Raw genomic sequence first — 142296 nt, 5'->3', positions numbered from 1 at the left:
CAGGACCTAAGTTCTAATCTATTACAGACTTTCATTTAAATTTTCTGAAGTTTGAGTTTGTCTTCATTTCTGATATTTAAAAAAAATAAATAAATTCACTGTGAGAGAATATCAGTTCACGTCGGGTCAAAGATAATTATATTACTTTCCAAAATGTCAAGGATTCAGGCTTTTGTATTCTGTGAAATATCTGATCACAGCAACTTGTGTTTCTTTGTGATAGCAATTAAGTCAAGTAGCAAGAACCTCTCATTTTAGGCTTGAAATGGACATAAATGTGTGAAAAATGTTTACTAGTATTTTTCCTTGCTCTTTCTGTGGACTCACATAATGAATGGAATGCACAGCTTTCTTTCTTGATTATTGCTTTAAAAAGAAATTGTCGTGCCTCATTACTCATATTCAAAGAGAGATGACATACTTCATTATATGATTTTTATATATTGCTAATGTCTAGAAAACTCAGCAGGTTAATTCTCTCTATACAAGATGACACTGATCGAGTGAATTGGACATTATAAAAGCCCAGCCACTATGACCTGAGAACTTCATAGAAGAGAGCACCCAAGGACCCAAAAATCTAAGTCTAGCATCAGGCATATAAGATTTTACCAGGAGTGACTCCCACCGACAGAGTGCTGGGGAGCGGCAGCAGCCACCACAGCGGTAGAAGCAGCAATTTATTTGTGTACAGACCCAATATTGGAAGAAGATGCTAATTAAAGTGAAGATGCTGACTGGAAAGGAGATTGAGATTGACATTGAACCCACAGATAAGGTGGAACGAATCAAGGAACGTGTGGAAGAGAAAGAGGGAATCCCCCACCGCAGCAGCGGCTCATCTGCCGTGATAAACAGATGAGTGATGACAAGACAGCAGCTGATTATAAAATCCTAGGTGGTTCAGCCCTCCACCTGGTGTAGCTCTAAGAGGAGGAGGTGGCTTTAGGCAGTGATGGACCCTCTCTCCATTTTACCTCCTTGCCCTGTCTCTCGTAATGAGGCATCATATATCCTGTCACTCTCTGGGGCTCCAGAGTCACTGCCCCCTCTCCTGGATGCCCAGTCTTGTGTCTACAGGTAGGAGACTGTGAGGACCCCAGGATGCAGTGTTCCTGTCCCAAATGGCCCCTGCTGGCTATTGGGTTTTAGTTTGCAGTCCTGTGTACTTCCCTGTCTTATGGCTATGTCCCTGGTTGTCAATAAAATATTTCCTGGCCAAAAAAAAAAAAAAAGATTTTACCAGAAGTTTCTCTAAGATTGATCTAAGAACCATAGTATTCAACAGGTAATTTTTAAAATACTAAGTAGTATAAATTGCCTATAGGAAATGGAAGTTGTGAAAAATTGCTAAAAAATGTATCATAAGATTTATAAGAAATGCCCAAATTAAAGAAGCTAAATTATTTATAGCCATTTCAAAGCCAGGTTAAGCAAGTTTCAGGTGTCAGTTTGGAAGAGTCTCTGATAAAATATGACATCCGTGGTCACGGGACAAGTTCTAACCTCAGGAAACTGTAGTCGAAGAACATTGGACTTGAAGTCCGTAGACATGGGCTCCTTTGTCTCCTCAGTGTTGGGAGGAGAGGCTCCCACCCTCTCTGTTGCCCAGCATGCCTTTCTGACCCCTCCTCCTTGGGAGGAGCCCATTCCGAGGGTTCAAGTAAGGTGAACCCCCTCTTACCTACATAAGATTCTGGGAACCTCATATTGGCTCCCCAAACCCAACCTACCCTTCTCTACCCAACTCTGGGTCCTGAAAGACCAATCAGCTGGCCTGTGTCAGCAGCTCCCTGGCACCCTGGCTTCCATGAGTCACTAGAGAGAAGGGTAGGAGGAAAGTGAGGTCGGGAGCTTATTCCCCAGCTCCTTTCCCATCCGGCGTCACCGATTCTGTCCAAAGGTGCCCTTGGTTCCAGGAACTGCCCCCCTGCCCCTCCAGGCTTAGGAAGGGTGACCACAGCCTGGGCATGTATTCTCTCTCCTGGCTTCCCTAAGTCCTTCCTACAATTTTGCAAATAACCTATTTATTATGTTCTTCTCAAGTTGCCCATCGATTTCCTGCAGGGACCCTGGCTAATGTCCTAGATTCTCTACCTCCAGCTCCACCCAGGGGCTGGGCCCTGGCAGTTCTAGACTGAGATCACCAAACCGCTGGTGCTCCCGGTGAAAAGAGAGCCTCCCTCTTAGTGCTGCAGCCAAGTGAGGTGTAGACCTGCGTTTGCAAAGAAACCTCTGCAAGAGAGTAAAGGACGATTAGGAAGAAGGCAAACTGGAGGCAGAGAGACTTGTTTTTCTCATACCTTTCCCTGCTGAGTCTGGGACTCCCCCCCCCCCCCCCCCCCCCAGCACACTGGGCTGACTCTGCTAACACGTACTAGGTGCTGGGAATGCGAATGTGATCAGAAACAGCTGAGTCTGCAGTCTGAAGAACTCATTGAATATAAATGTTATCACCTTGAACTGAATTAGACTTTATTTGGGACATTAACATTGTTTGCAAAGTCCCCCAGGTTTAAATGTTCAATGCAGAAGTTTCTGAGTTATTGGGTTACACCTCACCTGGCCATTTCAGTCATTGTGGGATGGTGCACTGTCTCTCTTAATCGCCATGGCAGCAGCGGAGGAAGTTTTTGTTATTAACCGAACATTACAGAAGAGAAGCCACGGCTTAAAGTCGCATACCCAACATGGTAGGGTTGGATTCAGGCCCTAGTAATTCTGACTCCTCTACTCTTCATCTTCACCTCTACCCTATAGTATAACCTTTTTTGATAATTAGTCTAATCAGACCTAATCACTAAAAAATTTCCAACAAAATTTAACCTATGGACACAGACAATAGCATGGGTAAGCCGTGGAGTGGGATGGAGGTTGGGTGGGGAGGGGGCGGAAAGGGAGAAAATGTGAGATATCTGTAATACTGTCAACAACAAAAATTATGCCTAAGAATCGTGTGTAGGAACATGCTAAACCCCCATAGCACTTATACCTTCGAAAACTGTGAAGACTTATACTCTGGTGTAGCTGCCAAGGCCAGAGTTCTCTGTCAGCCCCAAACCAGACACCAGGCCTGAAGCCTTCATGCAGCACACACACAGATGGATCGTCAGCAGCTGGGTAAACTGAAAAATAATAAAAATGACTCATTTTATAGATGCAAGTATTAGGAAACAAATAAAAATATATACCTAGTGTGGGAGGAAGAACTTGAACTAAACAATGCGTTTAACTTCGTTATAGGAAGTAGGGAAAAGATGGCCAAGGTATAGCAAAATCAATAGATAATTCCAATGCACATTAACCTCCAGATTGAATTGAAATTATTTTTCAAATAAAATTTCCACTGCTAGAGTACCTACTAAGAAACACGTTAGAGGAATATAGTAAAAATACTATTTAATTGCAAGACGACAGTAATTTTCTGAGCGAATGTAAAGCCACCGATGTGTTAAATTTCAAGTTTAACACAGTAATGACATCTTAAACACCAGGAAGCAAAATGACTGCTTGTTTCTGGTGCTTTTTTAAAGAATGTATTTGTTTGTCTCCACACCCCCGTTTCTGCCCCAGCTTCTGACTCCTTGGCCATCTGCCCTCAGCTTCCTTGACGTGCACTAGGAAAAAAGGGCCAGAGCCAGCAAAACCCAAGACCATTGCTAGTTTCTAGTGCAGGAAGTCCTATCTCAAGACTGAGTTCCAAGCGTTCTTCCTGGAGGTGGAGAAAATAAGGATGAAAAGAGCTTTCTACAGTTCAGCTCTGAGATCCAAAACTTAAACCTCTCCAGGATGAGTGATAAGCCTCTTTTCCTGTAACTGCAAAAACTGTGCCATGTTCAGGCCTCTCAGGGACCTGGAGACCACACCCAACGAGAGCTCTTCAGAGGCCCAGAGCAGCAAGCACCTCCGCAAGCTTGCAGCTCTCGTTCTGAAAGCTCAGTTACTACAGATAATCCACAGAAGAGCTGCCTCGCATGTTCAGATGGCATCGGTTCAGGATTCGAGTGTCCTTGCCATTGTAATTCGAGGAGGTTCTCAGTGCAATCAGAAACAGAGAAATCACAGCTGGCAGCTCCGGCAGGCCAACAGGAAGAAGCGGCATGCACGGAGAGAGGTTGGTCCACACGCTCCTCATGGCACTCAGAGTCCAGGGACAAATGACCCTCCAGATTCTGGATGAAGTCGTGCAGTAAGTAGCTTGCAGGGGACTCCTGTGACACTTCAAGAAAGTGTCACTGGCCATCTTAACATATACAACTGCTGGCTTATGTGAGCACCCAAATTCTCCTTTCCATTTCATAACTATGTTTAAATGAAAGCTGACCATCCTCTATATTTTTAAAAAATACTCATTAGCTGTCTAAAGAGGAGAATCTATCGGGTTGGTTCTATGTGCTGAGAGAGATATTATATGCACAGATATTTTAGGCATAACAATGTTCTCTCAAATTTGGTTGATATAAATATTAAGTGTTTTTTTAAAAAAATTTATTTTATTGATTTTTTTTTACAGAGAGGAAGGGAGAGGGATACAGAGTTAGAAACATCGATGAGAGAGAAACATCGATCAGCTGCCTACTGCACACTCCCCACGGGGTATGTGTCCTCAACCAAGGTACATGCCCTTGACTGGAATCGAACCTGGGACCCTTGAGTCTGCAGGCCGACGCTCTATCCACTGAGCCAAACCAATCAGGGCTAAATATTATGCTTTTGACTGATGAAGTTTGAGTCTGTCGTTTGCCTGGCCTGACAGTCAAATTGTCAGCTCTTCCTCCAAGTGCAATTGATCAGAGTTTCTCACTTTTGGTTTCTGTAATCGGGTAGGATATACCTCGGTAATTTTAAGCACCAGCCTTACCTCCCTGTAAAGGAAAACTCAGAAACCGTTCAAGAGCTCTAAACAGTCCCGCATTCACTGTGTCCCTACTTCAGTGTGAGGATAAATAGCCTCTCTCCACTCCACTGGATTGGAATCAGCCACACATCTCAAGATTTCCCGCTCCGGGTCCTCTTATCTCGCACTTCGCCTGCAGAGCCTGCTTAATGGCAAGCTGAGCTATCCATTTAAAGGGGGTGAGTGACTTGTTTACCTTCACACTTTTGGGGAAACAAATCAATATTTTGCTTAAGAGCCAATTGCATCCTAAGAAACTGATCATTTTTTTAAGTGTGTGCTGCCAAAGTGAGCTCAGTTCTTCTTATTCTTCCCCCTGAATGTGGAGTATATGTTTCTCTTGAATTCTAATTAAATTCAGACGATTATCAGTGGAATACCAACAAAGTTTGGAGCAGAATGTGGAAGAGACATGTGGAAGGATCCAGAAGAAAGTAGTGAAAGTAAATAAAAGATGCAAACAGAAGACAAACTGGCTGAGAAGGAATTCCCCCCACTGCCCGCTCACTAATGCAGAACGTCAGGTGCTTGTAAGCACACATGGACGTAACCCCCAGTGTCTGCTCAGAAGCCTCCCTGCGCCAGTTCCATAGCACCACTGTCGTCAACTAAAGATGGTGCCCCTCCGTTCATAGGAATGCAGCCAACTGTGTTAGAGGTTTTAGGGCAGTGTGATTATTATTTCTAAAGAGCTCAACATTGAGGAGTTATCTCAAAATAAAACCAAGTTAAAATGACACCCAAGTACGAATGGTGAGTGAGGACCCCAAGGATAACAGAAGAAAGATGGCACCCTTTCCTGAATCTGTCACCAGCATCTTCACATTAATGTGTGCTGAGTGTCAACTCCATACAAAGTACTATAGACAGTCACCTTGAGTTGTTATTTCCATTTGTAAAAATTATCCAAACATTCCCTGTCTCGATGCTGCCCTTTTTAAGACATGTTTTAATTTATTTTAGAGGGGGGGAAGGAAGAGGGGAGAGAGAGAGGAATGTGGATGTGAGAGAAAAGCATTGATCAGCTGCCTCCTGCACACCCTGACTGGGGATGAGCCTGCAACCTGAGCTTGTGCCCTGACCAGGAATTAAACTAGCAATCTTTTGGGGTATAGGACGTCTCACCAACTGAGCCACACTAGCCCAAGCTAATTATCAAGTAATTTAACTGCTAATAAATGAAATATTGTAGGACATAGAGATATTTCATAATGATGAAATAATTATTTCACAAGGAAGACCTACAATTCTAAATATTTATGCACCCAGTAACAGAGTTTCAAAATATATGCGGCAGAAACTGACAGAACTAAAAAGAGAGAAGACAAATCTACAGTTATTATGGAAGATTTGCCATCCAGGTCTCAGTAATTAATAAAACAAGTAAACAAAAATTCATTAAGGAGGGATATTGGAAGAGTACTATAAACCAATGTGACTTAATATTTCCAGAACGCTAACCCAACAACATCAAAATATTCTTTACAAGTGCACAAAGAATGTACCCACCAAGACAGACTATATGCTAGGCCCGTGGTCAGCAAACCACGGCTCGCGAGCCACATGCGGCTCTTTGGCCCCTTCAGTGTGGCTCTTCCACAAAATACCACGTGCAGCGCACATGTACGGTGCGATTGAAACTTCGTGGCCCTTGCGCAGAAGTCGGTATTTTGTGGAAGAGCCACACTCAAGGGGCCAAAGAGCCGCATGTGGCTCGCGAGCCATGGTTTGCCGACCACTGTGCTAGGCCATAAAGTGAGCTTCAATAAATTGCAAAACCCTGGAAGAACCAAGATGGCGGCATAGGTTAACGCCGGAGTTTGCTGCTTTGAACAACTACTTCAAAAGTGAAACCAAAAAACGGAAGGGACATCACCCAGAACCACAGGAACGCTGGCTGAGTGGAAGTCCTACAACTAGGAGGAAAGAGAAACGCATACGGACACTCAGAGGAGGCGCAGTGCTGAAGTCAAATTCTGAGGTGCGGAGTGCGCGAGTGGGCTGGCGGCGGAGGGCGCGGTTGGCGTTTTCAATCGGGAGGGAGTCGCAGACTCTGAGCTCCAGATCCGGGCGAGTCTTTAGGGACCCAGACTCAAACGGGAGAAGCGGGACTGTCTGGCTTGGGTCAGAGCGAGTGCAGCTTTCTCTCTGAGCTTTGCAGCGGGTGCTGGGACTCAGAGAGGCAGAGCCCCTGGGGACAGGACTGAGAGCCGCCATAACTGCTCTCTCCGGCCCACCCTGTTGATCCTGTGCGACCCGCCCAGCCCAAGCCCTGCACAGAGGCTTTTGCCGGATAGCCTCAGGCAAAGGCTAGATTAGCACCTCCCTAGAGGACAGAAGTTCTCTCACTGCTGACACAGCTGATTCTCATAGCCACTTGGCCTGGAGGTCAAACCCTCCCTGGAATTAGCTACAACAATCAAGATTTAACTATAAGACTTCGAACAAAGACCACTAGGGGGTGCACCAAGAAAGCATAACAAAATGCGGAGACAAAGAAACAGGACAAAATTGTCAATGGAAGATATAGAGTTCAGAACCACACTTTTAAGGTCTCTCAAGAACTGTTTAGAAGCCGCCGATAAACTTAATGAGATCTACAAGAAAACTAATAAGACCCTCGATCTTATATTGGGGAACCAACTAGAAATTAAGCATACACGGACTGAAATAACGAATATTATACAGACTCCCGACAGCAGACCAGAGGAGCGCAAGAATCAAGTCAATGATTTGAAATGCGAGGAAGCAAAAAACACCCAACCGGAAAAGCAAAATGAAAAAAGAATCCAAAAATGCGAGCATAGTATAAGGAGCCTCTGGGACAGCTTCAAGTGTACCAACATCAGAATTATAGGGGTGCCAGAAGATGAGAGAGAGCAAGATATTGAAAACCTATTTGAAGAAATAATGACAGAAAACTTCCCCCACCTGGTGAAAGAAATGGACTTACAGGTCCAAGAAGCGCGGAGAACCCCAAACAAAAGGAATCCAAAGAGGACCACACCAAGACACATCATAATTAAAATGCCAAGAGCAAAAGATAAAGAGAGAATCTTAAAAACAGCAAGAGAAAGAAACTCAGTTACCTACAAGGGAATACCCATACGACTGTCAGCTGATTTCTCAACAGAAACTTTGCAGGCCAGAAGGGAGTGGCAAGAAATATTCAAAGTGATGAATACCAAGAACCTACAACCAAGATTACTTTATCCAGCAGAGCTATCATTCAGAATTGAAGGTCAGATAAAGAGCTTCACAGATAAGGAAAAGCTAAAGGAGTTCATCACCACCAAACCAGGATTATATGAAATGCTGAAAGGTATCCTTTAAGAAGAGGAAGAGGAAGTAAAATATAAAGATACAAATTATGAACAACAAATATGCATCTATCAACAAGTGAATCTAAGAATCAAGTGAATAAATAATCTGATGAACAGAATGAACTGTTGATTATAATAGAATCAGGGACATAGAAAGGGAATGGACTGACTATTCCTGGGGGGGAAAGGGGTGTGGGAGATGCGGGAAGAGACTGGACAAAAATTGTGCACCTATGGATGAGGACAGTGGGTGGAGAGTGAGGGCGGAGGGTGGGGCAGGAACTGGGAGGAGGGGAGTTATGGGGGGAAAAAAAAGAGGAACAAATGTAATAATCTGAACAATAAAGATTTAATTAAAAAAATAAAAAAAAAAAAATAAATTGCAAAACCCTGAAACCTTACAGAGTCAGTTTTCCACCCATAATGAAATGAAATTAAAAATTAACAAATATAAATTCATAGAATCGATAAGATTTCTAGAGAAACTCCAGTTATTTAAAAATTAAATAACATACTCCTATATAACCTATGGGTTAATGAAGGCACAAGGGAATTAGAAAATATTTCAACTGAATAATAATAAAAATACAAAATAAAAAATTTGTGGGGTGCATCTAAAGCTGGCTCAGAGGGGAAAGCTATTGCTTTAAGTGCTTATACCAGAAAACAGACTTAAAATCAGTGATCAAAGTTTCATCTTGAGAAGCTAGAAAAAGAACTTATTTAACAACCAAGACAAAAATAAGAGCAGAAATACAGAAATGTAACAATCTAAAGTTGTTTTTTGAGGAAAAAAAACCTTGAGTCCAGTGACTGCCATTTCCTATCTGTGACCATGTGTGGAATGTGGAATGGACTTGACTACCTGTCTGTACGATGGAGTAATGACGGCACCTCCATCAGATGAGGGGATGAGAGAATGCTTGTAAGGAACTGGGCACAGCAACAGCTTGGAAGCAATAGCACAATAAGTGGTAGCTATTGTGTTTATTATTCCAAACCCTACACTTTCTCCACATGCCCCAGGACCCTCTGCAGCTGACAGATGGTAACGACTAATGCTGAAAGACAGACATTCTATTCTCTGATGCCAGCACTTCTACCCATAGCACGTGGATCATATACAAAGTTAACCCTTCAGCCCATCACTTGTAAGGTACCCCGAACTGTACTTATCAAATTCTACACTTTTAACCTCCACCTGGCATATTTATACCAAAGTGTTCTTTCTACTTATGCCTTGTAGTAGCCGATTCAATCCATTTGAGTAAAATCAATGAATTTGTATATTATAGAAAGTATACCAACAGAAGACATTACAGAAACCTCAAATGTGGTGAGAAGGGTTAACCCTGGCAAAATTACAGAGCATGGAAGTTTGCTCTCAACTTTTCCCATTTTTCAGGGGTGACTCTCACCGGAGCCCCATCCAAGCTGGAGGCCCGGTGAGGTAGTAGTCGATAAATGTTTGAGACGCTGGGCTTCCTGGGAATATCTGCTCATAAATAGGGCATTCTTAAGAACCAAAAGAGCCTGTGGATTTAAAAAAGTAAATGTGGACCCTCCAGCTACTGCTTGGGAGAGATCTGGGTCAGGAACACCTTTCTGGTTTCCTTTATATCCAGCCAACACAATTGTATGTCCAAGGTCAATCTGTATAATGTTGCCAGAAATACCTTAAAAGAAGGAATAACATGCTAAGTTCACAGAAATATTACTCAAAAATCATAACATTAAAAATATTCCTAGGATGTCATCTAACTAGTCCGCAGCTTTTGGCCAAGATTTCTCCCAAGCTCTCTGGTGATGTGACTAGTGGGCTGTTTCCAAAAGGTCTTTGGATAGTGATGGAGCTACAGGTATTTCAGGTGTAACTGGGGACCCAGAAACAATTAGAATAGCAGTAGAATGTTCTTCACTTCATTATTGCTGCTGCTCAGCCAAAAAGGAGAGTCACATACAAACATTACCGAAGAGTAGTTCCAGATGGACATGCAAATACTGTTTGAGCTGTTAACGTTTGTCACCAACCCAGTGAAGCTGAGTGACATAGAAAGTCCCTCTCCGCCAGCCACATCGGAGCAGCTCAATTGCCAGGCTGACCAATTGGAAGGAGAGCCATGTTAGGTTGTCCCTGCCTAACTCATTACTAATAGAAGGAGGACAGTAATTCATAATAATTACAGAAGTGGAAGGCAGTAATTAGCAGGACAAATTAGCTATTAAATGATTCAGAATTTCAAAGTGAGAAGATGACCTTTTCACTTCTTATCTGGCAGTGACAAATTGTGCTCTGATTTGAGAAGAAATTAAAGCACTCTAACACATTATGGGTTTTCTTCACCTTCCAATGGGAACTGGGCCAAGGTAATTAAAACTATGATTGGAAGCATGAATTTCAGAATATTCCTTGGTGGCTTTCTCACCTGTCCACCTGGAAGTGTTACCTTTCTCTCCAGCCCACCCTTGGCACCTGCTCTCATAGTTATGAGAAGGACAAATGGGAATTCCTACTGCATTATACTTGATTTAAGTAACGTTAATAAGCTTGCTATGATGTTTCCCACTCTTATTAAAAATTATGACTGGAATATCCACATGCTGGGATATTTGTTAATCTAACAAATAATTTCACTTCACAATCAACATGGCATTGTGGTCCTACTCTTGGATATTACCCCTCTGAAAACATTGCCAGGTTATTCTTGCCATTTCACCTGCTGAGCAAAATTACAGAGTCCACTATGAGGAGTTAATGATGCCACTGACCTCCATTGGTATATTAACCTCACGTCCTGCTAAAAGGCCCTCAATTCCTCCTTCTCTTGGAAGAGGCTCCCTCTGCTCTGGAATTGCACATTCTCTCCACATCACAAAGCCTCGTTTGTCACTTGCTCTTCACACAGTTGCAATCTGGGATATTTCTTTACAAGTCGACATATGAAAAGCTTTATTATGAGGCCTAGGATCTTGACGTGAGAACCACAGGGCTGGCATGGAGAGAGAGGGATTATCTCTTTAACACAAAGCAGCAGGTCAATATAGTGATTCACACGAGACCCATTTGGCTTCTACCTGAGAGCAGAACTCGGAACCACCAAACTTTGGAAGCAAAAGGCATCTGAGGTGTAACTTAAGTCAAACCCCTTGCTTGCTAATGAGGAGACAAAGGCTCATAGTGGACATGGCTTTTGCCCATCGTCACATGGCGACTGGGAACAGAGCCAGTCTATTTCCCAGGCCATTGCCTGGCTCTGGGTCCAGTGATCTTTGTGCCCACTTACTGCTCTCTCAAAGCTCTCCCCGTCCCCGAGCTGGAAATACAATGAAACACTCCTTATTTGCAGATTCCATATTTGCACACTCACCTGCTTGCTAAAATTTACTTGCAGCCTCAAACTCAATACTTGTGGGCTTTCACAATCATTCACGGTCATGCACAGAGCCCCCCCAAAATTTCAGGCACCTGACATGCACCTTCCCAGCCAAGTAGCACGAGGCCACCTCTGCATTCTTGTTGCAGCTCATACTGTAAGCAAGTGCTCTTTGTGGGGCCTATTTAATGCCACCTTTTTACTTTTTTAGTGCTTTTTGTTGGTGACTTCACTGTTTAAAATGGCTTAGTGCTGAAGCACGGTCTAGCATTCCTAAAAGCAAGGAGGTTGTCACGTGACTTACAGAGGAAAGATTTGTGTTAGATAAGCTCCCGTCTGGCTGAGTTACAGTGCTGTTCCCTGTGAGTTTAATGTTATTTCATCAACAGTATACAGGGGGCAAAAGTAGGGTTACAGTTGTATGCAAAACACAGAGCTTATTCTTTTTTAAAAAACATATTTTATTGGTTTTTTACAGAGAGGAAGGGAGAGGGATAGAGACTTAGAAACATCGATGAGAGAGAAACATTGATCAGCTGCCTCCTGCACACCTCCCACTGGGGATGTGCCCGCAACCAAGGTACATGCCCTCGACTGGAATCGAACCCAGGACCCCTCGGTCCGCAGGCCGACGCTCTGTCCACTGAGCCACACCAGTTAGGGCCACAGAGCTTATCCTTATATTATTATTAACTATTATGGTATTTGTCATACGAACAACTGTAGCCCTACTTTTTCCCCACTCTGTATATGGAATAAGTGTCTTTAACAGAAACATACGTAGAACACGTGTTTGGATTAGTTGGTTGAGAAAATTTTTGTAACCAGCGACTCATAGAAACCTTACCTGGTACTTCTGGGAGCAATGGCTCAGGAATTGCTCATTCAGTTTCCATGGCCACACTGTGGACCATCACTGCTGTGAATAACAAGAATCGCCTGTGAGTCTGAATAGGGAATCACGTGGGCAGGCAGGCCACGGAACAAAACCATCATCTCCACCCAGGAAAGGTATTGCCTGGAGCATGGACAGGTGCCTCTGGGAGATGAGGCAGCGACCCTGCGGGAGCCCGCCGTGGTCAGGGAACCCAGTTTACAAGGGCAGAACCGGCTCCCTCTACTAGGCATGCGCATTAGATGTGTGTTTCTGAGTAAGTGAGAGGCCAGCGTTAGCAGATGCATCATCGGATCCACGATGGTTTCTGGAGGCAGCAGAGCAGCAAGCCTGGAATCTCTCAGGGAATCACAGCCCGTGTGCCTGAGCGGCTGCGCCTCACACTGTCCCCCACAGACATGGACTTCCTCGGGGCTCTCCTTTGGCTGAGTCTCCAGTGGGGTTATAGTATATTTGCTTTTTATTAATAAAATATTAAATTTCATTTAGCTTGAATGTAACTTAAAAAAGTGAAAGAAAATGGATGGAATTGCTGGATTTCAGAAGAATGTCCCCATGCTACTGTTGATGAGGTTCTGAGAGCTCTCTGTAGGTCCCTGTGATATCTTGTCTAAAGCTGTGGCCTTAAAAATATGTGTTGGATGAATAGATGAATATGTTCCTGTATTATTTGTTTTTGAGAATTGATTTTTCTCAAACTAAAATAATTCAGCCTTGCATGACTTTGAATTCAAGATCAATTTTGTGTTTATTCATGGATTATTCTTTCTCAAACATTTATTGAGACACTTCTCAGGCACCATGCTAAGGGCTGGATTACATGTTAACATGTTCCCCCTCCCTCCCTCCCGGACCCCTCTGACTGGCTGTAGTCCTAAACCTCCTGCCAGACCTGCCTTTGCCCCTCCAACCTCATCTGTGGTCGCCCGCCAGTTGCTCTGGGATTCCAGTCACACTGGCTCCCACTCTTCTCCTTAAATGCTTCTTCTTGCCTTGAGGCCTTTGAGTAGGTTCCTCCTTCCATTGAGTGCTATTCCCTATCTTCTTGCCTAGTATGATGGTTATATTTTGTGTCAAGTTGACTTGGCCGTAGGATTCCTAGTTATTTGGTTAAACATTATTCTGAGTGCATCTGTGAGGGTATTTCTGGGTGAGATTAGTGTTTAAATCAGTGGACTGACTAAAGCAGATTGCCCTCCCCAATGTGGGTGGGCCTCACCCAATCAGTCGAAGACCTGGATAGAAGAACAAAAGGCTGAATAAGGGAGAACAGGCTCTTCTGCCTGATTGTGGTTGAGGTAGGACATTGATCTGCTTTTGGACTTGGACCAAAATGTGCAGCTTTGTCTCATGTTTTCAGCTGATCAACAACAAATCTCGGGAATCCCAGCCCCATAACCATGTGAGCTGACGCCATATAATAATCTCTCTCGATTCTTTTGTGCATCCAGGTTTGGGAATGAGTAGAGCAGATGACCCTGTGGCCCCTTCTAGTTGGAATCCATATGTTCTTTGAAAAGTGCTTTGCTGGCACTTATGTAGACCCACATTTCTTGGTGTCCCTGGAGAAGCTAATAAGGATTGGGCCGCACAGAACTGCTGAGGACTTAAAGGGGCAGTTTATTCTTGGGCTGTCATGTTGAATTGGTGGCTTCTGGCCCAGCCATCTGGTCCAGTCATGGTGTACTGCGTCCTGTCCTGCGTGCTTGGCAGGGTCTCCTTGCCATCAGTGTTGTTCAGAGAGCTCTGGATTGGAATTTAAGCTTCTTCAAATGGGATGTGAGGGAGAAATTATTGAGTGGAAGGTCTAGATGACATGTGCTCACCCCTACCATTTTACATGGGGGAGGGGAAGGTGTGTAATAGTGTCATTAGATGATACTTCAGAGTTTTGCCTAATAGAGAGCTGTGGGCATTTCCCGCCCTCCCCCCCCCCCCCCCGCCCAAAGAATTATCTCCATTTCTTGCCAATGTGTTCTTTTCAGTTACTCTTAATATCCCCCCGGAACTAGAGATGGAGGAAATAGCTGGACGGCTGCCCTTTGCCAGTGCAGGTGTTTTTCAGCAACATGCTGTCTATCGTGATGCCCAGTTCTTAATAACAAGCCTGTGCAATGTGCAGTGATTTTGCTAGTACAGAGACGACGATAAACAGTGTCACTTCTGTGCGACGAGGGCCCTTTCATAATAGCTATAATAACTGCATCTTTGGGGAAACCAGTGGATTTCCCCATCTGCACTGAAGACCCTTGACAAAGTTGCCTGCAAATCAGAAGTGAAAGATCTGGGTATTTTGGGAGAGAAACAAAGCTTCGGGTTGCCTTGCTTTGGAGGTCTTAGTCTCACCAGAGATGGCATAGACAGGAAGCAGTACAGCCATAGTCTCAGATGTTTCAGGGCAGCCTCGATCAGACAGGTTCTGTCCTGTGGTTCTCCTAGTCCTCTTTACATAATTCCCTCTGAAACCAAATCACCCGCCATCAGTTGTAGGTTATGTGCCTCTTAGCTAAATAGTTCTTTTGAACCTTGCTTTTTTTTTTTTCGTTTACCAATACATCCTGGAAGTTATTTCATATCACTTTATGGAGAACCTCCTCATTCTTAAAAAAAAAAGGGGGAGGAGGGTAATATTACTCCACTTGGTAATATTAAGTACGGTAGGTTTATGCAGCTAGTCTTCTGTGAGTATGCATTTGGGCTATTTCCAGTATTTTGCTATTTCAAACAACACAGCCATGAATAATTTATGCATATGCTGTTTCTGACTTGTAGAGATGGTTTCTCAGGGTAAATTCTAGAAGTGAGATTTCTGGGGGAAAAGTTATCCACATGAATTCTGAGTCAGGCAGACGAAGAGGAAAATGTCAGCTTTATTACTCAAAGAAGCAGTTGGGAAATGTGGTTTAGAAGCTTCCTATTGTATGCCCCCAAATTAGGCAGATTAACCCCCCAGCCCAGGCCATCCTGGAAAACAGTGGGGCAGACACAAATACCATATGGTATCACTTATATGTGGGATCTAAAAACGTCAAACTGAAAAGACAGAGTGGAATCGTGGTTACCAGGGTCTGGGGGTGGAAGAATGGGAGCGAGATCTTTAAGGGTATGAACTAGTAGGTAAGTCCTGGACACCCACTGTAGAGAACAGTGATTATAGGGAACAACACAGTATTTTAAACATCAAACTTGCCAAGGAACTAGATCTTACTCACTTCACACAAAAGAAATGATAGTCATGTGAGGAGATAGATGCGTTAGCTGACACTACAGTGGCAGTCATGTTGTAATATATAAATGTGTCAAGTCAACATGTTGTACACCTTGAATTTACACCATGTTCTCTGTAGTTACATTTCAATTACAAACCTCTGCAGTATAGTAACTCCTCCGTAACTAGCCCTTTCACTATGATTAGCAGACATCAGGAACATTATGAAACCTGCTTTGGGCTCAGGGAGCTTGGTGTGGTGCTTACGCATGCGTGAAAGGCCCCAGGAAGTTGGTTTCTTTCTTTGTGATCACACTGAATTTTGAAATTAAGCCTTTACTCTTCTGCTCAGAAACAAGGCTGCAAATATGCCTTGAAGGTTTGTTTGCAGAAAATAGGACGAGTTACTCTGGTACATTCCCTTTGGAATCTCTGCACTGCTGGTGGTCCCTAAGAGCTCAGGAAAAGAAGTACAAACAAGCTTCTCTCTTGGTGGAGATCCTAGTTCACTTGGAAATGAGGCCGGCTTCTGGGGCCTGCTGCCCTCATCCTGCCTGGTCAGAGAGTTATCCTGTGTAAGTGGGCTTGGGGTTGGCTGGAGCAGCATTGAACGGACAACTGAAAGGAGGTGCCAGTTACTCTGAGCCTGACCCCCCGAGCCTCCTGAAGGCTGCCTGTGCTTTTGCCTTTTAAACACTGCAGCACTGAGACCGTGCCTCGCGTGGGGCACCAGGTGTGCTGGGTTTGCAGGGAGGGTGGTGATAAGTCATTCAGAATATGTAATCTGAGCACACTGGGATTCAATTTCCATCCTGGGGCCAAAGAAAAATGACTGCTATAGAGAAGTTAAATTTTTCTTTTTAAATGACTGACAGACATTGTAAAGTTGTCTATAAGTTATTCTGGAATGCCCCCAATTGCAGTGCCTTCAAGGCTAGCCTGCAGAATTGTGTAATGTCTCCATCATTTTGTTATTATTGTCATTTGTCCGCAGATAATTGAGCCCACGGCTCAATCCCCGTCAATACAGTAATGATTTGAGCATGTCAGTTCCATAGGGGCTCCGTGCTCTCTGACTACACTGAGGCTCTGTGGGAGCAAGGACCAAGCCTCACTGTTTATGCTCAGACCCACAGCAGCCAGCCCAGGGCTTGCCTCTTGCTAGGTGCTGAATTAATCCTTATTGTGATTGGCTGGTTAATCTCGGAAGCATGCTGCTCTCTCAACTATTTTTTAAAAATCTATCATCTATCTGTCCATCTATCTATTGCATCCCAGCCTCTGTTAAAAGTGCTTTTCATGTATTCATGCATTCAGTTCTCACAGCAACCCCATGAAGTGGGTAGTATAATTAATCCACATTTTTCAGATAATGAAACTGAGACACAGAGAGGTTAAGCAGTTTGCCTGAAGTCACACGGTCGTGAATCGTGGAGCTTGGATAACCTGGTAGTTATGCCTCAGCCTCACTCATTTATTCATTTTCTCAAAGGGCAGGTCGGTGGAATATGGGGAAAATTGGAGGAGCATAGATTTTTTCTATTGTAGACTTTTCCTAACCTCATAGTTCTAAATTAAGCTGAAAGCAGAAAAGATGAGGCCCAAAGAAATGCAACAGCGTGTGAATGCATGAGCATACGATGCACACCCACTTGGAGGGCATGATGGAGAGAGGTATGAAGACCCAGTGAGAGCAACCTCACAATCCCTCACAAGACAGCTTGGTAATGACTCCTTCTGGAAACATAAGAATAAGACTCTTCTGACATTTAAGAAAATTCTGTTCACATCTCTAGGGTGATGGTATTCCCCTTGAAGAAGATTAATAATATAACAAAGCTGAAAATTCTCTTGCAGCTCAGAAAAAGTATTTAACATTTAATCACAAATTTCACCCTTGAAACATTAAATATATATCAATGACTACACATAATCCAATTTTGTTTTTCTGTATCTTTAATTATAGTGATGTTTGGATTTTAAGAAAAAGAATAAGGTAAAAACTGGAGTGGCGATGCTAATCTATATTGCACTTTCTAAAACTTCTGTGAGTTGGTTTAGCTGATGGCATCATTCTGATAATGAATAATTCAAAGAAGCATACAGAGGATGTTCGCTGGAGGCAGAAAAATGCCTTTGAATTCCTGCCCCTCTCATGGGCCATGGAAGCAGGCGCGACCTATGGGAAGCCCTTTCCAAGGAAAGAATAGACCCTGTTCTAGGCTGATGGGAAGCAATGGCATGATCAGTGAGTCTCTTTTCTTAGAAACTTAAGATGGAGATAAGCCACCTGTCCTCCCACATCACAGCTCTGGTCTCTGCAGTATCATCAAATGAGGGATGTCCCACTGCAGGCTTTTACAGGAGGTCCTCAGTCCACCGAAGCCGGAGGAAAACCAAACAAAACTGCACGGAGTCACTGCTTCCAGCAGCCCCTGTGTGTGCTTCTCCAGCGTGCTCTGCTTCTCCGGTCTCTCCAGGTCTAGAATGAAACCCCTTCTGCCTCTGGGTTCTGCGCCTGTTAGCCAGCCCTCCCCCCGCGGAAGGTGGTTGGGGATTGAATGTCATCGGTCAAGAGGCCAGACACCTTCTCCATTAATCGCGGGCTCTTGATTTGCCTGCCCCCACCTTCAGTTGGTGCAAACCCCCCTGTGAGTGGTTTCCTTGTACTTTGTTGAACATACACATAGAAACACGTCTACAAAGGAAGTGAATGTGTCTGAGTCAAATGGATGATCTGTCCACATGCCCACCCATTGCTCCCAGCTTTGCTGCCAAGCCTCGTTCTCTCACCTCTGCAATATTTTAGGAGCCTTTTAATGTGATGACTTGGCATTGACAGAGAGGAAAGGGCAGGAGTGGTGAAAGCTTGAGGGGTTGAGGCAGGAAAGAAAGGTTTGCCCATCCTCTGGGCAGCTGTGCTCAGTGGGCTGGTGCTCCCTTCCTCCCAGTCAACGTTGAAAGTGAGTGGGTGCTTCTGATTGTCACATGACTGGGGGGCACTGCCAGCCCTCCTGGGCAGGACCCATGGCAGGACCCATGACGGTATGTCCTGTCATGTGGGGACAGGCTTTAAAAACAAGCTATGCTGTATTAGTTTCCTATGTGTGCTGTAGCAAACTGCCACCAACTTACTGGCTTAAAATAATATGAATTTATCTATATATATATATATATATATGTGGTTAATATGCTAAGTATCCAACCATCCGACCGGTCACTATGACAAGCACTGACTACCAGGGGGAAGACGCTCAACACAGGATCTGGTGTGACACGCACAGAGAAACGGCACCGTGGACCTGGTGCCCACAAAGCAATACTCGGCTTCCGTCAAGTGGGACACAGGCCCTGTCACCTCCCTGAAGCGACACCCCACCAAATTGTAGCCAACAATGCCAAGATCCCATGGCACAAAATGCAGCCCACAGCCCAGCCCCACCAGGAAACAGTCACTGTGGGTGCCAGGTAATGACGTCACATAGCAACGCCCAGCTTTTTCTCCCTAGCAACGACTAGCCTCCTTGCAGTTTCTTCAGCCCAGGAACATGAGGTGCAAACATTTCACAGTTCAACCAAATGTCTGTGAAGCGTTTTCCCTGCCTCATCTCATTTGATCCTCACAGATGTCCTGGAGTAGGTAGATAGGAGACTTGGTGGAATCCTGTTTTCTTTTTATTAGCCAGAAAATGGAGATTTAGAAAGCTTGGAAACTTGATTTGACTGAAAAGAAGTAAGAAATGGTGGACCTTAAAAATGACTTCAAGTTTTCTCACTGCACAGAATATAGTCAAACACTGCTGCAGTTCAATATTTTACCCTTTGTTCTCCCTGCATGATCTACAATAATAATCTGCTTCGTGTTGATATTTACTGCTGTGTTGCTGACAGTTACCTGAAAGAGAAGTTAGGGTGCTTCACAGTTGGGCTGGAAAAAGTTTAGCTAAATCAGAAAGCAGGACTGATTAAGCAAGCTTATCTCTCTATATAAAGCTCTCACTGGCGCCAATCGCACAGGTGTGTTTCCATCTGTCATTGTCGATCGTGAATTTGGTTGACACTTCTATTATAGAGAAAGGGTGAATAGTGATATTAAAATATTTCTTATTAATTTCCTTTCAATGTGCACGAATTCATGCACCGGGCCACTAGTTATCTTACAATGTTCAGTTCAGCATGGGTCTCACTGGGTTAAGGTCGGGATGTCTGCAGGGCTGGATTTCTCTGAGGCTCTGGTTTCTCTCTGTCCTCTGCCTTCTCAAACCTCTGGAGGCTGCTGCATTCCTTGGCTCACGGCCCCTTCAGCATCATTAAACCAGCAGCACAGCTAATCTCTCAGACTCTGAATTCTTCCTTCTGTTGTCACATACCCTCCTGACCCTCTCACCCCTCTCCTCCCCTCAGTGGTTCTCAACCTTCCTAACGCCACGACCCTTTAATACAGTTCCTCATGTTGTGGTGACCCCCAACCATAAAATTATTTTCGTTGCTACTTCATAACTGTAATTTTTCTACTGTTATGAATCGTCATGTAAATATCTGATGTGCAGGATGTATTTAGGCGACCCCTGTGAAAGGGTCGTTCGACCGCCAAAGGCGTCGCGACCCACAGGTTGAGAACCGCTGCCTTATAAGGACCCAGACATTGGTCTGCCCAGATAATCCAGGATAATCTCCCATCTCAGGATTTCCAATGGAATCACATCCACCAAGTCCCTCTTACTACATCGGGGACATGGCCACAGGTTCCAGGAATTAGAGATCTTGGGCAGGGGCATTATTCTGCCACCCACACACGCTCTCCACCAATGCCCAAGTAAGTTTGGACTTGATTGGCTAAGAGTCAGTGACATTCTTTTCTTTCTGGTGATGGCTGGAGTCTTGTGTCTTTCTGGGTAGAGAGGCCTGATGGTCTGTCAGGACTTTTGGCCACTGCATAGGAGATAGTGGGTGTCCAGGCCGCACAGAAACTCCCTGCCTCCTAGGCTAGAGTTGGGCTGTGCCAATCAATAACCCTGTGCCCCATCTTTCTCTCTGAAGAACCAGTATGAGGTCCTGCATATTTCAAGTCTCAACAACATATCTTTGTCTGAAGGCTTCCTGATGTAGCCTGTGAATTTCTCATTCTCCCTAAGAACAACACCCATCACCTCCATTCACTCACCAGCCCAGCTGGCCAACTTCTTGATTTCATTTCCATCCCTGCTCAGCCACTTCCTCCCTTTCTACTTCAATTTAATTTGTTTACCTAGAGTATTTCTGATAATGATCATTATGCTTTGTGTATTGTTCAAGTTTTTTTTAAATTACCTTTCCTTTGACTCTTAATCATTTTAATTCCACTCCAAGTTTTTTTCCAATAAGCACTTTAATAATTAGACCCTCCTCTACCAAATTCCCAAGATAATAACAACTGAGTGTGTCCTGCCCATCTCCTGCGACTCAGTTTCCCTTTCCCATATGAACGTGCCTTTTCTTGGTGCCCCACCAGATCTCACAGCCCATCCGCTTGTAGTGCCCATTCATTTGCAGCTATTATTTATGGAGCACTGGCCATGAGCTAGGCCCTGTGCTGTCACACTGCGTAACATATGGCATCTGCATTTCTGTCTCCCCTGGGGGCTGCCCCTCCACCTGAAGTATAAGTCATGCAGTGAATCTCTAACGGCCGTGCTGGTGCACAGACGCCGAGTTACTGCTGGGCAGCAGAAAACACCTTTTCCATTTGGAGCCGCTGGTGGAGCCGGCGTGCTGACTCTCATGTAATGAGGCGACTACAGAACTGCCTCGTGGTTGGTGTGAACTGTTGGGATATCTGTCTGAATTTTGGTTTCTCAGCCTAGATGTTTCCATAGCATTTTCTGAGGTCAAAATGGCCAGGGTGACATTGAGTCTCTGGTCAGAGGGCCAGCTAAGGAGACCTAGGTGTAGCTCTGGGGGGTGAAGGTCAAGCCTATAATTTCGGTAAAGGGGTCTCACCATCACCCAGTCCTATCTCCAGCCCCCCTTTCCTGGAAGGGCCCTTCTGCTGGACAGTGTGTGCTGGACAGGGGTCCAACCGCTGACCTAAGGAGCTGGCGCCCTCTTGGCCACCCTGGGCCACTTGGGACTTAGGAAGGCTGAGACCTATCGCTAGAGCCCAACCCACTGGCCTGGCCCAGGTCCCGGGACCCCCAGGCTGTGTGCTGTTTTCTCCCTGGCTTTGCCCTTTCTGGACATGCTTTACCCTCCGCGGAGCTACCGGCTATGCCCTGATCTCTCTGTGGCCTCTTGCCAGCATCCCCTTGTCTTCTGTTCCCTCCCTCCATCCCTCTCCCTCCTCACCTCACCGCTCTTCCTCGCCCCCACACACTTACTGAGAAGCTACTTCTAGATCAGGCAGCTATCTGATGGGTGTGCATTGTGGTCTCTGAGGCTGTGTTCTCGACTGGGGGCTGGGCAGGCTGCAGAGGGTGCGGGCAGGATGGTGAAGCAGGAAAAGGCAGCCAGTCTGACAGGAGCGCTGTCCAGATCCTGCATGAAAACAGCAGCAGAGCCCAGCCTTTCTTAAGGATGTGACAAGTTGGGTTCCTGTGGTGCTTTGCAAAAAAAGACCATTTGGCAAATCATGTGATACAGGAGCTATGTACACTCCGCATGCTTACTGCGAAATTATGGACCCAGGTAGAAGAACTGTCCCTACATTATGGATGGCCTCAGCCGAGGGTGGTGGGGTGGGAAGCAGTGGAGGCTGTAAGTTCACAGGAAGGCTTTCCAGACGTGTGAAAAGGTGAGACCTCAGACCCAAGAGCTGAAAGTTCGCTAAGACCAATGTCCTTGAGGATGGAGGGTCAAATGCTCAGCGACCAGCGATCATTCTCGGAAACATTCCAGGCAGAAAGGCTCACGATGCTGTTTGCTTTGAGGGAGAGTGTAAAGGAGATGAAGAACGATACTCTCTTTAAAAATACAAAAGAAGGATGGTCTCGGAAGAGAGGCATAATGTTGACAGTGAAAAGGAAGCGTATGTATGCCTTCAGTGCCTCGGAGACAAGCAGCTCTATTAAATGTCAGATTCAATGACGAGTAATCAATACTAATGAATGCCCGTGTCCACTAAAGGCAGCACTCCATGAGGCCTGGGTCCTTTCTGTCCTACGGATCAAATTTCCCTCCTTATACCTACTCAGAGCAAAGGGCTCCACCCTGGGAAAGGTGTGGTTAGACATGGAGGTGAACTTCCTGGCGTGAGAAGAGACTTTCAGACACGAGGAGCAGTGCTTGACACCAACCCTCATAGGAAACAGGCGCATGGAACCACGCTGCGGCCCTCCTCGCCCCACACCACCTCCTCCCAGAAGTTCTAGAAAAGTCACGGCACTTGATGGGGCATCACCTGACAGGTGTGGGGCATCTCTGAATTACCTTGTAAACCTGAACGTATATGAGTTGTGCTTCTAATTATCCTTTTGAAATCTAGGTTTCCACTTTGAAAGCAGCAGTTTTCCGACACATTAATATTCCAGAGCCTGGCCGGGCCGATAGCCCGTGACCTGGCTCCAGCTGGGGTCCCCCCAGAGGAGCAGGGAGCCTCGCTGCTCGGAGATCATTAGCTGAAAGAACACACACATTATGCTTCCCGGGCAGGGTTCTGTGCGTCACCCCGTCCCGCTGTGCTGAACTTTGTGCCTGCAAACGAGCCTGTGGAATTGGGATCATTAATATGCTTCAGGGGCTCTGGACACGGTTAGAAAGGAAATGTGACAGCAAGCAGTTCCCATCACACCCTCCTCCTGGTGCAGAGGCTCCTCCTGACAGCCTGGCAGCCTGAAGCCTCTGACCCTGCAGACCCCCCCTGCCCCCCAACCCCCAGGACGTGGCTAGGAGGTTAATAGAAGTGATTTTGTTCTTCTTCCCCTCTCCCCTCCCCATCTCTCTCCTCCTCTTCTCTCCACACCCCTTTCCCTGACTGTTTCCCTCCTTTTCAGATATCGCCGTTTGAGGGGTGGGTTGGTCGCCTTGGGAAGTTGGTTGTGGCCTTAGGACTCCCCTGAATTGGGCCTTAGCCCCCAGGTGCCGCCTCGGTGATTTCCAGAAGGCTCTGCAGCATGGTGACGGAGAATACACTGGGTGATGGTTGTCCCCTTGACTGGGCTGAGGGATGCCCATGGCTGTACAATACCTTTGGGTGTGTCTGTGAGGGTATTTCCAGAAGGGACTAGCACTTGGATTGGTAGCCTCTCCCATTGGGTGGGCATCGTCCGATCCCCGAGGCCTGACCAGAGCCCAGAGGGGGAGAAGGTAGGCATCTCCTGACCTCAGACTTGGGCTCCTGTTCTTGGGCCTTAGTTCGAGGTCACCCCCACTCTCCGGGTCTCCAGCTTGCAGACAGCAGAACCTGGGACTTTCTCAGCCTCTGTAACTGCGTCAGCCAATTCCAGTAATAAACCCCTCTTGTAGACATCTCTCTAGCCTGTGGTTCCATTTTTCTAGACAATCCAACCAACACTTCCCTGTTAACCAGCCTTTGGACCCAGGACCCAGTGCAAGTCTCCCTGGTTAGGTGGGATTGACCATATAGATGGCCTTTAAACCCAAGTGGTTTCAGAGGAAGCCACCTGCCCCTGCATCGTGCACTGGTACCCGGAGAGAAGGAACTGGCCAGAGAGAGCCCCGCTTGTCCCTGTGCCGAGGACTGCCCTGCCCTGGCCTGGTTGCTGTGTGGGCAGAGCACTGACCTTCAGCTGAGGAGAGTGAGAGACGAGAGACATGCAGCTGTGGGTGGCATTGACCTTGCCCTGCAGGTCAAACATCTGGCCTCACACAGTCTCCTCTCCTCGGGGGCAGCCAGGGATGGAGTGTGATGGAGAGCCCTGAGTCTCTTCCACCAAAGCCCCTGGAAATCACCGCCCAGATTATTTTTCCAGTTAGTACAACATCTGTTCCCTTTTAGGATCTCTGTTATTCCTATCATGGAGGGCAGTGCTGAGTATGAATTTACACAAATTAAAAAAATCTGTTTGAAAACTGTATATTTTAGATGCTGTTAATGGCATATAATCAGCTATTGAAGTCAAAATGTTTTTAACAAAATAAGGAGTTTGTAAGAAATTAATTGCTAGATTCCATTTTCCCTTTTATACAACAAAAACAATCTCGCGAGCCCTATAATGCTTTGAGACGTAATCTGAAGAAAAGATTGCTTTGTCAAGATTGTTCTTAACAATCTGCTTCATGCAATCAATACCGAGGGTGCCGACCTTATTTATTTGAATTTCCATCATTTCCAAGTTTGTGAAACTTCCAGGGATAAATTAATGGTTTTTTAAAAAGTGTCTTTTCCCCTCATTGCTTCGTCGCTGCTTCTCCATCCAGCCAGGCAGCAGCAGCCCCCTGCCCCCCCAAGGCCCCAGCCAGAGCAGGCCCTGCAGTGCCCACAGAGCTTCCTCTGCCAACAGGTTGGAGCCCCCAGCCCTCGCTGGTGCCTGAGCCTCCTGTGGCTGCGTCACAGACGACGACCTCAGTGGAGTGGCTGAGGGCACATGGTTAGCATCTCCGTTCTCTAGGCCAGAAGCCCCGTGTCTCCCTGGGCTACGCTCAGGGTCAGCAGGGCTGCCTTCCTTTTGGAGAATCTGCAGGAGAATCCAGTTCCTTGCCTTTGACTTCAAGAAGTGGTCTGCATGTCCCTTCTTCCAACGTCAGAGCAGCAGCAGAGGCCCACGTCCTGCCCATCCTGTCTCTCTGGCTCTCTTCTGCCTCTCCCACTTTTTAGGATTCGTGTACTTAGATTGATCCCACCAGCCCATCCAGGCTGACCTCCCCTCTCCCAGCCAGCGGTCCTGCCCTGTGAGGTCACCTATGCACAGGGTCTGAGACTAGGATGTGGACATCTTCAGGGGCATTATTGTGTCCTCCGCCCCGACCCAGGCCTGGACTGCCCGTGTGTGTGTCCTCCATGCTGGTCAGCCTCAGGCATTGGCCCTGGGTTCTTTGCTTCTCCGATGCAGGCCCCCTTCTCCACCTGGAGGAGAGCTCTCTCAGAGGTGGAGCAGGAGTCGCTCAGGCCTGGGGAAGCAGGGTGGGGGTGCTGGCCTTTGTGGGGAAGGTGGGAGGGAAGCACCTGCGGAAGGCGTGGGCCTGTCTTGTCTGGGAGGTGCCTCGAGGCCGTGGTGGAGGGAGAAGGGATGTGGGGTGCAGACCTGCCTCTGCCAGCCACATGGGTAACCTGCAGTGCCAGGGGCCCCGCTGAGTAAAGAGGCCTCCCTGACGCAGCGATGCCAGGGCCCATCTGTTCCCGTAGACCACACCGCGGCGTCTGCAAATCGTTGGAGACGCAGGGCAGGATGCAGCAGCTTAGCCCAGGGAATAATTGACTGAACTCAATGACTAACCCTAACCCTAACCCTTTCCCACTTACAGGAAAACCATTCCTGGCTGACACTGATGTTTGATTTTCCCGTCCACACTCTTCATTCCTGAAGGTGACAAACAGTCCTTCGGCAAATCCCGAATCTCTCGGAAATCCTGCTGACTGGGCCTGTTTTCTGTTTCTTGGCGTTGACGGGAGTCCCGCCACCAACACTGACCCAGCCTGTTTGCAGTGGGTTAAGCAGTTGGTTGTAATCAAAGCCTCTTTTTAGAAATCAGAATGTGTTCATTTTGCACCCCCCTTCTTGGGGCATTAATCAACTTGAGTAATTTCTTCTAATTTATGGGCCCCAATTAGCCTCTTTCCAGAGATCCAGAGAATGATGTGAGACACACTGTTTATTTCCATAACCTGCAGTCATTAATTTTGAGTCCTCACATCATGAGTTCATGAAGATTAGCCAAGAAGACTTTTCTCAGTGTTGTCATTGGGCATTTCAGGTCAGTGATTGGCTTGCAGTCAGTGGGTAAGAGCTTTGGATGAGATCCTCTGTTGATGGGGAGAGTTCCTCGCTCCCCTTCTTCCTCTGTTGCTGGAGCCGCGGGAACTCTCTGGCGGCTTCTCTACGTCGGTGACTCCCCACGAGCGTGCAGAGGGCCCCACGAGAGCTTGTTGACACAGGGTCGTGGGCCCCTGGTTCTCATTCAGTGGGTTGAGCCAAGGCTGGAGAATTCGTGTTTCTTTATTATATTTGAAAATTAAAGTGCATATGTTTAAGATGTGCAACATGATTTGACATGCATGTGCATGCACAGTGACATGGTCACTACAGCCAAGCTCCTGGACAGATCCATCTCCTCACAACTAACCTCTTTATTTTCCTGTGGTGGAGGCACCTGAATCTACCAGCAGATCTCCAGTATTCATTGTAGTATTAGTAACCAGTCCCTCCACTGAATGTTAACCAGCTCTCTAGACCCATTTATTCCACATAACTGCAGCTTCACACCACTGCTGCCTGCACACCTGGGCAGGAGGGGTTGAGGGGGGCTGTGATGGGCAGGAGGGGTTATGGGGGCCTGTGCTGGGCTGTGGGGACTGTGCCTGGCTGTGGGGGGCTGTGCTGGGCTGTGGGGGCCTGTGCTGGGCAGGAGGGATTGTGGGTTACTGTGCTTGGTAGTGGGGGGCTGTGGGGGCTGTGCTGGGCTGTGGGGGGCTGTGCTGGGCTGTGGGGGGCTGTGCTGGGCAGGAGGGATTGTGGGGCACTATGCTTGGTAGTGGGGGGCTGTGCTGGGCTGGGGGGGGCTGTGCTAGGCAGGAGGGGCTGTAGGGGGCTGTTCAGGTAACTTCTGGGCCCCAGATATGGAGTAGCTGTGATGTCATTCCTATTAGAATGTTAAATGCTCCCTGATCCCTTTATTCATGGCTCTCAAAGAGTAGATTCTGAGTGTCCGCATGTTCTGGGACTGAGTGGGGTTTTTATGTTTGTTTGTTTGTTTTTGTTTTGTTTTGTTTTGGTTTGTTTGGCTCCCAGCAGGATGATAGAAAAGCTGTTGTCCACCCTTGATTCATTTTGTGGCCCAGCAAGGGCAGGTGCTGCCTCGTCTCGTTGCTAATTTAGGTCACTCTGTGAAGCAGCAGCTTGGGTGTCAGTCTTGCTTGTTAACCAGAACCAGAGCCTCGTAACAGGAGCGGGCGGCGTTTTGGAAAAGATGATTTTCTGAATTCTACCTGCCTTTTGGTTGGTTCAGGTGAGAGGGTCAGTCTTCCTGTTACTCTGTCTTGGCCAGAGTGTCAGCTCCGTGCTGCCAAGTCGACTCTCATGCTGTAGACAACGCAGAAGCACCACACCTGGGGATGACAACCAGTCCTGGGGGGTTGGAGGAGCCACTGGAGGAGAAGGTCAGAGGCAGGGAGGCTCCTGCAAAGCTCTGGCAACAGGCACTGAGTCCCCAGGGAAGGTCGGCATTTGAGAAACTCTAAAATCTTAGTGTGGAAAGTACCTAAAATAAAATGCAAAGGTCCATGCTTGCCTAATAGAAACATCTTGCAAAGTAACACATTAACAATTTGCAGCATTTCGTGTGTCCCTGACAGCACAAATTGAAGGCTGGATTAAGGCAGAAACCACGTTTTCCACGATGCCTCCCAAACAGTAGGAGCCTCGCCCCTCAGAACTGGGGTCTGTGGCTCTCAGAAGCATCCCCGAGGCCCTGGGAGTCTGTGGACTCAGCTAACCCCAGAGCGCTTCCCAATGGCTGTTCTTGTTTGGCCATTTTGAGGATATTTCCCATGAGAAATCACGATGTTTTATTCACGTACATTTGGAAACTGTGTGAATATCAGAATATTTTAGGGTTTCAGAAAGCAAGTCTCCACATGTGCTTATCACAAGGCCTTTGAGTTTTCAAGTCACTTTGGAATGAGAACATTTTTACTACAAAGTCTAAATTCAGCTGGGAGCTTTACACTGGAGCACTGTGTTCCCCACGTTATTGGTGTGCTTATTGCTAAGATAATATATTTAGGATGGTCAAGTGTGGAAGGAAAAAGCACGAAGCACAGGCGAGTCATCTTAGTCTTGAGAAAACGTGCCATTTCCACTTTGAAAGACTTGGGCTTAAATGAATCCGTGGAAACGTGGTGCGGGGCATGCTTGTTGGAGGAACAGAGATGAGAGAATATCAACCAGTTAGTGTTGGAGAAAGGCTGTGAGACCGCTGGGCATCCATTGCCTTGGGGAGCAGTTCTAGTCCTAAAAGTCTCTATGGTTAGGAATGCGGGCAGTGGAGAGGCGGGCATCAGCAGCCCAGCGCCGAGCCAGCTTCCTCTCAGGCCAGGAGCCTGCACCAAAGCCCTGTTCCCCGTGAATTCCTGTAGGTTCCAGAATGACTTACAGACTGTCCCCCAAGATCCTTACTGATAACTGCATACGGGGACCTCCAGGGAGACAGAAACCCCCACACACAAGCCCTAGGCAAAATGAATGTTGACCAACAACCAAATGTCATCTTAAAGTTTACGGTCAGGAAAGAGGACCTGTTATTTCTCACACATTTGAATCTGGTATAGCTACTGCGTAACTGTTTTTATTATGAAGAGGGAATTGGTGAACAAAATGGCAGGAGAGGGAAAAAGGAATAGAGGACCCGAGATCACCAGTGAACATGGTAAAGAAGGCGCCCCAGAGGTCACGTGGTGTGGTTGCTGACGGAGCAGTGGCACTGTGTTGGCTGCCCCCAGCACAGCCGCAGAACTGTGACCACCTGGGCTCTTTCTCAGCTGGTGTGGCGAACTGGCCCCTTCGTAATTGGAATGATGTCAACTGCCTCGTCCTTGCCAGTGCCGTTGGACGCACCATGGGGGAGGCTGGCATGCTAGGTCGTGAGAGCTGCAGTGCTGGTGGCTTCAGGGGCCTTTCTCATTCCGTGAGGGCTCCCCCCACTCCTGTAGTCTTGGTGGGGAGTCAGTCAGGGTACCCTATTCTGCCACAGGAATGGGTATGGGACCCAGGCTGGCCGGTCCCATGGAGAGAGTGAAGTGAGGAGGGGCTCATGACCTGAGCAGGACCATTCAGAGTCTTCCCTGGACTAGGATGTGGATGTTGAGGAGGGTGGAGGAGGGGGAAGAGAGTTTTCCTTTCCACTGAGGCTCCTAAGCTGGCAGGATGTAAGTCAAGAGGCTGCCCAACTACAGGTGAGGGAAGGAGGAGGCCACCAGGGAAATGGAAATGGTGGAATCAGAACCTGTTTTGATAATTTTGTTAAATACCTAGTGAGGTTGGTATAATGATAGGTGGAGATTTTAGGGATTTATGATATTTTTTATCAGCTTCCTAATTGCAGACACTTATGTTTTATATGAGTGTGTGATCACATGGATTCAAGCTATCAGTCAATTCCTTCCCAGTTCTCCTGTCAAGATGACTAATGACCACATCAGAACAGCACCAGCTGGCAGACTGTCAGCTCCGCCAGGGAGAGGGTGGGCAGCTGTGCTTTCTCTTCCAGGTATTGGATTTCTCTGGAAAATTGCCTCCAAACATCCATTGTACATGGGTAGTTCGAATGAGAAGCACTCCTCTTAAATAATTGCCAAAATTTAATGGGAATTGGCTATCCTCCCAGTGGGCTGTTCTTCATGAATTGTGTGAGGTGGGAGGGAATAGACATCCATCATTCTGAGGGGCTGGGGTTTAAATCATCCTCTAAATGCAGGTTTGGCCAAATTGGTGACTGAGCAGGGCTGTGAGGGAGATGGTTCACAGTCTGGGCTCAGTTTTGAGTTTAGGGACACAGTGACATGGGCTGGGGTTTGATGCTCATGGGAAAGTTAGGTGTCATTGGAAAGGTGGTGTGTTACAGGAGGAAAGATTTGTTTCTCTCTTCAGGTCCCTCAGGAGTCATGAACTTTGCTCTGTCCCTCAGGCGGGAATCTCTCTTGGTTGGCTGAGTGCTCCCATGGGAACCCTTTGGGGTACAGTCCAACCTGTTGTCTAGAAATTGTTGTCATGAATGAGAAAGGTGAATCATGTACACACACACACACACACACACACACACACACACACACACACACCCTGGGAGCATTCTCATTGATGGCAACATGGGGACAATGTCAAAGTTGAGTAGCTGTAACACAGTATGTCCTACAAACCTAAAATCATTATTATCTGCTGCTTTATTGAAAAGGTTAGCCAGCCCTGTACTCAGCGCTTTTTATGACATCTTCCTAATGGAAGTAGCAATACTCAGGACATTATTTTGAGCCTCCCCCCCCCTTATCTAATGGACCTTACCACCTCCCCCAAAACCTCATCACTCATTGTTTACCCCTTTTAGATAGTCAGACTCACTTATCTCTACACCTTTACTCCTGCAGAAGCAGGAGTTTCACGGGGCCCAGAGTGACAAACACTGGTCCAGACCACAGTGGCTGAAGCTCAGAGTTGGAGACCTGAGTGCTAGATAGGCTGTATCCTGTGCAAAATATGAGGAGACGAGAGGCAGAGCCCCAGGAGGTGCCGAAGGTGACCTTGGCCCTGACGTGCCCTTGTCATTCGGGGCCCCATGAAACTCCTGGGTCTGCAGCATATCGGGGCGCCTCCAAACATGCAAGAATTTATCCAGACTAGTGCGATGTGGACCACCCGGAGCCCCTTCCCGCTGCCTTCGGCTCTTATGTCAGAGATAGAGAATGTCTGTATGTCAGGGTGCTCCATGAGAGAAACACTTAAGGGGGATCTGATGTCTATTTTTTGCTCCCATGGAATTAGTAGTGAGAAGAATTGACCAAAACAAACAGTAGGAACTAGAATGTGTGGGGCATTTTTGGGGGGATGACTGTACTTTATTTAGTGGCAAATGAACTAGTTGCCTTGTTTACCTTTTGAATGGATTTCCTTTTAGTTTCTCAGGACAAAACAACAGTTAGTTTTTGGCTCTCTAACTCTGGGGCAGAGCAGGAGTTGGGCAAACTAGGGCCCTCGGGCTAAATCCAATAGCTGCCTGGTTTGTGGTGCCTCCAAGGGGTTGCCCATCTCGGTGCCATGGTGCTCCCTCTCGACATTGCCGAACCACCCGTCCCTGAGGACTGCTCTGTGCTGCTCCCAGCCGTAGCGGAGAAGGAGGCCCGAACTCTGGCTCTAAGAGTCACAGCAGACGTCTCCATGGCCTTTCTCTGGCTGAGCATCCTTCTGAGCACTTCACATGCACAAACTCACCCATTTCACCGTTCCAAAGACTCTTTCCTCCCACTGCCCCCATTTTAACACCTTGACTTGGATGCACCTGGTAGTCCATGACCTGCTGGTATGACATCAGCCTCCACCTGCCTGCAGCCATGACCCCTCTGAGAACGAGGCACAGGGAACTTCCGCAGCGTCTGGTTTGGGATGGAGCCCAGAGCCCAGGCTCTTCCTGGTTGCACTTTATGCCACATCTTGTCACCTGTACACCGAGCCGCATCATGACCACCCCTGCCTCGTGTGCGTCGCCTTTGCAGCCCAGAGGCCTACAAGCACGTACCCATAATCATGCTTTCATCCTCAGTGCTGCCACGGTCCCCTTGAACGTCAGCTCATGCAGTTACACACTCAGAAGGGCCACCAAGCCACCTGCCCCACAAACGTCTGCCTCTGAACCTTAATTTGGACTTTTCTGGAGAACTTGCCTACAAGCTAAGAGCTTCTAGCTGCAAGGAAAGGGCCCCTTAACAGCAGTGACTTTACAAGTGTCCCGAAATCCAGGGCAGGGAGGGGATCCTATCTCGGCTAAATTCACAGGCTTAGTGATGGGTCCAAGGACCCAGCCTCGGCCACGCTCAGGGTGCTAGGGCTCCCCTCGCAGGGGATGTCACTCTCACAGCTATGTCCAGAAGAGAGCCAGTATCTCTTCTTGTCCCTTTCTATTTGGACCTCAAATCAAACCAGACCAAACAAAACCCTAGCAAAAACCAAAAACCAAATATTCCTCCCCCTTTCCCTAAGGTTCCCCCATTGGCCAAGTTTGGGTCACATGTTTGGGCCATAGCTGCAAGGCAGGCTGAGAAGGCTGCCCAGATGGTGGGAGCAGGGCAGCTGGGGGGGAAGGGCCACGCCAGTGTCTCTGGCCCGTTACAAACAAGCACAGCTTTGTGCCATGATGGATACTTGGTGATGCCCAGGCTGGTTTAATTAAGCTCATCATTCGTGGTCTGAGTGGCCAGGGAGGAGGCTGCATCTTTTAGGGAGCTCTATCCTTCATGCTTAAAAATAAAGGTTTTCATTTTTGTGTGCCATTTTTCTAAAACATTTATTATGTAGACCCTCTCATCTCCTGATAACTCCATATCAATTATTGTGAGTGAAGAAGCTGCTCTCTGATTGGCCAGTCACACCAAAGAAACCCTGCCCCTGGGGAGCAGGGACCGGTGTCTGAGCGCGGACAGCCTCATGCAGCCTGGCCCATCCTCAAACAGGCCTAACGGCTGCTTTTGAAGCCTCTCCATTTTCCCTTTTCTCTTTCCTTTTCTGACAGAGCAGAGAAAAAATGGGCAAAAGTGAAATGTGAGTAATTCCCAGACATGTTTGCTCTGGGCAGAGTGGAGACTCATGGTGTCAGAGCCTTTTTGGGCTTATCCTTGAGCATCTGTGTGAAATGCGTCCATGGTTCTGTGATGCACAGATCCCATCATCAAGTGACTAGAACCATTCGGTGGCAAGGCACGTCAGAAGTTTGGAAATAGTTTCATTTTTTAAAATGAGTTTCTTAATAATGCTTCATTACTTTATAATCTTTAACGTTTTTTTCCATTTTAATTTTAATCTGTTCCAATTGCAGTTGAGATTAAATATTATGTTAGTTTCAGGTGGACAACACAGCAGTTAGACATCATACGCTTCACAAAGCGACCCTCTTGATGAGTCTAGTCCCCCCTGGCACCCTAACAGCTATCGCAGTGTCACTGACTGTGTTCCCTGGGCTGCACGCTGCGTCCTCGGGACTGTCTTTAGCTGCCAGGGTGCACCTCCCACCCCTCCACCTTCCCATCAGCCCCAGCGCACGCTGCGCCCTTGGGACTGCCTTTGGCTTGCCAGGGTGCACCTCCCACCCCTCCACCTTCCCATCAGCCCCAGCGCACGCTGTGCCCTTGGGACTGCCTTTGGCTGCCAGGGTGCACCTCCCACCCCTCCACCTTCCCATCAGCCCCAGCGCACGCTGCGCCCTTGGGACTGCCTTTGGCTGCCAGGGTGCACCTCCCACCCCTCCACCTTCCCACCAGCCCCAGCGCACATTCGTCTGACGATGAGGAAGCTGAGGCCCAGAGACTTGTTTCCAGTCCCAGGTGGTTCCTGGCAGGAGATGATCAACTGGACCAAAGCCATGCCTGCCCTGCCTGCCCAGTGTTCAGCAAAGCATTGGCTTGTGTGGACTTCTTTGCCTCTCATTTCCTGTTGCATTTTATCAGGAAATTCATTGGAGAAGCAGAAACACGAGGTCCCAATCATGTTTGCTTATGAATAAGAGTCACGGCAGCCTCCTTCCCTGTGAAACTCCTGCGTCTGACCTTTCAGGCGCCTGGCCAGGACACAGGGAGCTCTGGATGGGCCGTGCACCCAGCTTGGTTACCTGTGAGACCTTATGCTGGGACACATTATAAAGGGGTGTGTTCCGACTGTTGTGTCGAGGGAATGTGTCGGATAAAGATTTCTGTCAAAAAGCGCTCGAATGGTCTTCAGACAACTGATGTTCAAATATGAACTTTCTGCTTAGGGTCATAAATATTTACAAGGCTGACATTTGGTTATTGTTATTATTTTTTATGAAAACAGAAAAAACCCCACGTTAGCTGCCATTTAAGTTTCTGGAGAGGAATTTGCATTTTTGGAGATAAATGTTTGTGGTGGCCCTTTGCATGGATGGTCTCACTGGTAACTTTTGGGAAACTTTCATTTTGAGGCAGACACAAACGCCATCCACATCTGGGGAAAATGTGCTGGGTGCACGTTCCTCAGAGTTCAGCTGAACATCATATTCCTGCTCGGAGCTCCTGCAACACTGGTGCTCTATCCAGTTACTATAGACATGTACCGAGCCCCGTCCGTGGGCCAGTCCCAAGCTCACATCATGGGTCTCGGCATCCGACATGGTGTTGACCGTGCCCCATTCTGTTCCTTGTCAGTCCCTAAAGGAGCGAAAGCCATTTCCCTCTGGTCACTACTTCACTAGCAGCATATAGTCCAGACGGGTGAGATGGAGCTTTCACTGCATCACGGGGCATTATTGAATGCTTACTGCATACCAAGCTCTTTCACCCATCCGCTTGGTAACTCTAGAAAGACAGCACTGCGGTTACATTCCCGTTTTTCAGGTCAGGATCAGAGATGTGGAGTGCTACACAGAAGTCACAGAGCTAGAAGTGGGGCGGGGGGGAGGGGGCGCGGGGCTGACTCGAAGTCCAGGTGTCTGACTTCTGAGCCCACGGTCACCAGCTGCTGTACTAACCGCTTCCATTTAACCGCTGTGGTGCCTGCGCTCATCAGAGCTGGTCTCATACGTGTTTGGTGAATGACTCTAAGATACTGGAGGTGGGAGCCCACGTCTGGTTGGGTTCTGTATTCCTACATGATTGGGGAAAGTTTGCTGAATGTATATTCACGTCCCCCATTTAAGCCATCTCAGGTCCATGTCAGGTCCTGCTCAGGCAGCCTGCTCGATTGTAAGTGGGCGTTGGGGAAATTCCTGGGCTCTGGATAGTTTTGGGTGTAACACGCTGAAAAGAGATTTCTCTCCTTACATATCAGCAAAAACAAGAGGTTAGTCCTCTCTGCCACCGCACCCTAAGGTAAAGTGGGCCTTGGTAGCCAGCACTTCTGACGTCCACCCACGGAAGCAGAGTTCACAGCATCCACTGAGCACCCCTCGGGGAGGAGGAGACCGACTCCCTCCTCTGACTTGTTTTCCCAAGTGACGTTAGAGAGCTGTTCACTCTCCTGTTCATCCATAAACTCGTGGCTCAGACACATTCATCCGACCACCAGGCTCAACACACACGTCTTGCCTGTGTGCCTTACCCTAGGCTGGACATTGGGGATCCCAGCCAAGTCCCCGTCCAATGAAGGAGACGATACATAAAGGGCTATGAGCTGCCATGGTGGAATTACCCCAGGCCTCTCCTTGGTCATATTTCATAGTCTGTCCAACAGGAAGTCCTGATGGAATATTCTGAATCTGACCACCTCTGCTCCAAGTCCTCTAAAGTCTCTCCATTTCTCTGGTTGCAAAAGCCAACATCCACAAGATGGCCAACCAGCCGCCACAGCCTGGGCCCTGGTCTCCCTGAACACTGCATCTTGCTGACTCTGCTCCGGCCAAAGGAGTCTCCTGCTCTCCTCCCACATGAGGAACTTCCTGTCTTCCCCACCTTTGTGCTCATCTGTCAGCTGCTCAATTGTGAAAATAACAATACTGTACATTTGGGATGTGGCATAGTAGAAAAGCACTACGTTTTGAGGTCAAAATCCAGGGTTAAATTACTGTTCCTTGTCTATGACCTTGACCAAATGACCTTCACTTTTCTGAGCCCAGGTTGTCATAGGTACAAGGAATGGGTTTGTTGTGTGAAAAGGCCCTCATGTAGGCACTCGAAACATTATGAGTGAGACTCTGGAGGTTATAATTCAGGCAGATATGCAAGAATGTTTTGTAAATATAAAAGGAAGCTAAATCTAGAACATATTAGTCAAAATGACAGAGTGCAAAGATTACAGAAAGAGATGACAGTGACGGGAGAGCACCCTTTCATTTTTCTAATGTAATTGATGACGTTGGTGTTCATTACTACAACAGCAGTTCGCTTGGGATTGAGAAGGGAGGCCATATGCCTTGCTGTGGGAACAGGGTCATAATTCATTCCTGTTAAATAAAGTCATTAGGATGACATATTGCCAACATAAGGAACAAAATCACATTATTCTAGAAAAATAAGTCGTTCATGAGCGAGCTTCTGTTGGTAGGAATTCTTGAGTAATTATGATATTGTGGCTCATTTTTTATTCCAAACCCATCACCAGACATTGAATGAAGGAAACAGGAAGGGGAGAGGTCATGTTTAGGGAGAAATGACAGGAGCATGTGTCCTAACTCACCTGCCACTGATGATCTCTTTGTTGGCCAGCATGTCCTTCCCTTTGGCTGACCAGTATCCAAACTCCTGTCCCTGTTTGAGGAACCCTGACCTTCCCTGGCTTGGGAGGAGGCAGGCCTGCGGGAGAGGATGACAGAGCCACATCCTCCCTCATGGAGACCCAGTGACAGAGGATAGCCTCTGGCTTCATCTGCTCTCCAGGGCGGGATCAAGGCCAGGTCATGACTGAACGGGGGCTTGAGCGGGTTTTTTGGAGTACTCGGTGGGCAGGACGTCTGTGTTTACATGGACATGTGAAGTAGCGCATTGAATTCAGACAAGTACATAGATTTTTTAATCTGACTTTGCAAGGGAATGAGCGAGAGGATTTCAGCATAAAATAAGGGAGATAATGCAAATGAAAGTGCTTTGCAAATTGTAAAGAACTAGAAAGATGTCGGCTCTTTTAAATTTGCTACCTTCCCGGATTGTTTACAGATAAATGAGACCATCTATACCTAAGTTGCTCTGTGCATGATGCTGAGTGCTGGCAAATGGGTGAGATAATGAACGGGAAGCTTCATTAACTTGTAGGCGGGGAGCCAATGGGTGCTGCTGTTTGGAAGAGCAATTTGTCAGCCTTTAGGGAAACAGAATATGCACACCCTCTAGACACAGCAATCTACTTCAGATGGAATCTTTCGCCGACAGGAAGAGGCTGTACAGGAGGTTATCACAGCGTTGTCTGTAATAACAAGGGCTGGAAATAAGCTAAGTAGACGCCATGAGGGGAATGGATAAAGTGGTACCCGTGTAAAATGGAGTATCACACAGTAATCATCTGCTTGTATCAAGCCCGACAGACAAAAACAAAACAACACACACACACACACACACACACACACACACACAGGACATTGGAACGACGGTCACTTCACCAAATGGAGGATGAACATATAAAAAGATTGTCAAGTTCACTGGTCATAAGGGAATTCAAATTAAAGGCATATTTTAAAGCTACAACGTGGCCCAGGTTTAGTTCTGGTGCTGTCAGGACTTTGGGGTCAGAGTCCCTGGAACATAAAATGTGCCGGTGGGAGTGCCACCCGCCACAGCCGCGTTGGACCACCGCTGGGCACGGTCCAGGGAGGCTGCACGTGTGTGTGCCCCTGACCTGGTGTTCCCCTTTGTGGCCGAGACGCTGCTGCCCACGCGTAGGATTGTTCACACCAGCTTTGTAGTAGGGAAAAACCGCCACAGCCCCGAGGACGGGTAGTGGGTCCATGATGGTGTGCAGTTATGCAAGTGTACACACAATAGTCACAGCATCTGCAGGAATGACTCATACATAAGGTTGCATTAGCATACATATGATTTCACTTATGTAACATTTAAAAGCAGATGAAAGCAGACAATATATTATTTAGGCGTATCTGACATATATGGTAAAACCAATAAAGCAAAGTAAGAAAATAAGCAACAATCTGGAAGACAGCTCCCTGTGGGAGCAGGAGGTGGTGGGTCAGATGGGGCACCTGGGGTTTCGATGATCCCGGTGACCTCACTGCAGGTGTAGTTTTATTGTCAACCTCAGTACTCAGTACAGTGTGTGTGCGTGTGTCCGTGTGGTGTGTGCGTGCCTGAGGACGCATGCACGCACATTGATGCATCTTAAATATGTAAGATTACATTTAAAAGTAAGAAGTTACAAGAGGTTCCCAGCACAGTCCTGCTTGTAGCCACCCCAGTAAGATATTGTTAAGATGCTTCTAGATGTAAATGAGGTCCTGTGTATGGCTGTATGTTAAACACATGAGCGTGTGCTCATAGTGGAATGGGAATGGGATTAGGGATTGGTGACGGGGACAAAATTAATACAATTTGTCGTGTCGCGTGCACAGAATGGAGCTGTTCGTGGGTCTCGATGCCAGTGGACCTACCACTCACCACCTGATGTGGTTGGATTAACCACATCCCTGTGTTTCTATGCATCTGAAGTCTCCAGAGGGAAATACTGCTCTGCAAATTGAAATAATCAAAATCAAACGTTAATTCTTAAAACATGTTCTGCTCCTTGGTGGGTTAAGGCCCGTACCATGAATATAAAGTGGGAAAGACACACCCGCGGTTACCATTGGGGAATTGCTGTCCCTGTCCCAGGCTGAAGGGGTGAGCTCCCACTGGTTGCTTCCATTGACCCACGACCAGGGCTCAACAGGACCCTTCCCGCCCAGGCCAGTCTTCAAACTGGAAGGAAAGTGCAGAAAGGAGCCGTGGGAGTCATTCACCAGCCTCCAGAGGGACCAGCTCGGCAGAGAAGGCAGAGCTAGCAGGCAAGCCTGGGAAGCAGCTAGCAGGTCCTGCGACGGGGGGTGGGGGGGGGAGCAGGGCTGGGGGAAGCCTGTGCAGGTCTCTCCCTGTGTCTGAGGCGATCTGGGCAGCAGGCTGGCATTGGGAAGAAGAGGGAGACACCATTTGGGTGGAGAATGAGGTGAGCGGGAACCCACTGGCCTTTCAGGGCCTGTTTTCACCTTGTGTAACTTGGCGACCCTCTGAACGTGACAGCTGCCCCTTTACTTCCACTGTGAAGGTCTTGGACAGCCTGCTCCTCTGGCCAGCTCTCTGCTGGACCCGGAGTGTGGTTCCTGCTCGGCTGCTGACTCGGTCAGTGAGCCCCGTCTGAGACAGATCCCTGTGTCGGCTGCGATAAAACACAGCACTCGTCGCCACGCTGCTAAGGACGCCCTTGGCTCTCTGCAGAGCATTCCAAACGGCTTCCCACAGCCAGCGATCGATACCCCAGTGGGTCTCTACTCCGTGAATGGAGGGCCCACTGGTGGGACGGATACGCGCTGACGCCACCTGTGGGTCTGTCGCCGGCTGTAATGATGCTGAGGCTTATTAGCTGTTGCAGCAGGCAAGGTCTTCTGGGAGTTCTCGTCTATAATTGGCTTTTACTGTTGTGGGTTCTGAGTGTCAGAAATAATGAGGTGACATTTGGATCTGACACAGCATCATTAGAGGACCGGTAATGCAGATTATCAACACGTTCATTTAAGGGAGAATAATAAATCAAGTGGAGAAACACTTGAGGAGTAGTGAGGGCCATGTCCAAATCCTAGTATATGCTCCTTCAGTCCACGAATGGCAGCAATCACTTCATGGAGCTCCCCCCCGGGGCCCGTGGGCCGCAGCTAAAATAACGCCTCAGGCCCCTGGAAAACACCTTGGTGGGTCTCTGTGGAGAAGCTGAAGACGACTGCCAGGTGCAGGGTTGGGTGGGGTGCCGATTGGTCCATCGGGACCAGGAGGTGGGGCGTGTGGTAGCCCAGCCTTCCCAACAGCTTTATGGGCTGCTACACGATTCCAGCAATACCACGGTGTTTGAAAAAATCATTTACTGTTGATAACGGTCCTTAAATTGTGGTGAGTTATGAGTGAGCAGCATTTCACCCTAGAAACACTGCAGGCTGTGTACTTACCACTCAGAGCAAACCAGTGCGGAGGCTGGTCCCCAGCTCCACATCCTTTCTCTCTTGGACTGGGCGTTAGGAGAGTTCGCACAGCGTTGCTCATTATGAGATTCATAATTTCTGATACCGTTGTCCATGGGAGCAATGTTTGTGGGCTGCCTGAGAGTTGGAGTGTGGCCCAGATCTAGCCGTTTCACCCGTGCATCGTTGACCCACACACCCACCCCAAGCTAGGGTATCTAGTACCCAAGCCGGCCAGGTGTCATGCTTTCATGGAGGGTGGGATGTCTGTGATGCCGTCCCTGCTGTCCCATCGGCCTCCATCTACCCCAGTTCATCTCTTTCTGTCTTCATCTCTGTCTTTGCCCACTTTGTCCTAAACTCTTCTTACCTTAATTTTTTAATTTCATTTTAAAGGATAATATACATATAGAAAAGAGCCAAATCGTAAGAGCTCAGTGGAGGGAATTCTCTTCGACTCTGACCAGCTCCCTACGTCCCCTGGAGTCCCTGCCTGTCCCGGGCCGCCCGCCGCTGCCTCCGACAGCGTAGGTGTGTCTGCAGCCCCTGCAGTTCATGCGAAGGGAACCGTGGGGCTCTGTTTGCTCAACCCGCTGTTGGTGAGGCTCCCCACCTGGTGAGTGGCTGTAAACGGCCGTTCTCACTGGCGGGCACTAGCTCCTAGTGCGCATGAGCACAGTTCACATGTGCACCCTCCTATCCATGGGCATTGTCCGTTGTGGAGGGTGTCCGTAGGAACATTCCAGAATCTGTCCCCTGTTCAGAGAATGCTCCCATACCTGTCCTGTGATTATAGAGGCTTAGAAATCGCACAGTCGCCATCTTCAAGCTGGAGACCTGGGAAAGCTGGTGGTGAGGTGCCTGGCCTGAGGCCAGGGCCAAGGGTATGGATTCCAGTCCCAGTGCCAAGGCCTGAGGCCAGGAGCGGGGAGCAGGAGAGCATCGTCATCCCAGCTCTGCGGTCAGGCAGTCAGGGAGCGGAAGCCCAACCTTCCTCCTCTTCTCTGTTCTGTCCGAGCCCTCAGTGGAGTCAGGAAACCCACCGTGTTAAGGGGAGTCGCCTGCTTCGCTCAGCCCACGTATCCAATCCCTAACCCCTTCTGGAAACATGCCCCCCACACATACACACAGAGAAATGATGTTCAACCAGGCATCTGGGCATCCATGGCCCAGTCAGGTTGACACATGAAATGAACCATCAGAGGCTCTTTATAAGGTGTGGGTGGGGGAGAGAAAACGAGAGGGTGATGCAGGGCTCGGGGGATGTTCCTACCCCTGGTCTTGGGGGGCAGCTGCTAAGGCCCAGGAGGATGAGCCAAGCTGGAGGTGAGAGCCTTCTACTAGGTGTACCGGTTAATGTGGATTTTGTAATCAAAGAAAACACGATAATTTCAAGAGAAACATCAAAAGTGCTTTATTCAAAGTAATGTCCATCACTAGCTACACATTTCCCCATCTTTCAGGTAATTTGTGGATACCATCCCAATAGAACTTTTCTTGTTTTGAGGCAAACCATTCACAGACCCAATTTTCCATTTCTTCATACGTTTTGAAGTGCTGTTCAGAAAGTGTGTGTGCTATTCATCGGAACAAGTGGTCATCTGAAGGAGCAAGGTCTGGTGAATATGGCGGGTGGGTTAATAATTCCCAGGCAAGATCTTTTAATATGTCTTGAACTGGTTTTGAAGTGTGTGATGGTGCGTCATCGTGAAGCAAAATTACTTTGCCATGTCTTCTGGCACATTCTGGTCATTTCACAATCAAAGCATGCTTCAAATTGATTATTTGTTGTCAGTAGCAATCAGTATTAACGGTTTCATCTGGCTTTAGAAGCTCATAATACACCACACCTTCCTGATCCCACCAAACACAGAGCATTGTCTTCTTTCCGAAGTGATTTGGCCTTGCAGTCGATGTTGATGGTTGACCTGGATCAACCCATGATTTTGTGCGTTTGGGATTCTCAAAATAAATCCACTTTTCATTGCCTGTCACAATTCGATGCAAAAAATACTTTCTTTCGTGCCGTTGAAGCAGCATTTTACTGATGACTTTTTGGTTTTCCATTTGTCTCATTCAGTGGATGTGGCACCCATTTTCCTTCCTTTGAAACCTTTCCCAGTGCTTGTATATGATCAGAAATTGTTTGCTGAGCAACGTTTACTCTTTCTGCAAGTTGTCTTTGAGTTTGATACACATCTTCATCCAGTAATGCTTGTAATTGTTGGTCTTCAAACTTTTTCGGTTGACCTGGACGTTCTTTGTCTTTCACATCGAAATCATCACTTTTAAAGCGTTTAAACCAGCCGTGGGCAAACTACGGCCCGCGGGCCAGATCCAGCCCGCTTGAAATGAATAAAACTAAAAAAAAAAAAAAAAGACCGTATCCTTTTATGTAATGATGTTTACTTTGAATTTTTATTAGTTTACACAAACACTCCATCCATGCTTTTGTTCCAGCCCTCCGGTCCAGTTTAGAACCCATTGTGGCCCTCGAGTCAAAACGTTTGCCCATCCCTGGTTTAAACCAGCGTTCACAGGTATCTTGAGATGGAGCATGTTCACCATAAGCTTCCCGAAATATTCAGCAGCACTTTTCTTCAAAATAAAGTAATGAATTAAAACTTCCTGCAAATGCTCTTTTTTTTTGGCACGAAATTTGACATTTTTAAGTGTAAAAATATCTATGATGTTAACACCTTCAGAAAATTTGACATATGAAGTTTTGAAGCTTATTGTCAATACAACAAAATAGCATACATATTAAATGTGTAAGTCCATCTATTGAAAAAAATCCGCATTATTAACCAGTACAGCTAGTAACAGGCACTGGGGGAGAAGAGGGGCCGTGGTAGAGGGACCCGGCCAAGCAGGCGAGACAGAGGCTGGGCCAATGGGACATCACACCCCAGCTTCACTTCCTGCCTCCATGCCCTGGCGGTGCCTCTCAGGATGGAACCAGCAGAGGAGCCTCTAGGATGCAGTGCAGGTTGGAGGAGGACGGAGGGCGAAACTGTAGGGTCAGCAGAAACCATCCAGACCCAAAGCCAAGGTTGGTCTATGGGGTGAGTCAGGTGAGTCAGGTGAGGAGGAGCCAGCGCAGAGAGTGGGCGGAGGCCCAGCCCCCAAAACCCGTGTGCAGCCAATGAGCTGCCGTTCAGGTCCCAGCAGGTTCTGCAGGGCGGTGCTCGTGCTGCGTCAGCAGGGTAGGTTTCCTTCTTCCCGGGGAAGAAGCAGCAAGTGAGGTCTTCTTGGATAGAGTTGAGAAAACACTAGAATGTTATAGCCACACCAGTTGGGCTGAGAGTCAGAACAGTCCTAGAACACAGAGGGTCCAAGACCCTCAAAGGACAACCTATGTGACTATATCATGCAGTTTACCTCCAGCTGGAAACAACAATCCAAATATTTCAAATGCATATTAATTTAAACTGTCTGGATAATTAACTCAAAGTTTCTCCTTAAAGGAGTCTTCTTTTTTGTATGGTACATCTCATTTATGAGAAAGAATTAAATTGATGGATTTTTCAGTTAAATGGCACATTTCCCCCTTTTCTCCTTTTGACAAACTCAAAAGTGACATACATAGATGTAGTTTTTTTGCTCATAGGCATTTAAAATGCATTTTTCTTGTGGGAGCCCAATGAAACATTATGTAATAATTTATACAAAGAGATGTATTGAGGTTTCTGGGGCTGTTAGGCGTTTTCAAATGTGAACTTAAACACTTCTGGGTCATTTCTGTGATTTATTGTGAGGTAATAATAAATACATATTTAGGTGCCTATTAACATTAGGTTTCCCATAATCTGAAGATTATGGAGTTCTTCAACTTTATGATGCACCCCATTAGTTGGCAGCATAGAGCCATTATGACATTAACATAGATTTGAGCAGTAATAGAAATACACGTACAGGAGGTTAAAGGAGTAAGGTCCACTTCTAATGGCTCCCTGAGCCACTCGGAGCACGGGAGTGCTTGCTTGGCACATTTATTTGAATAATGGGGTCATAAGATTTTTAAAATACTGATTTCTGAGTGCTATCATCTTACAGTACCATTTCCTGTAAAATATCTGAAAATGTAAGCATTCAAAGTAGCCACATGGAGCTATTCTTTTCCTCTTCCCTTTTGAAGATGCCAGGAGGTTAAGAAAGCCCCTGATAGAGTGTGTCAGGGACACTGCCTTCTGCCCTCTGGGGGGTGGGGGTCTTTAAGGAAAGGGCCAGCGCGTCTGCAGGAGCCATGTGGGAACGTGCTGGAGAGGAGTGAGGACTGCACGGCGGGAGAGCGAACTCGCCCTGCCAGTAGCGACAGCTCTCCACGTCTGCAGTTGGGTCTTTATGATGTTGGTCCTGTTGGCGCCCTTCCCCCAGCTGTTGAGAGGAATCTGATTTCCCAAGTTCTTTGTTGTGGGTGGAGCCGTGGGTGAAGCCACGCAGACCTGGAGGCAGGGTCCCCAGTCCCTGGGCCAAGTCTAAACCCTGTAAAGATGGGAGTTATGGGACCCAAACTTGGCTGAGTCTTGAGCCAACATTCAGTGGTTTAACACAATGGCTAGTGGGTTCAACAACAGTCCTTGGTGTTGATGACACTGTGTCGTTCTTCCAGAGCTGGAGGCGATAACCACACTGACTTCCTCTGCAGTGGGAGCTCGTGGGCACAGGGCTTGGCTTCATGCAGATCAGCGTCATCAGCGGCGTCCCGTGCACAAGTGCCGTGCTCACTCACTGGGCCAGTTGGAAAGGGCACGTGTCTCATACACATAACAGGACGCTGAGTATCCAAGTGCATTTTGTCTGGTTGTTTGTAAAAGAGAAACAGTGCTTCCTTGTCAATGAGCCGACGACCTTCCATTGCAGCTTCCGTGGGAATGTGAGCAACACGGTCGGAGAACCGTTGTCTTCAGGTATCAGCCCTTCACTGGCATCTCTCCATTCTCATGATAGGATTTGCCTCTGAACCAGGCAGGACAGTGACATTCATATTCCCAGCTCTCTTTTTTACAGAAATCACACAAAATGTGTTTAATAGTTCAAACAGACTCAACCTTTTCACTTGATCCTTTGCTCTTTTAGAATTTAGAATCTTCAGAGTGGTATAGTTTCCTTCATATGAATTTTCCTAAATTATTTTTAAAAAGTTGAGGACCTAATATAATTTCTGAACCTCACAAAATAAAAATATTATTGGTATTGCTCTAGCAAGATGGAAGGTTTCAATTACTTGACGAAAATGTCATTTTAATGAAATGCATCGTCTCATACAAAGTTTGATTCCATAGTTGCTAGAAAGACACAGAACTCAGGCTTTTCTGTCACATTTCTGATGGATTTTATGATGCTCATTTCAACTCTGACAGTATTCGAAGGGTACATTCAATACTTTCACTAGTGATATTAAATTACTGTTGTTTTTTTCCAAGGGAATAACTGGGATAGAACCAGCTCTCCTGGTTCCAGGCTGCTGGGTTCTCAACTGGATGCTATTATTCAGGACCTAATAGGCACCTGTGGGGAGGGGAGCCGCCTGCCCGCCTCTCTAGTATCTCCCAGGTAGCAGTCTACCCAGCAGCTTGATTGGTGGCCCTTGGGTGTCTGGCTTATTAAACTAAGGGTGGATTCTGGATCCAGGCTGGACCAATTAGATTTGTTCTCTTGAGAAATACATGGAGAACCAGAGCCAGGTGTGGAGACAGGTTGTGTAGCAGAGACAATGGCTGGCCTTCGTCCCTGGTTCTGGGAGGGAGCTTTAACCCCCGGAGCATCCCAAGTGGCAGGAGTGTGTTTGCTGTTCATGGTGGTCCACGGGACTACACCTGAGTTTGTGCTCCAATGGCTCCGGGGGGAGGGGTAGGGCGGGGGCTGGTCACACCAGAAACACTGACCACGTGTTAGAGGGTTGGGCTTTGAGTCGGGTGGCACATCCCATGGAGACCAAGTCCAGTCACGTGGCCAGTGATTCACTCATCAAAGGAAACTCCGGCGAGAACTCTGGGCACCCAGGCTTGGCTGAGCTTCCTGGTTGGTGAGCACAGATGTCGGGAGGGGGGTGTGCCCTGACCTCATGGGGGAGGACGCAGAAGCTCTGCCTTGGAGACCCTCCCGACCTCATCCTCTACGAGCATGTCTTTTCCTTTGCCTCGTCCTTTACAATAAAACACAGCTGTAAGTACACGCTTTCCTGAGTTGGGTGTCTTTCTAGCCAATTATGGAATCTCGGGTTCATGTGAACCTTCTGAATTTGTAGCCAATTGGTCAGAAGAGCAGGTGGCCTGGGGACCCCGACCTGGTGACTTGTGTCTGAAGTGCGAGTCTTGTTGGGGACTGAGCCCTTAGCCTGAGGAGTCTGTGCTAACTCCAGGCAGTTATGTCAGAGCTTCATGGCAGCGTTGCAGAGCCACGTCATCTTAACGGTAGAGATTTCAAGCAAAAGCCTCAGGCTCCTCAGCCATTACGACTGCTTCTGAGAGCGTCCTTCCAAGAGTTTCCTTTCGCCCCCCCCCCCCCCCCATCCAGCTAGAGCAGGGCTGTTCCTGGCAAAACAAAGAGACTTCGGTCATTTGGGTGGAGGAGGAGGCCCTCAGGAGCCCATGGTGCCCCTTCCCAGCTGGGGTCTTGCTCCTGGTTGTCCCGAATCTGCTCCCCTGGAGGTGGCCAGAGGGAGACCACGGTCCCTGCGGCCCCATCCCATCTCGCATCCCCACATCTGGTTTAGGCTGCAGCCGGCTCTGTTTCTTCCTCCAGGACAGCCCCCACCACAGCAGATGCTCCCAGGGGATTGGATGGGGAGTCGGGGGGTGAGGGTGGGGGGGCGGAGGGAACCTCCAACTGCAGCCTCCAGAAGCCACCTGGCTGCTTTCCTGCAAGGTCTTCCACTTGACCTGTTTGTTCACATCTTGATGTTTGTTTCAGGAAATGACAATAGAAGAACCTTATTGTCTTCCTTTTTCTTTAATTTCAAAATATTAAATTTAGAATTAAGGGTTTCTAAGGGGGAACCAATGATCTATATTTTCAATATACGCAAGAATGGACGATACAATGAATATTTAATTGAATATTTTCTGGAATACTTTCTAAAATATTCTGAGTTAACTTTAGGCGTAAAAAGGTACAGATGTTTTTTCTCTGTGGCCTCCACTTTCTGTTTTCCTTGGATTCCTTATGTTGTTATCAGGATGTGACTAGTTGGGCTGTCAGTATTGTTTTGCTTTCTTACTTACTTGGGTGATTAAAAAAAAGTCTCCCAGTGTTTTCACTAATTTACATGTGGAGAAATTTCAATGTACATGACAGTTTTATTTGGACATATATCAGCCCTAGGAATCTTTGGGTGTTTCTACAGTTTTTCTGATGAATATTAAAGTTAGAACCACCACTTCATAGTTTTGTAATTTCTCTAAGTGCATAATTTTGTAATCCTTTCTGTCCCTTATAACTGGCAACGCCTCTCTTCAAATAAACAAGAAGGGGACCTGGAGTGTCATGATGAAGAGTCAGACAGTAGCAAAGCGGTGTCTTATTCCGGAGCCAAGCGTGGAACGGGAGAGGAGCCCAGGAGATGGAGGTGGAGGGGTGGCTGAAGAGGAAGGAACAGAGCATGCCCACCTGGGGGCTGGGAGGAGGCCCTTAAGGGGTGCGGGGGAGACAGGAAACAGAAAAGGGGAAAGAATGGGTGTAGGTAGCCTTCCGGCCACCATTACTGCCTCTGAGGCCCTGGCCCTTCTGGGCATTAAGCACTTAACGCCCATTATGTCAGCCCCTACCCAGCAGATACCAGGTGTCCACTGTGGAGGACACACATTTCTGGTGGCCTTTTGAGCCTCGTCTCACAACTCCCATGGCAGGTGACCGCCATGCTTTTCCGTTGTGTCAGGTGGATCATTTGACTTCTGATGCTTCACGCAGAGCAGTTATACAGGGCTCAGCCTTGTGTTTTGTCAACTGCCACCTACAGTCTACAGCCACCCCCCCGAAGTGCCCGATCTCATCTCTAAACCGCCATCTCCATCCCTGCCCAGCCGTCACTCCTGTCCTGTGGCCACAGCCAAGCCTGGCTGACATTCACACCTGGAGTTCCCGAGAGACAGAGCAATGCCAGTGAAGGGCTCAGGTCACAGAATTGGAAACAAAATCTCGTACAGCTGAGTCTCAGTTTATACATCAACAGGCAACATAATATTTTATTACAAAATTAATACATGTGGTTTGCTAAACATTAAAACCCAACAGATGAATATAAATTAGCTAGTGAAAGACTCCCTCAACCCTCTCTTGTCCAACTTCCTAGCTAACAGCTCGGTGTACCCTTCCCCAGACCTGTAAACACACACACACACACACACACACACACACACACACACACACACATACACACACGCATACACGCACACACACACATACACACACGCATACACACACATACACACACATACACACACCCTGTAAATACACACACACCCACATACACACACACGCATACACACATGCACACACGCACACACACACCCCCTGTAAACACACACACACACACACACCCTGTAAACACACACATACACACACACCCTGTAAACACACGCACATACACACACGCACACACACGCATACACACATACACACACGCACACATGCATACACACATACATACATACATACACAGACACACATACACACACGCACACACATACATATACACACATGCATACACATACATACATACACACACATACACACACATACACACACCCTGTAAACACACACACACACACATACATGTGCATACACACACACCCTGTAAACACACACACACACACACACACATACACACATACACACATGCACACACACACCCTGTAAACACACACACACAAACACGGCTGTTGTTCTTTTCATTTGGGCAGAAAGTGTGATGATGCAAGGTATTCCCTTTGCCCTCAGCAGTAAGCCAGGGACACCTTATATGTCCACATGTGTTTTACAGTTGATCTCTGTTCCTTATTCCCTATCAATTGGTATTTTGGTTGTTTCCACTTATTTGATCATTCAAGAGACAGTTATTAAGCATTTATGAAATGTCAGCCTCTAGACCAGTGGTTCTCAACCTGTGGGTCGCAAACCCTTTGGCGGTCAAACGACCCTTTCACAGGGGTCGCCTAAGACCATCCTGCATATCAGATATTTACATGACGATTCATAACAGTAGCAACATGACAGTTATGAAGTGGCAACGAAAATAATTTTATGGTTGGGTCACAACATGAGGAGCTGTATTTAAAGGGCCAGAAGGTTGAGAACCACTGCTCTAGACCAAGATTCCTGCCCTTGTGGAATTCCTGGCTGTGGACACTCACCCCCTTCCTGACCACAGACAGAGGTGGGGTCTGGTCCTGCCCCCAAACCACACATCTGACTCTAAATAGTCTCACAATCTGTGATTTCATCTCTGTGGGAAGGGTCATCTCTTTCCCAGAATCCTGGCTCCTGTGAACCCATGTGAGAGTGATTACATTTTAATCAGAAATGCGGAAAGAATAATTGAAGTCATAGTGGAAGAGACCTTTTGTCTGGGAAACACTGATGGGATTTCTCCCTTGAATTTGGCTCCTTCCCTTTCTCTGCAGATGTAATTTAAACTGTTCAGAACCTCATCACTCTGAGGCTTCTTTGGCTCGGAAGTGTCTGGGGGCTGACGGGTCTCACGGGAGAGGTGACATCGTTCTGAACCTTCCAGGGGAGGGAGGGTGTGAGACATCAGAGATCAGTTCCAGCCCCCGGCCAAGATTTTGGCCGGCTCTCCCGCCTGGGCTGTGGGATAAGCTGCTCCGGGTGCAGGAGAAGCATCTTTGGGGGAAAATCCCAGGTCTGGTTGAAATTCATGCTCTAGGCAGATCAGAAACCCTGACCAGATGTGTGTGATCACTTTCTAATTTCCCTCCTGTGTACAGTTGCTTTGTCATGTCCTAGCCTTTAAAGTTCGGCTCCCAAAAGGGGGACAAGAGAAGAACTAAGAGGGAGAAAAAAACCCTGGAAGTTATTTCAGCAAGAGGGGGCGGGGCTTGTCCCAAACAGGGGGAGGGGCCATGATGAAGGTGCCTGCCTCTCTGTCTGCACCTCTGGGGCAGAAGCCACAATCAGAAGTCTAGGCACAAACCCCAGCATTTGGAGGAGGGGCTCCCTTTGCCACTCTGGCTCCTGCCAGCTGTCTGCAGGCTTCTTCAGGAGCTTGTGCATCGTGCCTGCCGTAGGACTGGGGAGTGGCAGGTGGGAGCTGCTGCCTCTGAAATGCATGGGAATGGCCTCAACTGGCTGCCTCAACCTGCTCCTGCTGACATGGTGCATCTTCAGCAGACTCCAGCGCTCTAAAGGCTTCCATCAGCCGGATTCCACCAGTACAGTTGCTGTCCAGGGAGAGACAGATTCTTGGTGCTTCGTACTCTGCATTTTTATGATCATCAGACATGGGAATGTGCCAGCTTTACTCTGTTGCAACCAGAGAGTCACATGCTCATCCATGTGTCTCGTCCAAAAACTTCCATAGCACCTTCTGTGTTCCAGGCACTCATTCGTGTAGGTCACAGTCTGGCTGGAAGAAATGTTCTTGCAGGGAAGACAGACATGTTGAGACCTGGCAGAATGACGTTGTCCCGGGAGCAGTTTCTGTTTTTTACAAAGGAAAAGGGGATGGGGCAGGCTTCCTGGAGGAGGCGGCACTTGCTTTGAGGCTTGAAGGATGAATGAGAGCTCAGGAGGTGAGTGGATGAGGGAAGGATATTTGGGCACAGAAATAAAAGTCAAAGTGCAGGGTATGTTGGGGAGGGCGGATGGCTGGGGGCTGCTGGAATACAGGGCACGGGGACAGGAAAAATGTTAAAGAAGAGGGAGAAATTAGCAAAGGCCCACGTGTGCTGAGGAGTTTGGGTTTAGTTTTGCAGATGGCCAGGGGTGTGATGGGTTCCTGAGAAAAGGGTGGGAGGACAGTCCCTAGAATGTAGAAAGTGGACCCAGGTGGCGAGGTGCGGAATGGGTTGGAATGGTGAGATTTCTGAGGAAAGTTTCCAGGTTTAGGCAGCTGTTACAGGCTGAATTGTGTTCCCCACAAAATATGTCGAAGCCCTAACACCTGGTCCCTCTTAATGTGACCTTACTTGGGACTCGGCCTTTGCAGATGTGATCAAGTTATGATGAGGCCTTAGGGTGGCCCTAATCCAACTTGGCTGGTGTCCTCCTAAGAAGAGGGAAATGTGGAAGCCACACGAGGAGGCCAGGTGACGAGGATGGAGTGGAGTTTGGAGTTACGCAGCCACAGGCCGAGGAACGACAAAGGTTGTTTCCCTGCTCCCTTAGTTTCTCAAGCTGACAGCGTTCTCCCCTAAAGCCTTTGAGAGAGATATTCCTGCCCACACCTGGATTTCAGACCCTGGCCTCAGACTGAGAGAGAATATTTTATGTTGTTTCAAACCGCCCAGGTTGTCGAACTTTGTTACAGCTGTCCCAGGGGAGTGACACAGCCACCCAGGGGAGTGACACAGCCACCCAGGAACTGACACACACAGCCACCCAGGAACTGACACACACAGCCATCCAGGAACTGACACACACAGCCACCCAGGAACTGACACAGCCACCCAGGAACTGACACACACAGCCACCCAGGAACTGACACAGCCACCCAGGAACTGACACACAGCCACCAGGAACTGACACAGCCACCCAGGAACTGACACACACAGCCACCCAGGAACTGACACACACAGCCACCCAGGAACTGACACACACAGCCACCCAGGAACTGACACACACAGCCACCCAGGAACTGACACACACAGCCACCCAGGAACTGACACACACAGCCACCCAGGAACTGACACAGCCACCCAGGAACTGACACACACAGCCACCCAGGAACTGACACAGCCACCCAGGAACTGACACACACAGCCACCCAGGAACTGACACAGCCACCCAGGAACTGACACACACAGCCACCCAGGAACTGACACACACAGCCATCCAGGAACTGACACACACAGCCACCCAGGAACTGACACACACAGCCACCCAGGAACTGACACACAGCCACCCAGGAACTGACACAGCCACCCAGGAACTGACACAGCCACCCAGGAACTGACACACACAGCCACCCAGGAACTGACACACACAGCCACCCAGGAACTGACACACACAGCCTACCAGGAACTGACACACACAGCCACCCAGGAACTGACACACACAGCCACCCAGGAACTGACACACACAGCCACCCAGGAACTGACACAGCCACCCAGGAACTGACACACACAGCCACCCAGGAACTGACACAGCCACCCAGGAACTGACACACACAGCCACCCAGGAACTGACACACACAGCCGCCAGGAACTGACACACACAGCCGCCCAGGAAACTGACACACACAGCCGCCCAGGAACTGACACACACAGCCACCCAGGAACTGACACACACAGCCACCCAGGAACTGACACACACAGCCACCCAGGAACTGACACACACAGCCACCCAGGAACTGACACACAGCCACCCAGGAACTGACACAGCCACCCAGGAACTGACACACACAGCCACCCAGGAACTGACACACACAGCCGCCCAGGAACTGACACACACCGCCGCCCAGGAACTGACACACACAGCCACCCAGGAACTGACACACACAGCCACCCAGGAACTGACACACACAGCCGCCCAGGAACTGACACACACAGCCGCCCAGGAACTGACACACACAGCCGCCCAGGAACTGACACACACAGCCTCCCAGGAACTGACACACACAGCCCCCCAGGAACTGACACACACAGCCGCCCAGGAACTGACACACACAGCCGCCCAGGAACTGACACACACAGCCACCCAGGAACTGACACAGTCACCCAGGAACTGACACACACAGCCGCCCAGGAACTGACACACACAGCCGCCCAGGAACTGACACACACAGCCACCCAGGAACTGACACACACAGCCACCCAGGAACTGACACACACAGCCACCCAGGAACTGACACACACAGCCACCCAGGAACTGACACACACAGCCGCCCAGGAACTGACACACACAGCCACCCAGGAACTGACACACACAGCCACCCAGGAACTGACACACACAGCCATCCAGGAACTGACACACACAGCCGCCCAGGAACTGACACACACAGCCGCCCAGGAACTGACACACACAGCCGCCCAGGAACTGACACACACAGCCGCCCAGGAACTGACACACACAGCCGCCCAGGAACTGACACACACAGCCGCCCAGGGGAGTGACACAGCCGCCTCAACACTTCCTGAAACCCACGAGGCTGGGCTCACACACAGTCCTCACGGAGATGTGTCCAACCACCGGGAGGGTTCGAATCTCAGACTGGATCAGAGGAGGCTGCGAGGAGCTTCTGCATGTGGGCAAGTCCTCATGGCCACTCTGCCGCTGGCGGTGGAGCCACAGGAGAGGCCAGGAGTGGGAGCAGCCAGGTGTGAGACAGCCCCCCTCCTGGTGCGCTGAGGAGAATGACATGGAAACGGCACCTAGGACTCCAGGTGCCGCTAAGACTTCACAGCCCAGCTCTCTGAAAGCTTTTTTGTTATCTCACCTGGTGAGGTTAGTGGTGGGATTAAGAGGAAGCTGCTCACATTACCTTCGGCTTTAAGCTGACTCCTTCTGTCACCAACTGCAGTGACAGGTTAAAAATGAAAGTGAGAACCTCACTCCATAATTAAAGAATGCAAAGCAAGCCACAAAGAGATGCCATTGTTCACCTATCACATTGTCCAAAGTCATGAAATGTGGTTGGGGAGAGGGGAGGGGGCATGTGGCCGTCAATGTCAGAAGGTCGGTGGGAGTAGAGATACTTTCAGCTGCTGAAGGACAATCCGAATGTCTATCAGGAGGCGTGATGCATGAGGCTCCCGCACAGGCAGCTCAGCCTGCATGGTAGGGACCTCCCTTCCTCTCAACAGTCCTTGCCTCTGTGCAGTTTTCTTCTCTTAGCTACTGAGCTGGATCTTATTTCTTCCCCTTCCCTGGGCAATGTAGCTACCGTTGGTAAAATTATAAACCCCAAGCGATTGTTTCTTATTAAGTTTTAGGAAGTGACACCGATGCTGGATGCCTGAATGTTAGAAGAAGGCTCGTTATGTTTAGAGGAGCTAATTAGTCACACACCAACCAGCAGGGCAAGTAGTGTGGGGGGAAGAGGCCTCTCTGGGGAGAAAATGGCTCACTGTGGTCTTGATGGGTTACAAATGAGATGAAGGATTTGCATAAAATCTATCCTTATAAAGAGAAATGGGGGAAATGAAAAAATTTGAAAGGCTTCTGTTGTCTAAATGAAACAGTAAGCTTCATGTCTTACACTTACCAGGTGCTTAAGGGTTTAAATGGATGGATAGGTGGACAGGCAAGTGGACAGGTGGACAGGGTGCACAACTGGATGCTTAGGTGGGCGGTGGGTGGATTTGTGGGTGAGTAGATGGATGGGTGGGCAGGTCCTAGTGCTGCAACATTTACAATGACAAATGCACTGTGTGTTCCTGATGGGCACCATGTGTAGTAGAATTTATCAGACACCCTGTTTGTGGCCCACAACCTGTGACAGTGTTACAAACAGTGACGTTTAGCGGGCAGAAGGTGCATGTTTTCTTTGTCCCAACTATCCATAAGAAAAAAGAACTATCAGTCAGCCTTGTTAGGGGAAAGACTGAACTATCTTTCCATTCTCTGTGTAGAAAATAACCCAAAGTTATTGTCAAGTGAATTGGCAAAACAAGTAGGAAAGAAAGGAACACGAAGTTGCGCTAAGCAGCTAATTCATAAAAAATGTTGTTTTTCTGGATTTTGGAATATCTGTTGAGTTTTAAATTTTTTATGATATATTTTCTCATTCTAAAAATATACTCACTTTTATGTTTAATTCTGTATTTGATTTTGATGCTTTTCCTTGAAAGGGGCCCCAAACTACTTACATTTCAGGCCCACAAAACTGGATTTCTCCTTATGCATCGCATAAACCACACTCCCTGGTCCCCCTCCCCCAGTTCTTCACACACACCTGACGATGTCCCAGCCCCGGGGAAGCCAGCCCCCTGTTGGCTGACCGCCTTGCGCCTGAATGTGGCGGATAAACATGGGGCTGAGGGAATGTTTCTGAGCTCAGAGTGGGCGCCCACTCTGCTCCAGCCCAGGCCGTTTTCCGGTCAGTTCTCCTCCCCACGCTTCCCGATGACCATTTCACACCATGTCTTCCTCAAATGTCTCACACCTTCCCTGTCTTCTGTCCTGCAGTCTCTCCTCCTGGGAACCAGGCCCATTGCTTCAGAAGATGCAAAGGTCTGAGAGGAGCAGTGCAGTGGGAGCCCACTCCCCCCCATTTCCCTTGGCACAGCCTGGAGGTCACGGAAGAGGGGTTGCTTCCTGGGATCCACCTCCCTGTAAACTACTTGCACCCAAATCTTTGCTCCTGGTCTTCTCAGTCTTCACACTGCACCCCCGACCCACTGGGCTCTCGCCAGCGCTTCCCCACCAGGTTCTCCTTACACCTGTGCTGTCGTGATAGCTTCTCTCTTTCTCTGTTCCCACCTTTGCACCACGTCACAGTCTGTTCTACACTGAGCAGCCAGAGTGATCATCGTCATTGAAATGAGTCGACCAAATCCTATAACTTCCCTGCTTAAAATCCTCCATAGTTTCCTATCAAACATAGCACAGCCCCTCCCATGCCTACACCTGGCTCACGCCCCTCCCCTCACTCAAGGTCACTCATGAGTCTGTGCTCTCAAATGTTCCAAACTCCTCTTGCCTCAGACCCTCTGCTCCGAACCCGTCACCTCCGCCTTCCTGGGCCGACTCCTTTGCTTCAGTTAAATCTCTGCCCAAGTGTCACCTCCTCACTGGGCCTCCCAAGGGACAGGATGCCAGGTGGGTTCTGCCACGTTGAGGTGACATCACTAACTCCCCCCCTCCCCAGGTGGCCATTCATTGCTCCCTTTCCTGGAGTCCAGCCCTCAGGATAACAATGCTTTGTGCATGTTTTTGCCACTGCCACGAATTTCGTTCTATAATTTCTCCTTCCTCATAGCCTCTGTGCACGAGGAATTTCCATCAACGCGTGATTTTTATCCCTGTGGTTCCTGCACTGCCTTTCAGGGAGGAGCAAATGCTGGTTGTACACACTGGTTCCTCGTCGCTGCCAACAGTGAAGGAAATGCAAGTTTGCAATGTAAACTGCTTTTGATCAAATGAACCCCTAAATTAGCGAGGCTGTGACCCTAGCATCAGCAGTTTCCCTTGGGAGGCAGAAATGTACCCGGCGTTTCCTCATTAAAGGAGAAAGCACCTGAACAGCCACCTCAGGCCAGAGTGAGATTAGCATTTTATAGCAATTGAGTGCGTTCTTTCATCTTTTCTGCTGTTACAGACTTTAATGGCGTAAACAGGAGGGAAAAACATTAGTAAAATATGAAAGGGTGAATTCCGCAGACTGCTAATTCTTTAGCAGAATTAGACTCAGATGCCTCTAAGGTATTTCTGGCTGCTTTACAGAAAATAGCTAAATAATTAATTCACTTTATGTATCCTCCTGTGGCCACAAATGCCAGATCTCTTTAAAATGTGGTAACATTTCTTTCTGAGTTCCTCGGAAAGTGACACAGGAAGGGTTTTTAGGCGGCAGTGCTCAGATTCTCAGTGTCTTACCTGCCGTTGGGAGGACGAGAGATTGTCAGGTGTCTGCAGTGGTCCCTGGCCTGCCTCGTGCGGGGGGATGGGGGTGGGGGGGGTGGGTTGCAGCTCCCATCACTCAGGAAAAACAGCTGATGACATGGGGGAAGGTGTGTGGGTCCATAAAGCAGGGAGCTTCCTGGCCGCCCTGAGGCTGGCCCAGACACCCAGCTTCGCCTCCTGGCCATTGTAAATCCTGTCAACATGCCGGGGGCTGGCCCTGAACAGCAATCGTCCATATGCTTATTATCTAGAACTTTCTAAAAGTGGACCTTTTATTTTATAAAGAAAGTCAGCATGGGTTGAAATAAATTTCCATCAATTCAAATGGGAGGTAAGTCATGTTTGTTTAATAGAAGGATGGAAAGTAACAGCAGTGCTTGGAGGGTCAGCACTGAAGTGCCAGTTGGCGTGTTCGCAGGCAGTGGAAGTGGTGGGAGTGGCCATTCCAGGCTCCCCATTGGCCAGGCCCACATGCCTCTCCTGGGTCACCACCTCCCCGGCCACGCGGTCATCACTGGTGGTCGAGCCATGCCAGTCTGCTCGGTTCAAATCTCCATGCATTTTCCTCATCTTTCTCTGCCTTGATGCTCTTACTCATTCTTCTCTTCCACGGAGCCTTCGCAGATCTCCTCTCCAAGCTAAGGATCTCAGACTTGTTTTTAAATGTTTTTATTGATTTTTAAAGACCGAGGAATGGGGAGGGATAGAAAGATAGAAATATTGATCGGCTGCCTCCTGTAGGCCCCTTATTGGGGGTCAGGGCTGCAACCCGGGCATGTGCCTTGACCGGGAATCAAACTGGTAACCTCTTGGTTCATGGGTTGATGCTCAACCACTGAGCCACCAGCCGGGCAGGACCTCAGATTTTCCCTCAGGTCCCTGTGCCTGACTGTTCAGCACTCAACAGAGGGATGGAGACGCTGTGTCCTGGGCCTCCACACTGAATGGGAGGCCCCAGGGTGTCAAGGTCTCTCTTGGTGGCCGTCACCCCCAGTCCTTCCTCCGGGGCTGCTTCTCTCCTTGCCCAGCACATGGGCTGTGCACAGTGCGCCAGGGGCAGGTCACAGGTGCTGCTGGGACAGGTGTGGAGGCAGGAATTGGACATTCAGGGAGGGGCCAATCCGAGAAATAATCATGGCTTTGCCGAACGCCCAAGTTAATTAAGACATTGGTTTCATTAATGCAACTAAAAAACTCAACTAACCAAAAATGCTTTCACCTTCCCATACATTGAGCCAACCTGTGTCAGACTCCTGGGAAGAGAGCACAGCCGCAGGGAGGATCCTGCGTGCACAGAGAGGGAGGGGAGGGTCCCACAGAGCATTCATCCTGCCTGTCCCGGCCTGGCTGTGAACGGCCTCATCTCCTCTGTGGGTGTGCCAGGTTCCTTTCTCTTCAGCTGTGAGGCTGAGGGGCTGGCGAGGACATCACCTGACTTCCTGGTGAGGTAGGAAAATTAAAAACTGCATCGATTGGTCCACAGCAGGCCCAGAGTTGACGGTGGGTGCACAGGTAGGGGTCCCGAACCTTGGATGAAGCTCAAATGCTGAGTCAGAAATAAGCCAGGAGTCGGAATCCGAGGGGCACTGACCCGAGTGAATGAGGTGGCAAAGCAGGTAAAGGAGAGACATAGGAAGACGACCCAGATCGAGCTGTGTGACCCCTGGGCGGGCCTCATGCCGAGCTCTGAGGGACGTTCCCAGGGGGCGCTATGGAAAGCGGCAGCACAGTGCTTTAACTTGTTATTTCAGTGTGAGGTTTTTGATATATGTTTTTAAAATCACAACACTATTTGACTACATTTTCATTATAGAAATGCAGACATTTCAGATTTAGTCAGAACCTCCTTTCTCCTCCTCTTTCTCCCGGAGAAAGAATTTGAATTTGCTGAATAAGAATTTCATGAATAAGAATTTGCTGAATGTGCTTTCAAAACACCCCCAACATTTCATAGCATGCATGTATACGTGTGTGTGTGCACGTGTGTGTACGTATATAGGACTTCGTGTCTTCCCTTTTTAAATGCATCAGCGGGATTACTGCGTGCACGTGTGTGTGTGCACGTGTGTGTGTGTGTGCACGTGTGTGTACGTATATAGGACTTCGTGTCTTCCCTTTTTGAATGCACCAGCGGGATTACTGCATGCACGTGTGTGTGTGCACGTGTGTGTGTGTGCACGTGTGTGTACGTATATAGGACTTCGTGTCTTCACTTTTTGAATGCACCAGCGGGATTACTGCATGCACGTGTGTGTGTGCACGTGTGTGTGTGCGTATATAGGACTTCGCGTCTTCCCTTTTTAAATGCATCAGCGGGATTACTGCGTGCACGTGTGTGTGTGCACGTGTGTGTGTGTGCACGTGTGTGTACGTATATAGGACTTCGTGTCTTCCCTTTTTGAATGCACCAGCGGGATTACTGCATGCACGTGTGTGTGTGCACGTGTGTGTGTGTGCACGTGTGTGTACGTATATAGGACTTGGTGTCTTCCCTTTTTAAATGCATCAGCGGGATTACTTCGTGCACGTGTGTGTGTGTGCACGTGTGTGTGCACGTGTGTGTGTGCACGTGTGTGTACATATATAGGACTTCGCGTCTTCCCTTTTTAAATTCATCAGCGGGATTCCTGCGTGCATGTGTGTGTGCGTGCGCGTGTGTGTGCGTATATAGGACTTCGTGTCTTCCCTTTTTAAATGCATCAGCGGGATTACTGCGTGCACGTGTGTGTGTGCACGTGTGTGTGCACGTGTGTGTGCGTACACGTGTGTGCGCGTGTATAGGACTTCGCGTCTTCCCTTTTTAAATGCATCAGCGGGATTACTGCGTGCACGTGTGTGCGTGTATACGTGTGTGTGCGCATATAGGACTTCGCGTCTTCCCTTTTTGAACGCACCAGCGGGGTTACTGCGTGCACGGTGAAGAGTTGGCGTAACTTTCTGACTTGACACCAGCCGTGTAGATCTTCACATGCCACTGCATCTTGATTAAAGTCGTTTAAAAAATTGTTCCAGAATATTCCACACACTATGGCGGTACCAAAATGCAGTTAATCCATGTCCCTATTGATAAATACTTGTTTTCTATTCACTTTTGGGCCATTTCATTAGATACCTTTCATATTCCTCTCTGTAGATGTGCAAGTATATTGGTAGGAAAGATAGTTAAAAGTGAAATTGCTGTGTTGAAAAGAGGATGTATTTCAAATTCTGTATGCTGCTTAGAGATAGAATGATTCTGCAGATCTTACCAAAAAATACCAATTTTTGCTTCTACCTTGGTATCCGCCCTGCCTAGTCCTCCCCATCATCACAAAGAGGCTGATCTTGTGTCCAGCCGCCTTCTGTGCTGCCGATGTCGCCCCCGAGGATCTGATGCAGGACTCGCTTCTGCACTCCTCTCTGTCAGTCACTGCGTGTCTCGGCCTTGGGCAGGTATCCCCTGATATCCGATGCTCTCAGGAAGCCCTATAGTTATTTGTACTTCTGCAGGTGTTAACTAATTATCTTGTCTTCCACCCTAGACTCATTCATTCGTTCTTATATTCATTTGCTCATTCACTCATTCATTCATAACACTGGCTGACAACTCTGGTGTAGAGTCAGGAGTCCAAATACCAGAATCAAACTTCCTGAGTTCAAAAACCAGCCTGTTTCTTACTAACTGTATGAGCAAGTTGCATAGCTTCTCTGCCTCTCTTGGTACCCACTTCATAGGCTTGTGGGGATGACTAATTAAAACACTCCATCAAAAGTAAAGCACTCTAAATCAATGCAATCTATTGTCCCTCGTTACATGCCAGGCAGTGTGCCGGCTGCTGAGGATCCAATAGGGAAGAAAACAAAGAACTGTCCAAAAAATCAAAAATTTCACAGCAACTAAAAAGGAAATGAATGCAGGGTGGGGAGGGGAGATTCCTCTCAGATGGTGCCATCAGGAGACGCCTCTTTATAGAGATGGCTGTGAACTTGGGGCAGAGGGATAGATAGGGAGGCATAAGCTCTGAGAGAGTTGGGGGAAGAGCATTTTAGGCAGAAGAGACAGCAAGTGCAAATGTCCTGGGGCAGGAACAGGGTGTGTAGGAACAGCCCATGTGATGGGAGAATGGAAAACAGAGTTGAGGGGTCAGGTCTGGGTCCTGTTCACCAGGTATTGTGATAGCCAGTGTAGGACATAGCACTGTGTGGTACCCACCAGATTCATAGAGTGAGTGAGTGAGTGATGAGTGGATGAACGAGTGAGGAAAGAGATGATATGAATGGGTGAGAGGCTTTCTTCTGCTCTCAGATACCATCTTCCCTGTTCATTCCTCCCATTCATTCTGGAGAGGAAGCAGGTGAGACCGCCTAACCAGTTGGAGAATGAGGCAGGCAAGTAGACCTTTAGAATGGAGGGATTTGACGGCCCCTCAAGTGACATGTGGCTCCTAGGTACTGGCATTCCTTCCAAGAAACTGATCTGTCTGGAAGATGAAAATTTTGTGGCTCAGGGGCACATAAAAGGTGCAAGGATGTTTCAACCAGACCTGTCAGCCCCATGCCCAGTAGTGAAGTCATTTGTCCTGAAGCAAACCCAATGCTGAGAGGCCAGTCACCAGGAATTTGCTTACAGGCCCGGGTGGCCGGGGTTTCCGCTCAGTGACTGGTGTCCTGAGGCTGTGTCCACCCTGCACAGACTTCTGCTCTGCGAACCTCACACTCGTCTGACGCTCTGTGTGATGTGCTTGCTGAAGGCAGCAGAATAGTAATATTTAATACCATGGGAAGGAGAAATAGGGTCCGAATGAGCAGAAACATAAGCCCCTGAATCCAGTGAGATGGGATTAAACAAAAACCGTTAGCAGTGGTTTAGCACTTTAGCTTTTGCAGTATTTTTAAGCATGTGCTGTCTTACTCATCATGACCACCCTCACTGAGACAATCACTCTAGTGGCACCTGATCCTCAGGGAGATGCAAGCTTTCCCACCGACAGTGGGATGTTCCATAAACCACCAGTCGCTGTATTCTCCCAGGCAGCTTTCTGGGGCAGACAGATCTGTATCTGCATTAAGGCTGTGTCAACTAATAGGAGAAGCCCACCTCACAAAACACACTCCTTCATTCAGGTATGCAAAATAGAATTTTGAACAACTGCATCCCAGGGCAACTGTTTTCGATGTCCACAAATCCTGAAATAGTGGGGCCCTGGAGGGTTCTAAGTGACAGAGACTGGCTGGCTCTGAGGTTTGGAAGCCCCTCTGGCTGCCGCCTGGATAGTGGCCTGGGCTGGAAGGACAGCTGGCTGGCTGCTGCCCTAATTTAAATGAGTCGCAAGGACAATCTGTGCAAGGAAGTGCGTCCGGAAGGGAAGCAGCAGGTGCACACGGGTGGGTGCATGGGAGGTAATTAGCAGCACCTGGGTTTCCGATTGATCCCTGGTGGGCATACAGGAGGCAGCCAATTGATGAATCACTTATGTTTCTCTCTTTCTCTAAAATCAATAAAACCATATTTATAAATAAACAAACCCAGGACGGTGGTATTTAACATCAGGCGGGAAGAGTGAGACCTTGGGCCAGTCGCACAGCCCCTTGGGGCTTCAGCTGCAGCACCTGCACTGGGGAATGATGGCGCTTTCTCCGCAGTCCAACGACCTGTCCATCAAAGCAGCCGCAGCTGTTGCCCAGGAACAAGGGAGGCGCGGGAAAGCCGGGCTCTGGTCTGATGTCCTCGATGGCGCCGGAAAGAGAGAAGAGCATCTGCTCCCTGCCCAGCAGCTGCCTCAGAATCAGAGGCCCCAGCAGGTGAGGGAGTCGGGCCTCGCAATTAGACTCTGGCCCCCAGTTCCACCTGCTCCAGGACTGGGGTCGGGGACGGGGTGGAGGTCTTGGCTGCACTGCGCTTTATGGCCACAAGAGGGCTCGCAGCTCACAAACGTTTCTTCCCGTAGATCTTCATGTTCTTTTTTGACTGTGTCTCATTGGAGCGTTTGAAAAATTGCTATTTAATTATGCACGATTTCTGGACAATTGTAAGCACTTCTGTGATAGCTACACATTAATTTTGGCACCTTAATCTTATGAATGCTTAAAGGCGTTTTCTCATGCAGAGCAATTCAGATGCTAATGATTAAATCAAAGGCTTGTTTTTAGAATTTCTTGGAGCTTTGTCCTTTGAAATGAAACTTCCCCAGTAAAAGTTTCCTTTCCTCGTGCTCTGGATCACCCATTGGGGTCACGTCCACAGTGGCAATTGTGCTCTCCCTGTCACGCCAAGCTCCTGTCAGGCACCTGCGTGAGCATCGAGTCCTGCTTATTGATTCGCTGTATAGCCCTCCAGGTCAAGCTGGAGAAAAGGAAAAAGAGGAATCTACAACAGCAGATTTGGGAGCGTCACTGTGCAACAGGGTTCACGCTGAGATGTCAGGTCGGTACAAGCACAGACAGGGAAATGACGCAGGCCCAGCCCTTGCTCAGATGGAGAAAACGCCCCGTGGTCATGGTGACTCCTGTTCATGCGAGGTCAGCAGGCAGCCTTGAGTCCCCTCCCCCATCAGGCTTGCTTTCCTGCCCTGGCTCCTCTGAGCAGTGGCCGTGCTAAGCAGGTGCTCAGGCGGTCACAGGCAGAGGTCCCCAGCCACGTACTCACCCAGCAGCATTCGGCCGTGGCGCTGGCCACCGACCTCCATCACGTATAATAAGGGTCTGCCGTCAGGATGGGATTGGGACTCGGTCTCCTGAGTAGAGGGGCCTTTGCAGAAGGCGGTGGTGCTGACCCCCAGAAGCAAGACCTTGCGAGCAGATGTCTTCAGTGCTCAGCCATCTCACGAGAGGCATGTTGGTTTCCCTCTGTCGTGAACGCCTTGCTGGCTGTCTCGTCCTTGGGCACCTGGCCCGCTGGTCCCCAGGGCCTCCGCGACCTGATGCAGGAGCCCCTTTGTTTGGCCCCAGCAGGTGGTTCTCTCCCTGCAGCCACAGTGTACTTTCTGCTGCTTAGATCTTACTTGTTCTTGCTTGTTTCTTGGTGGTGATTTGTTGTTGTTGTTTCCAGTCTGGCTCTTTGTCTTTTCTGTCCATGTTATAAAATCCATCTAAAGAATTGCTTGTTAAGTTAGTTAACTTTGGTTTCTGTTCTATATGAACAAGTCCCTCAATGTAGCTACTTTCCTCACTTCTCAATTCTTTTTTTCTCATCTGAGACTGTTTTTTAAAAATATATTTTTATTGATTTCAAAGAGGAAGGTGAGAGAGAGAAACATCAATGATGAGAGAGAATCATTGATCGGCTGCCTCCTGCACACCCCACACTGGGGATTGAGCCTGCAACTCGGGCCTGTGCCCTTGCCCAGAATTGACCTGGAACCCTTCAGTCTGCAGGCTGACACTCCATCCACTAAGCCAAACCAGCCAGGGCAGACTGAGTTACCTTTTTTGCTCTTCTTGCCCAGGGCTGACTCCACCCTCCTTTTGTCTCCTGCAGATCATTTCCTGAAGCTAAAACTTCAGCACTTTCGCTGAATTTAAGAAACCTTCCAGCCAGCACCTCCTCCCTGGCTCTTCCCCTGGCTGTTCATCTTCAGGTCCACATGACCCCTCTTCCTGGAAGCACAGAGCTTGGGACAGAGGGATTCAAGTCCCCAGGTTCAACTCCTGCCTCCACTGTTTACTCCTGTGTGACTTTGTGCCAGTTCTTAATTTCTTTGTATCTCAAATTCCTCATCTGAACGATGGGCATAATAATATACAGGTTATACTGTTGAGTAAGAATTAAGTTAATGAAGAATGTAAAGTTCCTAAGACAATGCTTGGCTATAGCGAATGCTGAGAAACAATAGCTATTATTGCCTTGGCTGGTGTTGCTCAGTGGGTTGGGCGTCATCCCGTGCACCGAAGGGGTTGCTGCTTTGATTCCCAGTCAGGGCACATGCCTGGGTTTCAGGCTCCATCCCTGGTGGGGGCCATGTAGGAGGCAGTCGATGGATGCTTTGCTCTCACATCGATGTTTCTCTCCCTCTCCCTCTCCCTTCCTCTCTCTCTCTCTCAAAATCAATAAAAAATCTTTTTAAAAAACCCCACAAAACTCCTCTCAAATACACTCTTTCATCGCCATTTTCAACAAGGAGAGAGAGTAAGCCCAAGACAGGCAACATGACGAGAATGTAGCAGTGCTTGTTTGGATCGTGTGGAAAAGAAAAAAGTCTGTCTTCCTACAGCTGCACAGCTACCAATACGAACACAAGCTTTTTAAGACCTCCCTTTCAAACCAGCGTGGATTCTTCAGTTAAAGTTCCAGAAGCATGAGAGAGGGGCAGTAATTGTTTCCAGAACCGAGTCATTAAGATCTAACAGCCACTCGCTGGGAGAGGTCATTGAGAGGACATGGCAGCTGGTTGGCCCGTGAGCTGAACAGTGAGTGAGTTCCCCATCCCTGGAGGTATTCAAGAAGACATATTTATTGAGACCATCATGGAAGACACTCGGGCACTGGGTTGAACTTGATGACCTCCTCTGGAATTCTTCTTGGATCCTTGGTGTTGTAGGCTTGTCAGCAAGTTCACACCAGGTAACTCTGGAAAGCCTGGGTGTATGGTCCTTAGAGGTGAGGGTCGCCATGGCAACTGTCTCATTGGGAAATGTGAGTATAAAAAATTGTTGCTAAGTGGTATTCTCCAAGGTGGCTTTTTCTTTGAAAATAGTCTGGTCAACATGGGGTCATCCTCCTGGACAATGCTGTTTGGGGATTTAAAAGACCCTGCAGCAGAGACACGGCTGGGGAGGTGATTTTCTTGACGTGCCCATAAGCTGGACAGGAAACGAGAGATTTTCACAGAGCGGCGTTTTGAAAGCATTGGGGACGCTGCACTTACATGACTGTCTGCATCCAGGAGTGATGTTTCAAAGATGAGCCTCACTCTTAGTTACGGAGCTGGTTTGTTCAGGGAAACCTGTTTACTCTCTGCTGAGAGCCTTTCCGAGCCTGCCGGGCCCTCCGCTCTTCACTAAGAACACGGCACAGACCAGGGGAGCTGCGGGCTGGGCACCTGGGTGCTGGGGCTGGATGGCTTTTCAACCTGCCTTTCCTGCTTGCTCTGCCCACGCATTTATCCGCTGGGAGCTCCTGGCACCCAAGGGCTGTATTTGGTGAGTGCTCACAGCTGGGCAGCTGCTGGAGCCACCACCTCCACACCCGAGGACTTGGCTGTCTGCCTTGTGGGATGTGTGACACCAGTCGGGCTGTCAGTCCCTTCATAGGGAGCAAAGCGTTTCTGTCCTTGCGAGGGACGGGTCCTTAATTATAAATTCTTGAGAGAGAGCGAGAGAGAGAGAGAGAGAGCGAGCCCCCCCCCCCCCCAGACTACCCTGTCCCATCGCAGGGCCACCTGGCTCCCGCCGAGTGGTGCTGGGGAAACTTCCTAGAAACGGAATTCCAGGTCGGGGAGGTGCAGGGGGGGCGGGGGGCGCGAGCAGAGAGAGGAGAGAGGCGCCGCCAGAAGCTCAGAGGATCCCCGGCGCGTCTTGTGCTGCAGGCCACGTGCGTGCCTGTGCCAGGGGGCGTGTGCCAGGGGCGGGGGGGCGCCCACCCGGAGAGGAGAGCGGGTACGGGGGCGGGGGGGCGCCCACCCGGAGAGGAGAGCGGGTACGGGGGCGGGGGGGCGCCCACCCGGAGAGGAGAGCGGGTACGGGGGCGGGGGGGGGGCGCCCGGAGAGGAGAGCGGGACGGCGCAGGGACCGCGCGCGGAGAACAGCGAGCTGCGCAGGGGCCGCCCACCCGCGGGGAGCGGCGCGCAGGCCGGGGGCGGCGGGGTTTCCCCTCCCGCGTGGAGGCGGCGGCGCTCGGGAACCGGGAGTCCCCAGGCGCGGGGACCCGGGACGGGAGCGTAGGACGAGCTGCCACGCGTCCCTGAGCCCTGGCCGGAGGCGGGAGGTTTGGGTTGAGCCCGCCCCGCCGCCCCCGCCCGGCGCCCGCCCCCACCGCCGCCCCCGCCCGCGGCCTGGAGCGCCTCCCCGGCCGCCCTGGATCTCGGGAGCCGCGCGGGCCGAGCTGCGGGAGCCGCCGCGACACAGTCGCCGCCTGCGGGGTCCGCTCCGGCTGCACCATGCGTGAGCTGGCCGTCGAGATCGGGGTCCGCGCCCTGCTCTTCGGGGTCTTCGTGTAAGTAGGGGCGCACAGGCGCGGGAACCCATGGACCGAGCGATGCTGCGCCCCAACTTTGTTTGCGCCACCGCGTTCCGGCGGGGCCTGGATTCCAGGTCCCGGCCCAGCTCCGAGCCCGGGAGGCGCCCTTTGGAACCGGGGGACCCTCCTGCGACCCTCCGCGCGGGTCTGAGACCTGCTCCCGCCGCCGCCGCCGCCGCCGCCGCCACCAGCGGGCGGGGGAGCGGGTCCAGCGCCCTCGGGTCTCCTCGCCGGCGCCTGTCGCCGCCTCACCTGCCCCGGGTTCGGGGATCCCCTGGAGTCGGACGCGCCCTCGGGAAGTTTCTACTCCGCTCGGAGCCCGTGTTGGCAGCCCTGGCTCCGGGCTCCTCTCCCGTTGCTCCCGCCGCCCCAGGCCGCGCTCGGGGTCCTGGTGAGCGTTTCCCAGGAGGCGTTTGTGGTACTTTCGGCTGGAAAATTGTTGCTGCGGAAGCTCGGGGAGTCGGGGCCCCCGCAGCCCCGGGTGTGGGCTCCGTACGCCCGCCGCCCTCTGTGCGGAGGCCAGGCCCAGGACCCCTGGGGCTGCGGCGGGTCCCTGGAATAGAGATGTCAGAGGAGGTCGCCCTGGCAGAGACGTGGTGCCCCTGGACCCGCCACCCACCAGCCTCCGGGCCCGCAGCAGGGAGCCCTCGCGCCCCTGCAGCTCACACCCACCCAGGCCTGCCTTCCCCATCACCAGGGCTCACACCGGCCTGGTCCCTCCATTGGCATCCGGGTCCCTCTCCCCGCTGCCCTCGCTGTTCCCGACACAGGCCACATGTTAAAGTTGCGTGAACTTTCTGGATCTGCGGGGCTGTTTTCTCGTTCGTGTTACTGAAAAGCGCGCTGAGCCGTTCCAGTCTGGAGGCCCCTCCTCTCGGGGTCTCTGCGGGAACCCAGTCGCCCAGGGCAGGTGGGAGGCTGGGAGCTGCTGGCAGCCGGGCACAGGGACAGGAGTGCCCTGTCTCGCCTGCTTTCCGTCCTGGGGCGAAAGCCACCGGTGTTGCTCCCCCATCAGGAGGCCCAGCCCCAGGTGCAGGCAGGCCCCTCCTGCGCAGGAAACACCCATGCGATTCAGGGGAACCGGCCGGAACTTCAGCGGATCTTGGGAAAAGGGAGAACACGTTTCCCTCTTCTTACTCTACTTTTCTAGCTTTGAAGTAAACATTCAGACTAGTGAGGGGACCGTTTTCAGTGGCAGAGCCTAAGCCCCGGATTATGTGTCAGAAATGAGAGGTTGGGTGCAGGTGGAACTGAACCTCCGCGGGGTGACAGCGATGCTGAAGGGAAGAGAGGAGGCTCCGAGTGGCCTGGTTTGCCTGCTGCTGAGAACCTCAAGGTGGGACAGGGTCCAACACGCCCGGGCTGGTTCTGCTCAGTGGATAGAGCGTCGGCCCTGGGACTGAAGGGTCCTGAGTTCGATTCAGTCTCAACCCCATCCCCGGCCCCAGGTTGGGGAGCGTGAGGAGCAACCAATTGGTGTCTCACAGGTCGATGTTTTTCTCTCTCCCCCTCCCTTCCACTCTCTAAAAACCAATGGGAAAATATCCTTGGGTGAGGATTAAAAAAATAAGAAAGGGTCCAATCCTATTTATATTGTTCTCAGGTTTTCCTTCATGTTTCCTCAAGCAGTTACATGATGTTTACAAATACGTAAAGGTCTGTGCAGTGGATTTGAAAATTCGATGATTACTGTCAATGTGCTTCTTGCGCCCCCTTAGGATGATATGTAAAGCCTGCCAGTTTATACTCTTCTCTCCAAACGCCCCCTTGGTATTAACGACCTCCCCCAAAGGGAAACACCTGGGCATGGATGGCACTTTTGGCCGATTCCCTGGTTTTCCTATCAAATCGCTGTGCCAACTTGTGGCTCCGTCACCTGCAAAGACCAGCTCTGGTGTTGGCGGGAGACTCCCTGTGGGAATCCTGACTGTGCAGAGCTGTAATGGGCAGGCAGATGGCAGCTTCCGGAAGGACAGGCTCTGGGCTCACAGACACAGATGACCCTCTGTCTTCTCAGATAGGCCCTGCGAGGTGACAGAGGCTGGCGGGGGAGTTGTATTCTTCCTTTGCCAGCGCTGGTCGGATGGCAAGGTTGGGTGGGCTGTACTCACCTCTGCTCATGAGGGCGGTGGTCTCAGCCGAAGGGCCTCACCTGGGCAGGTGTGGAAAGTCCCTTGGGGCAGGCAGAACCCAGTATCTCTGCTGCCGGGTCAACTTAGCTGATACAATTCACCTGGTTCCGCTGGCGTTTCTACCCTGTTGATTGCCCAGGATAAGAGAAAAATCTGGTTGGAGGGATACCTCGCGTTGCAAACTGGTGCCTCTGGGGAAACACCACCTGTGGACGCACCTGTTCTCTGACCACATTTGTTCTGTACGAGGGCAGGAAGCCCGTCCCCGATGCCAGGTGCTCCTGTGGCTCCGCGTTTGCAGGAATGTAGTGCACCTGGGACCACGATGGGGGAGACAGTGTCCCCAGCTCACCTGGGGCGCCGGTGCCAGTGTGCAGCGGGTGCTGGTGACTCGGGACCCTAAGGTGCCCCCAGAGCTGCCCTGAGAGACGCCCGAGAGGCGCTCAGTGCCTTTGGGACAGTCCAGCCCGAGAACTTGAAGTCACTGGAGGAAAATGAGGGGTGAGTAATGCAAACTGGAGCTGCCACAGGAAGGGCGACTGAACAGGAAAGGCACTGTAGAGGGACGCAGAGTTTAGGAAAAGCCGAGGTGTGACGGGGAGCGTGGAGGCTGCGTTGGGCACCGTGGAGCTCTGGATCCAGAGGCCCTTGGCCCTCACCTATGGGTGTGGGCAGAGCAGGAGCAGGGCACACGGGATTCCTGTGTCCGTAGCCCCCGTCATCCAGGGGAGATTCTGGGAGTGTCTCTGCAGATGCTGAAGCCCACGGTTGTGTGAGCAAGACAGCGAGGAAAGGTGGCGCCGGTCAGCAGCCCTGAGACCAGTGCCCACGCCTTCCGCTTTTACTCCAGTCGCGACTGCTTGCGGGGCTCACCGTGTGCCAGGCCCTGAGGAGGAGGGTCACGTTCTGTGAGGAGCCCGGAGACGGGAATGCTGCCATCGCTTTCGCGGAAGGAGACCCGAGCACAGGCGGGTGAAGGAGCTGCCGCGTCACAGAGCTGAGATCTGTCTCCGCGCTCCCACTGCCTCGTCCGGGCTCTGATCGCCTCGCTGAGCTGCTTTAGCAGAAGTCGCAGCCAGCAAGGGTCAGTCGAGGGCCTGCTCTGTGCCAAAGATACCCCCTCTCACTCGAAGTGGACACTCTAGATTCTGTCCACTTTACGAACAAAGAGACCAAGGTCTGGAAAGGTGAAGTGACTGCTTGAACACACTCCACTAGCTGAGCCATCGCCTGGATTTAGACAGGCAGTCGGCCGGCACCGTCAGCCACTGAGCTAGAGCGTCCAGCGCCAGCCGCAGACTGAGCGGAAGTGACCGCATCCTGGAAGGAGGCCCTGACGCGGCCTGATCTCCAGGAAAGCACGTGTGCAGCCCGGAGCCCGTGGGAAGAAGAGCATCACTCAGTTGTAAAGTCTGACTCAGGACGACACCTGGGCAGTGGGGAGGGGGCAGCTGTGGCCCACATCCTCGAGGAGATGGGAGTAGGACACGCTGCAGACCCTGAGGGTCTTCCTTAGGTCTTTGGAGCCCAGAGGGCGAGGTGTGTGAGTCCATTGCTGGTAAGAACATACACGGCCATGTTAGAGAATTATCGGCAGTCCCTTCTCTCTCAGCTGGAGCATCGGGGACAGGCATAGAGGGCCTGGCCCAAGACAGCTCTTCGGACGGATTGTCCTGGAGCAAAGACCTGGAGGCCTGGGCGCACATGGTGGGTGGGGATTAGGTCACCAGGTGTGGCCTCAGCACAGAGTGTGAGTGTGTGTGTGTGTGTGTGTGTGCACACGCGTGTGTTGGGGGAGGAGGGTGATAGTGGCAGGAAATGAGCCAGAGTGCGACGTCTTCATGTTCTGCAGGGAAGCCTGGGCGGTCTCTCAGAGGCACTGACTGGGGATCCCCAGGAGACTTGAGACAGAAAAGTGTGTGATCAGACCCCATGGGCACGGGCCCTGTTCACTGTTGTTGGTGACGGTCCATCCCATCATTGATGTTTCTGTCTCTCTCCCTCTCCCTTCCTCTCTGAAATCAATAAAAATACATTAAAAGAAATGGGCATCCTTCTGTTTGAAATGCTATTGGCCACTGTGAAGGAGCCACTGTACCCAGATTCCTGAGGCCTGGTGAGCTTTCTCCCCAGTGATCAGCGCATAGCACTACGAAAGGAGATGCCCCTTCATACTGTGGGCAGTGTCATCTCCATAGTTCTGGAGACAGTGCCTTTATGTCCCACACAAGGCGCATGAGAGCTCCGTGACTCCAACTCCCTATGATGGTGGCTGTCTGCATGTCAAAGTCATCTTAGTGACACTGCTTCTCTGAGAAATACATCTTGATGTCCTGTGAAGGAATCACACACACTGGTTCGCAGGGAGGAGGTGGGTTCAGGCAGGACCATGACTGGCCGTATGTCCCCATCATTCAACTAAAGGCACAGGGTGTGGGGGGAAGAGGGGAGACGCCCGGAACGGGAGCCGCGGAGAGGAGCTGGGACTGTGGGAGCCAGGAACGGCGTCGTCACCGTCTTTCAACATCTGAGAGAGAAACGGCCCCCAGAGGAGCCCTGGTTGTCATTCTGTCTCCACCAAGAGAAGGGGCAGGAAACAGCGGAAGCTGCTGGAGCATTTGGGGAGTTTCAGACAAGTACAGCCGCCAGTACACGCTGCTTTGTCCTTTACCAGAGGGTATGAAAAATGTTTTTATTGAAACACTAGAGGCCCGGTGTACAAAAATTTCTGCACTCGGCAGGGGGGGGGGGGTCCCTCAACCCGGCCTGTGCCCTCTCACAGCCTGGAACCCCTCAGGGGATGTCCACCTGCTGGCTTAGGCCCACTCCCTGGGGGATTTGGCATAAGCTGGCAATAAGACATACCTCTGGCAGTGTGGGAGCCCTCGGGGGATGTCCACTTGCCAGCGGGGAGCAGGCCTAAGCTGCAGTCGGACATCCATAGCACTGCTGAGGAGGCGAGAGAGGCGCCCACCACCACCGCTGTACTGGCAGCCATCAGCCTAGCTTGTGGCTGAGCAGAGCTTCCCCCTGTGGGAGCGCACTGATCACCAGGGGGCAGCTCCTGCATTGAGCATCTACCCCCTGGTGGTCAGTGTGTGTCATTGTGACCAGTCATTCCCAGTCGTTCTGCTGTTAGAGTCAGTTTGCATATTACCCTTTTATTATATAGGATAGAGGCCTGGTGCATGGGTGAGGGCCGGCTGGTTTTCCCTGAAGGGTGTCCCGGATCAGGGTGGGGGTCCTGCTGGGGTGCCTGGCCAGCCTGGGTGAGGGGCTGATGGCTGTTTGCAGCTGGTCACACCCCCTTCAGGTTGGGGGTCCCCACTGGGGTGCCTGGCCAGCCTGGGTGAGGGGCTGATGGCTGTTTGCAGGCAGGTCAAGCCCCCCCCCAGTGGGGATCCTCACCCCATGAAGGTTTGGTCAGCCTGGGTGAAGGTCTTATGGCTGTTTTCAGGCGGGCCACACCCCCTTTAGGGTGGGGGGTCCCCATTGGGGTGCCTGGCCAGCCTGGGTGAGGGGCTGAGGGCCATTTTCAGGCTGGCCAAGCCTGCCAGCGATGGAAGCTCCTAGCCTCTCCTTTTCTTCTTTTTTTATTCTGGGATTTATTTACCTTCTATAATTGAAACTTTGTAGCCTTGAGAGGAGCTCAGAGCTGGCCAGGGCGGGTGGGAGGGAAGCTTGGCTTCCTCCATCACCAGGGGCAACCCAGCCTCCTGCTCGCTCCAGCTCCGTAGCCACAGCCGGCTGAAAGCAGGTATCTGGGGTGGCAACCAAGCCTCTTGCTTGCTGCAGCTACGTGGCTGCCGGCCGCCATCTTGGTTGGGTTAATTTGCATATAGGCGCTCTGATTGGCTGGTAGGCGTGGCCTAAGGCATAGCGAAGGTACGGTCAATTTGCATGTTTGTCTTTTATTAGTGTAGCTAGTTTAAACTACATGAAATTGCTGGCATTTCACTGTTTTGACCTTAAAAAAAAAATAGGAATTTGATTTAGTTCAACCTAAAAATAGCCATGAGTCTCCCATGGTCAGCAAACTGTGGCTCTCGAGCCACATGCGGCTCTTTGGCCCCTTGAGTGTGGCTCTTCCTAAGCCTTAGGAGTACCCTAATTAAGTTAATAACAATGTACTTACCTATATAGTTTACGTTTAAAAAATTTGGCTCTCAAAAGCAATTTTAATCATTGTACTGTTGATATTTGGCTCTGTTGACTAATGAGTTTGCGACCACTGGCCAAGACAAAGTGTGTGATTCATATAGTTATACAGCTGCCAGGGACCCCGCCCCCAAGCCCCGCCCACCATCGAGGGTCCCGCCGCCTGACTTCTGGCACCATTTTTGAACTCCATGTAAATGGAGTCTTACAGCGTGGACTGTTTGGTGTGACATTTTGCCCGGCATGTTTGTTTTTTAATCCTCACCCGAGAGTTGTTTTTATTGATTTTAGAGAGAGAGGAAGTGAGAGAGGGGAAGAGAGAAACATTGATCAGTTGCCTCCCGTTTGCCCCTACTGGGGATCGAACTCGAAACCTGGGTATATGCCCTGACTGGGAATCGAACCTGCAACCTTTTGGTGTATGAACAACGCTTACCCGATGGAGCCACCAGCCAGGGCTGCGCAGATTTCGGAGCTTCATCCACGTGGTGTGTGGTGGTGGTTTGTTGACTCCGTTGCTGTGAGCATCTCGCACCCTGGACCTCTGCTCCTTCACTCCTTCGGGGACCTGGGCTGTCTGCTGGTTTGGGCTGTTAAGCTGATGCTCCTCTTGCTGGTGAATGGTTTGTAGCCTCTGTTGGTCTGTACTAAGGAGTGAAGTGCTGGGCGTTCACCTGAGGTTCAGAGGGTTGGCTCCTCTCTGCAGCCCTCGTTCTGAGAGAGAGCGGCCCTGGACGGACGCTGCTTTAGTCCCGGTCTGCAGAGCAGCTGCTCTGGGCGAAGTGACAAGGACACCCGGAGCCAGGCCCTGCTTTGCAGGAGGCCCCCCACTTTGCAGGAGGCCCCCCACTCAGCAGGAGGCCCCCCACTCAGCAGGAGGGCCGTTCCCTTGGGCTTTGGGGTGACACCCACCTGCTGGCTGAGTCGTGCTTTGTATCTTAGTTTATGTGAGCATCCTGCCCTGAGCTGTGTATTCGTCCAGGAGGCGGTGAAGATGAAATGATGTCGTGGGCGATGGTGCCCAGCGCACGCTGGCACGTGGTCCCCGCTAAAGCCCATCTCTGCTCCCCCCCACCTGCCCCTCCCAGGAGGAGGCGGAGGCAGAGGCCACTTAAATCCTCCTGTCACAGTGTGTTGAGGAGGGTGCCGCTCTCTGTGCTGCAGGGGAGCTGAGCCCTGAGTAGGACGTAGGAGGTTTGGGGAGGCATTCTGAAGAAAGACCCAGGACCCCACTGGGGAGGGAAGTGGCCAGTGTGTGTACATGTGTAGGTACCTGTTAGTTGGCCTGAATCTCTACCTTGGGGGGAAGGAAGGAGGGAGGCGGAAGGAGGGACGGACACAAGCTGAGCTCCCTGCATGCGACCCATGCCGGGGGGGGGGGGGGGGGGGGGCTTGGCACCTTCAGATGGTTTCATCTCTGCCACCCCAGGAGGTGACACTGTTGTCCTAACTTACAGGGTCAGGAGTTAGTGCTGCTCACACAGAGGGCGCCTGCCAATCAGAATAGAGAAGAGAGAAGAGCTCTTCAGTAGACAAAGGGGCAGCAGATATGAACAGGGAATTAACAAAATGCTAATAACTAAGACACCCCTTTAACACTGTGATTTCCATAGAAATGCCAGGTATGCCTCTAACACAAAATGATGCTGAGTGGAGATACACACAAGCTTTTATGTGCTACAATGAAAAGAATACGCAGCCATTAAAATTGATTATGTAGATGGGTTGTGACGATATCCGTAATCTGTTCAGCGATAAAAAGCCAGTTGCAGAAGTGTGCGCAATGCGGCTTTAATGTGGCAATGTACTACCTGAATTTGTGTCTGCTCCTGCGGGAAAAGTGTCTGTGAAGACACACAAACCCTAATGGTGGCCATGGCAAGCCGTGGGATTTGGTAACATTTGCTTTTTATACGACTAAACTACTTTACAGTAAAATGTATTCCTTTCATTCATAATCAGAAAAATCAATATCGATGTTTCCTGTTTGGGGGAAAAAAGAAATATCCTCAGAGCGGCACTGAGTGATTCTTTCATGATTGCTTTGGGAATGCCTGAGGTGAGTGCGTCAGAAATCAACCTTTCTATGTTTTATATCAACTGACTATTTAAAGAAAAATCAGGGACTGCAAGATTGTGGCAAGACAGATGTGGTCAGAGCATGTAGTTGATTGTAAATGGACACACCCACTCGAAGAGCAAAATATTGCACACAATTATCCTGTCCTTTGATTGAAAATGTTTAGAAGAAAAGTTTTAGAAGAGGCGCTAGTGTAACAGATACGGAAATCTTCCCGTGTAAAGATGCTCATTGCTGTGCTCTGTTCAAAGCAAAGTTAATATTTTTGTCAAATAAAAATAAATGAAATCTCCAATAGTCACCCTTTGAAGAATAATTTGGTGACTGTGGGCACAGAGGATGTTATTAGCTACTGAGATAATCATTCTGAAAACCACGGAAAAACAGTGAGATTTTATGATTTAATAGTAAAAGAAAAGAGCACTGTACAAAAATATATCTCAGAATTACAACTATCAAAAATATGTCTGATTTGGGCACACATTAGGAAGGCTTACACACAGTGAATGTAATGGGAATCAATCGTTAGCCCTCACTTAAAAAAAATTAAGATCATAAAATAGTTGTGAAAATTAAAATACAAAAAGTGTAATACTCCCTGAACTTCTGTACCTCTTTCTGCCAATTCTGTTCTGTTCATTTTTTAAAATTAAACTTTCAAACACACATCTTCTCTAATAATAAAAGCTTAATATGCTAATTAGATTGGATGTCCTTCCGGACAGCCTTCCAGACAGCCTTCCAGACGACAGCCGGGGCTGCGAGGGAAGCCCGGGTCCTGGGGGCCAGAGGGAAGCAGGTGCCAGCAGCTGGGGGAAGGAAGGCCTACTCTTGCACGAAGTTCATGCATTGGGCCTCTAGTTTCTATATAATAACAAAAACTGAGGATATTTTTATCCATAGTTTAACTTTTTTTTTCTTAATTTGTCTATCTCTGTAGATCTACTTGCTTATTTTATCCCATGGGAGGGAATAAGACGTTTGCATCTCTTCACTTCGTGTATTGGCAATTTGTATTTTTTAAATGAAATATCTGTTATTCCCCTTCATTCATGCTTTTATTTGATCTATAAATTTATTTTATTGTGTAAGAGGGTTTATGCATTAAATATACTAATCTTTTATATTTGGCAAGTATTTTCCCCATGTCTAGGGTTCACTTTTATATTTCTCTTTTTTAAATATATTTTCATTGATTTTTACAGAAAGAAAGGGAGAGGGATAGAGAGTTAGAAACATCGATGAGAGAGAAAAACATTGATCAGCCGCCTCCTGCACACCCCCTACTGGGGATGTGCCCGCAACCAAGGTACATGCACCCGACCGGAATCGAACCTGGGACCTTTCAGTTCGCAGGCTGATGCTCTATCCATTGAGCCAAACTGGTTAGGGCTCACTTTTATATTTCTTTGCAATTTCTATTATTGTGCACGTTTTAATTTTTATGTAGTTAAATATATATTTTCCTTTATGGGTTCAGAGTTTCTGTCCAATTTAGAAAGTCCCTTCTCATCCAAAATAGAAATATTGTTTTCTGTGTTGTTCAATATTTTATATCATTCTTTGATTTTAATTCTTTATTTATGAGAATTTTTAATTTACAGAGAGAAGTAGTGGATTTACTTTTTTTCTTGCATTTGTCAGTGATTGAAAGAGACATTATTTTCTCAGTGATATTATTATTATTTTTTTAATATATTTTTTATTGATTAAGATATTACATATGTGTCCTTGTCCCCACGTTACCCTCTACCCCCCCCATGCCCTCACCCCCCTGTTGTCCGTGTCCATTGGTTAGGCCTATATGCTTGCATGTGAGTCCTTTGGTTGATCTTTCCCCCTTACCCCCACCCTCCCCTACCTTCCCTCCAAGGCCCGACAGTCCAATCAATGCCTCTCCGTCTCTGGATCAGTCCTTGTTCATCAGTTTATGTTGTTCATTATATTCCACAAATGAGTGAGATCATGTGGTATTTATCCGCTCTCCAGTTCCATCCATGCTGTGGCAAATGGTAAGAGTTCCTTTTTCTTCTTCCTCTTCTTAAAGGATACCTTTCAGCATTTCATATAATGCTGGTTTGGTGGTGATGAACTCCTTTAGCTTTTTCTTATCCATGAAGCTCTTTATCTGACCTTCTATTCTGAATGATAGCTTTGCTGGATAAAGTAATCTTGGTTGCAGGTTCTTGCTATTCATCACTTTGAATATTTCTTGCCACTCTCTTCTGGCCTGCATGGTTTCTGTTGAGAAATCAGCTGACAGTCGTTTGGGTACTCCCTTGTAGGTAACTGACTGTCTTTCTCTTGCTGCTTTTAAGATTCTCTCTTTGTCTTTAGCTCTTGGCATTTTAATTATGATGTGTCTTGGTGTGGTCCTCTTTGGATTCCTTTTGTTTGGGGTTCTCTGCGCTTCCTGGACTTGTAAGTCCATTTCTTTCACCAGGTAGGGGAAGTTTTCTGTCATTATTTCTTCAAAAAGGTTTTCAATATCTTGCCCTCTCTCTTCTTCTGGTACCCCTATAATTCTGATGTTGGTACGCTTGAAGTTGTCCCAGAGGCTCCTTACACTATCTTCATATTTTTGGAATCTCTTTTCTTTTTTCTTTTTCGGTTGGGTATTTTTTGTTTCTTTGTATTTCAAATCTTTGACTTGATTCTTGGGATCCTCTTGTCTGCTCTTGGATCTCTGTAAATTATTCTTTATTTCAGTCAGTGTATGCTTAATTTCTAGTTGGTCCTTTTTCATGTCCTCCAGGGTCTCACTATACTTATTGAGGGACTCACTAAATTTATCGGCGGTTTCCATAAAATTCTTGAAAAACCTTATAAACGTGGCTTTGAACTCTATATCCAGTCGTTTGCTTTCCTCCATTTCTGCCATTTGTGACCTGTTTCTTTGTCTCCGCATTTTGGCTGCTTCCCTGTGTTGATAGAGTGGCTTTGTGTGCTAGGTGTCCTGTAGGGCCCAGTGTCTCAGCCTCCCCAGTTACCTGAGGTGGACACTCTTGGTGCACCCCCTTGTGGGCTTTGTGCACAGTCTTGTTGTAGTTATGCCTTGGTTGTTGTAGGATCACTGGGAGGAATTGACCTCCAGGCCAATTGGCAGTGAGAATCAGCTGTGTCTGCAGTGGGAGAACTTCTGTGCTGGAGACACCCTTCTGGGGCAAGACTTGCTTCAGTGGGGCTTTGGTGCTCACTGAGTCTGCCCCCTGAGTGTGTCCCTTATGGATCTGATGAGTTGTAATCTGGATGGTCCCCCTCTGACCACTGGGTACAGTGGCTCTTGGATCTAAGGAGGTGCTAATTTAGCCTCTGCCTGAGGTTACACAGCAGGAGCTACGAAGAGAACTGCAGATTCCCCTTCCTTTTTTGGAGTTTGGAGGTGCCCTGATGAGGCTCAGCTGTGAAGCAATGCAAGCTGCTGTGGGGCCTTGGGCCTTCTCTTGGAAGTTCTGGGTCTGTCTGGCCCGGCTGCAGTTAGGTAATTATCAGGTTGCAAAGGGCCGGGGCATTCATATGCAAAAGCCTCTGCCGCAGCCTGGGTGGGGCGGGGTCTCAAGGAATCAAAGGGCGGAGCAAGCAGCTATGGCTGGTCCTCAGTCCTGCCCTAAGGAGTCGCGTGTCTCAGTGTCCGGGTAATTGCTGCAAGCACCTCTGAGGGAAAGCCGCCCTCAAGTTCGCCCGCTGCCAGACAGTCCAGTTTCTCCCCGTATGAGTCCTGGGTCCCCAGAGACTTCCCGGAACCGGAGTTCAGAGCCGTCGGGAGCTTGTGACTCCCTCCGGATTCAAAAAGACAGCCGCGTCCTCAGGTGCCAGACCCTTTCCGCGCGCGCGAGCCCCCTACCTCTGCACTTCACCTCCGCAGCTCCTCTGGCTCTCAGTGTGCTTTTCTTTCCTTCTAGTTGTAGAATTTCCACTCAGCCAGCCCTCCTGTAGTTCTGGATGATGTCCGTTTTGTGTTCCTAGAAGATTTTTCAATTGTTGTGGGAGGCAGCAATTTCCCGGTGTTTATCTATGCCACCATCTTAGTTTTTTCCTCAGTGATATTATTATCACATACAAACTTTCACGTGTCCGTGGGATTGCAAGTGAATTCTGTTCTGATTATGTTTGCCTGGTGCTGGCTCAGGATAACACTCTAGTCACTGCAGTTGGAGAGCACGTTCAGATCGCTGAGGGGAATGGCCGCTCCGCCCTGGGAGGGAGCAGTGGTCACAGTGCCGGCTGCAGGGCCAGGACGCCTGGGTTCGTGACCCTGCGCTGCTGTTTCCAGCTCTGTGGGTGGGTGGGTGCTTTGTCTCTGTGCTGAGATCAGAGGCTGTGGCTCCTGAGATTTCTGTTTTGTTTTTATGATATTCCGTATGGCCATACACAGTCCATTTTTTGTAAATTTACGTAGCTTGAACATAATGAGTACTTTGTGTGGTGGGCACAAAGCTCTAAATATATTAAAGCAATCAGCTGTGCTATCAAATCTGCTGTGTTCTCACTCTGCTTTTTCTTTTTAATTTGTAACTTTTTTAAAAAAAAATATATTTTATTGATTTTTTACAGAGAGGAAGGGAGAGGGATAGAGAGTTAGAAACATCGATGAGAGAGAAACATCGATCAGCTGCCTCCTGCACACTCCCCACTGGGGATGTGCCCGCAACCAAGGTACATGCCCTTGACCGGAATCGAACCTGGGACCCTTGAGTCCACAGGCCGATGCTCAATCCACTGAGCCAAACCGGTCAGGGCAATTTGTAACTTTTAATATGCAGATAGGCTGCCTCTGTCAAACTAGGGTAACTAAAGCATCCTCTTTTTTGGGGGAAAGAACATATTTTGTCTTATTGCTGCCAACTTTTTCTGTTTTCTTTTTGTGGTGTTTCATTTTAATATTTTTTCCTCTTGGTTTAACTGAATAGTTTGAAAATTTTCCCTGCTATCCTCCTTTATTTCCTTTAGTGATGATTTCGAAGTAAAAAAAATTCTTATATCTACATTTCAAGTTGCTGTTCTTAAATGTTGCATTCTTCTGGTGAACCTTTCATTGTTAAGGTTTCATCTTTGTGTTAATATTGCTTATCTTGAAGTTACTTTATCTAATGCTAATACATAGCTACATTACCTTTCTTGAGTTAATGTCTGCACAGAATATATTTTTCCATCTTTTTACTTCCAACTTACCTGTATTTTTATGTTTAATGTGTGTCTCTTATAAACAGCATTAGTTTTACCTTTAATATTATCCAGTCTGGCTGGTCCCTGCCATTTACTTGGAGTTGTTATCATTTACAGTTAATACAATTATTGATACGGTTGGTCGAGTGTAAGGCCGAACACAATAAAGGAAAACCTCGTTCAGAAGGGAGTTCTCACTCAGGTGCTGCCCGGAAGCTCGCGTTGACAGTTTGGGCAGGAAGAAGCTGACGTCATCACCCCGGCCCGGGAAGGAAGGTTCTCTCCTTGCCCAGCAAGAGCCCAGCCAGTGAGGAACCACCACACTCGGCCAGGGAGAAGCCACGGCCACGCGGAACTCACTCTCCTCCGATGGAGGTTTGTTCATAACGGCTCCTCCCAGCTTCTTCCTTTTTCTCTAAAATGCAACACTTTCCTCCTTGTTCTCCACACTTGCATGTAGTTTGCAACAGTTTGCATGTCCTGAATTGCCGTTCCTCTGCTATTGGCGAATAAAGTCATTCTTGCTGGAAACATAACTGGCTGTTTTACTTGTAAGGTTGACAAGTCTGCCACCTTGTTTGTTTTCTGTTCGTCCCACCTGTCACTGATGGAACCTGTGAATCCTTTTTTTTAAAAAAAAATATGTTTTAATTGATTTAGAGAGAGGAAGGGAGGGGGAGAGATAGAAACATCCATGAGAAAGAATCATCAATTGGCTGCCTCCTGCACGCCCTCTAATGGGGACCAAGCCTGGAACCCGGGCCTGTGTCCTGATGGGGAATCGAATCATGACCTCCTGGTCCTTAGGTCAAACCACTGAGCCACACCGGCCGGGTCTGTGATTCCTTTCGGTGGACTGAGGCATAGACCCCTTTCCCACGCAGGAGTAGGAATTCTTTTTTTTTTTTAATCCTCACCTGAGGATATCTTTCCATTGATTTTTAGGGAGAGAGGAAGAGAGAGGGAAAGACAGAGAGAAACATCAATGTGAGAGAAACACATCAATTGGTTGCCTCCTGCAGGCACCCTGACCAGGGCCCCAGGCCTGGGAGGAGTCTGCAGCTGAGGTACGTGCCCTTGACTGGATCAAACCGGGACCCATTGATCCACAGGCCGACGCCCTATGCACTGAGCCAAACCAGCCAGGGCACACTAATGGGAATTTAATTATTGTGGTTTGTTTCTTAGAGTTGAAAGTTCATCTGTCTTCTTGAAAGGCTGCAGACCTTTTACTTACTTAAACCAAGTTATGTTCCTGCGTCCGACTTGCAGCTGCTAACCTGCCTTGAACAGAAGAAAAGGTGGTCACCGTGGAAACATGATTGTGGGTAAAAGCAGAGAGAGGCTCAGCCGGAGGGTCTGAGAGGCTCCTGTCTTAGGCTCGAGTTCTGCACGTCCAGAGGCTGTTTGGGTGCTGGCTGGTTCTGAGGGAGGGGTGTGTTCATGGCTGATTCTGGGTGAGGGAGGTGTTATAGTTGTTACCGAGTCTGCCCCTTGGGGACAAGGGGAGAAAGTCCTCCGGCTGCTGAAGTAGTTGGAGGTGAACAGCAGAGCATCCAGAGAGCAGGCATTGGCTGTGCTCTGGGGCGCAGCGGGGGGCGGGGTGCTGCCTGGGCCAGGCCTCAGGCCTCAGGACTCTGACCTCCCGTGCAAGGTTTTTATCAGCAACTTGGATGAAGACATAGAAAGCAGGCTTATCAAATTTGCGAATGACACAGAACCAGGATGGAAGGCTAATCTGTAGGATAATAGAATCAAGGTTCATAAAAATCTTGGCAGGAATGATGGGCCGAACCTCCAAGGGAGCCTAACAGGATTACCTGTGAGGCCCTGCTGGGCCGGCGGGAGGGCCGGCAGCTGGGGGGCTGGGGAGGCCCAGCCTGAAGCAGGTTGTGCCCAGCAAGGCCTGGGGTTCCCAGGTGGTGATTTTAAATGGAACGTGTGTGTGACTAACTGCAGTAGGAGCTGCAGATCTCCGGATGTGAGCTGCTCAGCGCCTCCTTCCCGGAGCCCCACTTCCGGAGCCCCCCCTCCCCCACCACCCCCACCCCCACACACCTTGACGGATCTCGCACGGGCTTTTGGGCCCAGCGGGCTCTGGCTTTTCCTGGGGAGCTCCTCTGAGTCTGCAGCGTGGAGTCAGTCATGCTCGGCTGAGCACCCAGACAGCCTCTCCCACCGGACGTTGCTCCCCAAATGTGGCCACTGATTGTCCATCTTCCGCTTCGGACTCGGGGCTCCTGCAAGTAGGGACTGTCTGCCTGTCAGACCTTTGCCCAGAGCAGTGACGCCGGGACTGGCACACAGCAGATGCCCGCGGTGCCTGGCTGGGGCTCTCCATCCTCAGAGTATGGGCTAGGGCTCTGGGCCCCACATCTTGGATCTTTACCTGCCTCGCCACCAGGTCGTGAAGGTGTGCAGACCTATCCTGTGGGGAGCAGGTGATGGGACTGTGGCTGCAGCACCAGGCAGTGCCCAGGTGTGGACCATCCCGAGAGTCTGAAGCAGCAGAGAGGTGATGGGGGGGAAGGGGAGGTTGACTCCGCCCCTTGAACAGAGAGATTTACAATCATAGGCGCCATCTAACCACGTGCAGACTGCTTGCTTGGCGGGGCCTCCCATTAACCTCCAGCTGAGAGTGGAGAGGATTTTCCAACTGGAACGGGAGGAGTAGAAAACGAATGACAGCCCGGGCGGTGGCTCAGTGGTTATCGTGTCGCCCCGCAACTCAGGGTCATGGGTTTGATTCCTGGTCACGGGCACGTACCTGGGTTGCAGGCTCGAGGATCAGGGCGCATTTGGGAGGCAACCAATCTCTCGCTCTCGCTCTCACTCGGCCTCCCTCTCTCCCAGTCTTTCTAAAACTCAATAGAAAAAATAGCCTTGGGTGATGGTTACAAACAAAAAACATGATAATAAGCACAACAGCAACACTGCTTCCTGGCCTCCCAGCACCGGCACTTGTGCGACAGCCCCCACCTCCTGCCTCCACCGAGCAGACGAGGACCCTGAGACCCTGTCATCAGGCCCAGCCGTCAGGAGCTGGCCACTGGTCTGGGCCCAGCTGAGGCCTGGGTGCTGTGAGTGCCCTGGGCTCTGCAGCTCCTTCGGGATCAGTGCTGTGGACCCCGCCCCCGCCCCCGCCCCCTCTGTGTGGGGGTTGGCTCCTCACCTTTTTTTTACTGAGAACGATATTTTATTTAATCATTTTTCTTTCCAACTGGAACTCTGGGAACTCAGAATGAACGTCCTTGCCCATGAGCTTCTTATAGACACGGGAGGAAGTTCCAGCCTTGTGCCCGGCGCTGCTGTGCTGCGCTTTGTCCCGATGCACCTTGTGAGCCGGCTGCGTCCAGCTTCTCGCGGGTCCTCTGCCCACGATCGCACTCGGAAGACGAGGCCTCCAGGACGGCGGTCGGCGTGCAGCTCCAGGCGCTTCTGCTTGTTCTTTGTCCGGCTTTTTGGGGTCGGCTTAGGCAGACCCTCCTCTGCCCGAGGAAGACCACGTGCTGCCCATGAACTTCTTCTCCAGCTCGAGGACCAGCGGACGTGGATTTTCTGTACAGACTTGAGGAACCAGAACGAAGATAACAGCCTTCCGACCACCACCAACTTCAGTTTCCTTGGCCGCTGTGACGTCCAGTCCCGCAGCTGGGCCTTGAGGTCCACGTTCATCTCCAGGCCCAGCAGAGTCTGGGAGATGCTGGACTCGAACTCTGGCTTCTCGCCATTGGGCTCCACGATCTTGGCGCTGGAACGGAGCGTGGCTCCTCCTGCGTGGGCGCCGCTGAGAAGAGCTTGTTTGTTAACCTTCACCCATCGCAGCTTTCCCCCCTCGGTGCACGGCCCTCGGGTGGTGGAGATCCCGTGGGCAGCACGCGGCCAAGCACGTGTGCGTCGGTGCCACGCAGGCCTTGTTCTCCCACGGGCTCACGGACCACAAGTCGGACAGCCCTGGGTTCGAGTCCCTGCCGCCACCTCCTGGCTGTGGGACCACGGCCCAATCACTTGCCGTCTCAGAGCTCAGCTGTGAAGCGTAGGCTGGTCTCCAGTTCTGTAAAGCACTCGCTCGGCCCCTGACGAAAGCTGTTCCCGCCTGGTTTCGGGGTCTCAGCTCCGGCTGAGCTTGTCTGGCTAAGCATCTCCACAGACCAAGTAGACGGAGAGTTTCCAAGTGAGTGCAGCTCATTCGTGGACCTTTTCCTAATGGTCAGGTGTCGGAGCAGAGGGAAGGGCGAGCATCAGATCGTCAGCCTCCTGGCCGCGTGCTGTGTCCTTTCCCATCTGCCGGCACTCGGCCTTCCAGGTGTCGGGGGGGTGACCCCTCAAGGTTTAATGCATTTCCATAACTCTCTTCTGCAGCCACAAGTGCGATGACGATCCTTTGTCAGAGGGGACCTCGGGGAGCGCGTGTTCTCTCTGGAATTAGCAGGAGCCACTCATTCTCCAGAAGCTCCTTTGAGCACCTGCTCGGCGTCAGGCAGAGCTGGACCCACTCACTTTCGAATCCCCGGGCGTAGGGTCTTTGCATGTAACACTCACAGCTGTTCTCATGCCCAGAATCCGTCCAGCTGGCAGGTGGCGAGGGAAGATGCCAACCCTGTCATTCTTTCCGTCTTTCCCTGGTTGGTCGGGGCTGAGAGCCACCAGCCAGGGCAGCGTCATCCTTCCTCTTCTCTGTGGGCTGGTCCTCCCCTGGGGTGGGAGAGGGCTGGTCCCCTGGGGTGGGAGGAGGGCTGGTCCCCTGGGGTGGGAGGAGGGCTGGTCTCCTGGGGGTAGGAGGAGGGCTGTCCTCCCCTGGGGGTGGGGTGAGGGCTGGTCCTCCCCTGGGGTGGGAGAGGGCTGGTCCCCTGGGGTGGGAGGAGGGCTGGTCCCCTGGGGTGGGAGGAGGGCTGGTCTCCTGGGGGTAGGAGGAGGGCTGTCCTCCCCTGGGGGTGGGGTGAGGGCTGGTCCTCCCCTGGGGTGGGAGAGGGCTGGTCCCCTGGGGTGGGAGGAGGGCTGGTCCCCTGGGGTGGGAGGAGGGCTGGTCTCCTGGGGGTAGGAGGAGGGCTGTCCTCCCCTGGGGGTGGGGTGAGGGCTGGTCCTCCCCTGGGGTGGGGTGAGGGCTGGTCCTCCCCTGGGGGTAGGAGGAGGGCTGGTCCCCTGGGGGTAGGAGGAGGGCTGGTCCCCTGGGGGTGGGAGGAGGGCTGGTCCCCTGGGGTGGGAGGAGGGCTGGTCCCCTGGGGTGGGAGGAGGGCTGGTCCCCTGGGGTGGGGTGAGGGCTGGTCTCCTGGGGTGGGAGGAGGGCTGGTCCCCTGGGGTGGGAGGAGGGCTGGTCCCCTGGGGTGGGAGGTGGGCTGGTCCCCTGGGGTGGGAGGAGGGCTGGTCCCCTGGGGTGTGAAGGGTGGACTGGTCTCCTGGGGTGGGAGGAGGGTTGGTCCCCTGGGGTGGGAGGGGTGGACTGGTCCTCCCCTGGGGGTGGGAGAGGGCTGGTCCCCTGGGGTGGGAGGTGGGCTGGTCCCCTGGGGTGGGAGGAGGGCTGGTCCCCTGGGGTGGGAGGAGGGCTGGTCTCCTGGGGTGGGAGAGGGCTGGTCCCCTGGGGTGGGAGGGGTGGGCTGGTCCTCCCCTGGGGTGGGGTGAGGGCTGGTGCTCTCTGAGGGGGTGGAGGCTGGGCTGGTCCCCTGGGGTGTGAAGGGTGGACTGGTCTCCTGGGGTGGGAGGAGGGTTGGTCCCCTGGGGTGGGAGGGGTGGACTGGTCCTCCCCTGGGGGTGGGAGAGGGCTGGTCCCCTGGGGTGTGAAGGGTGGGCTGGTCCTCCACTGAGGGTGGGGTGAGGGCTGGTGCTCTCTGAGGGGGTGGAGGCTGGGCTGGTCCTCCCAGGAGTGGGGGGAGACACGGCCTCCCCAGGAGTAAGACAGCAGCCGAGTGCTCGGCCCTCACGCATCTTTCTTTGCTGTTTCAGTTTTACGGAGTTTCTGGACCCGTTCCAGAGGGTCATCCAGCCGGAGGAGATCTGGCTGTACAAGAACCCCCTGGTGCAGTCGGACAACATCCCCACCCGCCTCATGTTTGTAAGTACCAGGTCTCCCGCCGGCTCGGCCTGTCTCCCAAGTGAGTTTCTCCTTCAGCTTCTCTAACCCCCTGGAGACGGTGAGCAGTCCATCAGGTTCAAGTTCAAAACCAAATCGTGGCGGGCGCTGCGGGCTCGCGTGAGGAGTGATGGCGGGCGCTGGGAGGAGGGGCCTGCGGCCGGAGCTGCGCTGAGCTGTCCCCTGGGAAATATTCACAGTGAAATCGGCCGGACACTGCAGCTCCACCTGCTTCGAAGAGAAGCTGAGGTCTTCGCCACTGGTTTCAGCTGGTCAGCTGTCCGCCACCGGCGAGGCGGCCAGTGTGACTCCACCCCTGGGCAGTGCCTGGGTCTCGGCTTCTGGAATAAGTGGGCCAGCGCCCACATCGCGGGGGATTCGCTGGGATGTGTGTACGTCGCCTGCCCCACGGCAGCCGCACCCTCTGAGACCCCCTCCCGCAGGCCCTTGGTAACTGCGGGAAGATGGTCTCAGCGCATCCCACCCACACCCCGTGGAAGGAGGGTCTTTATTTCCACGGTTGCAGATGCAGAACTGCATTCCAGCGAGTGAGCGGCAGGGCCAGGAGCCCCATCTGAGCGGCCAGCCCCGAGCCCCCTCAGCGAGGCTGCCCTCGGGCTGGGACTGGGTCAGGGCTCCTGGCTGGTGCCCAGGCCGTGCTGTAGGGAGATGAGCCCCCAGTCATGCAGCGATGACGGGACTGGGTGGCAGCCTCAGGAGGAAGGTACTCCTCTTTGCCAGCCCTGGTGCCTCTGGGGACGGAGTCCCTGGTTCCAAAGCTTTCCTAGAGCACGCGAGAAACGTTGCATTTTGAAACAAATCCCCTGATTTTATGGAGGAACTCCTGTTCATTAGCGATGACTAGTGAGCATTCAAGTCTTATTTTCATCGCTTTTTAATCATTGCTTTTCTGCTGGAAAATAAGCTGGATTTTCATCCATCTCAGAGGAAGTAAAAATTAGGGTGGCTGTGAGGAGATCACTACCTAACGCTTGAGCATTAAAATGAGACTTCTCCATTTTGGCTCTAAGTCAAATCTACGAATCCTAGAAATGAAGGAGCTGGGTGTCTGAGTAGTTTACTGTGTGCCTTTCATGGGGGAGCTTCTCTTTATCATGTACCCCCCCCCCCAGTCTTCAAGTTTCATGTGCTGTGAAACATAGAGATGCGTGTTCGTGTGGGGTAATGTGAGAGACGTGTGGCTGTGTCCTGGGCTTACGTGAGCAATGGATTGTTTCAAAGTCTAGATACAAATGCTACAGATTTCTGGGTGCAGAGCAGGAGAACTGAGGCAGGGGGCAGTGCTGAGACGCCCTGTGGCCATTGAGCCAGGAGCCTGAGCGATGGGTCTCCCGGGTGTGCCCCCACCTCCCGGGTGTGCCCTCGCCTCCCAATCGTTGGGCAAACTCCTGCTCAGATTCTGAGCCTCTTGGGGAGAGTCTTCCCAGCTGGCATTCTTTTCTGGGTCTTGTTTCTGTCTAACTGGGTACGTCATCCAGATTGTCCTGCAAGGCTTTCTTCAGTTGTGGGCTGTTCTCATGTTTAAGGTGTGACTGTGGGTCATGGCAGAGCTGTTTGCTGTCTCTGGTGGGGAGTGGAGGCCTGTTCTGCGGTGCTAATGTGAGAGGAACAAGGAGCCAAGGACATCTTGACCTTGGCTCTAACTTTGGACTTAGTGAGCGTGCCCTCAGTCACCGCTGTTTGCTTGTTTATTTACTTATTCTGTGTGGGATGGTTGGTCTTGAGCCTGCAGAGCAAGCTGGCTCCACACCCCCAAGTCCACATTTCTTTGCCTCTAATTCTTATGTCCGAAGACAGGGAACCACAGACAGGCCTTTGCAGGAGGGTAGTCACCGCTGTTTAAACGCCGAGTGGTCTGAGTGGCTGTCACCAGCATCAGAGTCGTGGAGATGAGTCCAGCCTGACCTGGGCGCGCGTGCTGGAGGGACCGGCAGAGACAGGCTTGAGAGCTCTGGGCCTGGTGGGACCGTCCCAGACGTCCAGATGCCCCAGGAGTGAGTGTCCTCCTGTCCCTCTCGAGTGGCCCCAGGGCAGGCTCTGCTGCTCAGCTTCCCTCTGAGTCTCTTCCAGCAGCTGCCGCAGACCTGGGCCCTTCTCCTGAATGCCCTCCAGGGGGCAAGACCTTATTTGAGGTGTAAACAGCCAAGTCATTCAAGGCCACAGCTGGTAAGAGGGCTCTTGCTCCCACTCGTGGTCAGAAAGGAACAGTGAGCATAGAGGGGTTCTCAGGTCTCATGGACGGTCTCCGCAGACAGTTCCCAATCCTCCCCCCCCCCCCCCCACCATGTTCTGAGCTCTGGTTGGAGGAGGTGGCAGAGCCTGTTCGTATGGATGAATTCTGTCCTGACAAACGTACCTTCTGGCCATGCTTTGTCCTGTTAGGAAGCCCCTCTTCCTCATTGTAGACCAGGGGGGGAGGCAGACCACCTGCCCTCAGAGCCTGGCCGCTCCCACCAGCTGTGTCCTCAGCCTCATCATGGAGTTCCAAGGGGCCAAGGGGCCCGACCGTGGTGGGGAGAAGGGACTCCACGCCTGGGCAGAGCTCCTCCTCACAGCGGGTTCTGCAGGGAGTTGTTTGCACCCGAATCCCACCTCCTGCTCATTAAAGTGCTCCCTGATGTCTGTGCTGTGGGTCCGGGCAGGACAGGGAAGGAAGAGAAAACGTTCCTGCTCACAGGCTGGTCTCTGCCGTGCGGAGACGAGTGTTCAGCAGAACAAGAGGGGAATGAATGATGGACGCTGAGCAAGCCCCACAGGCTCTCGTGTGGCCGGAGAGCTGGGGGGAGAGGGGACTCCCCCACCTGCTGCAGGGAGGACGTGAGGGGCTTCCTGGCAAAGACGAGTTGTCATAATTACAGACTCGTCCTTTCTGTTTGAAAAGCCGCCACTTTAAACATGGCTCCGGCAATTACACATCAATTACAACCTGCAATCAGCCCTCAGTTCAAGCTTCTGGAGTCTGCAGTGTAGATGCAAAGCCTCCTCCTTGGGTGGGGTCAGGAGTTCAGTCAGATCATCCACCAGGGAGCCCGATGCAGCCACTGGCCCTGATGGTCGATCAGCCACTGGCCCTTATGATCCACCAGCCATTGGCCCTAATGATCCACCAGCCAATCAGCCACTGGCCCTGATGGTTGATCAGCCACTGGCCCTGATGATCCACCAGCCATTGGCCCTAATGATCCACCAGCCAATCAGCCACTGGCCCTGATGATCCATTAGCCACTGGTCCTGATGGTCGATCAGTCACTGGTCCTGATGGTCGATCAGCCACTGGCCCTGATGATCCATTAGCCACTGGTCCTGATGGTCAATCAGTCACTGGTCCTGATGGCCGATCAGCCACTGGCCCTGATGATCCATTAGCCACTGGTCCTGATGGCCGATCAGCCACTGGCCCTAATGATCCACCAGCCATTGGCCCTGATGATCCACCAGCCATTGGCCCTGATGACCCATCAGCCATTGGCCCTGATGGTCGATCAGCCACTGGCCCTGATGATCCACCAGCCAATCAGTCACTGGCCCTGATGGTCGATCAGTCACTGGTCCTGATGACCCATCAGCCTCCGATGGCCCAGCACTGTCCTCACAGGGACTGTCTGTTCTCCCTTCCAGGCCATTTCTTTCCTCACGCCCCTGGCTGTGATCTGTGTGGTGAAAATTATCCGGCGAACAGACAAGACTGAAATTAAGGAAGCCTTCCTAGGTAGAGTATCCATGGTTCTGGTTTAGGGGGTGGGTCAGGACTGAATTAGATCACTGGGTTTAAGAAAACCTCAGTTGCTCCCAGTTAACTTTCTCTCGGTCAAGTCAAGCTTGGGAGGAGCAAGACTAAGTGTTGTGAGCCCCACACTATTGTCTGTGTCTGTGGGTTAGGCATAGATGCACATAAATTCTTTAGTTAATCTCTTTTCATGCCTCCCACCCACCCCTGTCTTCCCGTGAGATTCGTCAGTCCGTTCGCTGCTTCTTTGTCTCTGGATCTACTTTTGTTCATCAGTTTATGTTGTTCATTAGATTCCACATACGAGTGAGATCCTGGGACACTTGTCTTTCTCTCACTGGCTTATTTCACTCAGCGTCATGCTCCCCAGGTCCCTGCAGGCTGCCCCCAAGGGTAAGGGATCCTCCTCTTTGCAGCTGCACAGCATTCCATGGTGTGACTCTCCACAGCTCTTACCCACGCGTCTGCTGACGGGCACTCGGCTGTTTCCAGATCTCAGCTCTTGTACATGGTGCTGCGATGAGCATGGGGCGCACATGTTCGCTCTGATGGGGTTTCAGATTCCAGGATGTCGTCCCGGAAGGGGGGTCGCTGGGTCAGAGGGCAGTTCCATGTTTAATTTTTGAGCAAACTCCAGACTGTCTGCCACAGTGGCGGACCCGTCTGCATCCCCACCCCTTGCCCTCACTGTTTCTTCATCTCCCCTCTGGTCTGAGACCCCAAAACCTGTGACTGTGGGGAAGGACCTCATGGTAATTTGCCGGCGGCTCTTGAGGTCTGGCTGTGGCGACGGCAGCAAGGAGCCCGTGGCTTTCTCCGGGCTTTTTCACTCTCAGTGAGTCTTCCTGAGGCCGCATTTCGAACTCGCACCCCAGACCCGCCTCCTACACATCAACAGAGAAGGGGGAGGTGTCGGGGTCCTGGTGGCCTAACAAGTGAGAGCCTGCCCTGGAGAAGTGACGGCGAGCCTCACGTTTTAAAAGCCCTGCTTTTCGGAACGGGGGGGGTGGGGGGGTGGGGGGGGTGGGGGGGGAGCTTTACAAAGCGAGGACCGGCCTGGCCGGCGGGGCTCAGTGCTTGAGCGTCGACCTGCGAACCAGGAGGTCACAGTTCCATTCCCGTCAGGGCACAGGCCCAGGTTGTGAGCTTGATCCCCGTGGGGGGTGTGCGGGAGGCAGCTGGTCCATGATTCTCTCTCATCATGGATGTTCCTCTCTCTCCCTCTCCCTTCCTCTCTGAGATCAATAAAAATATATTTAAAAAGCGAGGACAGAGACTAGGTGCAGCCTCCCAGTGTCTGGAATTGAGGACTTTCCAGGGAGGGGCTTCGTGCCCAGGCCCCTTTCCTCGGGCACCTTCCACAGACGGGACGCCATGCGCTCCCCTTCCCTGCGTGTCCAGTGGCCACCTCTGCATCACTGCTGGACCAGAGGAGTGAGGCTGGGCCCAGGCAGCTTCAGGCTTCAAGGGACACAGGCAGAGAACACTGTCCGTGGGACGAGAACCCCGTCTGGAAGGAGTGCTAACTCCCCAGCAGCAACGAAAGTGACCAGGGGCCTCGGAGCCTCTGGGACACTCATTAGTCAGCAAGTGCCCTCTGTTCAGGCCTCTTGCCGGCCAGCTCACACCACGTGGCTTGGAATTTTGTCAGCAGACAGTCTGGTTGCTGGCTGACCTCTCGAGCCGGCAGTGCTGTGGGGTGCTGTCGACCAGCCCTCACACCAGACCCTCAAACCAGGGTTGTCATTAGTCAGGAAGCTCTCGGATCAGGTCACTCATTTCCTGCCTCTGAACTCGGCTGTCTTCTCTCTGGTGTCTGTCGGTGAGAGGCCCATGCTGATGCCCTCGGGGTGCTGTTCAGATGGAAATAATCACCGGTCCGGGTCACTTCCAGAGTGAGGAGTCAGGCTGTGGTTCTGGCAGATTGTAGCTCACCATCGCTTTAATGAGGAGATGCCGTCAGCCCTCGATATTGTCACCCCAGATCCCCCTCTTCTCTCCTTCGGGCTTTGGGGTCAGGAGTGAAGCTGCCGGCCGTCGGGACATGACATGCAGTTTCCAGCTCGGCTACTTGGGTCTTTCAAAGACCTGCTCTGTGCAGGGCGAGCCCAGGGGTGCGGAGGTCGGGTGTGTGGGGTTTCGATTGACACCTCCCCTTGAAGTTCCCCGAGGCACCGGCAGCTCAGCTGGTGATGCTTCTTCTGGAGACTTTGTCTGTGCGAGAGGCCAGGCCAGGACCAGGTGGGAAGTCAGACCGGCTGGAGAACAGCAGGGCGCCCGCGGACCAGGGTGTGGGGGAGGCCCAGTCATGTCCGGGTGTCCTCACAGCCTGTCCGTGGTCATGGCTCCGGGACAATCGGCATGAAGACAATCCAGGGATCCCTTCTCTGCCAAGGAGACCTTCCAGCAGGCCCCGAGCTTGCGAGAGGGCAGGGAGGCCAGCGTTTAGGGAGGAGGGTCTGTGCATGCGGGATGCAATCAGAGGGTTTCCCTGAGCTTCCCCCTCTCGGTTCCATTTCTGCGCCCCCCTCGCAGGTGTGGTGCCTAAGTGGTAGGACCACACAGCTGAGCCACCTGTGGTCCCTCCCCCCTCCCCCCTGCCCCCCCACACCCCCCCCCCCGCCTTTGAGATATGCAGTCCCCCCCTCACACTCGGGTGGTAAACCTTCCTCTGACAAAGGAGTCCATTGGAACCGGCTGCTCCATTCTCTCTGCTCCCACGACTTGTTACCAGCAGGTGGGTTTCCATGTGCACGTGCACCACAGCTGCTCATCCACTCGCCTGCTGATGGCACGTGGGCTGCTTCCAGGTCTTGGCTGTTGTAACTAAGGCTGCGGTGAGCATGGGGTGCACACATTCTTTCCAAGAGGTGTTTGCGTTTCTTTGGATATATTCCCAGAAGTGGGATCACTGGGTCATGCTGTTTCTTTTTCGTTTTTTCTTTAATTTTTGGGTTTTGTTAGTCTTCACCCGAGGATATTTTTCCATTGATTTTTTAGAGAAAATGGAAGGGAGAGGGAGAAACACAGAGACAGACATCGGTGTGAGAGGCACATCGATCGGTTGCCTCCTACATGCACCCTGGCCAGGGCCGGGGATCAAGCCTGCAGCCGAGAGGTAAGTGCCCTTGGCCGGAATCGAACACGAAACCCTTCAGTCCCCGGGCTGATGCTCTACCCACTGAGCCAAATCGGCCAGGGCTACTGTTTCATTTTTAATTTTTTGAGAGAAATCCATAGTTTTCCACACTGGCTGCACCAGTCGGCAGCCCCACCAATAGTACACGAGGGTTCCCTTTTCTCCACATCGTTGCCAACGCTTAATGTTGGCTGATTTATTGATGATGCCATCCTGGCAGGTGTGAGGTGATAGATTCCTCAGCTGTAAAAAAGGAAATCTTACCTTTACGACAGCATGGATGCACCTGGAGAGCATTATGCGACATGAAGGCAGTCACTCAGAGAAAGACAAGCACCATAGAGTCTCACTCATGTGGGATCTAATAAACAAAATAGACAAATGAACAGGCGCATAGATACCGAGAGCAGCCTGACAGCTGTCAGAGGGGAGGAGGTTGGGTGAAAAAGGTGACGGGGTTGAGCAAAGAATAAATAAAACTGGTAGACACAGCAGTGCAGTGAGTACCAGAGGGAAGGCGGGGGTAGAAGAGGCAAGCGGGGAGTAAATGGTGATGGGAAGACACTAGACTTTGGGTGGTGAACACTCAGTGCAGCACACAGATGTGCACCTGAAACCTTTATAATTTCATTGACCAATGTCAGCCCAGCCCAACACAAACATTTTTAAAAGGCCGGCGGCTTTCTCCAGCTCATCCCTGTGCCCGCGGTGCCCCCTGGCCACTCCAGGCTCTCTGCTCGTAGGACAACAGGCTCATTCCCTGATGACTGTGAGCAGCTCTTTCCCGAAAATGTCCCCACGCGAACCTTGGCTGCCGTTGAGCCCTTCGTATTTGCCAGAGGGAAGGGCAGCTCCGTGCGTCATCGTTCAGCAAAGCAAGGGATGGCGCCCGAGGGCTCTCCGTGTACACGGCATCCGAGCTTCCGCACACGGACTCGCCACGTGTGAGGTCGCAATGAACACGGGCAGCTCCCTGATCCGTCACACACATCCTCGGATGGCCTGTCCCTCACGCATCAAAGTCCTTCGGAGCTGGGAGAGCCCCCTGCTGTGTGTTTTAGACGAAGTATTCTGGAATTCCTGGTGCTTCAGGCCAACTTTCTCAGAACCCACCAGGTCGAGGGACTCCTCACCTCAGACACAGCGCCTGCTGGATAGCAGGTGGGCAGCTGTTGGCAGGTGACAGGTCGACAGGAGGTAGTTGCCGCTATCAAACTGAAACGCTTCTGCACAGCAAAAGGAACCAACAACAAAACAAGAGGCAACAGCCAAATGGGAGATGGTATTTGCAAACAGGAGCCCCGACAAAGGTTTAATACCCAAAGCATATAAAGAGCTCAGAGAACACCACCAGTCAGACAACCCAGAAAAGAACGGCCATCGGGTGGGCCAACAGAGAACTTGTGTGCATAGACACATAACCTGGGGGTGCAGACAATGGGGTGGTGAAGGCCTGGGAGGGGGCGGGGCGGGCACAGGCTGGAAGAGTCAATGGGGAATAAAGGGAACATATGTAATACTTCCAAAATAACGATTTTAAAAAACGGCCATAGGCCCTGAGCAGACACCTCTCCCAGGAAGACATACAAATAGCCTATTGATGTATGAAAAGATGTCCAACCTCACTAGCAATCGGGAATGTACATCAAAACTACAATGAGAAACCACCTCACACCTGTTAGAACAAGACAGGTAATAGCAAGGTTGTGGAGAACAGGGAACCCTGGTCCGTCCACTGCTGGCGGGAAGGGAGATGTGCAGCCCGTCTGCCAACCGTACGGAGTCCCTCAAAAACCTGAATAGAGCTGCCGCACGACCCAGCAGTCCGTACCCGAAACCTCTATGACCATATTAACCAACGTCACCCCAATCAGTTTAATAAAATAAGAAGGAGAATCGCCAAATGGGAGTGTCCTCATTTGCAGAAGGACATTCTCATGAGAACTGGAGCTTAGAAGGCTGCAGAAGGAAGTGAGAAGTTCATGTTTCTCGCTTCCAGCAAAAGAAGCTGCCGGAGCAGCCTTACATCTGCCCGTGACAGACGGCCCCTCTGCGATACTGAGCATCAGTCGAGGAGGAGATCGGTACCAGCTCAGGACTCGGGATTTTTTGAGTTGCTCTCCAAAGTCCTGTCCTAATCACATTTTACTCGCCACCCAAATGTCCTGTTTTTAAAGCTGTTGGCTCGTCTTCCTACAGCCATAGATGAAACAGTGTTTTGTGATATGGGTGATGACTTTGACTTGAGACCAGCCGGTGACTTTTCTGTCTGTTGGTTTTGTCCTGTAGCCGTGTCCTTGGCTCTCGCACTGAACGGCGTCTGCACAAACACCATTAAGCTCATCGTGGGCAGGTGAGTCCCCCAAAGAAACGGCTGGTGACGGGCGCCCAAGGCCACCTGTGCAGGCACTGTGGCCGCGGATAGGATGCAGCACGAGGCAGATGCCGGCTCTCCTGGTTCCCTCGGACGCTGTCCTGGGTTGTGTCCTCAGCACAGTCTTTCCTCCCCTTCGAATTCCGAGCCCCTGTCTCAGGAAGCGGGAGGTCGGTAGTAAAAGGGATCCACCGACTCCACTTTCGGTGTTTCCAGTCCATCCTGTGCTCCACCCACTCCCGGCCGCGCGTCGGTTTTGCCTCCAGAATCCGTGAGGTCACCTTCTGTTGTTCCCTCGGGATAAGAAGGGTGGATCGGCATCCGAGATGCTCTGACCCTCCTGGGAAGTGATTTCCGTTCTCCGTGTCGTGCCTTCTCCCCTCCTGCCTGGGAGGGCCGGTCTCTAGAGAACAGTCAAAAGGCTTGAATTTGAAACCTGCCTGGGCCCTGACCAGCTAGCTGTTGGCCTCAGGCAGGTTGTCTCCCCTCCCAGCACCTTGGCCTTTACTGACCACCCACCTGGGCAGGTGCGGGCCGGGCTCCGAGGGGGCAGGGAAGGGACCCCGTCGGGCAGGCGGTCCATGACCTGGGCTGCTGCGCCCACAAGCAGCCCCTGCTTAGAGTTGCCAGGGGCCCTGCTGAACTGCTGGTTCTCAGGCCTGGGCTGCTCGGAGGGTGTGATTCAGACCTCTGAGACATGACTGACATTGATTATTGGCTATTATTGATAATTACTGGGGCCTACCTCCTAGAGCTGGGGGTGTCCGTGAGCCACTGTGTATGAACGGTGCCCCGATGCGTGCGGAAAAGGGGCCCTGTGTTTGCAGCTGTGCCCGCGGTGGCGTTACTGGGTTGACTCGATGAGAGGTGGTTGGCCATCGGCCATCGCACACCTGGGAGAAAACCCTCACTGGAACGAGGCGGAAAGGCAGGGTGAGGTGGTGGGTGCAGGAGCCCATGTGGGGGGCGGGGGGCGGGGTTCGGAGCTGGGTGTGTGTGACCTGGAGGGGTGTTCCCTTTCGAGCCTGCGTTCCGCACCTGGAAAGCGAAGATGCCCCAGGGGCTGCCGCAGGGTTGTCACAGGATCCGGGGACCGCACAGGTGTGCGCTCAGCACCATCTGGTCCCCAGGCTGAGCTGAGCCGAGGCTGCGGCAGGGGGCCCGGGCCCTCCCACCACACTGCGTGGTGGGTACTCGCTCATGGACCGCGACCTTCGGGGGTCGCTGAGACCTGCTGTCTGCGGAGGGGCAGCTGGCCACTCAGATTCCCAGTGAAGGGACAGGAGCCGCCCTGAGACCTGGATCCTGACGCAGCCTCAATGCAGGGCCTGGGCGGTTGGGCGCTGACCTCACCAGCGCTGAGGGAGGTTCCTCCTGAACCCCGTGCCCCTCAGGCCTCACCTTGTAGGTAGTAGCCTCCCCTTGGCAGACATGGAAACAGGCTCAGGAGACACTTGGCCTTCCCAAGGTCAGGACACTCGTAGGCGGCAGAGCAGGAGTCCAGCTGGGGGTCTCTCTGACCCGAGGCCTAAGCTCTACCCTGTCTGTCCTGTGTGGGACCCAGGGCGGAGCTGGGGTGTGGCCAGAGGGGCTGGGGTGTGGCGGGGGGTGGTGGTGGTGGGGGGGCTGGGGTGTGGTGGGAGGAGCTGGGGTGTGGCCAGGGGAGCTGGGGGGTGGTGGGAGGAGCTGGGTGTGGCCAGAGGGGCTGGGTGTGGCCAGAGGACCTGGCGGGGTCAGCTCGGGCTCGTTGTGACGGCAGCGTTTATATGGAATGTGTCCGTGGTGTCTTTTGTAGACCGCGCCCCGATTTCTTTCACCGCTGCTTTCCAGATGGGGTGATGAACGCGGAGATGCACTGCACGGGGGACCCCGAGCTGGTGTCCGAGGGCCGCAAGAGCTTCCCCAGCATCCACTCCTCCTGTAAGTGCCGCGGGACACGGGTTCCCCCGCGGTCCCCGGTCGCCCTGCGGGGTCAGATGGCGGGGACAGTGAAGGCCGGGAGTGTTGGGCACGGTTCACTGTCCTCACTGCGGGGGGCGTCGGCTCACAAACAGGACCTTCCGCTGGAGGGACAAGGGGTGGACGAGGCTCCAGCGTTTAGAAACGTTGGTGCTGCTGCTGCGAGCCCGGCAGGTGTAGCACGTGACCTTCACCCGTGTCCGTGGGACTCAGGCGCTGGACCGTGCTCACTGGGCCGCCGCCTTGTAGCTCAGGGTTCTCTCGAGTTTATTCCCTCGGAGACGGTACTGTGTGTGTGTGTGTGTCTGTGTGTGTGTGTCTGTGTGTGTGTGTCTGTCTGTGTGTGTCTGTGTGTGTCTGTGTGTGTGTGTCTGTCTGTGTGTGTCTGTGTGTGTCTGTGTGTGTGTCTGTGTGTGTGTGTCTGTGTGTGTGTGTCTGTCTGTGTGTGTCTGTGTGTGTCTGTGTGTGTGTCTGTGTGTGTGTCTGTCTGTGTGTGTGTCTGTGTGTGTCTGTGTGTGTCTGTATGTGTGTGTGTCTGTGTCTGTGTCTGTGTGTCTGTCTGTGTGTGTCTGTGTGTGTCTGTGTGTGTGTGTCTGTCTGTGTGTGTGTGTCTGTGTGTGTGTCTGTGTGTGTGTCTGTGTGTGTGTGTCTGTGTGTGTGTCTGTGTGTGTCTGTGTGTGTCTGTCTGTGTGTGTCTGTGTGTGTGTGTCTGTGTGTGTGTGTCTGTGTGTGTGTGTGTGTGTGTGTCTGTGTGTGTCTGTCTGTGTGTGTCTGTGTGTGTGTGTCTGTGTGTCTGTGTGTGTCTGTGTGTGTGTCTCTGTGTGTGTCTGTCTGTGTGTGTGTGTGTCTGTGTGTGTGTCTGTGTGTGTCTGTGTGTGTGTGTCTGTGTGTGTGTGTCTGTGTGTGTCTGTGTGTGTGTGTCTGTCTGTGTGTGTGTCTGTGTGTATGTGTGTGTCTGTATGTGTGTCTGTCTGTGTGTGTCTGTGTGTGTGTGTGTCTGTGTGTGTGTCTGTGTGTGTGTCTGTGTGTATGTGTGTGTGTCTGTATGTGTGTCTGTGTGTATGTGTGTGTGTGTCTCTGTGTGTGTGTCTGTACCACACATATGTACACATGTGTACCTCCACACAATGTGTGATCTGTTATAGATGTTCCAGCTGGGACCAGCCTTAAGGCCAAGACTAAATAGTGTGAATGAGGTGCAGGGAGGTGTGGTGGAGAGAGGGGTGCAGGGACATGTGTTGGAGAGAGGGGTGCAGGGAGGTGTGTTGGAGAGAGGGGTGCAGGGAGGTGTGTTGGAGAGAGGGGTGCAGGGAGGTGTGTTGGAGAGAGGGGTGCAGGGAGGTGTGTTGGAGAGAGGGGTGCAGGGAGGTGTGGTGGAGAGAACGGGACTTGGAAGGGTGGCAGTGCCCGGCCCTGCCTGGCATCAGCTCTGTGACAACCTCCCTGTGGTAAGTGAGGAGATGACGCCTGTTCTTGTGGGTGAGGGTTGGGATAAGCCAGTCGTCAGCAAACTGTGGCTCACAAGCCACATGCGGCTCTTTGGCCCCTTGAATGCGGCTCTTCCACAAAATACCAACTTCTGCGCATGGGCCACGAAGTTTCAATCACACTTTACGTGCGTACCCGCACGTGGTATTTTGTGGAAGAGCCACATTCAAGAGGCCAAAGAGCCGCATGTGGCTCGCGAGCCGTGGTTTGCCAACCACGGGGATAAGCAATGCTGACCCCAACATTCCTGCAGCGCCCGCCATTCCTAAGCATTCAGGTGCACTGTCTTACTTGAACCCCTCATATGTCAGGTACTTGGTGTGGCCCTTTAAATGGATGTCATTGTCCGTGTTGCTGTTTATTGTCAGAGCCGAGGTTCCAGGCTGTCCTGCGCGTTCGTTTTGTCATATTCACTGAAGGGCTTCATGCTGGACGCGGTGCCAGGCACTGGGGACACAACGGTAAACAAGATGCATCAGGCCTGGCCGCGTGGCTCAGTGGTTGAGCATTGACCCATGAGCCCCTCCTCACCCCCATGGGCAACATTGTGTGGGTTCCCTCTGGCTGTTTCAGACCTTTGGCTTTTAGCTCAGACTTCCAATTTGGGCCCAAAGATCGTTCAGGATATTACGTGTATTCTAAAAGTGAAAGCTCACATCACCACATGTCCTCTGTAATAGACATCTTTTGGGATATGGGTAGATTCATGGATTGATAAATGGGTGAAAGGAAGGAGAGAAATCAATCCATCAATCAATTGATCGATCAATCATGAGCCAATAGTGTTTCAGAAAACCCTCCTCTGGAAAGTGTCCAAGCCCTGAGTGGGTGCCTGACCTCAGCTGGCGCAGCCGTGGGAACATACGGCCTTTCTTCATGCTTCTCTGACCCGTACCTGGTGTGCGCGTCCTCAGAAAGATGTGTTCTCCCTTTCCCTTTTGCATAAAACTCAGAAACATCCCTGAGTAATGGCCATCGGGGTCTCCAGCCGCCGTCTCCCTCCCGGCTCACTCCGAGGGCCTGGGGCTGCCTCTCCTGTCTGCTGGCTGCTTGGGAAATCAGAGTCACTTCAGTGGTAGCTGGACCCAGCTTCGTTAGGAGGCAAAGTCGCCGGAGGACATGACACCGCTCTCTCCCCAGCCAAGTCGGGGGTGTGGGTGGCAGGGTTGGGCCACCTTGGGGAGTCAGGACCAACAGGACCCACTGCCCCAGACCTGCCCCAGCTGAGTGAGGGGCGTCCCAGGTCCCAGCAGCCCGGTCCCAGGGACACTCAGCATCTGCAGCACCAGCACCTTGTGGCTCCCACTGCTCCCCGGCTCGTTCTTGCCTGTAGACGCCAAGGTCGAGGTGCGGGGGGCGCCAGGGCCCTGTGGTGGTGAGCTGGGCCTGCGGGTCCCTGGAACGTACCGTTTCCTCACTCTGCCCCGGGGAGGGGGTCGAGGCAGTGCAGTGCGAAGGCCCGCTGGACGGAGGCTTGGCTGTCCTTCAGCTTCGCGTGTAAATCCTTCCCGGGAATGACACTTGGACCTGGGCCACCTTCCGACGCCCAGGTGCACACGTGCCGTCTTCCTCTTCCGTCCTCTTGCGTGGAGGCCCCCGACGCCTGGCGGCTCCTCCGTGGCTCCGGCCTTGAGACTGGGCTGAGCGTCCCTCAGAGCAGCCGAGCAGCTTCTTGAATAATTCACCGGGAATCTAGTCTGGGGCTCCCCAGCCAGGCTGGAGCGAGTTGAGTTTTCTCTCCGTGTGAGTCCGGGTTCTCCTGAGAAGCAGAACCAGTGGTGTAGCTATAATGAGATTCACTGTGAGGAAGTTTAATAGATAATTCGTGTAATTATGGAGGCTGAGATGTCCCGGGATCTGCCGTCTGTAGACGGGGGCGGGGGGGGGGGGGTGGGGACAGGAGAGCTGGGGGTAAGTTCCAGTTTGGGTTCAAGGCCCAAGAACCAGGTGCTGATGGCGTGGGTGCCAGTCCAGGGGCACGAGGCGGCGTTCCAGCTCACACTCACCAGCAGGAGACGAAGTTTCTCCCTTCCTCCACCTCATTTCAGAGCGGAAGGGAGAGGGCGAGAGAGAAACGTCAGTGATGAGAGAGAACCATTGATCGGCTGCCTCCTGCACGCCCCCTCCTGGGGATCAAGCCCACAACCCTGGCATGTGCCCTGACCGGGAATCGAACCCTGACCTCAACCTCCTGGTTCATAGGTCAGCTCTCAACCACTGAGCCACGCCGGCCGGGCCATAGGCCCAGCACTTAACCAGGGTCAGGACGCTGGCTTCCAAGAGCTCTGGTTGCCCTGCTCTCCTCCAAGGCTGTTTCCTGCCGGGACGCTCTCGCTAATGCCCTGTGACTCCCGCTCCGTCCACCTCCCGACTTTATACACCGCGATGCCTCCCGGTCCCCTCCAGCTTCTCCTCCGAGGGTCTGTTCCTTTCCTGACATCCTCACGGTTTGTAATCACTTCTATTTCTACTTCTGCTAAAGCCAAGAACCAAGCCTGTCTCCTTGTTCAGCTGAGCGTCATACCTGGCCAGCTCTGTAGCAGGGAGTGAATACAAGTTTGTCGAAAGAACACCTTTACGGTAGAATCCTTAGCCTCCTAGCCCCGTGGAGATGTGGATGGTCGCTGTTTTTCGAGGATGTGTGTGTCTTGTGACGTTCGCCTATTTTTCTAGATCCTGGCAGGTCAGGTTCTTCGTTTTGGACAAAACCTTGCATTGAGTTAGGGAATAAAGTCATCTTCCTCTAGACCAGCGGTTCTCAACCTGTGGGTCGCGACCCCTTTGGCAGTCGAACGACCCTTTCACGGGGTCGCCTAAGACCATTGGAAAACACATATATAATTACATACTGTTTTTGTGATGACTCACTGTGCTTTCATTATGGTCAATTTGTAGCCATGATGTTGGGGTCCCCGCACCATGAGGAGCTGTGTTAGGGGCCGTGGCGTCAGGAAGGCGGAGAGCCGCGCTCTAGACTCAGGCCCTTGGCTGCCTTGACTCCACGGTCTTTCATGGAATCCCAGCTTCTTGCTCTAACGAGTGAAACACTGAAGCCGAGATCAGGGCGATGCACCCCCTCTCCCCGGGGAAGTCGGACTCTGACTGGGTCACAGGGTGTTCACACTTTCCATCGCGTTCCGTCGTCGTTGGCATTGAGGAGTCTCCCCCCCCCCCTTCTGGGGCTCCCCACGTGCCCACCGTGCTCATTCCCAGGAGAGCTCCTGGCTGGTGGGCCAGTGGGCGCGTGGACTGAACTGATGAGTAGCTGCGGCGGCGGCTGCCTTTTCTTTAAAACAAACACACAGAATTGACTGAAGCCGTGACCTGCTGTCCCCTGAGCCTCATTCCCCACGGGGAGGGTTTGCTCAGTGATTGGAAGGCCGTCAGCTCCGCCGGTTCCGAGTCTGCCCGAGGGGCAGTGCCAGGCGGGAGCCAAGGAGCTGGTGCAGGGACAGCCTGAGAAACGCAGCACAGGGAGCAGGGCCCTGGCTCTCTCCCCCTGCTCAGGGAGGCAGAGCAGGCAGAGCGCCCCTAAATGGAGGGGGGTGCAGGCGCCCCTGGATGGAGGGGGGTGCAGGCGCCCCTGGATGGAGGGGGGGTGCAGGCACCCCTGGATGGAGGGGGGTGCAGGCATCAGGCTGCAGGAGGAGAGAGCCGGTGGCCCCGCTCCCTGCACTGCGTTTCACAGGCTGTCCCTGCACTCCCCCCATCGGCTCCCGCCTGGCAGCCACCCGCTCCAGCAGACTCGGAAGCCGGAGGAGCTGAATGTGAGGGGGCCAGACATCGGGTTCTCGACACCCAGTTACTGTTACCTGCTCTCTGCAGTTAGGATGCATGGGGAAGTGGAAGTTCAGTATAGAGTGAAGAGTAGGTCGCCTCTGACATCAACCAGTGCCTCCTCCAGCCCTGGACGGAGCGTCTGGGATGTTCTGGGGAAGCACCTGATCGTCCACAAGCTCGTCTTAATCCTCAGGAAAACACTCTGAGGAGACATTCCCATTGATCCCATGTTGCCGGTGAGACCACAGGTCAGGGATCTGCCCAAGGCCACATGAGTGTGGGTGGGGAAGCCAGTCCTCCACTGCAGGACACTGTGGTTGCTTCCATGTCTTGGCCACCGTGAATAATGTTGCAATGAACACGGGGGCGCGGGGGGGGGGGGGGGCGGGGATTTCTATTGAGGCTTCATCACGGAGGCTGATTAAGTCTTCATTTTCTCCCAGCCCCTCCCCCGCTCTGGAGAATGGGGGATTGGGCTGAAACTCCAAGCTTCTCATCACCTGGCCTTCCGGTGACTGGCCTCCATTCAGGACACACCCAGGCGCCCAGCCACAGTCGCCTCGTTTGGATAAAAGCTGTTCCCAGTGCTCATATCACTCAGGTTTTAGGAGCTCTCTGCCGGGAACCGAGGGCAGAGACCAATAGATGGTTGTTATCTCACACCTTCCCTCCTGTGTGGGCTCAAGTCCCCAGTCAAGGCAGCCTGGGGTCTGATCAGAAGGGTTGTTTTTTCCTAACAAACCAAAGTGCAGGTGGTACAACAGCTCACAAAAGGCAGGTGCCTTTGAGGCCATCTCCTCAGCTGGTGGCTGGGCAGTGTCGGTCATTACTGTTTCAATGACTCCTGAGGTCCCTGCACCCCCAGGAGAGGGTACATAAAGGGCTGCTGTCTTCGTAGTTGTTTCTCAAACATGTGCATTGCCATTCGAATCTTGCCATCACTTTTATGTTCTACTAAGGCCTTTGGAAGTAAAATGCAATTATTTTTCATAAAAATGTTATCTTTATGTAATCCTGCTCAGGCTCTCAGTAGCTCCCCTAACGGTGATATGGAACAGGGTAATTCCTCCCTTCTGAAGCCTTGTTCTTATATTTATGTTTCTGATCATTGTGGCACATCATCAAGACGGGGAAACGCAAAGGTTGTCCTGGGGATTGAAACTGCTTCCCATCTTGGTGACCGTTCGTAACTCTCTCTAGGGTAAGGAGTAGCATCTAATAAGAATTTTTCATTGAGTAGTGCAGGGTGAAGGGAGGGGGCAGAGTGGCTCTGTCATTTCAAAGTCCTAATCCTCCCGGGCAAGGCCTTGCCCACTCCCAGGACCACAGGGTTGACCAAAGGGCACCACCTTCTCCCCCTAAAGCCCGTTCTCCCCTGTTCCTCAGGCTTCCTCAGCGCCTTTGTGCATTGTGCCCAGGTGGGATTATTTTTTTCCCAGAACAAAGTCCTCTTTGAAGATGCAAACTGGTGTCACAGAAGGAGTTTATTGTCTGCTTTTTTTTCTGTTTGCATTTCTTGCCTCTGATATTTGCTTTCAGGCTAATTACCAGCATTTAGTTCCTTTTCCCCTTTGCTCATTCTCAAACAAGAATGCGCCATCATTTCCATTCTGAGATGGAAATCTCACGTGGCTCAGGTAGCTTAAGCGTCGCCCTGCCTAGAGCAGGGGATGAAGGGCATGCCCTTCTGTGGCCATGTAGGTCTTTCTGCCTCTAGGACGGTGGCCTGTTGCAGGGATACCTAACGGCCAGTCATGTGTGTTCATTCAGCTCCACGGATTGAATGAAGCTGCTCTTCCCTCTGTATTAACTCAGTTCTGACGGCCACGCGCCTACAGGGGTATAAAAACAAATGGGCAGTTAGCAGTCCTGTGACTGCATTCTGCCAAGGAATCCTATGGTTTTTTTCTTTTCTGTTTAGAAATAATTCACAGTTGTTGGTGGTTTTTTAAAAATACGTTTTTATTGATTTTTAGTGAGAAGGGAAGGGAGAGAGATAGATAGAAGCAGCAATGAGAGAGAGAAACATCATCGATCAGCTGCCTTATGCATGCCCCCTGCTAGGGATGGACCCACAACCGGGCTTGTGCCCAGACTGTGAATCGAACCAGCAACCTCTTGGTTCATGGTAGATGCTCAACCACTGAGCCACACCAGCCGGGCAGTTCATTTTTTTAAGGGCAGCATTAACCTTCAGTAAATACTAGTAATTTGACTATCTGAGCCTCTATTTCTCATCCATAAAATGGACCTATTAAATTACATCAGGACCCAAATCATTTCCCCTAAATTTTCTAGTTGGATTAATTGATATTTTTTTAGGTTGTTGAATTATTGCCATCAATAATTGCAATGAACTCTTGTCTTTAAAAGACATTTTAAAGGAATTATTGGTGTGAGATTCAGAAGATTTCAAGGATTTTGAGAATTCTCTTCAACCCAGCAAAGACAGGCTTTGTTTCCTACATCAGAGCACACGTGTCTCATGGCTGAGCGTTTAGAGAAGCGAGATTTTGTTTGAAAAGTTACTGTGCGCACTGAGTCTACTCTGCAGTTTTCATCAAGATTTTTCCTTGAAACTTGAACTCTGACTGGGTCGCTACACCGGATGCTAATGAACTTGTGTTTGTTTCATGAGGAAGAAATCCCTGCCTTGCCAGGTTGTTCTGTTGAATGGTTTCACCTGTAGATGCACCGTAGACCCGCCTTCTCAGATTTGTAACCGTCTTCTTTCACCTTCTTGTTGAAAGTGAAATCCCTTAATATCCTAGAATACTAGTGAATAGAGCTTGTCATAAAAAAGGAAAACAGAACAAGCATGTTAGCTGGGCTAAACTATGGATTGAGAAACTGTGAAATTAAAACTATAATTGAGAAACTGACCACATTAAGGGATTTGGGGCCACGGGGCATGAAAACAGGTTCCGAAAGTGAAATTTGTTTCTGAAGAATCTTGGAGAAAAGCAGGCCTGGCCTCCTGGCTGTCTGTCCCTCTCATCTCATCGAGAGCTTCGGGCGTCCTGCAGAGTGGGGTGGGGAAGATATCTCTGATTCATCTCAGGAGCCTTCAAGTTTGTTTATTTTACCAGCTGGGATCGTTCTGCATCTGCTGAGAGCCCCCAGGGCCTCAGAATGATGAGATCTTGAGAACCTGGCTCTGGAATTCTCTCTAAGCAAGCATTGCAGTTACATAACTCAGGAGCACAGATTGCACGGGAGCCCTTGCAAAGGCTTCTCTGTCAGGATGGAACTTTGCAGACCTGAGGCTGTGCACAGTGGTGGTTACTGCTGTCAGCAATGTGAGGAACTTGGTCAATAGGTCCCAAGCACTATGCTGGCAATTTACAATTTCTCATAGACTAACCCCCAGGGCCACTCTGTGAATGGTGTGCTGAGCCTTGAGGGGGAGCTCACAGTTGTAAATGGCAGAGCTGAGTACCAAACCTGCTTGGTGTGTCTCAGGAACCCATGCTCCTCAACAGGATGGATGGATGGATGGATGAATGGATGGATGCATGGATGATGGATGGATGATGGATGGATGGATGGATGGATGGATGGATGGATGGATGAATGGATGCATGGATGGATGCATGGATGATGGATGGATGATGGATGGATGGATGATGGATGGATGGATGGATGGATGGATGATGGATGGATGGATGGATGGATGGGTGGGTGGATGGATGATGGATGGATGGATGGGTGGGTGGATGGATGGATGGTTGGATGGATGGATGCATGCATGCATGCATGCATGGATGAATGGATGATGGATAGGTGGATGAATGGATGATGAATTGGTGGATGAATGGATGATGGATGGATGGATGAATGGATGATGGATGGATGGATGAATGGATGATGGATGGATGGATGGGTGGGTGGATGGATGGTTGGATGGATTGATGAATGGATAGATAAAATAGAATAGATTTGGTCACATGCAAGCATGGGAGGGCATTCTCATGGTTGAGAGCTTCATACCAGCCTAGTTCTAGCAGAGCACAGGTTGCCTAGATGGCGCCAGTGCCAGCCTGGGGGAGAGCATGATGACAGACAGGTGCCTGGGTGCTCTGCATCCCTGCCACTCACCACCTGCCAGGTAACCCCTGCTGTTTCTCTTCGGCAGTTGCCTTTTCAGGCCTGGGCTTCACCACGTTCTACCTGGCCGGCAAGCTGCACTGCTTCACAGAAAGCGGGCGGGGGAAGAGCTGGCGGCTGTGCGCCGCGATCTTGCCCCTGTACTGCGCCATGATGATCGCGCTGTCCCGCATGTGCGACTACAAGCACCACTGGCAAGGTGAGCCCTCCCCTCCTCCTCCTCTGCCCAGGTGCTGCTCCTCCTGCAGCCCAGGCCTGTGGGACGCCCTTCTCACCTCTTCCAGGGTTTGTGCCAGTGGTGGTGAGGCAGCAGGAAGGGCCAGGGAAACCCCAGCCGCACAGCCCTCAGCTCTGTCTTTCCCTCATCACTCGTTAGGAAGCAGCAGTGCCAAGGCGTGGGGAGCTGTGTTTATCGCACTCTCATCTATTAGGGTAACCAGGGAGGCTCAGGTTTGCAGCTGGAGAAGGGACCAACCCGGAGCCTGGGGCTGCCGCAGAGGGTGGGGGGAGGGGGCAGCCAGCAGCCTGACGGAGATAGATGAGTTGTTGCTTTTCTGTGGTGACTGAGCTGCCCAGCGACCGTGGGCGGGGCCATCCATCATGATGAGAACTCGTGTGTAGCCCACGGGCATCAGCAAAGCCCGAGGCGGCTCCTTGTAGACATCCGTTAACATGAATATGATGAGAGTTTTATGACTCCATTTCTATTTCGATTTGAGTAGCTGTTCCCAGTGTGGGAGTTCTTCTTGCAAAGTTCCCCTGGCTTCTCGATGACAGTTCAGCCCCGTAAACAGCCATCGTCTCCCAGGCCTTCCTCGGGGTCTCATGCCACTCCCCAGTCCATGGGCAGCAGACTGCTCGTCCAGGGGATACTCCCCTCTGCTCCCCGTGGTTTTCCCTGGTTTCTCTTCCTGGTTCTGTGTCCTAAACATTTCCAGAATCAACATTCCCTTCCCCGTCCAGTGCAGACCTCTGTTGCTTGTTGCCTGGATCATTGCGATGCCTCCCTACCAGGCACTGAGTGGTGGGTGTGGGGTCTAAAGAGATGCACAGACAGTAGCCCGGGAGCCAGTGGGGCCCCGGCTCGAGCTGAGGGTTCACCTGAGCCCGGAAGGGAATGGGAGACCTGCTCGGGCCCACACGGGGAGCCTGGCCGACTTACATCCTGTGGGATCACAGACACCGCCCCTCGGGGGCCAGATGGGCCTGCCTTCCGTCTCTCAAGTGGCTAAGCCTCTCCTTCTTCTGGCTGGAAGCCTGCGGGGGCCTCCCTGCCTCCATTTCTCACGTCCCCTGGTGGCGCCTGCTCGCCCTGCAGGGCCGGCCTGCGGGTGGCGTCCTCGGCGGCACTCCCCTGGTCCAGCCTGGCCAGGCCACCCCAGGGTGACCTCGCAGACAGCACTTGTCCCTCGTGGCAGGTGTCACGTAAGACCTGCGTGGAGGCTCAGAGGAATGTGAGGCCCGGGGTCAGCCTGCTGTGTGGATGGCAGAAGGGCAAGCAAAGCATTAGGGACGCTCAGCCCTGGTTAGTAGCCACCGAGGTAGAAGGGGAGGGTGAGACTCTGAGAGAGAACAGTGACCCCTGCAGCCCATCCCTGCCCCCGGCGCCTGTGGGGGAGGAAGGAATTTTCCTCTGCCCTTCTAGGTTCCTTCCTCGGGTCTCGTGATTAAACCAGCGTGAGGCAGATTAACATGAGAAAATGACCACATGTAATTACATACGTATGGGAGACCCACATACATGAGAGTTAGAGGCCCCACATCCATGGAGATTCAGAGACAGAAAGGTAAGATGAGGTGTACATGACATTCTGAGCTAAGGATGAGGTAAGGCATTGACCCTCAGAGAGGAAGGGAGAAGGATAGAGAGAGGCATCGATCGCTGCCTCCTGCACACCCCACGCTGGGGATCAAGCCCATGACCTGGGCCTGTGCCCTGACCGGGAATCGAACCCTGACCTCCTGGTTCACGGGCCAATGCTCAACCACTGAGCAACGCCGGCCGGGCTCCAGGACACATTCTGAAGGGATGTTTAAGGTCTAGGACAGTTTGCAGAGCCTCCAGGTTATTCCTCTGGTGCAGTTTCTCTCCCTGGAGGCTGTCGGGGCCCAGCCAGCAAGCGGCTCCTGGAGCACGTGCCCCCGGGAGACACACGTGGCCCCATCTGAGGGGCTCACCATCGTCACCCTCACGCATGTGCTCTCTCCTGCCTAGACTCGTTCGTGGGCGGCGTCATCGGCCTCCTGTTCGCCTACATCTGCTACCGGCAGCACTACCCGCCTCTGGCCAACACAGCTTGTCACACACCCTACGTCAGCCTCCGGGTGCCGGCCTCGCTGAAGAAGGAGGAGGTGCCGGCAGCTGACAGCGCACCCAGCCTGCCCCCGGAGGGCGCCACCGAGGGCCCCGTGTGACCAGGGCTCAGGAGGTGGACGTGAGCTGGCACCTCTCCCACCGACGTCGTCACACGCGAGGTTCCTGCCGTGTTCCCACCCGTGTTCCTCAGTCCTCCTGCCTCCGTGTTGCCGTCAGCTCCCGCCACTTCAGCTGTCGACCTTCCACTTACTTGGATTCGCAGAGGAAGGACATGGGACCACCCAGGAGGGGGACGGGGACGGGGACAAGGCTGGGGTGGGGGGTGCAGCGCGGTCAGTTCTGCTGCCGGAAGGTTCGCTGTTGCAGCCACTCCCTGTGTTTTCGTGGTTGTGAAACATAATAAACCTCCCACGTGGAAGACAGGAGGCGGGGTCGTGGCAGGTGCGCGGGTTTCCCAGGCGAGGGGGTGGGGAGTGGTGCTGTGGCCTCACGCTCAGCCTTGCGTCGTGGCCCCAGGGCCGAGCCCGTCTCCTGAAGACCCACTGACCCCACAGCGTCCTCAGCAGGCGGCCTGAGCCCGTGGCATCGGAAGTGGCTCCGTGTGTGGGGACCAGCGCAGAGGCCTTCAGGCTCAGAGCTACAGGTGGAGGCAGAGCCGGCTCAGCCCAGGCTCACTGTGGGCTGTGTGGACAGGCCCTGCCCTCCCCTGGTCCCCGGGCCCCCGGCCCCCGGTCCCTGGTTCCCGGCCCCCGGCCCCTGGCCCCTGGTTCCCGGCCCCTGGTTCCCGGCCCCTGGTTCCCAGCCCCCGGCCCCTGGTTCCCGGCCCCCGGCCCCTGGTTCCCGGCCCCCGGCCCCTGGTTCCCGGCCCCCGGCCCCCGGCCGCTGGCCCCTGGTTCCCGGCCCCTGGCCCCTGGTTCCCGGCCCCCGGCCCCTGGTTCCCGGCCCCCGGCCCCTGGTTCCCGGCCCCCGGCCCCTGGCCCTTGCTCTCGGGTGCAGGTGGTTTTCTTGTTGGTCTGATGGCCGTCCTCCCTGCCTCCTGCGGCTCCTGAGTCAGATTCCGGGACAGCGAGTGGGAACCGTGAGCCCTCACTCCAGGGGACCCTCATCCCCTGTGGCCGGGAGCCCTGCCTCGGCCTCCGTGGTCCCCGAGGGACAGGATGTGGAGGAGGCTGGTCAGAGGGTGACCTCTCCTAGGGAGGGAGGCGTCTCCACGGCGAGTGCTCGCTCGCTCACTTGTGGTTGAGATTTCCGTCGGCTCGCTGTGTGCAGTGGGACCGCCACGGGCTCCTCCCCATCAGCGACCCCATCGTTGGAACATGAGTCACTCTCTAGGTCCTGCCTTCAGATACGCCTCACACGCCACCCCCACCTGGGGCCCCCTCGGCCGAGCGGCCCCCCTCACTGTGGCCCCCGTGTCACCCACTGTGTGACGCCTCCTGCCACATGTCCGCCTGCTCCCTCATCCGTCTCCCCTCAGGAATTGAACCCATGACCCTGCGGTCCACAGGCTGCTTCCTCATCCAGACGTTTCCTTCGCTCCTCTCCTTCCGTTGGTTGTTCAAGTTTCACCTTTTCCAAAATGTCCTGAAAACAATCACACACCACGTGGCCTCCTGTTTTCCACCTCTGTCTGTTTTGAGATCCGTCTCCCCGACATCCACCGTGTGGGTCTCCTGGAGCCTCTCCCCTTTGCTCACGGTGCCTCCTCTCTGATCCTCTAACGCTGCATGGTTGCTTCTGCGCCCATGCCCCCCCCCCCGTGGCCCTCCCCACCTGTGGCCCCCCTCCCATGGCCCTCCACACCCCAGGGCCCACCCCCTCTCCTCACCCATGGCCCTCCCCCCCCGTGGCCCTCCCCACCTGTGGTCCCCCTCCCATGGCCCTCCACACCCCAGGGCCCGCCCCCTCTCCTCACCCATGGCCCTCCCCCCCCCCGTGGCCCTCCCCACCTGTGGTCCCCCTCCCATGGCCCTCCACACCCCAGGGCCCTCCCCCTCTCCTCACCCATGTCCCTCCCTCCCCCCCCCCGTGGCCCTCCCCACCTGTGGTGGCCCTCCCCACCTGTGGCCCCCCTCCCATGGCCCTCCACACCCCAGGGCCCTCCCCTTCCCCCCTCTCCTCACCCATGTCCCTCCCTCCCCCCCCCGTGGCCCTCCCCACCTGTGGCCCCCCTCCCATGGCCCTCCACACCCCAGGGCCCGCCCCCTCTCCTCACCCATGGCCCTCCCCCCCCGTGGCCCTCCCCACCTGTGGTCCCCCTCCCATGGCCCTCCACACCCCAGGGCCCGCCCCCTCTCCTCACCCATGGCCCCCCCCCGTGGCCCTCCCCACCTGTGGTCCCCCTCCCATGGCCCTCCACACCCCAGGGCCCTCCCCCTCTCCTCACCCATGTCCCTCCCTCCCCCCCCCCGTGGCCCTCCCCACCTGTGGTCCCCCTCCCATGGCCCTCCACACCCCAGGGCCCTCCCCCTCCCCCCTCTCCTCACCCATGGCTCTCCCTGCCTGTGGCCCTCCCCCCACTCTCCCCTCTCTCCCCAGGACCCTCCGCACCAGCAGCTGCCTGCTCAGCTCCATGAACCTGGGGTCTCTCTCCAGGTCTCAGCTCAGACGCCCTCCCCACAATGTGAGGGTCCCACAAAGGTTTTGTTTTGTTTATAAATGTGGCACTTTAATATATAAATATCTTTGTTGATTTCAGAGAGGAAAGGAGAAGGAGAGAGAAACATCAATGATGAGAGGGAATCACTGATCGGCTGCCTCCTGCACGCCCCTTACTGGGGATTAAGCCTGCAACCCAGGCATGTGCCTTTGACCAGAATCGAACCCGGGACCCTTCAGTTCACAGGCCGACGCTCAATCCACTGAGCCAAACTGGCCAGGGCCAAAGGTTTGTCTCTCATCTTCTCCTACTAAGTTCCTTCATGTCACAGGTATGGAATTCACATATCCTCACGGGGCGAATTGTGCTCCTTAAAGCTTATATTTTAAGGTCCTGACCCTCGGTTCCTAGGATGGGACGTCACTGGGTGAGTCCTAACCCAGCGTACCTGGTGTCCCCGATGAGGGGGTCGTTGGAGAGAGACGCTCACAGAGGGGCGAGCCCGTGAGGACGGGCGTCCGCAAGCCCAGGAGCGAGGCTGGAGCAGACCCTCCCCGGAGGCCTCTGGAGGACCCAGCCCTGCGGAGCCCTGGGTCTCGGACTTCCAGCCCCAAATGGTGGGACAGCACTTGCGTGGTTGCCACACCCTGTCTGCAGCCCAGCAAATGCATGCGTTTCTCCCCTCTCTGCCTCCCAGAGCCACCCTCCGGCTCCTTCAGCCTGGCCCGGAGCCGGGGGCAGTGAGCCTGGTTCGCCGCTGAATTAATGACGGGTCATCATTTTTTCTCACCATTATCCCTGCAGGGTTGGCTCACCAGGTTCAGGCTCCTGCTCGAGCGACATGTAAAGCAAGAGAATTCCTGGTCCCGCGTCGTTCAGTGACTCCGTCGTGTCCTGGTCACAAAAAGGCTGTCCTTCCTTCTTAGAGGCCAGGACATCCTTGCTGTGAAAGTGCATCAAAGGCCCTAAGCTGTTTCATTCGGCTGCAGGGAGAGAAGCAAAAATAACAGCATGTGAGCCAAACCCAGGTACCTCGAGGCGTTACTTACCTTAAAGAAAGCAAACCAGCCAACTTAGCCACAGTCTTCTCTTCGTGACCTCGGTGCTGACCATCAAACTAATTCCTGAATCAGGTGCCCATCCACCCTCCTGGGATATGGTTCATATCCTGGGATTTCCGAGGCTTTTCAGGAGCTGCCGGCCTGGGAGCGAGAGGCAGGTGCCAGGAAGGGGGGGCGGGGGGCGGGGGGCAGGGAGGGAGCACAGTCACTGGGCAGCGAGAGCAAACGCACTGCGTCTAAGTGGCCGAGCCTCGAAGCAGGTTTCCATGATCTACCCGTTAGCGCGCTCCTTTCCGCCAGGTGCCTGGGGGGCAGCTGCCGCCTGAGACCCAGTCACGTGTGGGGCACGACAGGATGTTTGGTTGGCAGTTCGGCACCGGTGCGTCCTGGCTCTCGGGAGCTTCTCGGGGTCCTCGGTCCTCCCTCCAGGGCGTCTCCCGCGTGTCTGTGTCCCTGTCTGTGACTTCAGCGCTCATTTCCGTCCCCGGCCGCACGCCTCTGCTCCTCCGTGTGCGTCCACGAGTGTCTGTCTCTCTCGTCGCGTCACTGGCTGTGCTGTGCTGAGGGGCGTGGTGGGAGTGGAACTCGATCAGCCTCCCCTACGCTGTAGGGAGAACCATCTCTGTAAGTGGGGGTGCTGTTTCGCACCCTGGGACCAGAGAGGAACCTCTCAGACTTTGTCATTTCCCTCAGAAAGACCTTTCATTTTACAGTATCTTCACACTCTGTCATTTCTTCATTTTCCTAAGAAAGACCTTTGAAGTCTTTACAAACACCTGCAGACTCCTGCCTCCCCGCTCACACACACTAAAAGATGGGTGTAGAGTGCTGGACGCTCGTTGGCTGGTCCGTGAAGGTGGGGTAATTTATGTCTGGCTTTAAGCAAGTAGGGGGCGAGCACAGCTTTGGGGTGGAGGTATCTGCTGCTGCTTGATTGCCTCTGGGCCATATTTGGGGTGACACATGATTTTGGGGTAACACACACTGGCTTTCTTCAGGCTCGTGAGGCAGTGAGGGTGAGGCTTGGGGTCTGGCCAGAGTGTTTGCTCCCTCACACTCACCGCCCTTGTGTCTGAAATCAGGCCACTGAGGGGTGAGCAGCTGGAGTAGACGTGGGGTGGGAAGTCATGAAGCAGAGGGTGGGGTTAAAACGACGCCCGGGCAGCCGGGGCTGTGCCCTGCGCCAAGTCTGTCTCTTCCACGTGACGGCCACCTGCTGGCTGAGCCCCGGCCACTTTGCCTTGAAAACGCCATTCCAGACGCTTCCATCCGGTGATGTCCCACCCGGTGGGGGCGGGTCTCAGAGGGATCCTACCGACAGGGAGCGACTCGGAGCTGAGAGAAGGGGTTGCCGTCCGTGGCCTCTTACGTGGCTTTCAGGACAGTCTCTCCAGCTGTTTAACAGCCAGAGTCATAGGACACGTGGGAGAGGCCCCAACATAATTAACAAACTGAGAAATGGTGACCCCCGGCCTTTACGTAAAACAGAGTAACAGCCTTTCCACATTCCCGTTGGAAACTTGCCTCATGAGCCACAAGTGGTTTCACTGTGAAGAGTCAGTAGAGAAAACGTGGCCACTTCCAAGCATCCAGAATAATTGTTAATACGTCTTCACCGATTTTAGGGAGAAGAAAGGAGGGGGAGAGAAACCTCACTGATGAGAGAATCATGATCGGCCGCCTCCTGCACCCCCTACAGGGCATCAAGCCCACAACCTGGGCCTGTGCCCCCACCGGGAATCGAACCAGTGACCTTTTGGTGCACAGCACGATGCTCAACCACTGAGCCACACTGGCCAGGGCTCTTGCATTTTTTGAGTTTCAATTGCTCCTGGTCCCCTTGGGTCCCTGAGCCCATGGCCCTCCACTCCCCACTGACGCTCAGAGCCTGTGGAGAGGAGCGTGTGTGGTTGTCCTGTCTCCTCGTCGTCCCGGTGGTTCCTCCACTGGGTGGTGCAGGCTGGAGGCAGAGCACCCCGCCTGCTGGTGGAACCACGGCCCTGCAGCCCGAGTGCGCACAGTGGGGCTGCGGCTGCCATTCCATCTGGTGCTTCCAGCCAGTTCCACCTGTTGTTGGCCCCATAATGTCACTTTGGAAAATGTAGGGAGATGGCCGTCCACTCCCTCCAAACACATGGACTCGCACATGCTTAAATCCACTGTACGTACATGGACATGCACACGCTTACACCCACTGCATGTACATGGACGTGCACACGCTTAAACCTACTGTATGTACATGGACATGCACATGCTTAAACCCACTGCATGTACATGGACGCGCACACGCTTAAACCCACTGTATGTACATGGATGCGCACACGCTTAAACCCACTGAATGTACATGGACACACACGCTTAAACCCACTGTATGTACATGGATGCGCACACGCTTAAACCCACTGTATGTACATGGACGCACACACGCTTAAACCCACTGTATGTACATGGATGCGCACACGCTTAAACCCACTGAATGTACATGGACACACACGCTTAAACCCACTGTATGTACATGGATGCGCACACGCTTAAACCCACTGTATGTACATGGACACACACGCTTAAACCTGCTGTATGTACATGGATGCGCACACGCTTAAACCCGCTGTTACTCTGGGGTGCCCTGAGGGGAATGCAGTCTCGGTGGCTTGTTTCCCGCAGGAACAAGGAGAACCTGGGTGAATGCACGTCAGTATCACAAGCGACAATAGAACAGCCAGTGCCTCTTGCGAATCGTGTCACCACGACGACGGGCCAGTTTCCCACGAGAGTGGTGGCAGTTTCCTGAATGACCCCCCCACCCGCCCCCAGGAGGTGGGGAGCTCCCAGGCTTAGATTCGACTTGATCGCAGTTTTATGAAACTAACTAAGCAAACTCTAAGCCCCTAAGCCCCACGAGAAGCCCCGCTGGCAGTTTCCTTCTGCCCCTGCTCTGGCACCTGCATCCTGGGACAGGGCGACTGAGGCGGGGAGAGGGGCTCTGTGAAGTCATCGTTACCGAATGGGGCACCCACAGAAGAAGAGATAACGGCGTAATTTCCCACAGGAACAGAGAACAGCCAGTGCCATCCAGTAGCCTCCCTCTGCACTCCTGCCTGCACCTCCCGGGAGCCCCAGGGCTTGCGTGTGGGCGCGAGCTCCTCGGCGCGCACTCGCTGTGGGTGTGGGATGGGGACCAGGGGGAGACCCGGCCTCACATCACAGAGAAGCTGGACAGGAAACGGCACCTCACTCCCTGGAAGGTTTATCGTGTTTATTTTTCTCGTGGCCACGGGTGAGCAGCTCTTCTCGTCTCTCCCGGCGAGCCCAGCCTTCAGCCCTCCTTGCAGAGCCTGTCAGCTGGTCCCTGAGGATTTTGGGGGGGAAATGTTTAGTTAATTAGGTGTCAGCACATCAGATGGTAGGCAAACGGGAGCGACTTCGTGTACAACAAGTCTGACGGGCGAAATCAGTGGCTGATTATGAGAAGGAAAATTTGGGTGAAACATTAAGGACTTTTCCGTTGTCCTACCATTGTTCGCAGACATTGCCTGATCCCCTGCTTGGGGTCATAGATTTGGGGGCTGTGAGGGTCCTGGAGTTGATCCACGCCTTTATTGACGGAAGTTACCTGATTCCCGAGAGGTGAGTTTATTGCTCAGGTCACCGGGCCCAGAACCCAGGTCTCCTGACACCATCAGAGCCGTCGCCCTCCAGCCGTCCGCCCAGGAGCAAGGCCGGGAATCGAACCGTGACCTCCTGCTGCGTCGGGATCGACACAACCACGGCGCCACGCGGGCCGGCAGGAAGCGTGGGGGTGAGTGGACCCGTCTCAAGCACTTCTCGGGGCAGCAGACCCGGAATAGAGTCACACCGTGCTCTCTGAGCTGTGCTCTTTCTCTCTGAAACGTCAAATGCCGGCGTTCCCATTTCTGTCCTGATTTGCTCGGTGAGTGGCTTTATTGGACGGTTTGCCGTCGTCTTTACTGACAGAGCTTTAGAAGTTTAGTGTCACTTGGGACACAGTTCAGTATTAGATGTTATATGACTGGCTCTCTCCAGTGACTGCGGCCACCCAGACGTGTCTTCCCTTGTTTTATGACACGCAGACTATTCATGCGCAGGCTGTCAATATGCAAGCAGGACTTTGAACTTTGCTCCTGGGGGAAGCCGAGCAGGGTCAGGCAGACAACTAAGGTCTTTTCTGCTCTAGCCCAGCTGGTGTGGCTCAGTGGTTGAGGGTCAGCCCATGAACCACGAGGTCACAGTTCGATTCCCAATCAGGACACATGACCAGGTTGCAGGCTCAATTCCTCATGCGGGGTGTGCAGGAGGCAGCCGATCCATGACTCTCATCAGTCATGTTTCTCTCTCTCTCCTTGTCCCTCCCACTCTCTCTAAATCAATAAAATGTCCAGAAGATGCAGTAATGTTTCTCTCTCTCACTCCTTTTCCCTCCCACTCTCCCTCCCCCTCTCTCTAAATCAATAAAATGTCCAGAAGATGCTTGCTTGGATCTCTCAGAGACTGAAGGCACGACCAGCAGATGTCTGCTCTCCTCTCCCCCGAATCTGGGAGCAGCGAGTGAACATTTCTCTGCTGACACGTTTAGAATAGTAATTGCTTTCACACCAGGCAGTTTTATGAAATCAAATAATGAACAAGGTCTTAAATTCTCTGTTTCCCTTAAATTTCATGAGCTTAAAAAATTTCTATTGAGAATTTTATTTCTTATGCTGCAACTTTAATGACTCCATTACAGCTTCCCTGTCCCCTGACATCCTGCTGATATGTTTAGGTGCGGGATGTCGTTTTCTCTGGCCACAGCTGAGCGTCTTAAAATGTTTATTTTCTTCTAAAATGTGAAGCAGGAGTTTCTCCTGGGAGAGTGATGGGCGTAGGTTGACATTCAGGGGTCTGCGGACTTTTTCTGTGAAGGACTAGGTAGCAAATCCCCAAGACTTTGCAGGCCATGCATCCCCGCTGCTCCACACCACCCGCAGACAGGACCCCAGGGGCGGAGGGCTGTGTCAGCACAGTTTTGTGTGGACGTTGAGACTGGGGTTTCATTTACTTTTTCATAATATGTTACTGCTGTTTGCTCTTCCCCAACCATTCACAGATGCACGATCATCCTGTCAGCAGGGTGACATGGGACGCAGGCCTCGGGCAGACAGTTTGCTGACTCACACGCCTGATTCGAGTCGTTGAGTGGATGAGGGGAAGCATCTCTGATGAAAAGCAAAACAGGAGTGAGAACATCACCCTTTTATTAAAAAATATATTTTATTGATTTATTACAGAGTGGAAGGGAGAGAGATAGAAACATCGATGAGAGAGAAACATCGATCAGCTGACTCCTGCACATCTCCTACTGGGGATGTGCCCGCAACCCAGGTACATGCCCTTGACCGGAATCGAACCTGGGACCCTTCAATCCTCAGGCCGACGCTCTATCCACTGAGCCACACCGGTTTCGGCAGAACATCACCCTTTTGAGGTCCCCAGTGAAGTGGCAGATCCAGGCTTATGGGTTAGTTAGGAGCTGCTCACATCACAGGAGAGGCAACCAGACATGCCTCCCAAGGAAAGAACACGGAACACGGATGCTTGTCGTCCTGCCAGGGCCCTCAAGCTGGAGTCTGGCCAAGCCTGAGGCTCCGCTGCCATTGCAGGAAACGCAGGGAGGAGGACAGACGGAACAGAAGGACAGACTGACTGGCACGATGAGTGTCTGATCGACGAAGCCAGACCACGGGCAGCCCCACAGACCGAGGACACAGGTGTTTCCAGCGTAAATGAACAGAAAGTGAAAGGGGTGGAGAACACTCTGGAGATGACGAGATTGAAAAGATGCATCCAATAACTTAAATGGCAGGATGAAACCGGTGTCTAGGGATACACACTTGGGTGAAAAAACTAAAAAGAAAGCCAAGGAAGTGGTTGTTACAAATGTCGGGGGGGGGGGGGCGGGATGCCCGGGAAGGCCCAGGAGGAGCTGACCACGGCCCGTGGCTGGGCCTGGCTGGTGGTGACAGGATATGAACACTGTCCGAGGAGCCATTCGTTGTTCGTTGTGCTTCTCTGTGTCTTTATTTGTAAAGAGGGGTGCCGGTCCCTGTTCCGGGGGGCTGGTTTAAACCAGGTGTCTCCTTGAGCCCCAATTAGGTCAGGCACGGGGGCGGGGGGTGGGGGGTGGGGAGTTACTGTGTCTACAGGCCCAGTCAGGGTTGCGAAGCCGCGCCCACAGGTGGTTGTCAGGGAAGGGCAGCGGCTGCAGGATCACCTGGAAGCGGTAGGAGGTGCCTTGTCTCAGCTGAGAAGCGCTCCGGCCACTAAGTCAGACACGCTGTGGTGGCAGCGCAGCCTCCTGTTAGCCAGGCCCCCTGTGACGCTGAGGCCAGCGCTCGTCTGGAAGCCAGAGGGCAGCCCCGACCCAGAGCCGCCTCCTGCACCGCCGGCACCCGGGCCAGGCATCCGGGACACCCTGCCAAGGCCCGGCCGGGGCTGAGATGGAAGAGCTCGGAGGCCTTGCTGCGGCCCGAATGCCGCGGACCGAGAGGCCCCCTGACCTCCGACCCAGGACAGTGAGTACCAAGGAAATGCCAATGCGGATGCTGGCGACCTGGCTGGTCCTCCCTCCCTGATGAGGTGATGGGCGGGGCGGAGTGACTGCCTTAGAGCAGGGCCTGTGTTCAGCTCCGCGGCTTCCATGACTGAGCCGTGATGAATCTCACGATGCCATCGCTGGCGTCTGCAGGGAGGTTTACGATGCGGGATTATGCTCTCAGGACAGCAAAGCCAAGCAACAGACCGTGAATCGGGGCTCCTGTGGGTGCGGCCACCGCTGAGCCCGCCAGGAGGCAGGCACAGGGCGGCCGAGGCCCCACCGCTGAGGTCTGGGCCCGAAAAGTCATGTCTTTCTCTTCGGTGCCGGCTGGGGCGGGCTGACACGGCGTCACCTGACTGTGTAAGGGAAGGCTCTGAAATTGCTGTTTCCCCGCCCCCCAGAGGCCTTTCAGGGGACCTGGCTCTGACGGGGAGGCTTTCCCACTTGGTTCTCAGCAGAGGGGCGTGTTCAGAGTGATGTGGGAGGGACTGTGATTCCCAGGGGCCCTGGCTCTGCAGTGGTTCCCAGCCAGTGGGGTGTGCGGTGGGCCAGGCCGGGAAGGCACAGGCCTCGTGCCGTTTCTCCAGGACTCGGATCGGAGACAGCGAGTCTCAGCCCTCCGGCCCCCACCTGGGCCTGAGCCTGGCACACCTGTGCACGGGGCACCGCAGCGCCAGCCGCGCCTCCCGACAGGGTCCCACTCCAGAAAAGATGATTAAATAACTCAGGGAGGAGCGTGACTCTCCTGCCCCATCTGCCCCGGGACCAGGGGGTTTGTGACGTCCACACACGGATCAGCTGCCCCACATGCAAGTTCCACAAGAATCTGTGGGTACAAATGTGGCAGCGAGGGCCCTCGGCCTCGGGACCCTGCAGTCGGGCGGGAGACACGTGGCCTGAGACCAGGACATGAGGGCGTGGCCACTGCTCCTGGCGGCCTGGGTCTCAGGTCAGGGGACCAGGCGGCTTCACCCAGACACCAGACTTTGAGCTGAAGAAGGACGGGTGTTGGGGGGGCGACAGTGGGGGGAGGCTGTGATAAGGGGCGGCATTGGCTGCCATTGGAGCAGCGTCTCGTCCTCTGGTTCTGGTGTTTCAATCGAGGCTGCAAGGTGGGAGCAGAGACCATGGTGAGCTGGTTCTCCTTGACGAGAGTTAGGTTTCCTTCGGGTCTTGGAGGGCAGAGCGTGACGGATTCTGACGAGGGAGGGACAGGAAAATACCGTTAGTCTCAGCATCACTAGTGCTGCGTGCTGTGCTCAGCGAGTTGCCCTCATCTTGGTGACCCCCTGGGGTGAATGGGAATGTCCTCCTCCTCCATGCGTGTGAGGCGATGAACTCAGAGACGATCCGCAGCTGCCTGTCCTCACCGTTTACTAAAAAGCAGCCAAGTCCTGACAAGACCCAGGTCAGCCGACTCGAGGGCTGAACTCATCGCCCTCTGCAGTGTGGAGTCCAGGTGGAGGTGCTGAGCCCAGCGAGAGGGCAGCCACCTGGGGGTGGGGGGCGGGTAATGGCAGAACTGAGTTAGAACAAAAGATGTCCGAACGCAGAATTGTTCAGTAAGAATTACGTCATGTTGAAGTATGCAGAAATTACACCACAGCCTCATATATTCATTTATTCATTCATTCATCTACCACATGTCAGCGTGTACAAGGAGCTGGAGACTTGGGGTGAACAAAGCAGGATTGGCTGCCCCCTCCCGCCCCCCCCCCCAACCTCTGCGAGCTTACAGCTTCCAGGGGGATTCAGTCGTTGATGAAGGACTTGCCCAACCCTGGTTTATATCAACACCACGAGGCCAGGGCTTTCTGAGCTGGGAGACCAGGTAAGGAGGGGGGTAGCCCGGTGGACAGAGGACTGAAGAGACCTCACCAAGACCAGGTCTGAGGAGTGGGCGCAGCTGAGAGGTGGCTTGGTCAGGTGGGAGCAGTGTCCCACCGATGGAACCACATGCGTCCGAGTCCGGGCAGGAGGGACGGCGGTGCCTGAGGAACGGGAAGGCCAGCAGGAGGGGGAATGGGAGCCGACAGGGAGGAGGCCAGAAGGTGGGGGAGGGGGTCCCACTAGGGTGGGGCCGTCCTGTGAGGACCTGGGCCTTGGAGTAAGTGCTGAGTCTCAACCTTGGTCCCCACCTTAGCCAGGCAGAGTCCTGGGCCCTGGTTTTACCTGGTCTGGGGAACAGCCTGGGAACTGGGATTGAAAAAGGTGCTCAGGTCATTCTAATGGGGAGACAAGCTCGTGAGCCACTGGGTTAACGTGCTCCGTGCGTGTGTATCATCCCGTTTCCATCTGAGGCTCAGTCTGGTGTCGTGCAGAGTGGAGGGCTGGGTAGTTGAGGGGGGACCAGGGAAGGGGGACCAGGGAGGAGGGGCCAGGGAGGAGGGACCAGGGACCCAGGGAGGAGGGACCAGGGTGGGGGGACCAGGGAGGAGGGGCCAGGGAGGAGGGCCAGGGACCCAGGGAGGGGGAACCAGGGAGGGGGGGCCAGGGAGGAGGGACCCAGGGAGGGGGGACCAGGGAGGGGGGACCAGGGAGGAGGGACCCAGGGAGGGGGGACCAGGGAGGGGGGACCAGGGAGGGGGGACCAGGGAGGAGGGACCAGGGAGGGGGAATCAGGGAGGGGGGATCAGGGAAGGGGGACCAGGGAGGGGGGATCAGGGAGGGGGGATCAGGGAGGGGGGACCAGGGAGGGGGGATCAGGGAGGAGGGACCAGGGAGGGGGAGAACACAGCCCTGGCAGTGGGTGGCTGGATCCTTCAGGGGCATTTCGGGGTCACAGTAGCCAGTGACTTGTTCTTGGAAGGAAGTTGGGAGGGGTACAGTCTCTTTTTCTCCTTGTATTTTAAAAATACCAAGTCCAATCTGTCTCCTTTAAGCTTGAAAAAATCAGTCTAATTTCTGCTTCTTGGGGAAGGAGAACCAACGTCCTCTTCCCGCGGCAGCTGGTCAGTAGTGGACGGTGACGACAGCGGCCTGAGCTGTCTCCCAGCCGTGCCCCGGGCTCTGGCTCCCGCCACTGAGGGGCTCTGGCTTGTCACCAGCACATCCTCTTAAAATCTCCTTTTTGTGACACAATGTTTTCTTTCTCTCCTTTATTTCAATGAGCCATTTCAGCTGCTGAGGGGAAGTGCTAAGGGAAATTGCTGTGCCAACAACAAAGCTTTGGTTTTAAAGCGTCACCCGTTTGTTTTCCATAACAAATCGCACTTACAACGATGCGTGTGGAAGGGCACTTGCGTTTTACGCTTGGCCTCGGAAAGCGTGGAAGTCGGCGTTTGAAACTCTAACTTTCCTAGTTGCTCTGGGTGCTCAATTAACATCATTTTTCTTCGCAAGAAAGTAGAAGCTAACACGGGGGTTTTCCTTCCATTTTTCTCAAAAATTAAAAATGTCCGCATTGGAAAAATTCTCAGCACAAAAATAATCTTCCTCTGTCTCTCTGTAAGTCTGGAGCAGTAATGGCAGCGTAAGGCCTTCGGCGAGCGGCCAAGCTGGCACCGGCTCAGTGGTTTGCACTCGCTCCTCGTCTCATCTAACAACTCGCCGTTGGTTATGTTTCCATTAAATGTGAAATCCTCCGTGTGCTGACCGCCTTTCCCGGGCTCGGCCGTCACGCGCAGGGGTGGCTGCTGTCGGGGCATCGGATGGTGCACATCCCCAGCGTCACAGAGTCCCCCCGACACGCCAGCGCACGCTTAGTTCCACATCAGCAGAGGAGGGGGAAGCGCCTTTTGCCTCTGTATTTAAGGTTGATAGGCTTCCTCTGCTTAGTGCAACAAGGCATATGCTGGCTCCGAAGGTGGGCACCGTTCATCCCTGTAGGTTTGTCGATGGTGGAAGTTCTCCCAGATCCTTACAAGAATCGGCTGCCAGTGCGTGTTCATTGCTGTGTTTTCAGTAGTGTTTTAGCGAGAAGCTGGGAGAGGCTGCATCAGGGATTGCTGGTCGTGCGATGCGTTCACAGACACCCTGGCCATGTCGTGCTTGTCTTTAAACTGAACGCTGGTCACAGACATTTTAAAAAATAAAAGCCATGTGCCTGGGAGTCCAGCTGCCTCGCGAGCTCCGTGGGAAACTCCCCACTCACTCTGGGCCCTTCGTCTCTCCTGGTGGGCCCTTCTCCGCACAGGCCTGTCGTTGAACTGATCACACGGGACAGACGAGCGGGGAGCCGCCCGTGTGCCCTGACAGGTTGGGGGTGGGGCCCAGAAGGGGGGGAAGCGGAGCTGATTTGGAGGAGAAAAGACGAGGTGCACATCGTACAACCCACCAGATGGAGTCCGGTGAGGTCAGCTGTGTGGGCTGTGTAACAGGGACTCCTGGTCTCCTACCCTGGGGGAGGGGCAGCAGGGGCGGGGGCGGGAGAAGGACGGAATAGAATAGAGTGGCCCTTGAGTAATAGTCAGGAAATCAAAGCCGATTTCTCCCTTGTCACCAACTAGCGGCCCCTTTCTGCACTCTCTCGTCGGCACAATCGCGTTGCACCAGCTGGGCTCGGCTGATTTGGGGCTGGAACTGGGTGCTGTGGGGTTCTGGGCCGGAGGCTCTGGGCAGGGTGCTCTGATGGCACCTGGGGGGTAGGTGTTTACAATGACGGCGGGTGTTTACAATGACCAACAGTGAGCACAGACCATGGGGTGCCTCGGACAGCTCCCGCCCTGGCCCGGTTCCTGGAGAATAAATGACCTAGAGGGTGTTAGTGAGCTCTCTCTCTCTCTCTCTCTCTCTCTCTCTCTCTCTCTCTCTCTCTCACACACACACACACACACACACACTTGAGCTTAAAAAGCACTATATTAAAGTTAAAACATTTCCTTACTAATGGACTGTTTAGCCTTTAATGGCCTCATATTTTCCTCTGGGAGGTTAATGAGCTGGATATACTAGTGTATATTTAAAGGAGGGAAATTGTACTCAGGCAGAGCCCAGCAGGCAGGGTGGGTGCTGGCTCCCACCTCGTGGAGAGCCCTGGGCAGTGCCCTGCGGTGGGAGGGATTCAGGGAAAGCCACTCTGTTGTGCCTGCACCCAGGGCCTCTCCCAGGTAGAGGGAGCTTTGTCAGCGGGTGAGCAGTCTGCCCTGCACCTGAGAAGAGATCCTAACAGGTGGGCCCCGCTTCCCAGTGCCTTTGGCTCCCACCTTCAGACGATGGTCACCAGGTAGCTGTGCTGCTGCTGCGAGCCCGGCCTCCTCACCCAGCAGCCCCCGGCCGCTCTTGCTCTGTGGGCACTGGTGTCCGTAGCAGGGAGTCCTGAGGACGCTGTGGACGTCAGCTCTGACACTGGGATTGATTCAGACGATTCTTCGCCAACGGCGTGCCGTCCCCTCGACGGTGTTGAAGGGCTGTGGGAAGTGTCCCGTCTGCCTTTGGCCCAGGCTGAGGGTTGGGCACCTGCTTGCTGACTGGGCCCTGGGCCCTGGTATTTGGGGCTTTGGATGAACACCACTGGGACCAGACTTGCTCTCTGAGGGCTATTTGTTCAACCCAACCGAGGAGCATTGCCCACACATTCAGTGAAGCGAGTCCTGCTGTTCTGTCTCTCTCGTCTCTTCCGTTGGTGGAACTTTCTCACCTTATGCAGTTCCCACAGCCCTTGCCACAATTCCCGGAGGGCTCTGAGGAGGGGAGAAAGGCTTTGGATAAAGGTTTTCTGCAGCTGGGAGGGCGAGTAGCACCCGTAGAGGGACAAACAGCTGGGACACCGCGGGCGTGGGCGGCTGAGGGAACCGAACCAACAAGCAGCCAGCCTTTGTATTGTGCAGAAGCTTTTCATTTTGATGCAGTCCCATGTGCTTATTTTCTCCTTAATTGCCATTATCCTGGGAGATGTGTCCATAAGCATATTGCTATGAGAGATGTCTGATATTTTGCTGCCAATGGTTTCTTCTAGGATTATTGTGGTTTCATGTCTTACATTTAAATCCATTTTGTTTGTTTTTGTGTATGGTGTAAGTTGGTGGTCCAATTTCATTTTTTTGCATGTATCTGTCCAGTTTTCCCAACACCATTTATTGAAGAGACTGTCTTGACTCCATTGTATGCTCTTGCCTCCTTTGTCCAATATTAATTGAGCATAATGGCTTGGGTCGATTTCTGGGTTCTCTGTTCTGTTCCATTGGTCTATATGTCAGTTCTTGTGCCGGTACCAGGCTGTTTTGATTACGGTGGCTTTGTAGTATAACTTCAAATCTGGAATTGTGATTCCTCCAACTTCGTTTTTCTTTGTCAAGATTGCTGCTACTATTTGGGGTCTTTTTTAATTCCATATAAATTTTTGGAGTATTTTTTCTAGGTCTGTGAAATATACCATTGGTGTTTTAATAGGGATCTCATTGAATCTGTGGCTTGCCTTGAGTAGTATGGACAGTTTAATGATGTTGATTCTACCAATCCATGAACACGGTATATTCTTCCACTTGTTTCTATCTTCCTCTGTCTCTTTTTTCAATGTCCTGTAGCTTCCTGAGTACAGGTCTTTTACCTCCTTAGTTAAGTTTATTCCTAAGTAGCTTAACTTTTTGGTTGCAATGGTAAATGGAGTTGTTTGTTTAGTTTCCCTTTCTGAGCGTTCATTATTAGTGTATAAAAATGCAATAGATTTCTGGGTATTAATTTTATATCCTTCTACATTGCAAAATTCATTAAGTCTACTAGTTTTTTGATGGAGTCTTTAGGGTTTTCTATTACAATAACATGTCATCTGTGAATAGTGACAGTTTTACTTCTTCTTTTCCAATTTGGATGCCTTTTATTTCTTCTTCTTGTCTGATCACTATGGCTAGCACTTCTAGTATTCGGACGAACAGGAGTGGTGAGAGGGGACATCCCTGTCTTGTTCCTGTTCTTATGAGAAATGGTTTTAGCTTTTGTCCGTTGAGTATGATGTTGGCTGTGGGTTTGTCAGGAAAGGCTTTTATTATGTTGAGGTATGACCCCTCTGTTCCCACTTTGTTGAGAGCTTTTATCAGGAAAGAGTGTTGGATTTTGTCAAATGCTTTTTCTGCATCAATTGATATAATCATGTGTTTGTTATTTCTCAGTTTGTTTATGTGATGTATCACGTTTATTGATTTGTGGATATTGTACCAGCCTTGCATCCCTGGAATAAATCCCACATGGTCATGGACTACATTTGGTTCTTTCCAGGCAGTTCACGCCTCCCCATAAGAGGAAAGCCCTGGCCTGGCTGGTGTGGCTCAGTGGATAGAGCGTCAGCGTGTGGACTGAAGGGTCCCAGGTTCAATTCCAGTCAAAAACACCTGCCTGGGTTGCAGGCTTGACCCCCAGTGGGGGGCGTGCAGGAGGCAGCTAATCAATGATTCTCCCTAATCATTGATGTTTCTATCTCTCTCCCTCTCCCTTCCTCTCTGAAAATCAATAATAAAAAAACCAAAACTGTTCTGTTAAAAAAAAAAAAAAAAAAAAAAAAGAAAAAAAAAGAGGAAAGCCCTTTTCTAGCTGGTCTTTGACACGTGTAGATCTCAGGGTCAGAGGTCGCAATCCCTTCCTCCCCCTGCAGAAGCCCCGCCCTCTTTTGTAACCCCTCCCACTCCTCTCCTTATCTGAGTCCATATTTGTTCTTTACTTACACCAAAGAAATAGAGAGAAACCTGTGCCTGGGGCATTGTTTGCCTGCGACTGAGTTCGTTAAGTCAGCACATCTTTCTCCCCTGGGTTCCTGAAATGCTCCTGGGACCCCATGAGCCTCCTGGGGAAGGGGCTGGCGGCCGAGTCCAAAGAGCAGAAAACAGGCCTTGGTGCCTCTTCCCACACCTGCCAGTTCTTACAGGAACAGTGCGCCTGGGTGTCCCGTGGCCTCAGCAGAAACGGTACCTCAAAGGAAATCTCAAGGCCTTTATTTCCCTTCCAACTTTTGCAACGTTGTGATTGAGCAGAGTTTCCAACCACTGTCTTGAATTCTAGTAACATTTTTTGGTCCAAATCTTTCACCTCGGCTCACACCAGGAAGATCTGCTGCTGTGCAACGGCTCTGTGTGTGCAGGTGCGTGCACGTGCGTGTGCATGCATGTGCGTGCGTGTTTTGTGTGTCTGTGCATGTATGCACGTGTGTACATGCCGGTGTGTTTGTGTGTGCATGTGTGCTGGGGTGTGCAGGCCAGACACTCATCTCATTGAAGCTGAGACTCAGAGCGTCTTGTCTGTGACCAAGCGGCTGGTTCCTGCCTTTGGTCATTCTCCCAGGAGCCACCTCCCTCCCTCCAGGGGCCACCACCTCATGGTCCCCAAGGCCCCTCCCGTGAGCCACTGTGGATTCCAGCCCCACCTTGCTTGTGTGGCATCTGATCCCCTGGTTCTTGGACTGAATTTTTCTGGAAGAAGGTAATGAAAGGAGGGAGGGAGAGAAGAAGGGAAACCATTTTCTAAAGGTTTCCAGCTCCCTACTGCTCTCAAACATGTTAAAATGCAACAGAAACATGCTGGTGACGCTGCGACTCGCTGCCTGACAACACACATTCTCTACCTCAGGAGCCGACTTTAGCCCGTTTCAAACTGGATTTTTGTTTTAAAGAAGATAAATCCTGTTGCACAATTATTAAGATCTCCCTGAAAAATACCCATCACAGATACACAAGAATTTTAATAACAATGTAAGTTCCTGATGACACCATCAGTAACAAGCCCTGCGGGCGGCCGTCTGGTGGCAGGACATGCGTCACGGCCGGAGGTGAGGCGGTGAGGGGGAGGCGAGGTTCTGCAGCCGGTGGATTAAAGAGATCAATCAGCTGACTCGGTGCTGTGCCCCAGATATTGGCGCGGCTGTACTTGGCCGGAAGGTGCCCGCTTTATCAGATGGTCACACGCGAGCCCACTTCCGCTCCCATCGGAGTCTCCACGAGTCCCGGTTCCCCCTCCAGCCCGTCAGGCAGAGGCGAGCCGGGTGCTGCTGAGACTTGGCTAGAAGACCCGCCACTCCGATCTCTGCTTTGTGTTCATGAGGTGTCCCCGTGGGTGCATCTGTGTGCAAATTCCACACAAGTCATGTTGCTCTAGTATAACCTTAACTAATTACACCCGCAGCAGCCATGTTTCCAAATAGCATCACGTTCCTGGTCCTGGGGGGAAGGACTTCGGCATATGAATCTGGGGGGACACAATTCATCCCATAGCACCCCTCTCACAGGGTCGTGCATTTCCCTGCTCCCGCAGGTACCGCCTGGTCGGGGATCCATTTCCCTTGCTCCTCTGGCCCATGAGGGCTGTTCCGTCTGTGAAACTTGCCCTAAATCCCACGGGTTTAGGAGGCCGTACACCTAACAGACCTAAACCTAAGGGGTCAGAGGATCATGGGCTATCAGAGCTGGAAGGACCCTCCGAGATTAGCTATTGTCACTCACTTGTCCTGTTGCAGGAGGGCGAGTCTAAGAAACACCCTCAACTGTTCTATTTGAAACACTTCCCACGGTGCTCCTCACAATGCTTACTGTGTGTTCAAGATTTAAAAAATATATTTTTATTGATATCAGAGAGGAAGGGAGAGGGAGAGACAGAGACATCAATGATGAGAGAGAATCATGGACCGGCTGCTTCCTGCAGGCCCCCCACTGGGGACCGAGCCTGCAACCCAGGCCTGTGCCCTGACCGGGAATTGAACCCTGACCTCCTGGTTCCTAGTTCGATGCTCAACCACTGAGCCACACCAGCCGGGCTTGTTCAAGGTTTTTGAAAACTCTATTGCATTGAGTTTATTTGACGAGAAAGACAGTTTGCCAGGCTCAGCTCAGTTCCTTTGCGGGGAGATACATCCTCTAACCTCCTGGAGGAGGGATGGGGTGGGATTTGGCCTCCGTCGTATTTTTTGTTCTTTTGTTTATTGAAACGTTTGCCATGGATTTACTCCTTAGAAAATAAAGAGGCTTTTCAAGTGAGCGGGGCCACTGCGTACAAATCAGCCAGGAAGGGGCGCTTCTCAATGGCCCGGCTGTTCCATCGGCCACTTAGCACACAGCGTGCGTAGCAGGAGTTCCACCTGCGAAGGGTTTTTCTCAATTTAAAGCTTTGAAACAGCCATTAGTTTGGCTACCAGATGTGACCTCGTGGGTCACAAGAGGCAGCTGAGAAATCGTTCCTCTCCGTGGACTGTGTTTCTCCACACGCATGTTCATTGTCCTAATCCACGTGTATTTCAGCCAAGTGCAGCTGACCTCCCACAGAAGGAGAAGGAACCGGAACCCCCAGCGCCCACCTGCCCGGACGAATTCACCCCTTTTACTCATCCCCAAAGGAGATGCTAACTGGGCACGTGTCCCGTAGAACGAACGATCCTGAAAGTCAGGGCAGGAGACAGTGTGACCTTCACGCAGCCCGTGACTAGCATGAGGCCAGCAACAGTGATCAGGCCTTAACCAAAAGCCGTCATGAAACTCATGCTTCTCTCCTAAGAAATTCAGAGTTCGTTTTTTTCTTCCACAACCCAGTGGGATTCGATCGCTTTTATTACCATCGCCTAGCAGCCTAACCCAGCCCCTCGGGTGTCGCTGCCAATTTTGCTCTGTTCCACAGTCACTATGAAATCTCACTGTTTTCTGCTCAACACATTCGTCCCTGACTCTAATTTGCATGAAGTCGCCTGAATGTAATTTTAAGTAGGTGGTACCACCAGCCCGGCAAGAGCGCGGTGGTCCCGGGAAAAGGCCGGCGGAACTCCTACCGTCGTGTCCGTGACCCTCCCTCGGCGTTTCCACACTCCATGTCGCTGCCTCTCCGCGGACAGCGAATGAAAAATGTCCGGCAATTCACATGGTATTTTACAGTTTGCCAACTGACCTCTATTTCATGTGTTTCAAAACGAACAGGAACTAAAAAAAAAGGTGATTTCTGTTTCGAACAGACACGGAGGCTCAGGGCAGCCCCCGCTGGTCCGTGTGCAGCCGGCTCAGGCCCGGCGGCCGGCCCCACGCAGTGTCTGCCTCCACAGCCTGCTGCTCCTGTAGGTGCTGGGTTCGGGCATTTCCCTCCCAGGCGCCTTCCCAGCCCCTGTCGGGATCTGAGAACGGCAGCACGCGCGGTGCGTTGTCAGTCAGTCCCTGGTCCAGTGCTCCCACACGTGGGCCGGGAGTTACGGTGCAGGAGCTGCATCCGTGGACGCACGCCTGGCCGTGCTCCGGGAGCTCCTGCGCTCTGTCCTGGGCCCAGGTGAGGGCAGGGTTTGCTGTTGGACCGAAAGGGGGAGAATTGACCCGCAGCTCAGGACACGTCCACGCCATCCTGCTCCTCTCTGTGTCGTCCTGTCGCGCCTTCAACAGGTCAAGTTACATTCCTCCGGGAGCATCTTTAAATAAACACACTTGTGTGGGCTTCCTCGAATTTGCATGGAAATTAAAGGAAAACAGTATTTTGTTACAAAAATAACTTAATAACTGCCTGATAGGAGCTGATTGCCCGCACGGTTCTGTGAGCAGAGGCGGGAATTATCCCAGCGGTGGCACACGGGCCTCAGGCAGGAGCAAGCTGGATGGGGCTCAGCCCTCATGGGCCCCCAAAGTTTTTATCTTCCCAGGTAAATGAGCTCTGTGCCCCTGGGCATTGACTGTGAGACTCATATAGGTCCTCCCCCGATAAGTTGGTAAAATTTGCATTTAGTAATAATAACAACAACAATGGGTTAGTTGATTCAGCACCACTGGGTCAAACATCATGCTCAGTGCTTCCCTTGCAACCTGCTTTAATCCTGCCTTCACAGACTAGATGTGTGGCTGTGGCTGAGTTATTTAACCTTCTTATGCCTCTGCTTTAGCATCTGTAAAATGGGTACAATAGCAGTACCTACTTTAGGTTGTCATGAGGCTGAAATGAGTTATTATTACGTGTTAAGTAGTAAGAACAGTGAGGGTGCATAGGACAGAAGAAGTGGCAGTTGTTATCATTGTGATACGGATGAAGCTGGACCCTCTAACCACTCGAGTTAAGAAATGGATGTGCCCCAACTTCACTTTTCTGTCCTGACTTTAAGACACTGAAAGCTTACTGAAAAAAGGTTTTGATGACTTTTTTTAAGGTCTAAGAGCTAATAAATGGCTGAGCCAGGAGAAAAACCGTTTTTTTAGCCCAGGAATACCACATTCACTGGTCACGTCAGCCAGCCCCAGGCCGCACTGGGCCGGCAGTCGGCGGTCCCTGCCCTGCGGCGGCAGGCACTGGCTTGGTTTTGTAGAGGGGACACTGGGTCTGGAACCGGAGAGCTTGTGGCGACTTGGCCTCTAGTAACTCAAGTCAGTTCATGTCTCTAAGTTCTGAGCCCGTCGTCTATAAAATGATCCCAATTGAACCCATTCAATGGGTTGTTCTAAGAGCAAAGAATAACATATTTGAGAACATTTGCAAATTAAAATGTCACTCATTAATTTTTGAGCTCACATAATGATTTTTTCTTCTTTTGCTCAGTTGTTGATTAAATTGACTAAATCACCTGGTTATTTCTTGTCACATAGATGGAATCCAATGTGTATGTTTTAACCTTCAAGCAAACAAACCAGCCATGAAACGAAGGTTGGGAAATGTACCTGTCTCTGACCCCCAGGAAGAGCACAGCTTCTTTTTTACCTACTAACGGAGTAGCTCATCCCTTTACTCACTGTGCTTCCTCCTAGGACCGGCATTGTGCTGGGATTTAGGACAAATGATGCACAGCCCGTGCCCTCAGGGGTTAATCAACCTCAAAAGCAAGTGTAATCCGTGTACAGTACAGGGGTAGGTAAGTGAACTGGCCCGAGGAAATGTTTATGGGCAGGGAATTCATGGAGGGCTTCCTGGAAGAAGTGCCATCTGAGCTGAGGTATTAGCAGCTGAATATTTGGATATGTTCTCTGACCTTCCAGGGGCAGGTGGCAAAACGTGGTTGATGCACTGACCTCACTGTGAACTTCCATCCTGAAATCGCTAAAGAAAATCAATAAATTGGCCCGGCCGGTGTGGCTCGGTGGTTGAGCATCAACCTATGAACCAGGAGGTCACGGTTCGATTCCTAGTCAGGGCACATGCCCGGGTTGTGGGCTTGATCCCTAGTAGGACGCATGCAGGAGGCAGCCTGTCAATGATTCTCTCTCATCATTGATTTTTCTCTCTCTCTTCCCCTTCCTCTCTGAAATCAATAAAAATATGTATTTAAAAATATAAATGTATATGAAAAAAAAGAGTATCAACGAATTGGCTAAGAATGTCCTTCAATAACCTGTCGACTGCGCGGGCCTCTGGGTGCCGGTGCCTTAGGGCGGATGTTTGCAAATCAGGCTTCTGTGGCGTGTGAAGGCTCTGCAGGACCATGCTCACCTTCAAGGAGTGAGCCAGACGCCCTCCTCCCTCGACGACCTTGTAAAGCCCTGAAGGTCAGAGGGAATTCAGATGAAACACTGACACAAGAGGAAGGGACTGAGATACAATCAGACCAGAACCATGGGGGTGAGGGCAAGTGCGTCTCCGTCTACACAGAACTGGACTCATTGTCCCTTTAAGAGGTTTGGGTTGGAGCCTCACTGGGCATTGTCCCGTAAATACTAGTTAACGTGCAGAAAACAACACTTACACCAGCGGGTCAGGTATCGACTCCCCGAAGGCTGGGCTCGGGCTGTTCATAGGGAGGGAGGGAGGGAGGGAGGGAGAGAGGGAAGGAAGGACAGGAGGACAGGAGAGGAGATGGCGGAATGGCAACGTCACACCATTCACTCCACGGTCGGGTCAGGCAGAGCCAGTTCCAGTTCCAGTTTGCTGGCTGAGAACTGGGTTGGACTTTTGGCGTCTGCAGGCTGAGAGCTGTTCGTGTACGTGACTAAGAAATGTATCTCCCGTCCGGCTGGCGTGGCTCAGTGGTGGGGTGTCGACCCATGAACCAGGAGGTCAGGGTTCGATTCCGGTCAGGGCACATGCCCGGGTTGTGCGCTCGATCCCCAGTGTGGGGCGTGCAGGAGGCATCTGATCAATGATTCTCTCTCATCATTGATGTTGCTCTCTCCTCCCTTCCTCTCCAAAATCAATAAGAATATAAATATATATATTTTAAAGAAACGCATCTCCCATGCCCTAGCTGGCTTTGCTCGGTGGATAGAGCGTTGGCTTGTGGACTGAAAGGTCCCGCGTTGGATTCCTGTCAAGGGCACGGACCTCAGTTGCAGGCTTGATCCCTGGCTCCAGGCAGGGTGCGTGCAGGAGGCAACCAGTCGATGTCTCGCTCTCACATGGATGTTTCTCTCGCTCTGTCTCTCCCTCTTCCTCCCATTCCCTCTAAAATATCAGTGGAAAAATATCCTCGGGTGAGAATTGACAACAAACAAACACAAACAGGAAAAGAAATGCATGTCCCAGGACCAAGGCGATGGGTTGGGGGCACCTAGTCAGGCTCAGATCGTGATGAGGACCCTCGGCTCCGACTGCGTGTGGCTCATCCCCAGCATCTTCTCCCGCGAGCAGGGTGTGCGGTGCAGTGCGGGTGTGCCAGGCCCTGGTGAGAGGTTGGCACAACACCCGCTGAGCTCCGGAGGCAGCTCGAGGTTTGCCTGCTGCTTCCATGCACCACCTGGTGGTGGGAGGAGAGACTCCCTGATGCTCAGAGCCTGGTGCTGGGATTATTTCACCAACTACGCTCAGTGGCTTCCCTCCCAGAGAATCAATTCACCGTCTCCCTGTGCGCGAACCTGAAACCCACAGTCTGTGGGAGCTTGTCGTCTCCTCCTCGCCTTTTGTCATGAGTTAAGCCCTAACACTCACGCACCTTGTGCTGAAACCAATTGTTTTTTAATTTAAATGCTTTATTGTTTAAAGTATTACATAAGTCTCCTTTTCCCCCTCCACTCACCTCTCCCGGCCACTCCCACCCCCAGCACCGGCCCTCACCCCCTACTGTCTGTGTCCCTGGTTATGCTCAGATGCATGCATACAAGTCCTTTGCTTGACCTCTTACCTCCCCCTCCCACCTTCCCTCTGAGGTTGGACAGTCTGTTCGATGCTCGGTGACTCTGGATCTATTATAGTTCATCAGTTTATGTTGTTCATTATATTCCACAAATGAGTGAAATCATGTGATATTTTTCTTTCTCTGACTGGCTTCTTTCACTTAGCATAATGCTCTCCAGTTCCATCCATGCTGTTGCAAGTGGTAGGAGTTCCTCCCTTTTTACCACAGCGTAGTATTCCATCGTGTAGATGTACCACAGTCTTCTAATCCACTCATCTGCTGATGGGCACTTAGGCTGTTTCCAGATCTTAGCTATGGTGAATTGTGCTGCTATGAACATAAGGGTGCATATATCCTTTCTGATTGGCGTTTCTGGTTTCTTGGGATATATTCCTAGAAGTGGGATCACTGGGTCGAATGGGAGTTCCATTTTTAGTTTTTTTTGAGGAAAGTCCATACTGTCTTCCATAGTGGCTGCCCCAGTCTACATTCCCACCAGCAGTGCAAGAGGATTCCTTTTTCTCCGAATCCTCTCCAGCACTTGTCATTTGTTGATTTGTTGATGATAGCCAGTCTGACAGGTGTGAGATGGTACCTCATTGTTGTTTTGATTTGCATCTCTCAGATGATTAGTGACTTTGAGCATGTTTTCATATGTCTCTGGACCTTCCTTATGTCCTCTTTTGAAAAGTGTCTATTTAGGTCCTTTGCCAATTTTTTGATTGGATTGTTTATCTTCCTTTTGTTAAGTTGTATGAGTTCCCTGTAAATGTTGGAGATTAAACCCTTATCAGAGATAACATCGGTAAATGTGTTCTCCCATGCATTGGGCTTTCTTGTTGTTTTGTTGATGGTTTCTTTTGCTGTGCAGAAGCTTTTATTTTGATGTAGTCCCATTTGTTTATTTTCTCCTAAGTTTCCATTGTCCTAGGAACTGAATAGGTAAGGATGTTGCTATGACATATGTCTGAGATTTTGCTGCCTGTGGATTCCTCTAAGATTTTTATGGTTTCCCGTCTACGTTTAAGTCCTTTATCCATTTTGAGTTTGTTTTTGTGTGTGGTGTAAATTGGTGGTCTAGTTTCATTTTTTTTGCATGTATCTGTCCAATTTTCCCAACACCATTTATTGAAGAGAGACTGTCTTGACTCCATTGTATGCTTTTGCCTCCTTTGTCAAATATTAATTGAGCATAATGGCTTGGGTCGATTTTGGGGTTCTCTGTTCTGTTCCATTGATCTATATGCCTGTTCTTGTGCCAGTACCAGGCAGTTTTGAGAACAGTGGCTTTGTAATATAGCTTGATATCTGATATTGTGATTCCTCCAACTTTGTTCTTCTTTCTCAGGAGTGCTGCAGCTGTATGGGGCCTTTTTTTTTTTTTTTTTATTCCATATGAATTTTTGGAGAGTTTTTTCTAGGTCTGTGAAATATGCTGTTGGTATTTTAATGGGGATTGCTTTGAGTCTATAGATTGCTTTGGGTAGTATGGGACAGTTTAATGATGTTGATTCTACCAATCCATGAACACGGTATATTTATTCTTCCATTTGTTTATGTCTCCCTCTATCTCTTTTTTCAATGGCCTGTAGTTTTCTGAGTACAGGTCTTTTACCTCCTTAGTTAAGTTTATTCCTAGGTATCTTAATTTTTTTGTTGCAATGGTAAATAGGATTGCTTTTTTAGTTTCTCTTTCTGTGAGTTCATTATTGGTGTATAAAAAGCCATAGATTTCTGGGTGTTAATTTTGTATCCTGCTACATTGCCAAATTCATTTATTAAGTCTAGTAGTCTTTTGATGGAGTCTTTAGGGTTTTCTACGAACAATATCATGTCATCTGCGAATAGTGACAGTTATACTCCATTCGCAACCCGGGCCTGGGCCCTGACCAGGAATCAGCTGTGACCTCCTGGTTCATAGGTCGATGCTCAATCACTGAGCCATGCGGCCGGGCTGGTCTGGTGCTTGAGTCCTCCTCCTGGCAACCCGGCGGGACCCGTCGCCGGTTTCATTCTTCCCTGACCAGACCCTGGGTCTGTTCCCGTCTCTGAACTATCGGTGAGGAGATCAGGGCTGAGTGAGCCACTGGCTGTTAAAGTCTCACCGGTGCTCTGAGCGCAGACACGGGCTTTGGCGAGAATAGAGTGGCGTCTGTGGTCGAACTGGAGACAGTGGCTGTCGTGCGCTCAGGGTTCCTCTTCCACGGGAGGCAGCAGGGTGCTCCCAAGGCATCAGGTGACAGCTGCCGTGGCTTCTCCCCAGGACCCACTCGCCCAGGACCCACTCGCCCCGGACCCACTCGCCCAGGACCCACTCGCCCAGGACCCACTCGCCCCGGACCCACTCGCCCAGGACCCACTCGCCCCGGACCCACTCGCCCAGTACCCACTCGCCCCGGACCCACTCGCCCCAGAACCACAGGGGGCGGCAGGCCTGGGCGGGGCAATAAGCTGGAAAGAAACTTCCCAGGTGGCTGCTGCGATGACCCCCTCCCCCCGCCCCCAGCAGCCACCCTGAGTGACCCATCTCCCGGCGTCTTCCCATGAGACCACCTGGGAGAGATGGACCCGGGCTTCGGAGTGAGTGGGGCAGTCGGTCTGAGCCTGGTGTCTGCTCCTCCGCAGTCGCTTTTAGAGCCGTGGCCTCTCAGAACCTCCGCGTCCCCCTGAACCAGTGGGGACAACATGGGACCTGCCTCCTCGGGCGCCAGGACGGATGTAATGAAACTGAACCTACGGGCCCATCAGCACGTGGCTCGTAGCAGGAGGTGCCACAGCTGCTTATTGCTGTCATTCACCTGCCGTCCACGCACTCACAGCCACGCCCCGGCCACGGCGGCTGCCACAGTGAGGGGGCATCACCATCATTATTTCCGGGCAGGCTTGTCCCTGGGGAGCCCAGCGTGTCCCCACATCCCCTCCAGCCTCAAAAGGGCACCCTGTGACGGGAGCAGGCACTCGGGGGACTTCCTGTGTCATGGCCCAGGTCACGGTTAAGGCTATGCACGAGTTCTTTATCTCTGGCGTCAACTTTAAAAATAAATGAGTGTGCCCGGCTGGTGTGGCTCAGTGGTTGAGCATCAGGGTTCCATTTCTGGTCAGGGCACAGGCCCGGGTTGCAGGCTCCATCCCAGTGGGGGGCGTGCAGGAGGCAGCCGATCAATGATTCTCTCTCATCATGGATGTTTCTGTTTCTCTCTCCCTTTCCTCCAGAGACGTTTCCCGAACTCTCCGTCCGAGCAACACCACCTTGTAGATCCTGCCAGGAAGTGAGCTGTGACAGCAGACGGTGACCAGCACCCCAGGTCGGGGACCAGCACCCCAGGTCAGTGAGCAGCACCACAGGTCGGTGAGCAGCATCCCAGGTTGGGGAGCAGCACCCCAGGTCCGTGACCAGCATCTCAGGTCGGGGAGCAGTACCCCAGGTCGACTGGGCTCACACACCTGCTCTGTGGGAAATCATGAAAACAACTGTTAACCAGGGAGCTGAGGACAGCAGCTTCCCGCCCGCTCTTGGGTCAGGTGCACGCAACAGACTCAGGAACCCGTCTGGAGCGAAAAGTGTGGATTCAGATCTGAAAACTCTCCCAGGTCCCCACAGCTCTCGCAGCCCCGCCCACTGGTGCCTGCCTCTCTCCATGCCCAGCCCAGAGCTGTGGTCCTTGTCTCCAGGCAACTTTCTAAAAAGGCAGAACCCGCCTGGGGGCCGGGGTGTGTGTGTGTGTGGATGGGGGGGTGGTTGGGGCTCAGCTGGTGTTGAAATGAGCTGTTTCCCATTTACCCCTCCTTAGCCGGAGCCTTACCTCCCTATTTTCCTACCAGAAATGATTCTTTTATTTCAAATTATAAAAAGAAAACTGGCAGGATGGTCACAATGTCAGAGCAGTCGGGTGATGCGTATGGAGCGCGTTTATTCTGCAGCCGGAGCAGCTGGCCGGGTGGTCTCCTCACTCCCCAGGACTAAGCCGGTGGAGGAGCGTCTCTGGAGGAAAACACGTTCTGTAGCTAAGAGGGAAGGCACGTGGCTGGCGCTGGTTTCGGGGAGAAAGCAGTTAAGAGCCCCTGTAATTACCTGGCCCCAGGAGTTATGTTTGAATCCACTAGATCAGTGGTTCTCAACCTTCTGGCCCTTTAAATACAGCTCCTCACGTTGTGACCCAACCATAAAATTATTTTCGTTGCTACTTCATAACTGTCATGTTGCTACTGTGATGAATCATCATGTAAATATCTGATCTGCAGGATGGTCTTAGGCGACCCCTGTGAAAGGGTCGTTCGACCGCCAAAGGGGCCGCGACCCACAGGTTGAGAACCGCTGGTCGAAGGGAACAGGTTGTAGTTTAAAGGCCATGACTGGGCAGTGGCCAGCTTCCGATGGGAGCTCCTCGCCGCCTCCTTCTGCAGAAAGTGTTGAATAACAAGCTGCCATGCCCTGCTTCCGGGAGGCTGGGAGCTTCATTCCCAGATTTTTTGAAGACAAATGGAAAAGCAAATTCAGGGATAACTGGGCATTGCCATGGCAACGGAAGGAGACTTGACCCTGAAACCTGAGGGCCAGGGAAGGGGCCGCCTCCTGCTAGCACGCTCTGGCCAGGTCATGTGGCCTCAGGCTCCGCTTCCAACCTCAACAGATGATGGAAAAGCATCCGAAACAGTAAACGTTACGGTGATCATATCACTGAAAACACGCAGCCCCCGGTGAAGTATAAAATGCGATCCTTTAGAGCAGCGGTTCTCAGCCTGGCTGCACATGAGAGTCACCCGGGAATCTTTTTAAAATCCTGATTTCCGGGCCTCATCCTCCGGAAATTCTGTTTCTTTGTTACTAATGTTGTGCCCCCCCGCCCCCATCACAAAGAAACAGAATTTCCAGAGGGTGAGGCCCAGAAATCAGGATTTTAAAAAGATTCCCAGGTGATTCTAACGTGCAGCCGAGGTTGAGAACCACTGTCTTAGAGGGTTTTACAAGGAGATTCATCATTATAAGTGGAAATAGATGCCTCAAACAGGCAGAAGAAATTGCCCAGTCATATTTAAGTCCCTAATCACGAGCCCGAAAATAGTTATGCCCCAGCAGATTCGATCCCAGATTTAGTCATTCTTTTCTAATCAAACACAATTATGTGAATTAAATGCTCTCAGTAACTCCCGGCAATTAGATCTCGCGGTGCACCTGGCTGCCTCCATTGCCAGCAGCAGAGCAGCGCCGGGAAGCAGAGAGGCGAGTGGGTCTGAAACGAGAGGGAGAGGATGGAAATAGAGACGGGAAGGGAAGTGGACGAGACAGCCCTCAATTACGGAAAATCAGATGGACGGAAAGAGACGCGTGGGTCAGGATCTGGGGCACAGACAGCAGACAACCTTTTCACGTTCCGAAAGGACGGCAAGGCCACTGGACTAAAAATAAACCTGGGCTGAAGAGTCCGAGGTGGAAGGGCACGTGCTTTGTTTAAAGGCAAGCGCCATGTCCCCAGGGTTTGCTGACAGAGACTCGATTTACTTTCTAAGTTACATAGAAGCCAGACCAGCAGCGCTGCAGCCCTCTGTGAAACACACGTTGGTTTCAGGAGCAAAGGACTCTGAATGGACAGCGTGAGGAGCTGCAGGTTCGGAACAGAAGACAGTGCTGGTCCGAGTGACGGCCCAGATTAAAGTGAAACTCAAGGGGAAATGACACCAGGTTCACCTCCTCCCAGCGCGGTCTGATGCTCACACTTGCCGCTCGCGACAGGTCAGAAGCCGCACAGCCTCGGGGACTCACAGGCTGAGTTCAGGGGGGACTTTGCTTCCGCCCGGTTCTCTCGTCACACTTCTACACGGCACCACATGCCTCCACTTGTCCATCTGCAAAGTGGGTTTCCTGGTTGCCACCGACCGATTCTGATCTCTCATTAAAAGCAGAGAGATGGTCATGTGGGGTGGGGCTTGCATACCCTACCCGTTGGGTTGGTGGGAGCTCAGAGCTGGCTGCAGCCGACTTAGTGTGGCATTTCTGTGTGCACACGTGGAGGGCAACTTCCTACCCACGGCCAATCCATTGGTTCAACCAGGACGTGCTTTCAGCCCCTGCAAGCTGAGGGTCACAGGCTGTGTCCCAGCCATTCCTGCCCCCCCCCCATCCCTGTCTCAGCTGCCCAGTGGGCGCCATGGAGGGTCCATACCCCCACAGAAGTTAGCGTGGGGGTCCCTGCAGTGTTGCAGCTACACCCTGGTCAGAGGGACAGTCCCGGGGCAGGAGAGACAGACAGACTTGCCCCAAGAAGAGGAGACAGGAAGAAAGCTGATCTGCCAACCAGCCCCCCAGGGCCTCTCTAGCGCCCCAGGAGGAAGAGGAAGAGCCAACCAAAGAAGGACCAAAAAAAAAAAAAAAAGTCCAGGTAGAGGAAGCAGGGTAGACAAAGGCCAGCAGCGGAGAAGAGAGGCGTTACCCTGGCTGGCTCACCCCCAGGAGGCCTGCCTGCTTCCTCGCTGCAGCCCCCGGGTCAGGGGAAGGCAGTGGCCTCCAGCTGAGCCCACCCCAGCCTAACAGGTGCTCTGTGAACGCCTGTGGTGAGGGAGGATGGATGGGGGGTGGAGGTGGGGGGATGGCCGGGGAAGACAGATTCGACCGGGGGCCACTGGGAGCCCCCTGGTGTTAAAAGCATTAAGGAGGCTTTTACTGCGTCTGACATGCTCTGTTTTAGAAAAACAGGTGCTCTTCAGGGACAGACCACTTCCCCACGTTTAAAAATCGATGGTGTGTTGTTATCGCTTCCTTAAATCACTAACGTTCGCATCCAGGTACCGACTGCCTCCTGTGGAGGATGAATGAGCCTGTGCACGTGGACCAATGCCAATGAACCCCGACAAGAACATAGCACCACGTAGCGGAGTCCTGCCACAGACACCGTGACGGCCCGACAACGGCTGCTTCGTTGCCCTTTCTGCTGGGCTTTCAGCCGCGAGCGCTCAGCCAGAAAACGCAAGACATAAAATCAGGACGTTTGAACCCACTGCCATTTTACTGGAGGGTAAGTTAGGGTAGGAAAGGGAAAATGTCACTTAAACGTGAAATGTAAGCCTGACTCCTACAGGGAATTAATTAACTTTCTGACGAGAGGAAGACTCATGACTTCTCTGCTCTCTCCTGCAATCCCTCATGCACATGGGGCAGATGTGTGGAGCTGGGCACCGAGGGAAGCCAGGTGTGACCGTCTAATCAATGTGCCTGGAAGCCGGGCACTGGCTTCACCCTCAAAAGCGCATCCCTCAGAGGGAAGGGCCGCCTTCTAGACAGGCCTGGAGGTGGGGCGTGGTCTGTGGCAGTCTCTCCCCTCAACCCGGGGTGCCTCCCTCTGCCCGCCCCCCCACCGTTGTGAGGCTGAATGGCTTGCCTTGGACCAGGAACGGCCAGGCCAGGGGAGGCTGGGAAGCTGGCTGCCTGAGGGTCCGTGCAGGTAGTGAGTATGGATTCGGGGAGTCACTGCTGCCGCACCTGAGGCCCCACAGAGCAGGCCAATGAGAGAAGCAGGACGGGAGGGAAGGAGGCTGTGCCTACAGGCTGGGCACCTGGCTGGGCTTCTGATTTGGAGTCACCTG

General features: G+C 51.9%; 1 protein-coding gene, 1 non-coding gene and 2 pseudogenes across 5 annotated transcripts; 2 read left to right on the top strand and 2 right to left on the bottom strand.

Annotated features, from left to right (window-relative positions):
• Window positions 1–656: 656 nt before the first annotated feature.
• On the top strand, window positions 657–956 carry LOC118655639 (annotated as a pseudogene).
• Window positions 957–66852: 65896 nt separating this feature from the next.
• PLPP4 (phospholipid phosphatase 4) lies at window positions 66853–109847 on the top strand. 4 transcript variants are annotated; one of them, XM_036307704.1, is made up of 7 exons: window positions 66853–67016; window positions 86517–86625; window positions 90283–90373; window positions 95820–95883; window positions 97735–97824; window positions 107267–107437; window positions 109454–109847. In XM_036307704.1, exons 1-7 carry the CDS (start codon window positions 66961–66963, stop codon window positions 109602–109604), a joined length of 732 nt encoding a protein of 243 aa, XP_036163597.1. In that variant the 5' UTR covers window positions 66853–66960; the 3' UTR covers window positions 109605–109847. The 4 variants fall into 4 exon arrangements, with proteins under 4 accessions (XP_036163597.1, XP_036163596.1, XP_036163599.1 ...); XM_036307703.1 differs by having other exon boundaries at window positions 97700–97824; XM_036307705.1 differs by lacking the exons at window positions 66853–67016; window positions 86517–86625; window positions 90283–90373 and adding an exon at window positions 93108–93228 and having other exon boundaries at window positions 97700–97824.
• LOC118655614 lies at window positions 83773–85107 on the bottom strand (annotated as a pseudogene).
• Window positions 88366–88490, bottom strand: LOC118655640. The gene has a single exon (XR_004967320.1). It is a non-coding gene; the product is annotated as a small nucleolar RNA SNORA38 (small nucleolar RNA).
• Window positions 109848–142296: the final 32449 nt, after the last annotated feature.

The sequence above is a fragment of the Myotis myotis genome, unplaced genomic scaffold, assembly GCF_014108235.1.
Source record: "Myotis myotis isolate mMyoMyo1 unplaced genomic scaffold, mMyoMyo1.p scaffold_m19_p_49, whole genome shotgun sequence".
Classification (NCBI taxonomy): Eukaryota; Metazoa; Chordata; class Mammalia; order Chiroptera; family Vespertilionidae; genus Myotis; species Myotis myotis.
This window is presented reverse-complemented; position numbering and strand designations above follow the sequence as displayed.

Excerpts from the sequence above, each read along its gene's own strand:
- PLPP4 (XM_036307703.1), top strand. The coding sequence starts at position 66,961 with ATGCGTGAGCTGGCCGTCGAGATCGGGGTCCGCGCCCTGCTCTTCGGG. Across the intron at positions 90,374-95,819 it reads AATTAAGGAAGCCTTCCTAG|CCGTGTCCTTGGCTCTCGCA; the intron begins GTAGAGTATCCA and ends TTTGTCCTGTAG. Across the intron at positions 97,825-107,266 it reads CCCCAGCATCCACTCCTCCT|TTGCCTTTTCAGGCCTGGGC; the intron begins GTAAGTGCCGCG and ends TCTCTTCGGCAG.